At 44.8% G+C, this 144179-nt stretch overlaps 4 protein-coding genes across 4 annotated transcripts; all 4 read left to right on the top strand.

Annotated features, from left to right (window-relative positions):
- The first annotated feature begins 29255 nt into the window (after window positions 1-29255).
- On the top strand, window positions 29256-33596 carry LOC105704559 (mucin-21). Its single transcript, XM_064380560.1, is given in 4 exon segments — window positions 29256-29316; window positions 31551-33097; window positions 33419-33480; window positions 33482-33596. Coding segments are annotated over 4 exon segments (1785 nt in total).
- Window positions 33597-52753: 19157 nt separating this feature from the next.
- LOC105704560 (mucin-21-like) lies at window positions 52754-56705 on the top strand. Its single transcript, XM_064380559.1, has 4 exons — window positions 52754-52814; window positions 54730-55534; window positions 55652-55871; window positions 56511-56705. Exons 1-4 carry the CDS (start codon window positions 52754-52756, stop codon window positions 56703-56705), a joined length of 1281 nt encoding a protein of 426 aa, XP_064236629.1.
- An 8088-nt stretch (window positions 56706-64793) lies between these two features.
- MUC22 (mucin 22) lies at window positions 64794-121114 on the top strand. The gene is made up of 21 exons (XM_064380573.1): window positions 64794-64973; window positions 76287-76356; window positions 77566-77637; window positions 89849-90820; window positions 90911-91180; window positions 91421-91720; window positions 91901-92140; window positions 92261-92920; window positions 93161-93340; window positions 93881-94180; window positions 94241-94840; window positions 95051-95878; window positions 96110-96484; window positions 98252-98637; window positions 100052-100318; window positions 106760-106862; window positions 110583-110588; window positions 112391-113211; window positions 113646-113744; window positions 114369-114415; window positions 120973-121114. Exons 1-21 carry the CDS (start codon window positions 64794-64796, stop codon window positions 121112-121114), a joined length of 6918 nt encoding a protein of 2305 aa, XP_064236643.1.
- Window positions 121115-121235: 121 nt separating this feature from the next.
- On the top strand, window positions 121236-124564 carry LOC105705479 (protein PBMUCL2-like). Its single transcript, XM_064380572.1, has 4 exons — window positions 121236-121290; window positions 121419-121610; window positions 123932-124366; window positions 124398-124564. The coding sequence occupies exons 1-4, from the start codon at window positions 121236-121238 to the stop codon at window positions 124562-124564; spliced, it is 849 nt and encodes a 282-aa protein (XP_064236642.1).
- The last annotated feature ends 19615 nt before the right edge of the window (window positions 124565-144179 follow it).

Genomic DNA, 144179 nt, shown 5'->3' with positions numbered 1-144179 from the left:
CCCCCACTGCCTCCATAGTAGTATCTGTGCCCACAACAGCCTCCTCCACAGACTCTGAGACCACCACAGCACTCACAGCAGTATCTGCTAACAACATGGCTGACAGCACAGCTTCTGAGGTCGCTTCAGGGTCTGGAAGCAGTATGGCTTCCACCACAGGCTCTGAGACCACCATGTCGTCCACAGTAGTATCTGTCACCTCCACAGCCTTCGCTTTGGCCTCATTGCCCTTCTCAGCCTCTACCACAGCCTCTGAGGCTACTGCAACCTCTGCCACTGTCTCTGCCCCTTTTGTGCCCAGTAAGGCCACTGACATTTCTACTCAGACCATCACCAACACAGTTGTGTCAGGTACCAACCCCCATGTCTTCTCTGATCACACACATTTTAATTCCAATGGCAACTACCAGCCGTTCACTGGTTTCTATCATCTCTGCCCTGGCTTGAATCAAGCCTGTACGGTGTTAGGTATCACTTCCTGGCGGTCCCCTAGAGGTGAGATTGAGAGTGTGACCCATGAGGAGGTGCACTACACTTAAAAAGAACTGCTTGAGTTTTCTAATTTATATAAACAGAAATCTGGAGAAGAGGCATTGGAATGGATATTAAGGGTGTGGAATAATGGTGGCAGGAACATAGTTAGATCAGGCTGAATTTATTGATTTGGTCTCACTAAGTAGGGACTCTGCATTTAATGTTGCAGCTTGGGGAGTTAAAAACAGGTTCTAATAGCTTATTTGCTTGGTTAGCTAAAATATGGATTAAAGGATGGCCCACTGTGAGCAAGCTGGAAATGTCTCATCTCCTTTGGTTTAATGTAGAGGAAGGGATCCAAAGGCTTAGGGAGCTTGGGATGGTGGAGTGGATTAGTCACTTTAGACCTACTCATCCCAGCTGGGAGGGTCCAGAAGATATACCCTTGACCAATGCCTTGCAAAATAGATGTGTAAGGGCAGCACCTGCATTTTTGAAGAGCCCTGTAATTGCTCTTCTCTGTATGTCAGATCTACTAGTGGGAACTGCAGTCACTCAACTACAAAATTTAAATACAATAGGAATACTTGGATCCAGAGGTGGTAGGGGCCAAGTGGTGGCACTCAGCCATCAAAGGGCAAGGTGGGCATAGCTACCAAAATGGACAGCAGAGGCAAAGTGGTAATCAGAATAGACAGAAATGATTAGACATTTTGGGGATTACTGAACACTGGCTTTGAGCTGATGTTAATTCCAGGAGACCCAAAATGTCATTGTGACCCTCCGGTTAGTGTAGGAGCTCATGAGGCAAGCATGGTGGCTCGTGCCTGTAATCCCAGCATTTTGGGAGGCCGAGGTGGGCAGATCACAAGGTCAGGAGTTCAAGACCAGCCTGGCCAACACAGTGAAATCTGTCTCTACTAAAAATGCAAAAATTAGCCAGGCATGGTGGCACGTGGCTGTAGTCTCAGCTACTTGGGAGGCTGAGGCAGGATAATTACTTGAACCTGGGGAGGTGGAGGTTGTGGTGATCTGAGATCGCACCACTGCACTTTGACCTGGGCAACAGAGTGAGACTCTGTCTCAAAAAAAAAAAAAAAAAGTAGGGGCTTATGAAGGTCAGGTAATTAATGGAGTTTTAGCTTGGGTTGGACTTACAGTGGCTCCAGTATGATTATTTCCCCAGTGCCACAATGCATAATCAGCATAGACATACTTAGCAGCTGGCAGAACCCCCACATTGGCTCCCTGACTGATAGGGTGAGGATATTATGGTGGGAAAGGCTGAATGGAAGCCATTAGAGCTGCCTCTACCCAGAAAAATAGTAAATTAAAAAAAAAAAAATCACACCCCTGGAGGGATTGCAGACATTAGTGCCACAATCAAGGACTTGAAAGATGCAGGGGTGGTGATTCCCACCATATTCCCATTCAATTCTCCCATTTGGTTTGTGCAGAAGACAGATGAATCTTGGAGAATGACACCAGATTACCATAAATTTAACCAAGTGGTGACTCCACTTGCAGCTGCTGTACCAGAAGTGGTTTGAGCAAGTTAACACATCTCCTGGTAGCTTGTATGCAGCCATTGACTTGGCAAATGTCTTTTTCTCCATTCCTGTCCATAAGGCCCACCAGAAGTAATTTGTCTTCAGCTGGCAAAGCCAGCAATACATCTTTACTGTCCTACCTCTGAGTATGTCAACTCTCCGGCTTCGTGTCATAATCTTATTCAGAGAGAGCTTGATCACTTTTCACTTCTGCAAGATATCACACTAGTCCATTACATCAATGATATTATGCTGATTGGATCCGGTGAGCAAGAAGTAGCAAACACACTGGACTTATTGGTGAGACATTTGTGTGCCAGAGGATGGGAAATAAATCTGACTAAAATTCAGGGATCTTCTACCTTAGTAAAATTTCTAGGGGTCCAGTGGTGTGGAGCCTGTCAAGATATGACTTCTAAGGTAAAGGATAAGTTGCTGCATTTGGCCCCTCCTACAATCAAAAAAGAAGCACAATACCTAGTGGGCCTACTTGGATTTTGGAGGCAACACATTCCTTATTTAGGTGTGCTACTCTAGCTTATTTATCAAGTCACCCAAAGCCTGAAAGTTTTGAGTGGGGTCCAGAACAGGAGAAGGCTCTGCAACAGTCCACTCTGCTGTGCAAGCTGCTCTGCCACTTGGGCCATGTGACCCAGCAGATCCAATGGTGCTTGAGGTGTCAGTGGCAGATAGGGATGCTGTTTGGAGCCTTTGGCAGGTCCCATAGGTGAATCATAGCAGAGGCCTCTAGGATTTTGGAGCAAGGCCCTGCCATCTTCTACAAATGACTACTCTCCTTTTGAGAGACAGCTCTTGGCCTGTTACTGGGCTTTGGTGGAAACTGAACGTTTGACTATGGGTCATCAAGTCACCATGTGACCCGAACTGCCTGTTATGAACTAGGTGCTTTCTGACTCACCTAGCTATAAAGTGGGTTGGTGCATGGTAGCATGCCATCATCAAATGGAAGTGGTATACACGTGATTGGGCTTGAGCAGGTCTTGAAGGCACAAGTAAGTTACATGAGGAAGTGGCTCAAATGCCCATGGTCTCCACTCCTGCCACCCTGCTTTCTCTTCCCCAGTCTGCACTGATGGCCTCATAGAGTGTTCCCTACGATCACTTGACAGAGGAAGCAAAGACTAGGGCCTGGTTCACAGATGGTTCTGCATAATATGCAGGCACCACTCGAAAGTGGACAGCTGCAGCACTACTGCCCCTCTCTAGGACATCCCTGAAGGACAGGGGTGGAGGAAAATCTTCTCAGTGGGCAGAACCTCAAGCAGTGCACCTGATTGTGCACTTTACATGGAAGGAGAAATGGCCAGATGTGCAATTTATACTGATGCATGGGCTGTAGTCAATGGTTTGGCTGGATGGTCAGGGACTTACTTGGAAGAAGCACAATTGGAAAATTGGTAACAGAGAAATTTGGGAAAGAGGTATGTGGATGGATCTCTCTGAGTGGTCAAAAACTGTGAAGATATTTGTATCTCATGTGAGTGCTCACCAACGGATGACCTCGGCAGAGGAGGATTTTAATAATCAAGGGGATAGGATGACCTGTTCTGTGGACACCACTCAGCCTTTCCCCACCCATGCCTGTCATTGCCCAATGGGCCCATGAACAAAGTGGTCATGGTGACAGGGATGGAGGTTATACAAGGGCTCAGCGACATGGACTTCCACTCACCAAAGCTGACCTGGCTGTGGCCACTGCTGAGTGCCCAATTTGCCAGCAGCAGAGACCAACACCGAGTCATCGATATGGCACCATTCCTCAGGGTGATCAGCCAGCTACCTGGTGGCAGGTTGATACTGGACCTCTTTCATCATGGAAATGGCAGAGGCTTGTCCTCACTGAAATAGACACTTACTCCAGATATGGGTTTGCCTATCCAGCAAACAATGCTTCTGCCAAGACTACCATCTGTGGACTCATGGAATGCCTTATCCATCATCATGGTATTCCACATAGCATTGCCTCTGACCAAGGCATTCACTTTACAGCTAAAGAAGGGTAGTAGTGGGCTCATGTTCATGGAATTTACTGGTCTTGCCATGTTCCCCATCATCCTGAAGCAGCTGGATTGATAGAACAGTGGAATGGCCTGTTGAAGTCTCAATTACAACACCAACTACGTGACAGTACTTTGCAGGGCTGGGGCAAAGTTCAGAAGGCCATGTATGCTCTGAATCAGTGTCCAATATATGGTCCTGTTTCTCCCATAGCCAGGATTCATGGGTCTGGGAATCAAGGGGTAGAAGTGGAAGTGGCACCACTCACCAACTCTCCTAGTGACCCATTAGCAAAAGTTTTGCTTCCTATTCTCATGACATTACATTCTGCTGGCCTAGAGCTCTTAGTTCCAGAGGGAGGAATGCTACCATCAGGAGACACAATGATTCCACTAAACTGGAAGTTAAGATTGCCACCTGGACACTTTGCTCCTTCTACCTTTACGTCAACAAGCTAAGTAGGGAGTTACAGTGTTGGCTGTGGTGATTGACCTGGACTATCCAGATGAAATCAGTCTATCACTCCACAATGCAGGTAAGGAAACATATGCATGGAATACAGGAGATACATTAGGGCATCTCTTAGCATTACCATGCCCTGTGATTAAGGTCAATGGGAAAGTACAACAGCCCAATCCAGGCAGGGCTACAAATGACCCAGACCCTTCAGGAATGAAAGTTTGGATCATTCCACTAGGAAAAAACCATGACCTACTGAGGTGCTTGCTGAAGGAAAGGGAATACAGAATGGGTAGTAGAAGAAGGTAGTCATCATTATCAGCTATGACCATGTGACCAGCTGTAGAAACGAGCACTGTAATTGGTGTATTTCCTTCTTCTTTTGTTAAAAACACGTTTGTACGTGTATACACTTGTACTAAGAAAATATCTTCATTTTATATCCTTTTCTTTTATCATGTGACATAAGATTTACTGACTTCACATCAGCATTTAAGTATTGTTAATGTTAAGTAATAGTAGTTGGGTTGGGGATTGTGCGTTTCCAGTTATATGAAGGATAATTGTATCATGTTAGGCATAATTATGACCTTATTATTGTCTTTATTTGAAGATTTTGTATGATTTCAGGAGATGTGCATGGGTTCAAGTTGACAAGGAGTGAACTTGTGATGGTTAATACTGAGTGCCAACTTGATTGGATTGAAGGATTCGAAGTATTAATCCTGAGTGTGTCTGTGAGGGTGTTGCCAAAGGAGATTAACATTTGAGTAGTGGTCTCAGAAAGGCAGACCCACCATTAATCTGGGTGGGCACAATCTAATCAGCTGCCAGTTTGGCTAGAATTTAAGAAGGCAGAAAAATGTGAAAATAGAGACTGGCCTAGCCTCCCTGCCTACATCTTTCTCCTGTGCTGGATGCCTCCTGCCCTTGAAGATTGGACTCCCAGTTCTTCAGTTTTGGAACTTGGACAGGCTCTCCTTGTTCCTTAGCCTGCAGACAGCCTATTGTGGGACCTCATGATCATGTGAGTTAATATGTAATAAACTCCCCTTTATATATACGTCATTAGTTCTGTTGCTTTAGAGAACGCTGACTAATACACCCGTCCTCCAGCATTGGAGATTACAATTAGACATGAGATTTGGATGGGGACACAAATCCAAATCATATCATCTTCTTCCAGTTTAAGACCGTTTATTCTCTGGCACTTTCCATCAGCACACAGGTGGCATCCGATTCTATGACCTTGGTTCTGAGCACACTCATCTCTATTCTGGTGACTGGTGCTGTTTGTGATCCCGTTTTAACCACTTCTGACCTAGGCATACCCATCTGGCCTCTCACTTCTAACGTTAATTTCATCTCATGTCACTCACAGCAAGGGGAAAAATTAACGTCCCTTGGAGACCTAACAGGGTGCAGTGAAACCAAACCCTTCCAAGAGCTTACCCATTAGTCTGCCCTTCTTTATCCCCGGACAGATGTATAGTGGTACTGCGGTGGGCCACTACTGGGTACTCTGACCAGTAACTGGAGTGGCACTTGTGCTCTAGTTCAATTGGCCGTCCCTTTCACTCTAGCATTCCATCAACATAATAAGAGAGACAATCATAAGAAAAGAAGTTCCCCTCACAGGTCTTTTGACCCTTACATTTACATAGATGCTATTCACGTTCCATGAGGGATGCCAGATGAATTTAAAGCCTGAAATCAAGTAGCCACAGGATTTGAATCTGCACTAAGGGAAGTTGACAAAGAAATGTCTTTCTGGAGAATGGAAGCTGTAGAAATGCTTCCCCAGTGTAGGGGAGGTTGACATTCCAGAGGTCCCAGCCCTTCGCAGTTCTTGATGCCAGGGTGACAGTTGCCAGCCAGCAGCAGACTGCATTCTATTATCCATCCTGGTCTCAATCTTCTATTCAAATGTATTTTTCTTGTTCTGATGGTCAACTATAAACAAAAATGTAGACTGGATAAATTACATTTACTACAATCAATAGCAGTTTGTTAATTACACAAAAGATGCCATCAAAGGAATAGCTGAACCATTAGGCCCCAGTAGCCAAATAGCCTGGGAAAATAGGATAGCCCTTGATATGATGTTAGCAGAGAAAGGTGGAGTCTGTGCCATGATTGGAGTCCAATGTTGTACTTTTATCTCTAATAACACAGCCCCCAATGGAACAATTACAAAGGCCTTACAAGGCCTTTCCTTCCTGTCCAATGAATTAGCCACAAATTCTGGAATAAATGACCCCTTTACAGGTTTCATGGAGAAATGGTTTGAAAAATGAAAAGGGCTTATGACTTCCATATTTACATCTCTTGTAATTGTTATCGGTGTCCTTGTTCTTGTAGGGTGCTGCATCATACCCTGTATTCGTGGACTAGTGCAAAGGCTTATAGAAATGGCTCTTCCCAAGACCTCTCTTGGTTCTCCTCCACCTTATTCAGATAAACTTTTCCTTTTAGACAAACAAAAAGAACAACAAAGCAAGAATATGTTAGAAAAATTTGAAGAGGAAGAACTATAAAATCAAGAGGGGGAAACTGTTGAGAACAATAAGTTCCTTTTCAAACTTCCCTGTGCTTTCTTGTTTTTCCCTGCTCTGTAAACAACCCTTCCACCTTTGCCATGCCCAGACATGCTGTGTACTGGTTCTGTAAACAGCCCTTCGTGCCTTTGCAATGGACAGCCTCTCCCTTCCCACCTAATTAGCCATATTCAATTTCAAACACTAGCCAATTGGTTCAGCTGAGACTGTGCAGTCTGACTCCAACTAATAGGGAAAGGACATAGAAACAGGTCCTACTATGTTCTGCTCTGCTTGGTGTGCTCCTGTGATTGCATCAGATGCAGGCAGCATCCTTTTGCAGAAGTAAATTTGCCTTGCTGAGAAGTCTTTTGTTTGAGTGCTCATTTTCTTGGTGACTCCAAGCTCTTATTTCCAACAATCAAGATCAAGAAAAGAACCAGAGAAAAGAACACAGAAGTTTTGGCCAATGGGACAGCCAGAAAAATAAGGAGCTGTTCTGGAGGAGACCTGCAGCCTCATCAGGTTTGAGGGTGAGCACCAGTGAAACTGTCATCTGAGCTTAACCATGGTTCCAACTCTTGTGGGGAGGGGAGAATCACAATGATCAACTTCAGAACAATTTCTCTTTGATCTCTCAACACACAAGTCATAACTCTTTAGGCTTTGGGTTTCTATTGTTTCCTCAGGATGCAACCTGACCAGCAAGAAGAAGAATAATGTTATCACAGCTTATAATAATGGAGGTGTGAAAAATTTCCCCTGAGAATTTGTAATTACACGACTTTCTTCATTTAGATTTGTAACTTCATACTGTACAAACTGAGTAGATCAGAAAACCATCTTAGACCCACTCAGTGCCCTCCAGCTGTCCTTTATCTTTGGGAAGAGTCTCTCTCCCTACTTTTTTGCCTCTTTCAAATGCTATGTGATAAGTAAGAAGAAATCTACTGGGACAGTGCTACAAATTAAAATCTCAAAATACACATACCGTCTATGTATGTATGTTTGTCTTTTTATTTTCCCTTTGTCCTTTATTATTGGATGCTTATTAAGTGCCAAACACTATGCTAGTGCCTGTAAATACATCACCATTTATTTCTCAAAAACATTCAATGACAAGTTAAACTTCTGGCTATATAATGGGCTAGGTGCCCTGAGTGAAAATACACTGAAAAGCTAAGTTATGGACTTCAAAATTTTCTTAAAGGATTCCATGAATAAAAGTATGAAACACTAAAATTAAAGCTAAGTAGGACCCAGGAGGTAAGGGAAGTACTATAGCCAACTTTTGCCAAACCCAAAGAACTTAAGCTTCAGTTATCACAGCCAAAGTTGGATCAGCCCAAGGTCAAGGTTGAGGAGGAATCACATAAATCTGTAACTTTCAGTTAGAATGTAAGCTAAAAATAAACTTGCCCCTCCTCTAAGGAAATGTAAGCAAAATTGCCTGTCTCCAAATTTGGTGCAGAGGAGGGTAGGGGGAAATATCCCTTGAGAAATAAATTGTAACCACAATAACCAACAATACCTTACTTACATGGTTGTTGTAGGAGTTCAGTCAGGGTGGTGGAAAAATTGTAAAATAGATGCAAACCTTCTTGGAAGGTGGAAGGTCTTGCAAAAGCCTCAGAATAGGATTTGGCTGAAGGCAGCCAGATTCTTTTATCTGGTGCCTGAAAGCTTAAGAAACTAATGAGATAAGTTGGTTTGTAAAGAAACTAATGAGATAAGTTGGTTTACTTAGGCCTTGGAACCTGGTCTTTAATCAGCTGTAAGCCTGCTCTCTCGGGGGGGGGGGGGGGGGGGGGGGGAGAGGGGTGACAATGTTAATTATCCACAATTGTGTTGACTCAAAGCCTTTGTCATTAAATCTTTACTGAATAAATGCCTGCAGCACCAGCTTGTTAGGGCCGTAGCTGCTGACTCTTTACAGCACCCTCCTCAGTATCTGTAAGTGGCCTGGTCCTCTAACCTCCTCTTTCATTGTATATCTGTGACTGAATGCATTTGTTCATCCATCACTGGGTCAGGGTCTGAGGGTCAGACCCAACAGCTGGTGCCCTGTGTGAGGCAGCTGTAATGGATTGTGGATCACTACAGAACCCTTGAAAATGAAGGTGAATACCTTAAACCCCGTCCCCTCCTCCCTCTAAAAAAAAGAAAAGAAAAGAAAAGAAAATGAAGATGAAGAAGACTGCACAGTTGCTAAGTGGTAAGTCAGGAAGTCAACAAGTCAGTAAGTCAGTAAGTCATTGGTGCCTGCTTGGGATTTCCAAGTTTGAGGGAACTGTTCAGACTAGGGTTTCATCATGGGACAACAGTTATCAGCACAACAGATGCAGCATATAAAAGTATTGAAACAGCTGCTTAAAACTAGTGGAGCCTCAGTTTCGCAGACTCAATTAAGAGACCTAATGCAATCTGTTGTCTTCCATACCCATGGTTCCCAGCAGAAGGCACACTAGACGTACAGCTCTGGGAACAAGTGGGGAGAAATCTTAAACAGCATCATGCTCAGGGGAATGGGTCCCAGTAACATTTCTAACATTATGGGCTTTAGTTAGGGTGGCTCTGGCTCTGCTATACACAGAAGAGCCTACAAAGGGGAGGGAGGAGGAAACGTCACCTACCATACCGCCTCCTTATCCCTCAGCCCTGTTATCACTGGGACAAGATAACAAAGAGAAAATGAAGGTTTTCCCTAAGCCTCCTCCAACAAATTGGAAAAAACGACAAGGGATACACTACAGCTATGGCAAGTGGCATTAGAAGGGGAGCTCTTAGCCTGCCGGGTAATGCAAAATCAACAAGGCAATCGGATACATGAACCCATTTTGTTTAATGCTTATAAAGAGCTAAGAAAAAGCATTACAGAAAATGGAGCTGCTAGTCCATTTATGAAAGGAATGATTGAAGCTCTGGGAGACAACTTCCATATGATCCCATGGGACTGGTCAATGCTAGCTAAAGCAACTTTGGAGCCCAGCCAATACCTCCTCTGGAGGGAAGAATATGATGAGTTGTGTGAACAACAAGCAAACCAGAATCAATTGACTGGGAAAGACGTAACAGCTGCTATGCTCCAGGGGAGGTGCCCCCATGCCAATGTACAACAACAACTAAATTTTGATCCCCAGGTCTATGCACAAGTGTCTTTGTGTGCTCTCAGGGTTTGGGACTGAATTCCTGAAAGCGGAGGTCAACAGGGATCTTTTATAAATGTTCAATAAGGGCCTCAGGAGCTGTTTGTTGAGTTTATTAATTGGTTAACCCAGGCAATTAAGATACAAATTAGTCACACCCAAAGCCACTGATATCTTATTGTTGCAACTGGCTTATGAAAATGCTAATGTGGATTGCCAGCAAGTGATGCAGGTGATCAGAGGAAAGGCCGCCACAGTCAGGGAACTTGTCAACAGGTAGGGACTGAAACACACAAAGCCAGAATATTAGCTATGACATTAAGGCCTCCTAAAGTGAAAAGGGAGAGAAACCCAAATTGTTTTCTATGTGGAGAGCCAGGTCATATGAAGAGGGAATGAATGCCTCAATAGTAGGGAACAAAGTAACTCAGGGAAAGAACCCCCTTCTATGTGCCCCTATGTGGCCCAGATTGACCCTGATATCATCTGTTGGGAAAATCAATGCAAGTCCAGATTTGATAAAAATGGCAACCCCCTAAGTAATCAGATGGAAAACTTCATGGGGGGCCTTTCCCAGGCCCTGCTCCCAATTGGGGCAATTCCAGCAGCTTTCCTTAGTCAGATGGAAAGGCCAGAGTCTTCTCTCTCAGAGCAGCCATGACTGGGAGCGCAGGACTGAACTTATTCTGCCCCAATGAATTAGGGCTAAAAGAAGGAGAAGACCCAAAAAGAGTTGCAACTGGGATCTGGGGCCCACTGCCTCCGGGAACAGTAGGATTAGTCCTAGGGCAATTGAGCCTGTCCAGTAAAGGAATTAATGTTCTCACCAGGGTAATTGACAGTGATTATCAAGGCTAGATACTAGTTATGATGGAGTGTAAAGGTCTGTACATTCTTCTCCCTGGATCAAAGATAGCGCAGTTACTTCTTTTGCCATACTGGGTACCCAACTCCCAGGAAAAAGAAAGTGGAAAGGGAAGTTTTGGAAGCATGGGAGCCACAAGAGTATATTGGAACCAATTAATCACAGATCAGAGACCCGTGATTACCTTAAAAATTGGAAATAAAAGTTTTACTGGCTTATTAGACACAGGGGTGGATATTTCAATCATTAGCAATCAAAATTGCCCAGAAACTTGGCCTTGGGTCACTCATAAACAAAAAATTGTCAACATCAGGGAAGTGCACACAGCCAAGCAGAGCACGAGCCCCCAACATGCTCTGATTCAGAAGGAAGAAAGGCAGTTAACCAACTTCTAATCATGCCCATCCCTGTTAAATTTTGGGGATGGGACCTATTAGCATAATTGGAGGGGGGTCAGTCTGAAGACCCCTTTTTAATAATGACCACAGTTATTATCCTTCCCCCAGCCCTGACATGGCTCTCTCAAGATCCTGTCTGGGTAGAACAGTGGCCTTTGAATGGAGAGAAATTACAAAAAGCCCATGAATTAGTTGAGAAGCAATTAAAAGCCAGCCATATAGAACCATCTAACAGCTCTTGGAATTCACCCATTTTTATCATTCTCAAAAAGTCTGACAAATAGAGACTTTTGCATGACTTATGGGCTAATAATACTAATCTGCAACCTATGGGACCTCTTCAACAAGGCCTCCCTTCCCCTGCAGTGATGCCTCAAGATTTGTCTATAATTGCTATTGATTTAAAAGATTGCTTTTATACCATTTCCCTCACAGAACAGGACAGAGAAAAATTTTCATTAACAATACCAGCTATCAATAATGAAATGCCAGCTTGTCAATTTCATTGCACAGTGCTTCCTCAAGGAATGCTCGACAGTCCTGCCATGTGTCAGTATCATGTAAATCAGGCTTTATTCCCCAGTAGAAAATATTTTTTTGCAAGATTATTTTTATGGATGATATATTACTGGCAGCCTCAATGTAACCAGTGCTTTTAAGTTTATATGCCTCTGTCATAAGGAATACACAGTTAAGAGTTCAATCATAGCACCTGAAAAAGTACAGATGTCTTCTCCTTGGAAATATCTTGGATACATACTAACTTCTCAGTCAGTAAGACCTCAAAAGGTTAAATTAAATGCTAGCAACTTACACACCTTAAATGATTATCAGAAATTGCTAGGTGATATTAACTGGCTTTGCCCCACCTTGGGCATACCTACTAATAAGTTGCAAAACCTGTTTTCTATCTCAAAAGGCAATGCTGCCTCACACTCTCTCATGTTTTTAACCCCTGTAGCAAAAAGGGACATTGAGGAAATAGAACAAGACATTTCTCACAGGCAACTAGATTGCATAAACCTGCACGATTCAGTTCAATTGTTTGTCTTTCCCACCAAACACTCCCCTACAGTGTTAAAATGGACAGATGACCCCAGGGCTACACTTTCTAGAACAGTTTTTTTGCTCACATACTGGGACTAAAACACTCTGTCCCTATATCGTTAGTAAAATCATCTATTCAGAATGCAGATGATGCAATCAGTTGCTAGGTCATGACCCTGATATCATCACCCAGATACTTTTTTTAAGTAAAAAGTAATTCAAAGCAGTATCACCATTATCTGTGGACCTGCAAATAGCTCTCTATGATTATGCAGGTCATATAGAGCATGCCCTTCTTGCTGATAAGCTCCTTTAGTTCTTATCTTGTACTTCTGTGGGTTTGCCTACAAAAGTAATTCAATTCCCCATACCTAAATGCTTTAACACTGTTTACCGATGGCTCTACATCGGTGGAGACTACATAATTCCCTCACTTGATCTGGATTTATTAGCACTCAGAGAGCTGAGCTTTAATATTGGCCCTGGAAACTTTTTCTGCTCAGCCCATCAATATTGTTAGTGACTGCTTACTCTGTTTATTTATTGCAGAACCTTGAGACAGCACTAATTAAATATACTCTCAAGCCTACCCTGTGTGCCCTTTTTCTTTGACTTCAGCGATTGCCAGATCCTGTTTTTATCACATACATGTGGGCCCACAGCTCACTGCCTGGCCCCTTGGCTTATGGCAATGATCAAGCAGACAGGCATGTTATGATATCACTGCTTGACCAAGCCACCCAATTGCATCAATTTTTCCACCAAAATTGGAGAAACTTAACTAAATGATTTTAACTTACCCAAAGACTAGCTAAACAAATTATCCTGCAATGCCCCAATTGTCAGCACACAGGCATGTCCCCTCCTTCTACAGGTGTTAACACTAGAGGACTAGAACCTAATTGGTTATGGCAAACGGATGTTACACACATGCCTGAATTTGGAAAACTAAGATATGTACATATATCTGTTTATAGCAACATTCATCTAATTAGCACACACGCTCTGCCTGGAGAGTCCACTCCATATGTCATTAAACATCTTCTCTTAACTTCTGCATTTCTGAGGCAGCACAAAAAATTAAAATTGATATGATCTAGCTTATGCCAGCTCACAATTTCAACAATTTTGTCACACATGGAACATCCAGCATTCCACAGGCATCCCATATCCCCAAGGACAGGCTGTAGTAGAATGTGCCCACTCCACTCTTAAAAATATGCTCAGAGAACAAAAAAAGGGGGATTATAAGGACCCTGTAACACTGCTAGCACAAACCTTATTTACCCTTAATTTTTAAAATTTAGAAGACAAATTTCAATCAGCTATAGAAAAGTACTTTGCTAAAACCTCTTAGGACATAAAACCTGCAGTTTCATGGAATTAGGGAAATAGTAATGAATGGTGAGGTCCAAATGATTTGCTAACATAGGGAAGATGATATGCTTGTGTTCACACCCCCTCATGTCCTCTTTGGATTCCAGCACGATGCATCAAAACTTACCATGGCATGGCTAGAACCCAACCTGATACCAGAAGTGAAGGAGATGACCCTGCGGCACCTGTAGCCCTGGACGATGCAGCTTTCTCAGACAAAACAGGCCCCAGACATCACCTGGGGAATGCCAAAGAAGAAAACTCAGGAGAGAGATCCAAGATGGCTGATCACTAGCAGCTCGGGCTCGTAATTCCCAGTGAAAGCGCAGAGAACGAGAGGATGCCACACTTTCAGACGAATATTTGTTGCTCACGAACTAGGAGATTCCCAGCAGAGGAGCTCCACGGGTCACCAGGGCAACTCTTGTGGCCAGCATGGCGGTTTTGCTGGTGGCTTAGCGCGCCAGTTCTTGGTGCAGAGTCCGGAGATTCCCGGGCAGAAAAGCACCATCAATCTTAACACTGCTATTTTGGCTGGCTCAGTGGATTGCTCAGATTTTGGCACTGGGAATCAACAAGTTGGACGTCAGCTCAGAGACCTAGTTAGAAAGTCAGTAATTACAAAGATGAAAGACGGATAAATATATAATGAAGGGAAGAAAACAGCCTAAAAAGGCAGAGAATACTCAAAATCAGAATGCCTCTCCCTCTACAGGGGATCGCAATTCCTCATCAGTAACGGAACAAGGCTTAATAGATTATGAGTGTGTTCCAATAACAGAAGCAGGTTTCAAAATGTGGGTGATAAGAAACTTCTGTGAATTAAAAGAACTTGTTCTAACCCAATGCAAAGAAACTAAGAACCTTGAAAAAAGGTTTGACGAAATGTTAACGAGAATGGACAATTTAGAGAAGAATATAAGTGAATTGATGGAGCTGAAAAACACAACACGAGAACTTCATGAAGCATGCACAAGTTTAAACAGTCGAATTGATCAAGCAGAAGAAAGGATATCAGAAGTCGAGGACCAGCTCAGTGAAATGAAATGAGAAGACAAGAATGGAGAAAAAAGGATGAAAAGGAATGAGCAAAGTCTCCAGGAAATATGGGACTATGTGAAAAGACCTAATTTACGTTTGATAGGTGTACCTGAACGTGATGAAGAGAATGAATCCAAGTTGGAAGATACTCTTCAGGATATCACTCAGGAAAACTTTCCCAACCTGGCAAGGCAGGACAATATTCAACTCCAGGTAATACAGAGAACACCACAAAGATATTCTTCAAGAAGACCAACCCCAAGGCACATAATTGCCAGATTTATTAGGGTTGAAATGAAGGAGAAAATACTAAGGGCAGCCAGAGAGAAAGGTCAGGTTACCCATAAAGGGAAACCTATCAGACTTACAGCAGATCTCTCAGCAGAAACCCTACAAGCCAGAGAAGAGTGGGGACCAATATTTAACATCCTTAAAGAAAAGAACTTTCAACCCAGAATTTCATATCCAGCCAAACTAAGCTTTATAATCAAAGGAAAAATTAAATCTTTTGTGAACAAACAAGTACTTAGAGACTTCACCATCACCAGGCCTGCTTTACAAGAGCTTCTGAAAGAAGCACTATACATATAAAGGAACAACCAATATCAGCCTTTCCAAAAATATATCAAAAAGCAAAGAGCATTAACACAATGAAAAATTTACACTAACTAATGGGCAAAACAGCCAGCTAGCATCAAATGCCAGTATTAAACCTATATATATATTCTAATTGGATAAAAAGCCAAAACCCATTGGTATGCTGCATCCAGACCCATCTCACGTGCAACGATACACAAAGACTCAAAACAAAGAGAAGGAGGAAGATTTATCAACCAGAGAGTAAAAATAAACAAATAAACAAAAAGCAGGAGATGCAATTCTCACCTCTGATAAAGTAGACTTTAAAGCAACAAAGAGCAAAAGAGGCAAAGAAGGACATTATATAATGGCAGAAGGATCAATGTAACAAGAAGAGCTAACGATTTTATAGATCAACGAGACAGAAAATTAACAAGGACATTCAGGACTTGAACTCAGACCCAGAACAAGTAAACTTAATAAACATTTACAGAACTCTCCACTTCAAATACACAAAACATACATTACCACCTCACACCTATTCCAAAAGTGACTACCTAATTGGAAGTAAATCACTCCTCAGTAATCGCATAGCATTTCATAGGTTTAAATGAAATATTGGTTGGCTGCTTGTTTTTTATTTTCTTCCCTTATTCCTTCCTGTCTACATCATTAAGTATAATTATTGGTATAAAAGAGGTTTTCAATACTCATTACTAAACTGCATTCTAGCCTGGGCAAGAAAGCAATACTACCATTCTCTCTCTCTCTTTCTCTTCCTTTTTCTTCCTCTTCTTCATTTTTTTTCTTTCGTTCTTTCTTTCAAGAAAAAAAAAAAAAAGAAAACTCAGGAGGCTGAATGAATCCTGTGCCAGACATAGACCCCATTCACTCCAGATAATTTGCTCCTTGCTATGCTCTCTGCTGTACATTGCAACTCACGTGGGGTATTGACCCATTTTATGCTCTTGCTTTGTCTGCAACCTGCACCTGCTACATTCTGTTGGGCTCATATCTCGGATCCGCTTTTCTTTCATCCTGTCACCTGGGAAGACATCACCTTCCCAGCCTCTAATAATGTAACTGCTCAGCTGGGAGGGATAGATTTACCCCCTGTGGGGTCCCTCATTAAGGGCACACATTGGATTAAGATGCCAGGTAACACTACATATCATTATCCTCCCAGCCTCCCTGTGTGTAAGTTATAAAAGTTCTAACCCTTACTGCGTACCTGCTCAAACACATGTATGGCTACATCATGGCAAAGGAAATGCCTTAACAGTCTTACTTGCAGGTAGCCTCAAACTGGGCAATGCAATCAATGCCACTTTCCCAAACATTCTTTCCTGTGCTAAAGAACAAAGCCAGGAAAGTAATGGGTTCCACTTTAGCTGGGAGGTCTGTCATGGGAAACAGGCCCATAGCCTCCAGTTAGGCAATTATACCATCTTAGACTGGAGCCCCACAGCCATTTGCAGGCCGACCATACTGATGTCTGTGTCTATCATGGCATCAATGAAAATTTTGTAGCCATGTCCCATTCCCCTATAATTTAGGCCAATAGGGGGATGGGATGTCCCAGACTCCAAGTAGAGACCATGCCACCCCAAGACACTATGGCACCTGGGACTTCTTAGCAACCCCCACTTAACACCTGGGACATGTCATAATTCCAGTCACAATTATACTATGACATTTTTTCATAATCACACTGATCAGTGCCTGATTTGCACTACCCATCCATGTTTTCCTTATAGGAACTGGTATTTCCATTACACCCCAAAACTCCACGTTTGTAACCCAAGTGCAGGGGCAGGCTTGGTTTGCCTCTTGTATCTCTAATTACAATATGTCTAATTTAAATATTACTAGTGTCATGGTAGTGAGGAGACAATCTGAGGCTTTCCAGTCAATTTAACATGCGATTGGCAAGGTTTCTCTGCCCTTGCCAACTTAGAATGTGCCCTGTCCCAGGTCAGACACAAAAGATTCATAGTTACACTTACAGCCTTTATAGTCTCAGACACAGTCATCCCAGCCACTGCTAGTGTGGCTGTAGCATCTATTACTGAATCAGTGCAAACAGTGACATTTGTAGATAATCTGGCCAGAAATGTGTCCAATGAACTTCTCTTACAGCAAGGTAGAGATCAAAAGATTCTTGCATGTCTGCAAGCTCTCGAAACTGCTTTGGAATATGTAGGGGGGTGACAAGATGCACTGGCATTCTGACAGCAATTAAATTGTGACTGGGAGCATAAGCATATCTGTGTCACCTCTGTACCTTGGAATCAATCCATACATAGTTGGGATAAGGTGAAACAACACCTCTGGGGAACATTCCATGATAGTTTAGTAGCAGATGTAAAGCAACTTAAAACTAAAATTCCAGAATCCCTAAATGTTGTAGATCTACACACTGAACAAACAGCCATATGGAAGGGTGTGCAGGAACATCTCGCCTGGATTAAATCCCACTCCTGGGGGGGTCATTCCCTGACTGGAAAAGAATGTTATTGATTACACTCATGTTTGTCCTATGTTATTTACTAATTCTAGGATGTAAAGCTGGGATACAAGCAGTGACCACTGGGCCAGACAAATCTGTTTTTGCACACATCTGTGCTCTTCAATCAAAAAAACCTGATGCAAAAAACAGAAAAGTGGGACATGTCAGAGTTCAGTCAGGGTGGTGGGAAAAGTTGTAAAATGGATGCAAACCATCTTGGAAGGCCAGATGATCTTGCAAAAGCCTTGTAATAGGATTTGGCTGAAGGCAACCAGATTCTCTTATCTGGTGCCTGAAAGCTTAAGTTAGATAAATAGGGGATGTGAAGAAACTGATCTAGATAAGTTAGTTTACTTAGGTGCTGGAACATGGCCTTTAATCATCTGTAAGACTGCTCTCTCTGGGGAGGGTGACCATGTTAATTATCCACAAGTGTGTTGACTCAAAGCCTTTGTCATTAAATCTATACTGAATAAATGACTGCAGCACCAGCTTGTGAGGGCCCTGGCTGCTGACTCTTTACAGCACCCACCTCAATGTCTGTAAGTGGCCTGGTCCCCTAGCCCACTCTGTCACTGGATATCTGTGTCTAAGTGCATTTGTTCATCTGTTGCTGGGTCAGTGTCTGTGGGTCAGACTCAACAGTTTGTAGCCACAAGTCACACAATCCAGGTAATCCCAAAGACTGATATCCTATGGTTTAATTTAAAATAATCCTCAAATTATGCAGCATATATATGTATCAGAACATTAAATTGTACCCCACAAGTATATACAGTAACAGTGTGCCAATAAAATTTTTTTTATAAATTAAAAATATAATAATAAAGAAAATAATCTTCAAATGGTAATGTCTCCTTATGCTTGGAAAAACATGCAAATTCTCTGTGAAAGATCATACCTTAATTTGCAATCCCAGAATTTTGGGAGGCCAAGGCAGTAGGACTGCCTGAGCCCAGGAGGTCCAGACCACAGTGAGCTATGCTGGTGTCACTGCAGCCTTGACCTCGACGGATAACATTCCAAGAAAAATAATTTATAGTCATGATTCTCAAATCACAAGTGAAAACAGAAACTGTGAGTAAAAATCAGCAAGGAAGAAAACAAAACCTAAAAACTAGACAGCAGTATCAGATCCACAAAACTTTAGGTATTGAAATTATTAAATACAGGTTATAAAATAATTAGGTTTAAATGTGTGTCATGGCTTTATTTTCAGTTTTTAAAAATTTCTACTTTTTATGGTACATAGTAGGTTTATATATTTGTGGGATAAATGAGATGTTTTGATACAGGTATGCAGTGTGAAATAAGCACATCGTGGAGAATGGGGTATCTATTCCCTCAAGCACTTCTCCTTTGAGTTACAAAAAATCCAGTTACACTCTTCATGCTATTTTAATATACATAATTATTATTGACTATAATTACCCTGCTGTGCTATCAAAGAATAGGTCTTATTCATTCTTTCTAATTCATTTGTTTTTAAAAATTAATTTAATTCATTTAATTAATTCATTCATTAACCATCTCTACCTCCCCCAACCCTTCCACTACCCTTCCCAGCCTCTGGTAACCATCCTTCTAGTCTCGATGTCCATGAGTTCAATTGATTTGATTTATAGATCCTGCAAATAAATGAGAACATGGACTGTTTCTCTTTCTGTGTCTGGTTTATTTCACTTAACATAATGATCTCCATTTCCAACCACGTTGTTGCAAATGACTGAATCTCATTCTTTCACATTCATGGCTGAAAGGTGTTTCCCTGTGTATATGTACCACATTTTATTTTCTTTTCTCTCTCTCTCTTTTTTTTTTTGAGATGTATTCTTGCTCTGTTGCCCAGGCTGAAGTGCGTGATCTTGGCTCACTGCAACCTCCACCTCCCAAGTTCAAACAATTCTCCTGCCTCAGCCTCCCAAGTAGCTGGGATTACAGGTGCCCTCCGCCACACTCAGCTAATTGTTGTATTTTTATTTTTATTTTTTTCAGTTCTTTTTTTAAATTTATTTATTGCATTTTAGGTTTTGAGGTACATGTGAAGAACATGCAAGATTGTTGCATAGGTGCATATGTGGCAGTGTGATTTGCTGCCTTCCTCCCATTCACCTATATGTGGCGTTTCTCCCCATGCTATCTCTCCCCAACTCCCCACCCCCCACTGTTCCCCCCATTTCCCCCCAACAGACCCCAGTGCATAGTGCTCCCCTCCCTGCGTCCATGTGTTCTCATTGATCAACACCCGCCTATGAGCGAGAACATGCGGTGTTTGATTTTGTGTTCTTGTGTCAGTTTGCTGAGAATGATGGTTTCCAGGTTTGTCGATGTCCCTACAGAGGACACAAACTCATCATTTTTGATGGCTGCATAGTATTCCATGGTGTATATGTGCCACATTTTCCCTGTCCAGTCTATCACCGATGGGCATTTGGGTTGGTTCCAGGTCTTTGCTATTGTAAACTGTGCTGCAATGAACATTCATGTGCATGTGTCCTTATAGTAGAACGATTTATAATCCTTTGGATATATACCCAGTAATGGGATTGCTGGTTCAAATGGAATTTCTACTTCTAGGTCCTTGAGGAATCACCACACTGTCTTCCACAATGGTTGAACTAATTTACACTCCCACCAACAGTGTAAAAGTGTTCCTATTTCTCCACATCCTCTCCAGCATCTGTTGTCTCCAGATTTTTTAATGATCACCATTCTAACTGGCATGAGATGGTACCTCAATGTAGTTTTGATTTGCATTTCTCTAATGACCAGTGATGATGAGCATTTTTTCATATGTTTGTTGGCCTCATGTATGTCTTCTTTTGTAAAGTATCTGTTCATATCCTTCACCCACTTTTGAATGGGCTTGTTTGTTTTTTTCTTGTAAATCTGTTTTAGTTCATTGTAAATTCTGGATATCAGCCCTTTGTCAGATGAGCAAGCTGCAAAAAATTTTTTCCCATTCTGTTGGTTGCTGATTCACTCTAATGACTGGTTCTTTTACTGTGCAGAAGCTGTGGAGTTTGATTAGGTCCCATTTGTCTATTTTGGCTTTTGTTGCCAATGCTTTTGGTGTTTTGGTCATGAAGTCCTTGCCTATGCCTATGTCCTGAATGGTTTTGCCTAGATTTTCTTCTAGGGTTTTGATGGTGTTAGGTGTTAAGTTTAAGTCTTTAATCCATCTGGAGTTAATTTTAGTGTAAGGTGTCAGGAAGGGGTCCAGTATCTGCTTTCTGCATATGGCTAGCCAGTTTTCCCAGCACCACTTATTAAACAGGGAATCCTTTCCCCATTGCTTGTTTTTGTCAGATTTGTCAAAGATCAGATGGTTGTAGATGTGTTGTGTTGCCTCTGAGGCCTCTGTTCTGTTCCATTGGTCTATATCTCTGTTTTGGTACCAGTACCATGCTGTTTTGATTACTGTAGCCTTGTAGAATAGTTGGATGTCCAGTAGTGTGATGCCTCCCGCTTTGTTCTTTTTGCTTAGAATTGACTTGGCTATGTGGGCTCTCTTTTGGTTCTATATGAAGTTTAAGGTGTTTTTTTCCAGTTCTGTGAAGAAGGTCATTGGTAGCTTGATGGGGATAGCATTGAATCTGTAAATTACTTTGGGCAGTATGGCCATTTTCACGATATTCATTCTTCCTAACTATGAACATGGAATGTTTCTCCATCTGTTTGTGTCCTCTCTTATTTCACTGAGCAGTGGTTTGTAGTTCTCCTTGAAGAGGTCCTTTACATTCCTTGTTAGTTGTATTCCTAGGTATTTTATTCTCTTTGTAACAATTGTGAATGGCAGTTTGTTCTTGATTTGGCTCTCTTTAAGTCTGTTATTAGTGTATAGGAATGCTTGTGATTTTTGCACCTTTATTTTGTATCCTGAGACTTTGCTGAAGTTGCTTATCAGTTTCAGGAGATTTTGGGCTGAGACAATGGGGTCTTCTAGATATACAATCATGTCGTCTGCAAATAGAGACAATTTGACTTCCTCCTCTCCTATTTGAATACCTTTTATTTCTTTTTCTTGCCTGATTGCTCTGGCTAGAACTTCCAGTACTATATTGAATAGGAGTGGTGAGAGAGGGCATCCTTGTCTAGTGCCAGATTTCAAAGGGAATGCTTCCAGTTTTTGCCCATTCAGTATGATATTGGCTGTTGGTTTGTCATAAATAGCTTTTATTATTTTGAGATACGTTCCATTAATACCTAGTTTATTGAGGGTTTTTAGCATAAAGGGCAGTTGAATTTTGTCGAAGTCCTTCTCTGCATCAATTGAGATAATCATGTGGTTTTTGTCTTTGGTTCTATTTATATGGTGAATTACATTTATAGACTTGCGTATGTTGAACCAGCCTTGCATCCCTGGGATGAATCCTACTTGATCATGGTGGATAAGCTTTTTGATGTGCTGTTGCAATCGGCTTGCCAGTATTATATTGAAGATTTTTGCATCTATGTTCATCATGGATATTGGCCTGTAGTTTTCTTGTTGGGTCTCTGCCAGGTTTTGGTATCAGGATGACGTTGGTCTCATAAAAAGATTTGGGAAGGATTCCCTCTTTTTGGATTATTTGGAATAGTTTCAGAAGGAATGGTACCAGCTCCTCTTTGTATGTCTGGTAGAATTCAGCTGTGAACCCATCTGGACCTGGGATTTTTTTGGGTGGTAGGCTCTTGATTGCTGCCTCGACTTCAGACCTTGTTATTGGTCTATTCAGGGTTTTGACTTCTTCCTGGTTTAGGCTTGGGAGGAGGCAAGTGTCCAGGAATTTATCCATTTCTTCCAGGTTTTCTAGTTTATGTGTATAGAGTTGTTTGTAATAATCTCTGATGATGGATTGAATTTCTGTGGAATCTGTGGTGATATCCCCTTTATCATTTTTTATTGCATCTATTTGGTTATTCTCTCTTTTCTTTTTTATTAATCTGGCTAGTGGTCTATTTTGTTGATCTTTTCAAAAAACCAGCTCCTGGATTTATTGATTTTTTGAAGGGTTTTTTTGTGTCGCTATCTCCTTCATTTCTGCTCTGACCTTAGTTATTTCTTGTCTTCTACTAGGTTTTGAGTTTTTTTGATCTTGCTCCTCTAGCTCTTTCAATTTTGATGATAGGGTGTCAATTTTAGATCTCTCCTTGCTTCTCATGTGGGCACTTATTGCTATGTATTTTTCTCTAGAGACCGCTTTAAATGTGTCCCAGAGATTCTGGTATGTGGTGTCTTCGTTCTCGTTGGTTTCGAAGAACATCTTTATTTCTGCCTTCATTTCATTGTTTATCCAGTCAACATTCAAGAGAAAGTTGTTCAGTTTCCATGAAGCTGTGCGGTTCTGGGTTGGTTTCTGAATTCTGAGTTCTAACTTGATTGCACTGTGGTCTGAGAGACTGTTTGTTATGGTTTCCGTTCTTTTGCATTTGCTGAGGAGTGATTTATTTCCAATTATGTGGTCAATTTTAGAGTAGGTGTGATGTGGTGCTGAGAAGAATATATATTCTGTGGATTTGGGGTGGAGAGTTCTGTAAATGTCTATTAGGTTTGCTTGTTCCAGGTCTGAGTTCAAGTCCTGGATATCTTTGTTAATTTCCTATCTCATTGATCTGTCTAATATTGACAATGGTGTGTTAAAGTCTCCCACTATTATTGTGTGGGAGTCTAAGTCTCTTTGTAAGTCATTAAGAACTTGCCTTATGTACCTGGGTGCTCCTGTATTAGGTGCATATATATTTAGGATGGTTAGCTCTTCTTGTTGCATTGATCCTTTTACCATTATGTAATGTCCTTCTTTGTCTCTTTTGATCTTTGTTGCTTTAAAGTCTATTTTATCAGAGATGAGAATTGCAACTCCTGCTTTTTTTTGCTCTCCATTTGCTTGGTAAATCTTCCTCCATCCCTTTATTTTGAGCCTTTATGTATCCTTGCATGTTAGATGGGTTTCCTGGATACAGCACACTGATGGGTTTTGGCTTTTTATCCAATTTGCCAGTCTGTGTCTTTTGATTGGGGCATTTAGTCCATTTACGTTTAGGGTTAATATTGTTATGTGTGAATTTGATCCTGCCATTTTGATGCTAGCCAGCTGCTTTGCCCATTAGTTGATGTAGATTCTTCATTGTGTTGATGCTCTTTACCATTTGATATGTTTTTGGAGTGGCTGGTACTGGTTGTTCTTTTCTATGTGTAGTGCCTCTTTCAGGAGCTCTTGTAAAGCAGGTCTGGTGGTGATGAAATCTCTGAGTACTTGCTTGTTCACAAAGGATTTTATTTTTCCTTCACTTATGAAGCTTAGTTTGGCTGTAAATGAGATTCTGGGTTGAAAGTTCTCTTCTTTAAGGATGTTGAATATTGGCCCCCACTCTCTTCTGGCTTGTAGGGTTTCTGCTGAGAGATCTGCTGTGTCTGATGGGCTTCCCTTTGTGGGTAACGTGACCTTTATCTCTGGCTGTCCTTAGCATTTTCCCCTTCATTTCAACCCTGGTGAATCTGATGATTATGTGCCTTGGGGTTGCTCTTCTTGAGGAATATCTTTGTGGTGTTCTCTGTATTTCCTGCACTTCAATATTGGCCTGCCTTGCTAGGTTGGGGAAGTTTTCCTGGATAATATCCTGAAGAGTATTTTCCAGCTTGGATTCATTCTCTTCATCACATTCAGGTACACCTATCAAACATAGATTAGGTCTTTTCACATAGTCCCATATTTCTTGTTGACTTTGTTCATTCCTTTTTACCCTGTTTTCTCTAATCTTGCCTTCTCATTTTATTTCATTGAGTTGATCCTCGACCTCTGATATCCTTTCTTCTGCTTGGTCAATTCGGCTGTTGAACCTTGTGCATGCTTCATGAAGTTCTCGTGTTGTATTTTTCAGCTCCATCAATTCACTTATATTCCTCTCTAAGTTGTCCATTCTCGTTAGCATTTTGTCAAATATTTTTTCAAGTTTCGTAGTTTCTTTGCCTTGGGTTAGAACATGTTCTTTTAGCTCATGGAAGTTTCTTATTACCCACCTTCTGAAGCCTGATTCTGTCATTTCATCACACTCATTCCCATCCATACTTGTTCCCTTGCTGGTGAGGAGTTGTGATCCCTTGTAAGAGGAGAGGTGTTCTGGTTTCGGGTATTTTCATCCTTTTTGCACTGGTTTCTTCCCATCTTTGTGGATTTATCCACCTGTCGACTTTGTAGTTGCTGACTTTCTGATTGGGTCTCTGAGTGGACATCCTATTTGTTGATGATGAAGTTATTTCTGTTTCTTAGTTTTCCTTTTAACCGTCTGGCCCCTCTGCTGTAGGACTGCTGAGGTCCACTCCAGGCCCTGCTTGACTGGGGATCACTTGCAGCAGCTGCTGAACAGTAAAGGTTGCTATCAGTTTCTTCTTCTGCTTTTTCCCAGAAGGATACCTGCCAAATGTCAGTCTGAGCTCTCCTTTATGAAGTGACTCTTTGGATTTACAGGGGTCAGGGAGCTGCTTGAGGAAACAGTCTGTCCTTTATAGTAGCTCAAGTGCTGAGCTGTGAGCTCCATTGTTCATTCAGAGCTGCTGAGCAGGTAAGTTTAAGTCTGCAGAAGCAGAACCCATAAACCCCTTTTTTTTTCCGAGGTGTTCTGTCCCAGGGAGTTAGGGCTTTATTTATGAGTTTCTGCTGTGCTGCTGCCTTTTTTTTTTTTTTCAGGGCTAACCTGCCTGACATGGAGACAGCCTAGTCACTCTCTGCCTGCAGAGGCTTCACTGAGCTGCTGTGGGCTCCACCCAGCTGCTGTGTGAACTTCCCTGCAGTCCTGTTTATACGGGTGTAGTTAGAACTGCCTTGGGAATGGTGGCCCACCTCTGTAATGACAGATGATTTCTGTAATGGCGGGTTGCCTCGGCAATGGCAGGCTGCCTCAGCAATGGCAGACTGCCTCCGTAGTGGGGGACTGCCTCGGTAATGGTGGACGCCCCTCCCCCACCAAGCTGGACCATCCCAGGTTCAGCTGTGCGCTGTGAAACTCTCAACCCAGAGCATTTCTAATTCTGTTTTTTTGTTTCTGTTTTTGTTTTTGTTAGGGTGGGACCAGCCGAGCCTGATCTCCTGGCTTCCTGCCTCAGAGCCTTTTATTTTTTAGTTGAATTGTCAGCTCTCTCTCAGGTGTCCTGGTCGCCTGTTGAAAGGGTGCCAGGATCTGTGTTATTTCCCGTGCGGCGACCCACTGTGCTGGGTGAAACCATGGCTCTGAGATTCATGGTGCTTTTTTGCCCAGGAATCTCCTGGCCTGGCTCCCTGTTTCAGCTCCCCTTGCTGGCTAAGTGGGGACACAGTCCCATTTACTCTGCACTGGGAACCGCCATGCCGGGGCACCGGCAAAACAACCACGCTGGCCAAAACAGCCATGCTGGTGACCTGTGGGGCTCCTCCGCCTGGGAAATCTCCTGGTCTGTGGGCAATAAAAATCCATCTGGAAATGCGGCGTCGACTCACCCTCTGCGCTTTCACTGGGAGCTGCAATCCTGAGCTGCTCCTAACCGGCCATCTTGGATCTTCTTCAATTTTTGTATTTTTAGTAAAGACAGGGTTTAACCACGTTGGCCATACTGGTCTGGAACTCCTGACCTCGTGATCCACCCCACCTAGGCCTCCCAAAATGCTGGGATTACAGGCATGAGCCACCACGCCTGGCCTGTACCACATTTTCTTCATTAATTCATCCATTTATAGACACTTAGGTGGGTTCCAAATCTTAGCCATTGCAAACAGTGCTGCAACAAACATAGGAGTGAGGATATCTCTTTGATATACTGATTTCCTTTCTTTGGGGTACATACCCAGTAGTGGGATTGCTGGATCATGTATGGCTTTATGGTTGTCTGCTATTACCCACTTTTCATCTTAGCAACAGAACTCTCAAGTATCAGCTGAGCACACATCAACCCAGCTACAGACAGTCTTTCTCAGTTTCTCTTGCAGCTTAATGGAGCTGTGTGACTGTTCAGGATGAGGGTGTGTAAGCAGACAACAATAATCTTTAATAAAGTTAAAAAAAAAGATGGAATTAAAATACTTGATGATATTAGAGTATGACTTGGGAGATGGGTAATAAGAATAAAAATGTTCTGAGGTTTTTGTATTATTTTGATAGCAAGTAAAGATATTAATTACATTAGGCTCTGATAAGTTTGTATACTACAATTTCCAGATTAGCCTCTAAAAGATGAAATTTGGACTTAAATCTAGGATCTCTGTTTCTAAATAATTCTGGAGGAAGAAAATTCTTAGAGTGCTATTGGCTTTTCAGCTACAGAGGAGGATTGCTGTGAGTCTGGGACCCAACCTGTCACTGAGTGTTCCCACACACCTGAGCCTCTGGAACTTCCTATCGCTGCCACTGGGCAAACTCACCTCTGAGGCTTTCCCAGAACAACCTTAACCCTATCTATATCTCCATCTCACTCATTCAGAGCTCCTTCATGTCTTCAGCCACCTCCTGTTTACCAGCTTCCTTCTAACAGAACTTGCCTGTCAGGAAAGCATGTTCGCCTACAAATAAACTGAGAGATTGCGTCTTCCAGGAAGCTTTTTGTCATTAATGGGGGAAAATGGAGACAACTCATGTTGGTCATTGCTATGGCTGGGATGGTTGTTAGGCCCTGCCAAGTATCATGCTGAAATTTGATCCCCAATATTGAAGGTGGAGCCTGGTGGGAGGAGGTTGGGTGGTTGAAACACATCCTCATGAACAACTCTGTGCCATTCTCAAACCAGTGATTTCTCATTCTTAGTTCCCACATGAACTGGTTTTTGAAAAGATCCTGTCACCTCCTCCAGCTTCCTCTCTCTCTCACTACATGATCTGTACAAACTGTGTTCCCTTCTCCTTCCACCATGAGTAGAAGCTTTTTGAAACCCTCATGAGCACAGATGTTGGTGTCACGCTTCTCATACAGCCTACAGAACTGTAAGCCAAATAAACCTCTTTTCTCTATGTCACCCAAAGTCAGGGATTCCTTTATAGCAACACCAATGGACTAAGACAGAAAATACAGATAGTACATTGGAACCCCATCAGCCTGGTCACAAGATGCCATCTCAGATCTCCCCAAATCCTCTACTCATTTGGGTTTCTTCACTCACGTTCATTTAGCTGACCATGTGTCCTTTCTGTTGGTCAAGTGTCCAGACCAAACTCAAGGCTCCTACAGGAATTGGACTGTTGATCCCCCCCATCAGACTTATGTCCTGATATGGCACTGTGCCTCTCCCTGTGGTGTGTACTCTCCTGAGAGATGCTACTTTGAAGTGATGTGAAGGCAAATCAGAAGGATCTCAGGGTGGAAAGACTCCTATAGAGCCCTCTCAAGACAAAAACAAAACAGAGGGGAACTCCTATGGTTGAGGGTCAGAAGGAGGCCCTACCTTCCTTCACCTGCTATGGGTCTGACAGGGGGCATATTCAATACTCTCCCATGCCCTCAGTTCCCATGCCCCAGATACTCCAAAAATGTTTTCATTATCTCTCTTCATTATGTTCCTTCAACGTGCATTGTTGAGTGCCGACTGCATACTCAGCAACACTCCATTTGTCTTCTGCTCATAATCCAGGAGCCCAGATTCCTAGTTACTGGTCTCTTTTGGGTCCCCTATGATTGTCTGCTGCAGAGATGTGAGGTCCCACCCTCTTGGCTCACCTCATTAGGGCTTCTTTCATGTTAAAGCAGGCTCACAGGACTTCCCGACCAGAAAACAAATTTTTGAGCTAGAACAGGTTTCTAACCCGATCCTTGCTTCAAAGGGTGGGTCCCTTCCACTCTAAAATCTTGATCTCCTTATCCCATTCTACTTCCTGTTGCAACCCGGCCCAGCACCCTGCCTAGTGTGATCATGTCATTCTCCCTTCTCACCTTCCTCTTGACCCCTGCTGTATTCCTTCCCAGGCTTGGTATCATTCTGTCACCTGCCTGTAGTTGGCAGACTGTCAGGTCAACTGCCCCACCTCTCCCCAGGCCATATGAAGCTATAAAGGCCTCTGCATCCCTTTCACAAGAGAGAAAGAGGCAACTACATTGCCTGGAGGAAGCCTAAGGAGGCCAGGCACCCAGCTGCCCACCCCCAAGCCCAAGGTTCTTCCCAGGAAGACAAACGTGGGAGACCCACACTCCTGGAAGCATCAGCCTTTATCTTTTCACCTTGAAGTCTCCTTTCTCAAGAATCCTCTGCTCTTTGCTCTCTAAAGTCTTGGCACATCTAGGATCCAGGCATCTTGCTTTCCAGCCACAAGGAGACAGATGAAGATGCAGAAAGGAAATGTTCTCCTTGCACTTTGGCTACTATTGCTTTTAGAAGCTGGTGAGTGATTTTATTTAAAAGCGGGTGGTCTGAGAACTTTTGAGGAGTTGAGGGAGATGTGACCACTATTGAGACTAGCTCTGTTTCTCTTCTATAGAGTCAGGATCATCATTTTTACTCGAATCACTTCAGCCTAACAATGTATTTCATGTGGGAGGCAGTCAGACACAGTGGTTAAAATTGGGCTCTGGTCTCACATTGCCTACATCTGAATTACGGCTCCATCTATTAACTGTGTGCTTTGGGTCAGTTGCTTCTCTGTGCCTCAATTTCTGCATCTTTAAAATGGTAACAAACTGGCTGGGCGTGGTGGCTCATGCCTGTAATCCCAGCACTTTGGGAGGCTGAGGAGGGCAGATCATGAGGTCAAGAGATTGAGACCATCCTGTCCAACATGGTGAAACCCCGTCTCTACTAAAAACACAAAAAAATTAGCTGGGTGTGGTGGCATGTGCCTGTAGTCCCAGCTACTGGGGAAGCTGAGGCAGGAGAATTGCTTGAACCCAGGAGGCGGAGGTTGCAGTGAGCCGAGGTCATGCCACTGCACTCCAGCCTGGTGCCTGGTGATGGAGTGAGACTCTGTCTCAAAAAAAAAAAAAAAAAAAAAAGGTAACAACCTGTGTGATATGGTTGGGGTTTTAAATATTAAGAACAAGAAGAGTTGGCTGCTTTTAAAATATCACTCTCCTGGCAGGGCACAGTAGCTCATGCCAGTAATCCCAGAACTTTGGGAGGGTGAGGCAGGCAGATCACTGAGGTAAGAAGTTCAAGACCATCCTGGCCAACATGGCAAAACTCTATCTCTACTAAAAATACAAACATTAGTTGAGCGTGTTGGCTCACACCTGTAGTTCCAGCTACTTAGGAGGTTAAGGCAGGAGAATCATTTGAACCCAGGAGGCAGAGGTTGTAGTGAGCTGAGATGGTGCCACTGCACTTCAGCCTGGGTAACAGAGTAAGACTCTGTCTCAAAAAAAAATAAAATAGTAAAATAAGGTCAGGCACTGTGGCTCATGCCTGTAATCCCATCACTTTGGGAGGCCAAGGCAGGCAGATGTATTGAGGCCAGGAGTTTGAGACCAGAATGGCCAACAGGGTGAAACCCTATCTCTACTAAAAATAGAAAAATTAGCTGAGCATTGTGGCTCATGCCTGTAATCACAGCTACTCAGGAGGCTGAGGCAGAAGAATCACTTGAACCCGGGAGGCAGATGTTGCAGTGAGCCGAGATTGCTCCACTGCACTCCTGCCTGGATGGCAGAGCAAAACTCCATCTCAAGAATCAATCAGTAACAAAAAATGAAATAACATAAAATATTAGTCTTCCATATTCTGCAAAACTCTTTTTCCCTTCTACCCCTACACCTAATTCCACGTCAGCCTCCCATGTACAGGCTGGGGAAGTTGAATGCTTTCATCCTTCAGGGAAATAAAGTGCCAAAATTTGACACAACCTTAACTCCAGCCGAGCCTCCAGGAAGTTAAAAACCTTCCCTCTACATTTAGACCTTGGTGTACAGCCCTGAATCCTGGGAGCTCTTATGTATTTGAGCTACCTACAACTTGTTCTTCTCCAGCCTTGGCCATAGTGATCAAGGGCCCCTGGAGCTTTCATGCATATAGTCACCTGGCTTCTTGCTGAAGAGCAGATGCCTGGGCCCCATCTCAAACTCTTATTCATTTAGTCTGGAGTGATTTGCCTAAGAATCTTTTTGCCTAAGGATATTTTCAACATGCTCCCTTAAGTAATTCTGATATAGGTGTTTTCTGAATATCATTCTGAGAAATATTTTTCTAAGATGGAAGCAATACTACTTAAGAATAAATTGATCAATATATACTAGCTTCACCTAGTCCTATAATTATTTACAATACTTTTTATCTGTGTTGGATCTTGTATAGTAGAATACGGAATAAGCTTACCTACCAGTAAAACCAGTGATGTAACTCGGTGTTGGGGGTGCGTGAGTGACTTAGCTTAGTCCCTACAAGTGCAGATTCAGTAGCCTGGGTTCAGTTTCCTGTTCCACTACTCACTAGCTGGGTACACTTGGACCAGTGTCACCATTTTTTAAGCCTCAATTTCTTTTATTTCAGCTGGTGATACTAATAGCATCTATATTACAGGGCTGTGGTGAGAATTAAATAAAATTATTCACGCAATGAATTTAGCCAAGCAGTAAGCAGAAAGCATATATACACAATGTGTATTTGTCATTACATGATTTCTTCAGCAATAAATTCCAGTGAGACTAACACCTCTGCCAACACTGGATTCAGTGTGACCCCCAATGGGGCCAGCACAGGTACCAGCTCTGACTCCAGCACAGCCTCCAGTGGGGTCAGCACAGCCACCAACTCTGAGTCCAGCACAACCTCCAGTGGGGTCAGCACAGCCACCAGCTCTGACTCCAGCACAGCCTCCAGTGGGGCCAGCACAGCCACCAAATCTGAGTCCAGCACGACCTCCAGTGGGGCCAGCACAGCCACCAACTGTGAGTCCAGCATGACCTCCAGTGGAACCAGCACAGCCACCAACTCTGAGTCCAGTACAACATCCAGTGGGGCCAGCACAGCCACCAAATCTGAGTCCAGCACGACCTCCAGTGGAACCAGCACAGCCACCAACTCTGAGTCCAGTACAACATCCAGTGGGGTCAGCACAGCCACCAACTCTGAGTCTAGCACAACCTCCAGTGGAACCAGTACAGCCACCAACTCTGAGTCCAGTACAACATCCAGTGGGGTCAGCACAGCCACCAACTCTGAGTCCAGCACGACCTCCAGTGGAAGCAGCACAGCCACCAACTCTGAGTCCAGTACAACCTCCAGTGGGGTCAGCACAGCCACCAACTCTGAGACCAGTACAACCTCCAATGGGGTCAGCACAGCCACCAACTCTGAGTCTAGCACAACCTCCAGTGGAACCAGTACAGCCACCAACTCTGAGTCCAGTACAACATCCAGTGGAACCAGCACAGCCACCAACTCTGAGACCAGTACAACCTCCAGTGGGGTCAGCACAGCCACCAACTCTGAGACCAGTACAACCTCCAATGGGGTCAGCACAGCCACCAGCTCTGAGTCTAGCACAACCTCCAGTGGGGTCAGCACAGCCACCAGCTCTGAGTCCAGCACGACCTCCAGTGGGGCCAGCACAGCCACCAACTCTGAGTCTAGCACAACCTCCAGTGGAACCAGTACAGCCACCAACTCTGAGTCCAGTACAACATCCAGTGGGGTCAGCACAGTCACCAACTCTGAGTCCAGCACGACCTCCAGTGGAACCAGCACAGCCACCAACTCTGAGACCAGTACAACCTCCAATGGGGTCAGCACAGCCACCAACTCTGAGACCAGTACAACCTCCAATGGGGTCAGCACAGCCACCAGCTCTGAGTCTAGCACAACCTCCAGTGGAACCAGTACAGCCACCAACTCTGAGTCCAGTACAACATCCAGTGGAACCAGCACAGCCACCAACTCTGAGACCAGTACAACCTCCAGTGGGGTCAGCACAGCCACCAGCTCTGAGACCAGTACAACCTCCAGTGGGGTCAGCACAGCCACCAACTCTGGGTCCAGTGTGACCTCTGGAGGCTCTGGAACATCAGCTCTGACTGAAACGCACACAACTTCTGATAGAGTTAGCACAGGCGCTACTACTGCAGTGAGTGAGGCGAAGCCTGCTGGGTCCCTGGTGCCGTGGGAAATCTTCCTCATCACCCTGGTCTCGGTTGTGGCGGCCGTGGGGCTCTTTGTTGGGCTCTTCTTCTGTGTGGTGAGTAGCTAATATGTAGGAAAATGCCTGGGGGAGAGAGCAACAGAAGCACAAGGAAATGAGTGTGAATAGAAGGGGTCTCAAGTCCACGGTGGGGTGGATGGGGAGGAAGGGAGATCAGGGGAGAGTTACACAGAGAAATGGCAGGTCAGTGCAGAGGAAACTGGTGACCTGCGGGAAAGGGGGCCACAGAAAGGACTGGAGAGAGAAGAACTGGGTAAGGAGAATGATTGGAAGGGGAGAAGATTCCAGAAGATTTCCGTGGTGAAGGCTTGGGAGACAGGGGTGTGATTCTGAAACTATTGATTCTTCTTTTTCTAGGGCAACAGCCTGTCCCTGAGAAATGTCTTTAACACAGCTGTATAACACCCCTATGGCTACACACTCTGGAGGGAATCATGGAGCCCCCCACAGGACCAGGTGGAGCCCTGACTGGTTCTGGAGGAGACCAGTATCCTCAGTTGCCGTGGAGATGAGCGGGAGGTACAATGGGCCCTGAGCAGCCCCCGAAGAAACATTCTTCAGGAAGGAAGAGACCTGGGGACCCGAGACCTGCTTTCCTTCATTCACCCCAGGAGAGCCCTCCCAGCTTTGTTTGGGATCCTGGCAATCTTGAGGGAGACATTCCTCACCTCTCTTGCCTTTAGCAGACACTGGAAAGAGGATACCATATCTCTCATTTAGAAATAAATACATCTAACAAACATGACAAAGAGAAGCTGTGTGAGCCCCGGGGTGGGTGTCTCTAGTTCTGAGTTATAGGAGAAAACCTCCACACTGGAATCCATCTGGCATTCAGAATCTCCACAGTCAAATCCAGAGACCTTATGCTTACCTGTGTGTCTGCACTTTCTAATCCCTTTTGCTCCGGGCAAGATTCCCGAATCTCCCAGACACCCTGGTTGGCAAGAGAAGTGACTTGGGAGAGATGAGGAGGGAGGCCAGGATGCTATGGGCTCATGCATGATGCCTGTGGAACACGGTGATTAGGCTGTGGTATATGAAGAGCTGAGAGCAGGATGAGGGGGAGACGGTACAACTACCTGCTGTGTGTGTGTGTGTGTGTGTCAGGGAGGGGGGAATTCATTTGAAGTTGAGGTTTCCAAGGCATTGCCATGTGCTCTGGGCCTGACTACCCATCAGGGTGGAGGTGCGGATCTCCCTCAGAGTGCTCCCTTGGGGAGCAGAGAGACAGTGCTTCCTGGCTTCCCAAGGGAAACACTTTCTGGCTATTAGGGTGGAATCTTCCAGGAGGCTCTTGGCAAAGACCCTGAGATTCTCATAAACCCACTCCCAGAAGAGCTGCACATATCCCTTTAAGGAGTCCAGGGAAGAGGGTCCTCCAGGTCTTGGAAGACAGAGAGGAGCTGGGACAGGGCCCTCAGCAGAGAATTAGCAGTCTGTTGGTGGGTTCACTCCAACTCACAGCAGTAGAAACTGCTCCATCTTCCACCACTTATTGGGTTTCTCCGGTGTCAGCAAACCAGAGGGTTGGATCTTACCAGTGTGGCTATAAAAAACAGCCTGCTGCATGGCAACAGTGACACCATCTTGAAGTGACACCACCATCATGGTCATTTTTTTTTTTTAGATAGAGTCTTGCAGTGGTGCAATCATAGCTAATTGCAACCTTCAACTCCTGGGCTCAGGCAATCCTCCTGCCTCAATCTCCTGAGTTGGTTGTGTGCCACAATGTCTGGCTAATTTCTAAAAATTTTTTGTAGAGACAGGGCCTCATTTCGTTGCACAAGCTGATCTTGAACTCTTGGCCTCAAGTGATCCTCCTGCCTTGGCCTCCCAAATTGCTGAGATTACAGGTGTGAGCCACTGTACCTGGTCAGATGACCAATGTTTGACTCCTGCATACCAAGGTGTTCTGCATCAAGGCCTTAAAACAATGCCTGTAGCAGAATTAACCTCTCACAAAGATGCTAATCTAACCTCCCCAGCAGTCATGGGTTTCGGCAGGAAAGTCTGTGATGTGACCAGTTGCAGATGTTTTACCATAAAAGCTTACTCTCGAAGGGATATTTTTTGAGAGGGAGTGCGGGAATTCATCATCTTATAGCCACCTCAGACATCACTTCTGCTTGGAAGTGTCCATTAAATATTCCTCTGTGAGAAACTGGATTTGTCAGTCTCTTTTGCCCTCAGCCTGCAGGGATAGGTTTGTGTAGACCTGCTCATGGTGGAACATTTGGTGATCCAGCCGGGAGCTGAGAGAACCAGGAATGGGTAAGGAGAATGAAGTGTCTGCAAGGAAATCCCAGGGTGGCAGCCATGTCTGTGTAGGGTTGGATGGCACAGGGGTTTGATACCTGTGCACCTCTGTGTGAGCACAGAGAGGCCTGGAAAATGCCAGGTGGCCTAGAGCAGTTATTCACTGAAAGCTGCTAGTGCACTGGGGTAAGGAAGGGCGGCCCATAGCCGCTGCCATGGGTTGGCTGTATCTTTTGGCAATGAAGGTCAAGCCAGCAGCAGAAGCCAAAATTAAATGTCTAGAGAAGGAACTGCAACTAGAAAAGGACATGTAGACATGTACCTCTCCAGGTCTCTCCTCGCATCCAACTTAGCAAACAACATGGAACACGAGGAGACAAATATTGAAGCGTTAGGATGTAGATTTGTCCACCTAGGGAGAAAGACATGGACATGACCTAAAATCAGAGCTATCATAAGTAAGCACAATTGGGATATGAAAACTTGGAATCCCTGGGATTGTGAAGAAGAGGAAGACTGAGGACACAGAAGTCACAGGTGTGGAGGGGATGGGGATCGTTGGCAAGCTCGCTCCCTCACGAAAAGGAAAGCGAAACCTAATGACTGCAGCAAAACAGGGGTCAGCTGATATAGGAGACTCTCACTGTCAGGGAATCTACCGCTGCAGAACTCTGAGAGATCACTAAGACCTTTAAATGACTACCTAGGGAATCCCGGGCTGCTTAGATGGGGTCTGACTGTGGAACACAGGCATTGATGATATTTCCTTAAACACGAGAAGCAGAAAAAATGGGTAACATCACCACCCTCGCAGCACTGCCCCAGCATCTTTGTTAAGGCAAGGCAGACACAAGGGAGTCAGAGCTTATGGACTGGATCATTCTAGCTATGAGGGAGGCTTGGCCTGATGTGAGAAATTCGCCAGGAAAGATGACCTCATGGCAGTTAAAAGAAGAGGCCCGGGGGCTTCTCTAAGAATTAGAAATGAGCCAAGTCATCTATGTTTGGGTTTTTACAGGACTTAAAACAGTTTTTCCTGCGGGGATGAAAACTAAATTGCTGCAGGGTGCACCAGGAGAATGGCACGGCCATTTGCTGACTTTATTGAATCCTCCAAATGGGACAAGATGTATATCATGTGGGAAGGCCGGGCACTGTGGCTCACACCTGTAATCCCAGCAATTTGTGAGGCTGAAGCAGGCAGATCACTTGAGGTCAGGAGTTGAAGACCACCCTGGACAACATGGAGAAACCCCATCTCTACTAAAAACACATTAATCAGCTGGGTGGTGTGTGCCTGTAAGCCCAGCTACTTGGGGGGCTGAGGTAGGAGAATTGCTTGAACTCAGGTGGTGGAGGTTGCAGTCAGCTGAGATGGTGCCACTGCACTCCAGAATGGGCAACAGAGTGTCTCTGTCTCAAAAAAAAAAAGGGGTGAGGGGGTGGGCACAGTGGCTCATGCCTCTAATCCCAGCACTTTTGGAGGCCAAGGCAGGCAAATGATCTGGGTGAGAAGGTCTTTAATACAACTAGGTATTGGGAAAGCTTCCCCTGCCCCATATGTGGTGTTTATTTTTTCTATCCCAGAAAACATTTTAGGCATGGGTGTTCTGTTAGGAAAGACTTTGCAAACTTCAGTGGAAAAATTCAGATAGAAGGTGCATGTAGTGAAGACTGTTCTTGGGAGAGAGGCGAAATGGGAGCCCAAGCAACTTCCTGCCCCTACATGGGTTGTCAACATTAAACAGTTCACATTGTCCAGGGAGTGTGCTGAAATAAGTGCAGTTATTATCCTCCCAATAAGCACAACAATTATCAGCCCAGCCCAAAGCCCATGGAAGGGTCTTGTCTTTGTTCTTGCTCCCGTCTTTCCTTTCTTAGTTTTGTTATCTTGTTGGCGTTATGTCAACACTGGAGCTTTCACTGTCCTGCAGTAATGGCTTTTCTTTTTTTAACTTTTATTTTAAGTTCAGGGTTCATGTGCAGGTTTGTTATATAGATAAATGTGTGTCATGGGTTTTTTTTGTATAGGTTATTTCGTCACCCAGCTATTTAGCCTAGTACCCATTAGTTACTTTTCCTGATCCTCTCCCTCCTCCCACCCTCCACCCTCTGACAGGCCCAGTGTGTTTTGCTCCCCTCTATGTGTTCATGTTTTCTCATTATTTAGCTCCGACTTATAAGCAAGACCATGTGGTATTGTTTTTCTGTTCCTGCATTAGTTTGCTAATGATAATAGCCTCCAGCTCCATCTATGTCCCTGCAAAGGACACAATCTCATTTATTTATGGCTGCGTAGTATTCCATGATGTATATATACCACATTTTCTTTATCCAGTCTATCATTGATGGGCATTTAGGTTTATTTTATGTCTTTGCTATTGTGAATACCGCTGAAATGAACATACACACATGTGTTTTTATAACAGAATGATTTATATTCCTTTGGGTATATACCCAGTAATGAAATTGCTGGGTCAAATGTTATCTGTCTTCGTCTTTGAGGAGTCACCGTAAGGCTGGTCACCTTGCTGGGAGCTCGGACATACCCCTTCCCTCTCCAGAAGCTCAGGCATGCCCACACTCCCTCCATCTCCAGAAACTTGGACATGCTCAACCCCCTCACACAGCCTAGCCCTCCCTTAAGGAGCCCCGCCAAAATGCAAAAGAAGTCTTGTTAATCTACCCAATAGCATTCGAGTCTTAGCTACCCAATAGCAGTCAAGTCTTGTAAATGTACCCAATAGCATTCAAACCCTGCCTACCTGCCAATAGCAAGCTTGCCTGCTCCCTATAAAAGCCCACGTCTGAGAGGAGTCCATGCGACTTCTCCAGCCCCTCCTGTCGGACCGCGGAACCTTGCCTGGGAGCTGAATAAACTCATGTTGGATCTTCTTGTGCTGGCCTCAGTTTCTTCATTTTAAACTCGGCAAGAACCCAAGGACCCTTGCAGTCACCACAGTGTCTTCCACAATGGCTGAACTGTTGTATCCTATCTCCATTGGCTGGAGCTGGACTGCACGATCCAGACTGATCCTGATTGGCTAAAAACTTAAAACTTTCCTAAATAGGAAAATTCCTGATGGAGAACAAAGAAAGGAAGGGTGTTGTTAATGGAAAACTAGGAGAATAATAACATTTTGAAATAAGAAATGGACATAGGCTGTAAGCCAGGACATGCCGGGGCATGTTCGGACATGTCTGAGCAGGCTATAGGCCAGAACAAAGAACTTGGTTAAAGTACAAGGACATAGAATGTACTTATTCCCTTACTATACTTAACAGCTACAGAGGGCTTAACAAAGAATTGTTAGCAATAAGCAAGAAAGCTTGAAGGAAGATAGTTTTTAAAATAAACTATTATTTCAAACACTTATTATTTATTTTTTAACCAAAAGGGAAACTTTGAAGAGGAGCTTTTTACTTTTCACAATTCCCCCTGATTTTACAGTTTTTCCTCTTCAACATCCTTAACATGTCTTGGCTCAGTTGTTCTCCTTGATTCTTTAAAAGAACGAGCTTCTCTGAATATGCTTGAGGAGAGTTAAGGGAGGTTTTAGTAAGTGTTGTCTCTTTGTGTCTTTTCACCAGCCCATGATGCACGGTATGACAAAACACTTGACAAGAACAAAAACATCTACCACGGGCATGAGAGAGGTAAGAATTGAGGTTATGACATATTCCATTCACTGAATCATTTTTCTAGCCACCCTGTGAAGGGGTCATTCACTCCTGAGTTTGTGGCTAACTCCTTGGACAGAGCAGTTAGCCCCTGCAATGCCTTTGTTTTACTTCCATCAGAGGAGGTATTATTTGGGACAAAGGTGCAACATTGAGCTTTTTTTTTGAAATGGAGTTTCGCTCTTGTTACCCAGGCTGGAGTGCAATGGCCTCCACCTCAACCTCTGCCTCCTGGGTTCAGGCAATTCTCCTGCCTCAGCCTCCTGAGTAGCTGGGATTACAGGCACGCATCAACATGCCCAGCTAATTTTTTGTATTTTTAGTAGAGACGGGGTTTCACCATGTTGACCAGGATGGTCTTGATCTCTTGACCTAGTGATCCACCCCGCTCAGCCTCCCAAAGTGCTGGGATTACAGGCGTGAGCCACTGTGCCCGGCCAACATTGAGCTTTAATCATGACACAAACTCCTCATCTTTCTGCTAATATCATGTGTAAGGCTATCCTGTTTTCCCAAGCCGTCTGCCTAGTAACCCGTAATTGCTCAGCTATTCCTTTAATAGCATCTCTAGTTTAGTTAATAAACTGCTATTGGTTGTAATAAATGTAAGTTATCCAATCTACATTTTTATTAACAGTCACCAACCAAAATATGGACTCAAATCCTGCAGCTATTTGATCTCGGTTTTAAATTTATCTGGTACTCCTTGTGGGACTCCAAATGCATCTAAATAAACATGAGAGTCGAAAGACCTATAAGGGGCTTCCCTTGCTTTACAATGTTGTATTTTTCCCCTCTCTGGGTGATGAAATGCCAGGGTGAAAGGGATAGCCAATTGGACTAGAGCACAAGTGCCACTCCAGTTACTTGACAGAGTGTCCAGTAAAGGTCCACCATAATACCACCACACATCTGCTTGGGGATGAACAGGGCTGACTGATAGGTAAGCTCTTGCAAAGTCTTAAGCTCACTGCATCCTTTCAGATCTCCAAGGAATGCTAAGTTTCCTCCTTGTTGTGAGAGACATGAAGTGAACTTAATGTCGGGAGATGGAAGTTGGATAACCCTCGGGGGCTGACCCACAGGGTGTCCAACTTTGGGATATAGCAGAGAGAGAGCTTGACACGACTTGTTACCCCAGGCTGTGGAATGCTGGTAAAGTTCTACCATATGGCCCATGCCTGGTCAGCTGAAGGATATCCTAGTGGAAAGGATATGACCTGGGCCTCTAGTCTGCCATGCACATAAGCATAACAATTGCTTTTGTTTAAAGTGTGGATGGAATATTTGATCCATTTTAACTAGGCATTCGCATCTTGATATCCTGCCTCAATTGCCAAAGTTTGTTTTAGGTCTTTAACTTCTGCAATAGCTACCTTGGTCTTGTCATTAGATGGAGAAGGAACAACTGTTTCATTGTGAGAGGTTTTGGAAGAAGGCTTAGGGGAAGGTGTAGGTGGTAGGGGATCAATGAAATGTGTTTTAAAGGATCCAATAAGGTCTGTGTAAGGCCGGTTGCCTCGTTGGGAGCTCTGATGCACACCCCCACTTCTTTTTCAAAAGCTCGGACAAGCCCGGACAAGCTCGGGCAAGCTCAGACATGCTCGGGCATGTTCCCTTCTCCCATGCACGCACAGCCTGACCTTCCCTTAAAGAGCCCAGTATGCAAACAAGGTGCTGTAACCATAGCCTCTTGTTAACCAATAGCGGTCAAGCCCTATTGACCAATAGCAGCCTAGTCTTAACAACCAATAGCAGCCAAGTCTTAACAACCAATAGCAGCTGAGTAATTCCAACCAACAACAAGTCAAGTCCTAGGTCAAGGCTTGTAACTTACCCAATAGCAGTCCTGCTCTCCCTCAACCAAGCGAGGTGTTTCACTCCCTATAAAACCCCACGTCTGAGAGGAGTCTGCGCAACTTCTCCGGCCCCTCCTGTCGGACCGCAGAACCTCACCCGGAAGCCTGAATAAACCCTTTGCATTGGATTTTCTTGTGCTGGCCTCAGTTTCTTCCTTTTAAATACGGCAAGAACCCAAGAACAAACCTTACAGTCTGTTTCTGAAACCCCAGCCTCTATACCATAAACCTGGCTTAGAGAAGGGGGAGAAATTTGAGAGTCTGAGATAATAACCTGTATTGGATTGCACTGGTTTAGCTGACAGTTAGGGAAGCTGTTCCTTTAGTAAAATGAATGTATGGTTTTAGGAAATTACAATGACCGGTAGGGGCAGTTCATCTTGCTCTTTAGTGGTCCACAGAACATTGAATCAACTGCAGCATAAAAGCTCTATATCGGGCAGGCAAGACTCCCAGTTGATAATGGGGTCGGTCTTCATCAAAAGACTAATGATCCCAATTCACCGATGTCCAGTCTGAGAAGAGCCAGGAAGGATAGGCGTACTTTTCTGAAGTGGAGAGCTGTCTTTGACTTGGCAAGTCTCCACAGGGTCTACCGAGGCAAACATCAAATGTAATAGTTTGAGGTGAAATTGACTTGATTACATGAATAACTAGGTGGTCAGCAATAGAGTGAGGAAAGAAGAAGGAGTAATAGAATAGATGAAAGAAAAATTAAATTTTTCTTAGCTTTAGTTTGGTAGGGTTTTCCCTTGGGACTATGGCCCATGACTCTGGAGAGGGCAGCACTTTCTTGACTCTGGTGTAATGGGTCCATCCTCTCTCTCTGCTGTCTGGACTGTGGTTTTAGTAGTTAGGAGTGCTAAAAGTAGGGTTCTTCCCAGGCTGGCTCGAGCTTCTCCTTTTCCAGCTTTTGATGAGGACGTGATCCCCAGGTTGATGCTGATTCACTGAGAACTTCAGGGGTGGTGCCTGTGGTAAGAGATTTTAGTTTTCAGAGAAGAGAAAGTAGAAGACAGACCAAGTGTATAATTTTAAAGAAATTGATCTTTTTTTTCAAAGGTAGGAATGTCAGCAGTGGGTTGTAAATAGGGCAATCTGTAGAGCATCTCCTAAGGAGAAAGACTAATATCTTTCCATGGGGCAGTTCAGATTCTCAACAGGGCAATAGAAAGGCACTTGATCCATAGTAACTGAGTCTCCAGAACCAATTTGGTTAAGTGGTTCTTTAAAGTCTGATTGATTCTTTCTATGCCCCCTTATGAAGGTGGGTGCCAGGGAGTATGGTATTCCCATCTAATGTCTAATGTTTGGGATAGTTTTTTAATGATGTGTGCAGTGAAATGAGTTCCACTGTCTGAGTCAATATTTTCCATTAGTCCAAACATGGGTACTATATTTTAATTAGGTCCTTGACTACATTATTGGCTGTTGCATTTGAAAAGGGAATAGCTTCAGCCCAGTGAGTGTGGTGATCTACTACCACTAGTAAGTATTTTAGATGACCTATTGGAGGCATTTTGGTATAATCAGCTTGGATATTTTGGAAAGGCCTTATCCTGGATTTCTTCCCCCAAGAGGTGGTTTTCTAACGGTCTATTAGTCTTTTTACATGCTAGGCAACTATTTGCAACCTCTCTTGCCAAAGTATAAATTCCTGTACACTCATAAACTCTGAGGATTGCATCACATAGGGCTTGGGGTCCCCAATGGGTCCCTTGATGCAGCTGGAAAAAGAGCTCCCTCATAAGGGGTTTTGGTAACATTTTTTTCTGGTCTGGCAATATCCATTTTCCTTCTGAATTCTCTTTAGCACCTATTTTTATTAGTTTTTAGGCCAAAGAAAGCTAAACACCATTTTATATTTGACAGTGCTTCCTGTATGGTTTTATACCAGATAAGCTAAATTTTACCTTCATATATTAGTGTGCTATTAATTTTAAACTCAATTTTAATAAAACCCTTGTAGACATATTTATCCAATTTTAATGTCTGACTATAAGGTAAGATTTTTATAGGCTCCTTTTTTTTTTTTTTTTGAGATGGAATTTCCCACTGTCGCCCAGGCTGGAGTGCAATGGTATGATCTCAGCTCACTGCAACCTCCGACTCCCGGGTTCACATAATTCTCCTGCCTCAGCCTCCTGAGTAGCTGGGATTACAGGTGCATACCACCACACCTGGCTAATTGTTTGTATTTTTAGTAGGCCAGACTGGTCTCAAACTCTTGACCTCATGATCTGCCCACCTCAGTCTCCCAAAGTGCTGGGATTACAGGCATGAGTCACCACACCCAGCCTTTTTTTTTTTTTTTTTTGTCAAAGATGATAACAGTTTTTTCCCAAAGCAAACTTCCTTCCTGTCTGTGGACTATACTGCCTAAGGCCATGAGATGAGAAGTTAGGATAATATAGGATAATACATGGTACACTGTTAACTTTTAGCAAACTTTACTTTTGTTGAAAACCTTGTAAGTTTGGGATTTTAATTATATGATAGGTGTAGAGCCTAGAACCTAGACGGAAGTACAGATAAGGTCTGGCTTATTTTAGCATTTAACTCCATATGTCCCAGGTTTTACCTAGCTGTAAAGTAGGCCAGTTGCACAGCTAAGAAATGGTAGCCTGTTTGGCTTTCTGATCTGCTAAGTTATTCCCTCGACTTTCAAAAGAAAGGCTTTTCTGTTGTCTGGGGACATGGACAACGGCTATTTCTTTTGGCAACTGAAGGTTATTTAATACTTGGGTAGTTAATTCCTTGTGGACCAGGCCTTGGCCTTTGCTATTAATAAGACCTCACTGAATCCAAATTTTTCCAAAGACGTGAGCTACCCTGAAGTCATACTGAGAATCAGTATAGATGGTTCCTTCCTTCCTGGTTCTGCAAGTACTTTAAGGTTTGGCTGAGTTCAAACAGCTCACAAGTTCAGGCAGACCCATTGTTAGGCAAATTTCCTGACTCTATTTCTTCTAGAGTTTTTCCATCAATTACTGAATACTGATTATGTCTTTTTTCTCCCCTGCTCAATCACCCAGAAGGAACAACCTACAGATAAGCGTCCTCCCGTCCTAAAGGGAGTTTCTCCTAAGTCTGGTCGGACCTTTGTATGATAATCAGTTAAATCTGAACATGTATGCTCTCTCTTCAGATTTAGATCCCTTGTTAGGAAACCTGCTGAGTTAAATGAATTATCAGTGGTTAATATTAAATCATCTCTTTCTAACAGAATAGCCTCATACTTTAAGATTGTTGAGTCAGTAAGCTACCTTTTTGCCTCCTGACCTGGTGAGGTGTGCTCAGAATGAGGTTTCCTCCAAAGTTATTTTTCTACTTTCTTCTGTTAGCAAAGCAGTTTCCACTCCAGGTTGAATGCATTTGGGCCATCCATGGGTTACTGGGTTAAGGATTTTATATAGGACGACTGAGGATTGCCAGTGACCTCTGTGCTTTTGGGTGAGTACTTCTAAGGCTGTGCCCTTGTTTACACTGACAAAAAGATGGAATGGCTGCTTAAGGAGGGTAAAGCTAGGACAGAGGCAGTTACTAATAGATGTTTTAGCCTTTCCACCTGTTGAATTTCTGGTAATTGCCAAATGAGGGGGTTTGGCCTGTCTTGCGTAAGGTTTTTGTGTAAGGGTTTTGTTTCTAGGACAGAAGAGTCTATCCATAGACGACAGTATCTGACTAATCCTAAAATTTTCTAAGTTCTTGTTTAGTCTCAAGCATAGGCAAGGGTATGATGCCTTTAATCCATTCAAGCTCAATCTTCTGTTTACCTTTGCTAATTAAATGACTTGTTCTAATTTTTGACTAAGTTTGGATACTCCATAAATGCTTGGGGTAAGACTGTCCATCAGTTTTGCTGTTTTCAACCAGAGTGAGGGTCTTCTCACTCAAAGGCAAATAGGTCCTGGCTGACCTCTGCTAATGGACAAGTCCAGAGACATCTTTTAAATCTATTACTGCAAACCACTGGTGGCTGTATGGGATCCTACTGATAATAGTATAAGGACTGGGAACAACAGGGTATGTAGTTTGGACTATCTCATTAATAGCTCTAAGGTCTTGCACTGACCGGTATGACCCATCTGGCATCTTTACAGGCAGTATTGGAGTGTTATAGGGAGGCATACAGGGTTTAAGAAGCCCATCACAAAGAAGACCTTTAATTATAGGTTTTAATTTTACCCTGTCTTCTAAAGGAATAGGGTATTGCTTTCTCTTTACTATTTCCCTAGTTTTTTTTTTTTTTTTTTTTTTTAACATGAATCAGAGGAATCTGTAGCTTTCCTTGATTCTCATCTTTTACCCATACCTTGGGATGACTGCAGTTTTTGTCTGAAATGATGAGCAAGTTTAGGGAGGGGAGGAATTCTCCATGATTGATTTGGAGGCTTAAGCCTAATTTTAACATTCCATTTCTTCTCAATAGATTTGTCCCTGCTTCTGGAACTCACAGAAATTTGATATTAGATGATCAGTTTTTATATTTTACTCCTGTCTCCTCCAAGATTTTTGTTTTAAACCTTTCTCCTTTTACCCCTAAAATAAAAAGTTCTTCTTGTGAACAAGTTACACTGGATGGAAGATACAAACTGAGGAGTGAGCTGCTTCTGAATTGATTAAAGAGGTAATAACCTGAAGTTTAGGTCCCACTTCTAAATTTACAAAGGGCTTAAGTCTGAAAAAATAGAGCCCTTGACATCCCTAGTCTTCTTCAAAAGCTATAGTGGGATGACTTCTTTCTTTTCTCATTCAGGACACTGTCTTTTAAAGTGACCTAGTTTTCCACATTTGAAACATTCATTTTATCACCCCCACCCCACTTTTTTTTCCCTTGAGTCTTCTGGTGTTACTCTTTCATACCCTTTATATTGCCTGGAGAGTGAGGGTTTAGGTTCTTCATAGGTTCTGGCCCCCTGGGTACTTTGTTGTATGGGGGACAGCAGAATTTTTGCTTTCTGCTTTTGTTTTTTCTTCATCTCTTTTTATATATACTTTTCATGCTTCTCTTAGAAGCTCTTCTATAGGCCTATCTTTTGTAATTTCTTGTTAATATCTGGCCAACTATTAGTTACAAAATGAAGCTTCAATATCCCTCATTTGAGGGGGGTCTTCTAATTCTAGTCTTGTTACTGTTGCTAGATTTATCCTTTTGATCTCTTAACTTACTTGGCGTATTTCCCATCTTGATGGTTTTGGGGTGAGGCTCAATTTCCTTTTCTGGGAATTTCTTGCCTTTTGGAATGAGACTCAATTTCCCTTACTGGAAATTTCTCACCTTTCCTACTACTGGAGGTTTGTGTGAGGCTCAATCCCTCCCCCTCCAATGAAAATTTCTTGCCTCTTTTTAACCTCCAAGATATCCCGACCAAGGAATAGAAATGGAAAAGCCATGCATGTGGCTTTTCTTGCCTTGGCATGTCCCAACCACCAAGGAAATACTTTGCCACTTTTGTGATGTTTCTTACCTTGGTCTATGCACAGAGTTACCTGGTCACTGTAGTATGAGATGATCTTTTCCCCCTAAGTTGCTGGTTGGTCTATTTCTTCCCGCATTGCTGAGAGTCCGGGTTTATTAGTCAAACCAGGTGGGTCTTGATTCCTTACCCCTGAGGCCACTGCAACAAGGCAGCAGAGCATGCCTCCTCACAAGAGAGGACCAGGACTCTATTCCCCAGAGGAGAATGGGAATCTCAGGTGGGTCCTCCAATTTGTTGGAAGCAAATCCTTGTTCCTCAGTGCCAAAAAGAAGAACTAGTGCTTAAAGAATTTTCTCAGTAAGGTAGTTTTACTTTCTGCAGAAAGGGTGCTTCTTGGAAGTCTGATTATCACAAGAGCACACCAAACAAAGAAAAGCAGAGGTTTTTATCCCTGATTCATTGGGTCCTTACTGCTGTGTTCTATTTCCATTGGTTGGAGCTGGAATGCACAATCTACATTGATCCCAATTGGCTAAAAACTTAAAACGTTCCTAAACAGGTAAATGTGCAATTGAGAACAAAAAAAGGAAGGGGGTTGTTTACAGGAAACTAGGAGAATAATACATTTCCAAATAAGGAAGAGGCATGGGCTGTAAGCCGGGAAATGCCTGGGCATGTTCGGACATGTCTGAGCAGGCTATAGGCCAGAACAAATAACTTGGTTAAAGTACAAAGACATAGAATGTACTTATTCCCTTACTATGTTTAATAGCTACATATGGCTTAACAAAAAGTTAATAGCAAAAAGCAAGAAAGCCTGAAGGAAGTTAGTTTTTAAATGAAATTATTATTTCTAACACTTATTATTTATTTTTTAACAAAAAGGGAAACTTTGAAGAGGAACTTTTTACTTTTCACATTAGGAAGGCTGTTTTCACCAAGAAACAAATAAATGAGAGGAAGAGAGTCCAAAATATCACACACACACACACACACACAAGATTCGATAAGAAAATAGACAATATCGAAAAGTGAAAATTTATGAGATTTGATAATCCATAAAGTTTTAATGATAAAGAAGAAAAGGCTTTAACTACTAATATATATATATTTCTCTTTTAGAAGGATCTTTCTTTACCCCTGAAATAGAGGTATTTATAACCTCTACGACCACAGCCTTGGCCTTGGTCCGTACCTGGACTCAGTCCTGGGCTCTGGGATGTTCCATAGCCTGGGAAATGCACTCATTCATGGAAGGGGACTTGAGATAGGACATACAGGAACACATGGCTTTGGACATGGAGCCCACTCCATGAGCTGAGCCACAGCCATGGAGATGGCTGTGGAGTGAATCATGGTGGGTGTTATGGACTTGGAGGAGGCTACAGCAATAACCATGAAATGCAGCACAGAGGAGGTCACCAAGGAAAAGGAGAGTATGGACATAGACTGGATAATGGAAGGTGCTATGGAAAAGAAAATCTTGGGGAAGAAGGGGAATCATGGAAGAGAAGGTAGTGACCATAAAGTAAGTCAGGATGGACTTCCCTGAGGTCTCCAAGGAATGGCCAGAGTAATGATCATGATCAAGATCAAGAAAAGAACCAGAGAAAAGAGCACAGGTGGTTTGGTCAATGGGACAGCCAGAAAAATAGGGAGCTGTTCTGGAGGAGAACTGCGGCCTCAACAGGTTTGGGTGTGAGCTCACATGAAAATGTCACCTGAGCTTAACCATGGTTCCAACTCTTGTGGGGAGGGGGGATCACAATGATCAACCTCAGAACAATTTCTCTTTGATCTCTCAACACACAAGTCATAACTCTTTAGGCTTTGGGTTTCTATTGTTTCCTCAGGATGCAACCTGACCAGCAAGAAGAAGAATAATGTTATCACAGCTTATAATAATGGAGAGGTGAAAATTTTCCCCTGAGAATTTGTAATTACACGACTTTCTTCATTTAGATTTGTAACTTCATACTGTACAAACTGAGTAGATCAGAAAACCATCTTAGACCCACTCAGTGCCCTCCAGCTGTCCTTTATCTTTGGGAAGAGTCTCTCTCCCTACTTTTTTGCCTCTTTCAAATGCTATGTGATAGTAAGAAGAAATCTACTGGGACAGTGCTACAAATTAAAATCTCAAAATACACATACCGTCTATGTATGTATGTCTGTCTTTTTATTTTCCCTTTGTCCTTTATTATTGGATGCTTATTAAGTGCCAAACACTATGCTAGTGCCTGTAAATACATCACCATTTATTTCTCAAAAATATTCAATGACAAGTTAAACTTCTGACTATATAATGGGCTAGGTGCCCTGACTGAAAATACACTGAAAAGCTAAGTTATGGACTTCAAAATTTTCTTAAAGGCATCAGTGAATTGGCATGAAAGTGTGAAATGCTAAAATTAAAAACTAAGTAGGACCCAGGAGATAAGGGAAGTACTGAAGCCAACTTTTGCCAAACCCAAAGAACTTACACTTCGAGTATTACAGCCTCAGTTGGATCAGTCCAAGGTCAAGGGTGGGGAGGAATCACATAAATCTACAGCTTTCAGTGAGAATGTAAACTAAAAATAAACCTGCTCCTCCTCTAAGGAAATGTAAGCAAAATTACCTGTCTCTAAATTTGGTGCAAAGGGGTGTACTGGAAAATATCACTTCAGAAATAAATTGTAACCACAACAACCAACAACACCTTACTTACACAGTTTGTAGCCATAAAACATGCAATCTAGGTAATTCAGAAGAGTGCAATCCTATAGTTTAATTTAAAATAATCCTCAAATTATACAGCATATATATGTATCAAAACATTAAATTGTACCCTTTAAGTATATACAATAACAATGAGTTAAAATTTTTTTTAATTAAAGATATAATAATAAATAAAATAATCCTCAAAGGGTAATATTTCCATATGCCTGGAAAAAACATGCAAATTCTCTGTGAAAGATCATACCTTAATCTGTAATACCATAATTTTGGGAGGCCGAGGCAGTAAGATTGCCTGAGCCAAGGAGGTTGAGGCCACAGTGAGCTATGCTAGTGCCACTGAAGCCTTGACCTCGACAGATAACATTCTGAAAAATAAGTTTATAGTCATGATTCTCAAAGCGCAAGTGAAAACAGACACCGTGAGTGAAAACCAACAAGGAGGAAAACAAAACCAAAAAACTAGACAGCAGTATCAGATCCACAAAGATTTTAGGTATTGAAATTATTAAATACAGGTTATAAGGTAATCAGGCTTAAACATATGTCATGGCTTTATTTTTAATTTTGTTTAATTTTTACCTTTTGTGGTACATAGTAGGTGTATATATTTATGGGGTATATGAGATGTTTTGATACAGGTATGCAGTGTGAAATAAGCACATCGAGGAGAATGAGGTATCCATCCCCTCAAGCACTTATTCTTTGAGTTACAAAAAATCCAATTAAACTCTTTATGTTATTTTAATATATACAATTAAGTTGTTACCCTGTTGTGCTATAAAGGGTAGGTCTTAATCATTCTAATTCATTCATGTTTAAAAATTAATTTAAATCATTTAATTAATTTATTCATTACCTATCTCTACCTCCCCCAACCCTCCCACTACCCTTCCCAGCCTCTGGTAATCATCCTTCTAGTCTCTATATTCATGAGTTCAATTGTTTTGATTTTTATATCCTGCAAATAAATGAGAACATGCAATGTTTCTCTTTCTGTCTGGCTTATTTCACTTGACATGATAATCTCCATTTCCATCCATGTTGTTGCAAATGACTGGATCTCATTATTTCTTTATGGCTGAATGGTGCTCCACTGTGTGTATGTGCCACATTTTCTTTTCCTTTCTTGGCTCACTGCAACCTGCCTCAGCCTCCTTAGTAGCTGGGATTACCGGTGCCCACCACCACACCTGGCTATTTTTAGTATGTTTAGTATAGACAGGGTTTCACCATGTTGGTCAGTCTCGTCTTGAACTCCCGACCTCGTGATCCGCCCACCTCAGCCTCCCAAAGTGCTGGAATTACAGGCATGAGCCACCATGCCCAGGCTGTACTGTTTTTTTTCTATTCATTCACCCATTAACAGACACTTAATGGGGGGTCCCAAATCTTAGCTATTGCAAACAGTGCTACAGCAAACATAGGAATGAAGATATCTCTCTGATATAATGAATTCCTTTCTTCTGGGTACATACCCAGTAGTGGGATTGCTGGATCATGTATGGCTTTATGGTTGTCTGCTGGGAGATGGGTAATAAGAATAAAAATGTTCTGAGCTCTTTGTATTATTTTGACAGTGAGTAAAGATATTAATTACATTAGGCTCTGATAAGTATGCATGCTACAATTTCCAGATATCCTCTAAAAGGTGAGATTTGGACCTGAATCTAGGATCTCTGTTTCTAAATAATTTGGGAGAAAGAAAATTCTTAGAGTGCTATTGGCTTTTCAGCTACAGAGGAGGATTGCTGTGAGTCTGGGACCTAACCTGTCACTGAGCGTTCCCACACACCTGAGCTTCTGGAACTTCCTATCTCTGCCACCGGGAAAACTCACTTCTGAGGCTTTCCCAGGACAACCTTAACCCTATCTATGTCTCCGTCTCACTCATTCAGAACTCCTTCATGTCTTCAGTCACCTCCTGTTTACCAGCTTCCTTCTAACAGAACTTGCCTGTCAGGAAAGCGTGTTCGCCTACAAATAAACTGAGAGATTGCGTCTTCCAGGAATCTTATCATCATTGCTGGGGAAAATGGAGACAACTCAAGTTGGTCATTGCTATGGTTTGGATATGGTTGTAAGGCCCTGCCAAGTCTCATGTTAAAATTTGATCCCCAATTTTGGAGGTAGAGCCTGGTGGGAGGAGGTTGGGTGGTTGAAACACATCCCTCGTGAACAACTCTGTGCCATTCTCAAACCAGTGATTTCTCATTCTTAGTTCCCACAAGAACTGGTTGTTGAAATGATCTGGTCACCTCCTCTATTCCTTCTCTCCAGCCTCCTCTCTCCCTCTCTCGCTATATGATCTGTACAAACCAGCTCCCCTTCTCCTTCCACCATGAGAAGAAGCTTTTTGAAACCCTCATGAGCACAGATGTTGGTGCCACACTTCTCATACAGCCTACAGAACTGTGAGCCAAATAAACCTCTTTTCTTTATGTCACCCAAAGTCAGGGATTCCTTTATAGCAACACCAATGGACTAAGACAGAAAATACAGATGGTACATTGGAACCCCATCAGCCTGGTCACAAGATGCCATCTCAGATCTCCCCAAACCCTCTGCTCATTTGGGACTCTTCACTCACGCTCATTTGACTGATATGTGACTATATGTGCTTTCTGCTGGCCATGTCCAAGTGTCCAGACCAAACTCAAGGCTCCTACGGGAACTGGACTGTTGATCCCCCCCATCAGACTTATGTCCTGATATGGCACTGTGCCTCTCCCTGTGGTGTGTACTCTCCTGAGAGATGCTGCCTTGGAACTGGTGTGAAGGCATATCAGAAGGATCTCAGGGTGGAAAGACTCCTATAGAGCCCTCTCAAGACAAAAACAAAACAGAGGGGAATTCCTATGGTTGAGGGTCAGAAGGAGGCCCTACTTTCCTTCACCTGCTATGGGTCTGACAGGGGGCATATTCAATACTCTCCCATGCCCTCAGTTCCCATGCCCCAGAGACTCCAAAAATGTTTTCATTATCTCTCTTCATTATGTTCCTTCAGTGTGCATTGTTGAGTGCCTACTGCATACTCAGCAACACTCCGTTTGTCTTCTGCTCATAATCCAGGAGCCCAGATTCCTAGTTACTGGTCTCTTTTGGGTCCCCTGTGATTGTCTGCTGCAGAGATGTGAGGTCCCACCTCCTCGGCTCACCTCATTAGGGCTTCTTTCATGTTAAAGCAGGCTCACAGGACTTCCCGACCAGAAAACAAATTCTTGAGCTAGAACAGGTTTCTAACCCGATCCTTGCTTCAAAGGGTGGGTCCTTTCCACTCTAAAACCTTGATCTCCTTATCCCATTCTACTTCCTGTTGCAACCCAGCCCAGCACCCTGCCTAGTGTGATCATGTCATTCTCTCTTCTCACCTTCCTCTTGACCCCTGCTGTATTCCTTCCCAGGCTTGGTATCATTCTGTCACCTGCCTGTAGTTGGCAGACTGTCAGGTCAACTGCCCCACCTCTCCCCAGGCCATATGAAGCTATAAAGGCCTCTGCATCCCTTTCACAAGAGAGAAAGAGGCAACTACATTGCCTGGAGGAAGCCTAAGGAGGCCAGGCACCCAGCTGCCCACCCCCAAGCCCAAGGTTCTTCCCAGGAAGACAAACGTGGGAGACCCACACTCCTGGAAGCATCAGCCTTTATCTTTTCACCTCGAAGTCTCCTTTCTCAAGAATCCTCTGCTCTTTGCGCTCTAAAGTCTTGGCACATCTAGGACCCAGGCATCTTGCTTTCCAGCCACAAGGAGACAGATGAAGATGCAGAAAGGAAATGTTCTCCTTGCACTTTGGCTACTATTGCTTTTAGAAGCCGGTGAGTGATTTTATTTAAAAGCGGGTGGTCTGAGAACTTTTGAGGAGTTGGGGGAGATGTGACCTTTATTGATACTAGCTCTGTTTCTCTTCCATAGAGTGAGGATCATCATTTAACTCTAATAACTTCAGCCTAACAATGTATTTCACGTGGGAGGCAATCAGACACAGTGGTTAAAATTGGGCTCTGGTCTCACATTGCCTACATCTGAACTACGGCTCCATCTATTAACTGTGTGCTTTGGGTCAGTTGCTTCTCTGTGCCTCAATTTCTGCATCTTTAAAATGGTAACAACCTGTGTGATATGGTTGGGGTTTTAAATATTAAGAACAAGAAGAGTTGGCTGCTTTAAAAATATCACTCTTCTGGTGGGGCGCGGTGGCTCACGCCTGTAATCCCAGCACTTTGGGAGGGTGAGGCAGGCAGATCATTGAGGTCAGAAGTTTAAGACCAGCCTGGCCAACATGGTGAAACCCTGTCTCTACTAAAAATGCAAAAATTAGCTGAGCCTATTGACTCGCCCCTGTAGTCCCAGCTACTCAGGAGGCTGAGGCAGGAGAATCGCTTGAACCCAGGAGGCGGAGGTTGCAGTGAGTTGAGGTAGTGCCAATGCACTCCAGCCTGGGTGACAGAGTGAGACTCTGTCTCAAAAAAATAATAATAATAAAATAAGTCCAGGTGCAGTGGCTCACGCCTATAATCCCAGCACTTTGGGAGGCCAAGGTGGGCAGATGTCTTGAGGTCAGGAGTTTGAGACTAGACTGGCCAACATGGTGAAACCCCGTCTCTACTACAAATGCAAAAATTAGCTCGGCATGTTGGCTCATGCCTGTAATCTCAGCTACTCAGGAAGCTGAGGCACTAGAATTGCTTGAACCCGGGAGGCAGATGTTGCAGTGAGCCAACATTGCTTCACTGTACTCCAGCCTGGGTGACAGCGAGACTCCGTCTCAAAAACAAAAATAAAATAAAATAAAATAAAAATAAAATATCACTCTTCTATATTCTACAAACTCAATTTCTCTTCTACCCCTACACCTAATTCCATGTCAGCCTCCCATGTACAGGCTGGGGAAGTTGAATATCTTCATCCTTCAGGGAAATAAAGGGCAAAAATTTGAAACAACCTTAACTCCAGCCGAGCCTCCAAGAAGTTAAAAACCTTCCCTCTACCTTTAGACCTTGGTGTACAGCCCTGAATCCTGGGAGCTCTTATGTATTTGAGCTACATATAACTTGTTCTTCTCCAGCCTTGGCCGTAGTGATCAAGGGCCTCTGGAGCTTTCATGCATTTAGTCACCTGGCTTCTTGCTGAAGAGCAGACGCCTGGGCCCCATCTCAAACTCTTATTCATTTAGTCTGGAGTGATTTGCTTACGAATCTTTTTACTTAAGGATATTTTCAACATGCTCCCTTAAGTAATTCTGATATAGGTGTTTTCTGAATATCATTCTGAGAAATATTTGCTAAGAAAGAAGCAATATTACTTAAGAATAAATTGATCAATATATGCTAGCTTCACCTAGTCCTATTATTCCTATAATTCTTTTACAATACTTTTTATCTGTGTTGGGTCTTGTATAGTAGAATATGGAATAAGCTTACCTACCAGTAAAACCAGGTGTTTTAGCTCGGTGTTGGGGGTGCGTGAGTGACTTAGCTTAGTCCCCACAAGTGCAGATCCAGTAGCCTGGGTTCAGTTTCCTGTTCCACTACTCACTAGCTGTGTACACTTGGGCCAGTGTCAACATTTTTCAGCCTCAATTTCTTCATTTCAGCTGGTGATACTAGTAGCACCTATGTTACAGTGCTGTGGTGAGCATTAAATAGAATTATTTATGCAATGAATTTAGCCAAGCAGTAAGCAGAAAGTATATATACACAATGTGTATTTGTCATTGCATGATTTCCTCAGCAATAAATTCCAGTGAGACTAGTACCTCTGCCAACACTGGATTCAGTGTGACCACCACTGGGGCCAGCACAGCCACCAACTCTGAGTCCAGTACAACCTCCAGTGGGGCCAGCACAGCCACCAACTCTGAGTCCAGTACGACCTCCAGTGGGGCCAGCACAGCCACCAACTCTGAGTCCAGTACGACCTCCAGTGGGGCCAGCACAGCCACCAACTCTGAGTCCAGTACGACCTCCAGTGGGGCCAGCACAGCCACCAACTCTGAGTCCAGTACGACCTCCAGTGGGGCCAGCACAGCCACCAACTCTGAGTCCAGTACGACCTCCAGTGGGGCCAGCACAGCCACCAACTCTGAGTCCAGTACGACCTCCAGTGGAACCAGCACAGCCACCAACTCTGAGTCCAGCACGACCTCCAGTGGAACCAGCACAGCCACCAACTCTGAGTCCAGCACGACCTCCAGTGGGGCCAGCACAGCCACCAACTCTGAGTCCAGTACGACCTCCAGTGGGGCCAGCACAGCCACCAACTCTGAGTCCAGCACGACCTCCAGTGGGAGCAGCACAGCCACCAACTCTGAGTCCAGCACGGCCTCCAGTGGGGCCAGCACAGCCACCAACTCTGAGTCCAGCACGACCTCCAGTGGGACCAGCACAGCCACCGACTCTGAGTCCAGTACAACCTCCAGTGGGGCCAGCACAGCCACCAACTCTGAGTCCAGCACGACCTCCAGTGGGGTCAGCACAGCCACCAACTCTGAGTCCAGCACGACCTCCAGTGGGGTCAGCACAGCCACCAACTCTGAGTCCAGTACAACCTCCAGTGGAACCAGCACAGCCACCAACTCTGAGTCCAGTACAACCTCCAGTGGAACCAGCACAGCCACCAACTCTGAGTCCAGCACACCCTCCAGTGGGGTCAGCACAGCCACCAACTCTGGGTCCAGTGTGACCTCTGGAGGCTCTGGAACATCAGCTCTGACTGAAACGCACACAACTTCTGATAGAGTTAGCACAGGCGCTACTACTGCAGTGAGTGAGGCGAAGCCTCCTGGGTCCCTGGTGCCGTGGGAAATCTTCCTCATCACCCTGGTCTCGGTTGTGGCGGCCGTCGGGCTCTTTGTTGGGCTTTTCTTCTGTGTGGTGAGTAGCTAATATGTAGGAAAATGCCTGGGGGAGGGAGCAACAGAAGCGCAAGGAAATGGGTGTGAATAGAAGGGGTCTCAGGTCCGGGGTGGGGTGGATGGGGAGGAGGGAGATCAGGGGAGAGTTACACAGAGAAATGGCAGGTCAGTGCAGAGGAAGCTGGTGACCTGCAGGAAAGGGGGCCACAGAAAGGACTGGAGGGGCCGGGCACGGTGGCTCACACCTGTAATCTCAGCAGTTTGGGAGGCCAAGACAGGCAGATCATGAGGTCAAGAGATCGAGACCATCCTGACCAACATGGTGAAACCCTGTCTCTACTAAAAATACAAAAATTAGCTGGGCGTGGTGGCATGCACCTGTAGTCCCAGCTACTCGAGAGGCTGAGGCAAAAGAATTGCTTGAACCTGGGAGGCAGAGGTTGAGGTGAGCTGAGATCACACCACTGCACTCCAGCCTGGCCCCTGGTGACGGAGGGAGACTCTCTCAAAAAAAAAAAAAAAAAAAGAAGAAGAAGAAGAAAGGACTGGAGGGAAAAGTAGTATGATTGCAAAGGGAAGAAGATTCCAGAAGGCGTCTGTGGTGAAGGCTTGGGAGGTAGGGGTGCGATTCTGAAATTATTGACTCTTCTTTTTCTAGAGAAACAGCCTGTCCCTGAGAAACATCTTTAACACAGCTGTATACCGCCCCCATGGCCTCAACCATGGCCTTGGCCCAGGTCCTGGAGGGAATCATGGAGCCCCCCACAGGACCAGGTGGAGCCCTAACTGGTTCTGGAGGAGACCAGTATCCTCAATTGCCGTGGAGATGAGCGAGAGGTACAACGGGCCCTGAGCAGCCCCCGAAGCGAGTGCAACATTCTTCAGGAAGGAAGAGACCTGGGGACCCAAGACCTGCTTTCCTTCATTCACCCCAGGAGAGCCCTCCCAGCTTTGTCGGGGATCCTGGCAATCTTGAGGGAGACATTCCTCACCTCTCTTGCCTTTAGCAGACACTGGAAAGAGGATACCATATCGCTCATTTAGAAATAAATACATCTAACACACATGACAAAGAGAAGCTGTGTGAGCCCCGGGGTGGGTGTCTCGAGTTCTGAGATGAACTCCTCAGTTATAGGAGAAAACCTCCATGCTGGAATCCATCTGGCATTCAGAATCTCCACAGTCAAATCCAGAGATCTTATTCTTACCTGTGTGTCTGCATTTTCTTTTTTGTGAGACATAGTCTCACTTTGTCACCCAGGTTGGAGTGCAGTGTCAGGATCTCAGTTCACTGCAACCTCCACCTCCTGGGTTAAAGCGATTCTCCTGCCTCTGCCTCCTGAGTAGCTGGGATTACAGGTGCCTGCCACTACGCCCGGCTAATTTTTGTATTTTTAGTAGAGACGGGGTTTCACCATCTTGGTCAGGCTGGTCTTGAACTCCTGACCGCGTGATCCACCCACCCTGGCCTCCCAAAGTGCTGGGATTACAGGCATGGGCCACCATGCCCAGCCTGTATGTCTGCATTTGCTAATCCTTTTTGCCCCGGGCAAGATCCCCGTATCTCTGAGACACCCCAGTTGGCAGGAGAATTGACTTGGGAGAGATGAGGAGGGAGGGTGGGTGCCAGGATGCCATGGGCTCATGGGAGAAGCCTGTGGAACACAGTGATTAGGCTGTGGTATGTGGAGAGCCCAGAGCAGGGTGAAGTGAGCGCAGCACAACTACCTGCTGTGTGAGTGTGTGTGTATGTGTGTGTATGTATGTGTGTGTGTATGTGTGTGTGCGTGTGTATGCGTGTGTACGTGTGTGTATGTGTGTATGTGTGTTTGTATGTGTGTGTATGTGTATGTGTATGTGTGTGTATGTGTGTATGTATGTATGTGTGTGTGTGTGTGTATATGTGTGTATGTGTGTGTGTGTGTCTGTGTATGTGCATGTGGGGGTGGCAGGGTGTATTCACTTGAAGTTGAGGTTCCCAGGGCATTTTCATGTACTCCGAGCATGACTACCCATCATGATGGAGGTGCTGGTGATACTCGTCTCTCTCAGAGTGCTCCCTTGGGGAGAAGAGAGACAGTGCTCCCTGGTTTCCCAAGGGAAACACTTTGTGGCCTGTTAAGGCCAGATATTCTAGGGGTCTCTTGGCAAAGACCCTGAGAGTCTCAAATCCGCTCCCAGAAGAGCTGCATATATCCCTTTCAGAAGTCCAGGTCTTGGAAGACAGAGAGGAGCTGGGACAGGGCCCTCAGCAGAGAATTAGCATCTGTTGGTGGGTTCACCCCAACTCACAGCAGTAGAAACTGCTGCATCTTCCACCACTTATTGGGTTTCTCAATGTCAGCAAACCAAAGGGTTGGATCTTACCAATGCGGCTATAGGAAAACAGCCTGCTGCATGGCAACAGTGACACCATCTTGAAGTGAAACCACCATGATAGCCATTTTTTTTTAGATGGAGTCTTGGAGTGGTGCAATCATAGCTCATTGCAACCTTCAACTCCTGGGCTCAGGCAATCCTCCTGCCTCAGCCTCCTGAGATGGACATGTGCCACCATGCCTGGATAATTTTAAAAATGTTTTGTAGAGACAGGGCCTCACTTCGTTGCACAAGCAGATCTTGAACTCTTGGCCTCAAGTGATCCTCCTGCCTTGGCCTCCCAAATTGCTGAGATTACAGGTGTGAGCCACTGTACCTGGCCAGATGACCAATGTTTGACTCCTGCATACCAAGGTGTTCTGCATCAAGGCCTTAAAACAATGCCTGTAGCAGAATTAACCTCTCACAAAGATGCTAATCTAACCTCCCCAGCAGTCATGGGTTTCGGCAGGAAAGTCTGTGATGTGACCAGTTGCAGATGTTTTACCATAAAAGCTTACTCTCGAAGGGATATTTTTTGAGAGGGAGTGCGGGAATTCATCATCTTATAGCCACCTCAGACATCACTTCTGCTTGGAAGTCTCCATTAAATATTTCTCCATGAGAAACTGGATTTGTCAGTCTCTTTCTTCGGTCTCTTTTGCCCTCAGCCTGCAGGGGTAGGTTTGTGTAGACCTGCTCATGGTGGAACATTTGGTGATCCAGCCGGGAGCTGAGAGAACCAGGAATGGGTAAGGAGAATGAAGTGTCTGTAAGGAAATCCCAGGGTGGCAGCCATGTCTGTGTAGGGTTGGATGGCACAGGGGTTTGATACCTGTGCACCTCTGTGTGAGCACAGGGAAAATGCCAGGTGTTGCCGGGCGCGGTGGCTCACGCCTGTAATCCCAGCACTTTGGAAAGCCAAGGCAGGTGGATCACGAGGTCAAGAGATCAAGACCATCCTGGTCAACATGGTGAAACCCCGTCTCTACTAAAAAATACAAAAATTAGCTGGGCACGGTGGCGCATGCCTGTAGTCCCAGCTACTCGGGAGGCTGAGGCAGGAGAATTGCCTGAACCCAGGAGGCGGAGATTACGGTGAGCCGAGATCGCGCCATTGCACTCCAGCCTGGGTAACGAGAGCGAAACTCCATCTCAAAAAAAAAAAGAAAAAAAGAAAAAAAAAGAAAATGCCAGGTGGCCTAGAGCAGTTATTCACTGGAAGCTGCTAGTGCACTGGGGTAAGGAAGGGCGGCCCATAGCCGCTGCCATGGGTTGGCTGTATCTTTTGGCAATGAAGGTCCAGCCAGCAGCAGAAGCCAAAATTAAATGTCTAGAGAAGGAATTGCAACTAGAAAAGGACATGTAGACATGTACCTCTCCAGGTCTCTCCTCGCATCCAACTTAGCAAACAACATGGAACACAAAGAGACAAAAATTGAAGCGTTAGGATGTAGATTTGTCCACCTAGGGAGAAAGACATGGACACGACCTAAAATCAGAGCTATCATAAGTAAGCACAATTGGGATATGAAAACTTGGAATCCCTGGGATTGTGAAGAAGAGGAAGACTGAGGACACAGAAGTCACAGGTGTGGAGGGATGGGGATTGTTGGCAAGCTCACTCCCTCACGCAAAGGAAAGCGCAACCTAATGACTGCAGCAAAACAGGAGTCAGCTGATATAGGAGACTCTCACTGTCAGGGAATCTACCGCTGCAGAACTCTGAGAGATTGCAAAGACCTTTAAACAACTACCTAGGGAATCTCGAGCTGCTTGGACGGTCTGATTGTGGGACACAGGGGTTGATAATATTTCCTAAAACACGAGAAGCAGAAAAAATGGGTAACATCACCACCCTCGCAGCACTGCCCCAGCATCTTTGTTAAGGCAAGGCAGACACAAGGGAGTCAGAGCTTATGGACTGGATCATTCTAGCTATGGGGGAGGCTTGGCCTAATGTGGGAAACTTACCAGAAAGGACGACCTTTTGGCAGTCAAAAGAAGAGGCCCTGCGTCTCCTCTAAGAATTAGAAATGAGCCACGTCATCTATGGGTTTTTACAGGACTTAAAACAGTTTTTCCTGCGGGTATGGAAACTAAAATTGCTGCAGGGTGCACCAGGAGAATGGTACAGCCATTTGCTGACTTTATTGAGTCCTCCAAATGGGACAAGATGTATATGGTGTGGGAAGACTGGGCACTGTGGCTCACACCTGTAATCCCAATGATTTGGGAGACCGAGGCAGGCGGATCAGTTGAGGTCAGGAGTTCGAGACCAGCCTGGACAACATGATGAAACCCCATCTCTACTAAAACTACAAAAATCAACTGGGTGGTGTGTGCCTGTAAGCCCAGCTACTTGGGAGGCTGAGATAGGAGAACTGCTTGTACTCAGGAGGTGGAGGTTGCTGTCAGCTGAGAAACCACTGCATTCCAGTCTGGGCCACAGAGTGAGACTCCATCTCAAAAAAAAAAAGTGCCTGGCGCAATGGCTCACACCTGTAATCCCAGCACTTTGGGAGGATGAGGCTGGCGAATCACCTGAGATTGGGAGTTCAAGACCAGCCTGGCCAACATGGTGAAACCCCGTCTCTACTAAAAATACAAAAAATCAGCTGGATGTGGTAACGGGCACCTGTAATCCCAGCTACTCAGGAGGCTGAGGCGGGAGAATCTCTTGAACCTGGGAGGTAGAGGTTACAGTGAGCTGAGATCACATCATTGCACTTCAGCCTGGGCGACAAGAGCAAAACTTCATGTCAAAGAAAAGAGACAAAAAACAACAAAAAAGATGTATATGATGTGGGAGAAACCATCACAGATTTGGGAGCAACTGAGAAAGCCAGGAACAGGGTGTGCTTTGTAACCCAGCAAGGGCTGACAAAGGGGAAAATAAAGCTCCACAGGAAGATGTGGGGGAATAAGGGAAAGGGACCAGTTATTGTCAAGCAGAGGCGAACGTGGCATGACTTAATGGGAGCAGAAACATTCTGAGAAAAAAACATGTAAAAAATGCTAACATATGGAAAATATGAAAATGCTGTGTTAGTAGCCTTATGGAGGGAAGTACAGACTCAGGACCTGTTTTGCCCCTTCTTCTCTGCCCCTCCAGCAGAAGTGGAAGATGACTCATCCCCTCATTCTAATGCTCCAGCCTATTGGGTGTGGATTCCACCCTGGAACTCAAGATTAGGAGTGGGGCCATGGTCAACCCCATGTTGGAGGTGACCAGAGGCTCCATATTGAGCTCACCATTTACTGTTCCTCCAAAAAAAAAATGAGGAGAAGACTATTTCCTTAGTAAATACTAAGGCAGAATGTATTTTAATTCATGAGAATCCATAAGTCAAACCTGATCGATGGTCTGCCATCAGTGGTTATGGGGACAAACGATCTGGGTGAGAAGGTCTTTAATACATCTAGGTATTGGGAAAGCTCCCCCTGCCCCATATATGGTGTTTCTTTTCTGTATCCCAAAAAACATTTTAGGCATGGGTGTTCTGTTAGAAAAGACTTTGCAAACTTCAGTGGAAAAATTCAGATAGAAGGTGCATGTAGTGAAGACTGTTCTTGGGAGAGAGGCGAAATGGGAGCCCAAGCAACTTCCTGCCCCTACATGGGTTGTCAACATTAAACAGTTCACATTGTCCAGGGAGCGTGCTGAAATAAGTGCAGTTATTATCCTCCCAATAAGCGCAACAATTATCAGCCCAGCCCAAAGCCCATGGAAGGGTCTTGTCTTTGTTAGTTTTGTTATCTTGTTCGCGTTATGTCAACACTGAAGGTTTCACTGTCCTGCAGTAATGGCTTTTTGTTTTTTTAACTTTTATTTTAAGTTCAAGGGTTCAGGTGCAGCTATTTAGCCTAGTACCCATTAGTTATTTTTCCTGATCCTCTCCCTGCTCCCACCCTCCACCCTCTGACAGGCCCAGTGTGTGTTGCTCCCCTCTATGTGTCCATGTGTTCTCATCATTTAGCTCCCACTTACAAGTGAGAACGTGTGGTATTTGGTTTTCTGTTTCTACGTTAGTTTGCTAAGAATAATGGCTTCTACCTCCATCCATGGGCAATGTGTTTAAGTTCCTTATAGATGCTGGATATGAGACCTTTGTCAGATGCATAGTTTGCAAAAATTGTCTCCCATTCTGTAGGTTGTCTGTTCACTTTGTTAGTTATTTTTGCTGTGCAGAAGCTCTTTAGTTTAGTAAGATCCCATTTGTCAATTTTTGCTTTTGTTGCAATTGCTTTTGGAATCTTTGTCGTAAAATTGTTGCCCATGCCTATGTCCTGAATGGTATTGCCTAGGTTGTCTTCCAGGGTTTTATAGTTTTGGGTTTTACATTTAAGTCTTAAATCCATCGTGAATTAATTTTTGTGTAAGGTGTAAAGAAGGGATCAAGTTTCAATTGTTTGCATGTGGCTAGCCCATGATCCCAGCACCATTTATTGAACACGGAATTCTTTCTCCATTGCTTTTGTAAGGTTTGTTGAAGATCAGATAGTCATGGGTGTGTGCTCTTATTCCTGGGTTTTCTATTCTGTTCCACTGGCCTACGTGTCTGTTCTTGTACCAGTACTATGCTGTTCTGGTTTGCAGTAGTGTCTTACGGCACTGGGTGCTCATCTACGGAATGGAGATGGGCAATCAGTCCTCAGAAGATGCAAGGCCCAGGGCCCACAGTGAAGTTTTTAGGGGTTACGTGGTTGGGTAAGACTCCTTTCATACTGGGGGCAGTAACTGACAAAGCCCAACAATGTTAACTGCAGAAACTGTAAAAGAAATCCAAACATTTGTGGGTCTTTTGGGTTATTGGAGAGTATTCATCCCACATTTAGCCTAATTTTTGAGACCCCTATACAGACTAATTTTTTTTTGTTGTTTGTTTGAGATGGAGTTTCGCTCGTTACCCAGGCTGGAGTGCAATGGTGCAATCTTGGCTCACTGCAACCTCCGCCTCCTGGGTTCAGGCAATTCTCCTGCCTCAGCCTCCCGAGTAGCTGGGATTACAGGCACGCGCCACCATGCCCAGCTAATTTTTTGTATTTTTAGTAGAGACGGGGTTTCACCACGTTGACCAGGATGGTCTCGATCTCTTGACCTCGTGATCCACCCGTCTCGGCCTCCCAAAGTGCTGGAATTACAGGCGTGAGCCACCGTGCCCGGCCCTATACAGACTTATTAGAGAAAGGGCACATCGGGCCTGGATACACCACAGCAGGAAGCTTTGAACAGGCTGACGTGCTGGTGCAGCAGGCACAGGCCTTAGGCATCCTTCAGAGGGTATGGGTAGGACTTTGGATGTTACTGCTGCTCTTGAGGATATGAGTGGGACTCTATGGCAACCGCAGTCTAGGAAATCAGTCCCTTTAGGAAAGGAGCCGAAACCAGGTACTCTCCTGTTGAATAAGAAGCGCTATTAGTATAGAATGCTTTACAGCAGGTGGAACTGCTACCAAAGACCCTTCCTATGACTGTGAGAATAGGTCTACCAATCAAGGGATGGCTAGAAGGATTTTTAAACAACCCACCTCCGCTGTAGCCCCAACACCTATCTTGAACAAATGGCATGATTATTTGCAACAAGGAAGAGTTCTAGCAATGAGTCCCTTAAGTCCAGAATTACATGCTGCATTAGGCTCTGTTAATGTGAACACCAAAGGATACCATGTGAACCTCTCCAGTTCAAGCACTGGACACAGTAGGCATCCAGATGATGCTTGGTGTACAGAGGACTTCAGCAGGGGAAACCTCTGTCCTTGGACTGCTCTTGATACACGGCTACAAACTGATGCAATCAGGTTTGATACAGGTGGGCATCAGAGGAGCCAGCGGGATGAGTTGCAAGCAGTCTGGTTAATAGTCACACATGAGCCTGGCCCCTGGTTCATTGCACTCATAGCTGAGCTGTATTCAAAGGTCTAAAGATGTGACTGGCTCAACAGGAGCAAGAAAAGTGGATGATTATGCACAAACCCATATGGAATGTGAATATGTGGCAAGACATATGGGAAAAACTGCAACGCCTTGTGGCTGATTTAACTGTGTTTCACATGACTGCACACAAAAACCACTCAGTTCCAGGAAATATGGAAGCCAAAACCCTAAAAAAATTAGAAGCCTCATGCTAGCTCAGGCCTCTGAACTAGTGACCTGGGTACATAACAAAAAGTGGTCACAGAGGGGAGGGAAGGGGCTTCTAAAAAAAAAAGTGGTCACAGAAGTGCAAGAGTAGGCTGGGAGATGGTCAAGGGAGCGGGATTGTTCTTAAAATATAGTGACCTAGTCCAGGTGCAGGTGCAATTCCAGCACTTTGGGAGGCCGTGGGACGATTACTTGGGGCCAGGAGTTTGAGGCCAGCCTGGGCAACGTAGCGAGATCCCATCTCTGCAACAACAACAAAAAATATATAGTGCCCTCCCAACAGCTCTTACAAATCGTTTACCATGTTCTCTATTGTAGATCCTATCAAGCAGGACGTATTCAGATATTCAGAGGGCTGTCCACCATGAAACAGATTGGCAAGTGGATTATTTAAGCCCTGCCCCTATAAGTCAAGGAAATAAATATGTGTTAACCGGCATGGACATGACTACCGGACTGCTGCAAGATTCTTCTTACAAGCAAGCTAATGAAGCCAGTACTATTAAAGGCTTAGAGGCTCTCAGTACTGTGTATGGATATCCCTGGCACATCAACAGTGACCGAGGGAAACATTTTGCTGGATATGATGTGCAGGACTATGCCAGGAAACACGATACAGTATGGCACTTTTATCTCCCATAGAAGATTAACCTCCAAGCAGCAGGTTAATTAAAAGAAATACCAGTCTGTTGCAAGCACAAATTCAAACTTTAATTTGGGAAACCTACCTTGCACAGGTAGATGATTGTGTTATCTGCAGCCTTCATTTCTTTAAACTCAGCTGAAGCAGGATGCCTGCCCCATGTGACCAGCTAGGACAACCATCCCCCTAACCTACCACTGTTTCCAAGCGGTAATTGAGATGATTGCTTTGCTTGCTCCCAGACCTCATTGACAACCAGTGTATTTTGTACGTGAAGATGCCAGCAGATATACTAATGGGGAGGAAACACATGCTGGGGCTTGGAATGGCAAATACCCCCAGGCTGGATAGGCTATTTCCTGATAGAGAGTGGGGAATATAGGCCTTCGAGGTGGCTCACACCTGTAATCTCAGCACTTTGGGAGGCCGATGGGAGGCCGATGGATCACCTGATGTCAGGAGTTTGAGACCAACCCAACCAACATGGTGAAACTCTCTCTACTAAAACTACAAAAATTAGCCGGGCTTGGAGGCACATGCCTGTAGTCCCAGCTACTTAGAAGGCTGAGGCAGAAGAATTGCTTAAACCCAGGAGATGGAGGTTGCAGTGAGCCAAGATTGTGCCACTGCACTTCAGCCTGGGCAACAGAGTGAGACTCTGTCTCAAAAAAAAAAAAAAGAAAGAAAAAGAAAAAGGCAAAAAACAGAGAGAGAGATCATGGGGAATATGCTGATCAGTGAGAGTGGTCCTCATTGATTCTGTTGAACCCTGGACCCACACCCACCCACTGGAAATGGTCAGCAGAAGCATGTACACCCTGTGGCACAGTGGTGGGCTCTCTAACATGGTTTACTGTCAACTAGATTACTTTGACAACCACTGCCGACACTTCATCTGCTGGGCAGCATATGTGGTACACGACCCCTTTACAAAAACCAAGAGCTGCCTTGTTTCCTAACTGTCTAAATGAATTGACTAGCATTATTCTAACAGATGAAGATCTTCCCTTGCAAGTACCCACTACGTTTTTTTCTTTTCTTCCTTAGTTATAATCTGTCACTACTATCACCAGCTGTTGCCTGTGAAGCAAACTTTCTCCTACAATGGGCCCAAGACTATGCTCGTGGCTTACAGAAAAGCTACTCAGGAGGCTGAGGCAGGAGAATTGCCTGAACACAGGAGGCGGAGGTTGCAGTGAGCCAAGATCGCGCCATTGCACTCCAGCCTGGGTAACAAGAGTGGAACTCTGTCTCAAAAAAAAAAAAAAGAAAAGCACCTGTCAGGCATGGGCCTCACGATTCCCTCTAGGGCTTCTGGCCTGCTGTGGTGAGTATCTCCCTTTCAAGAACAGGATTGAATAAAATATTAGGAATAGACCACTGTTTCCCAAAATTAGATGATGGTATTGAATACAAGTTTGACTAGAAATAAAATATCCCAATGAGCCATTAATTATGTTTTTATTTATTTATTTTATTTTTTAATTTTTGAGACAAAGTCTCACTCTGTCACCTGGGCTAGAGTGCAGTGGTGCGATCTCGGCTCACTGAAACCTCTGCCTCCCGGGTTCAAGCCATCCTCCTGCCTCAGCCTCCTCAGTAACTGGGATGACAGGTGTGCCCCACCACGCCTGGCTAATTTTTTGTATTTTTTAATAGAGATGGAGTTTCACCATGTTGGCCAGGCTGGTCTTGAACTCCTGACCTCAGGTGATCCACCTGCCTTGGCCTCCCAAAGTGCTGGGATTACAGGCATGAGCCATGGTGCCCGGCCTAATGCTATCTTTTCTGAAAAGGAGCACGGGGAGAGTTTTTCTGTCAGTGAGACTAACTGAGTCACTCTTCAACTGGCAACACCCTAAATAAAGAACAAAACAACCTGCTACCCAAATGCAGGCTGGATTTATTTGGTTAATTCCATCTTTTGGCCATGTTAGTCAACCTGTTCCTCAGTGTTGGGAACAAATGAATCATTCTAAAGATACTCGGCCAAATTGCACAAGGGTTATGTGATGGATACAAAGAGATTGATGATTATATTCTATACTATAATATAATAAAATACTCATGGGGCATGTTACAGAACGGGCACTGTGTCCAGGAATCTATTGGTTGGCCCCAAATGGAACTTCCCTGATATATGGCACCAATTTATGGCCTTGGTGACCCCCTGCATTTTAGGAAGGTGTTCTTTGGGTTATACATGGGCACAGGCTGAACAGTTCACACACTTACAAAGCCTCTCAACCTCCCTCATTTGAAATCCCACTGGTCCTGATCTGTTTTTTATTGGTATGATTGTTTAGCCCCCATTTTTCTTCCTCCTCTGGTAAGATATTATCTGGCATATAGAAACTCTACAAAGCCTGTAATCCCTGCACTTTGGAAGGCCAAGGTGGGTGGATCAGTTGAGGCTGGGAGTTCGAGACCAGCCTGGCCAACATAGTGAAACCCCATCTTCACAAAAAATACAAAATTAGCCTGGTGTGGTGGCGTATGCCTATAATCCCAGTTACTTGGGAGGCTGAGGCAGGAGAATTGCTGGAACCTGAGAGGTGGAGATTGCAGTGAGCCAAGACTGTCCCACTGAACTCCCACCTGGGTGATAGAGACTCTGACTCAAAAAAAAAAAAGAAACTCTACAAAATAGGCAAAGAAAACTTTAAATGATAGCTGCAGGGGAATCTCTCTCTCTCTCTCTCTCTCTCTTTTTTTTTTTTTTTTTGAGAGAAGTCTCTCTCTGTCCCCCAGGCTGGAGTGCAATGGTATGATCTCAGCTCACTGCAACCTCTGCCACCTGTGTTCAAGCGATTCTCCTGCCTCAGCCTCCCGAGTAGCCGGGATTACAGGCACCTGACACCGCACCTGGCTAATTTTTGTAGTTTTAGTAGAGACGGGGTTTCACCATCTTGGCCAGGCTGGTCTTGAACCTCTGACTTCATGATCCACCTGCCTTGACCTCCCAAAGTGCTGGGATTATAGGCATGAACCACCGTGCTCAGCCTGGGAATCTCTCTATTAAACATTGAAGTCACTGTCATGGGAAAGTCTGTCCTCCAAAATTACGGGGCTTTAGACATACTACTCCCTGCTGTACAACAGGGGGCTTGTGCAATTGTAAAAACTGCTGTGTTTATATTCCTCATGAATCAGATAATATGGTTAAATTAATGACTAATATAGAAACCCACTTAACCTATCTCTCAGATCGAACCCCTGCTTTGAATAATTGGCTTCATAGCTGGCTTGGGTTCTGGGGCACCTGGTGGCAGAAGCTCCTTCTTGGTTTAGGTGCTGTACTCAGACATTCCTTACTGTCTTGTTTTAGCCTTTATTGCTGCTGTGACATCTGCCTCCAGTGGAGCCAACGCACTACTGCTAAAGCTATGCACTTTCAAGAGCCCCCTCTCTAGGCCCAGGGACTATCACAGAAGAGATGAGCTTGTGAAATTGTCAGGACCAGTTCTGAGAGGTGGAGTGTAGGAATAGAGCCAGGTGCATGACAACAGGGACGCCATTTTGAAGCAAAGCCACCATCATGAGCAACGGTCCACCCTTGCATAGCCTGAAGTGCTCTGAAGCAAAGTCTGTTTTCTTTTTCTTTCTTCCTTTTTTTTTTTTCAAGATGGAATCTCGCTCTGTCACCCAGGCTGGAGTGCAGTGGTGCAATCTCGGTTCACTGCAACCTCTGCCTCCCGGGTTCAAGCCATCCTCCTGCCTCAGCCTCTTGAGTAGCTGGGATTACAGGCACCACCACCATGCCTGGCTAAGTTCTGTATTTTCAGTAGAGATGGAATTTCACCATGTTGGTCAGGCTGATCTTGAACTCCTGACCTTGTGATCTGCCTTCCTTGGCTTCCCAAAGTGCTGGGATTACTGGTGTGAGCCACCGCGCCTGGCCTTCAGCAAAAAAGAATTTATGCCAACCACATAAATAACCCTTCACAAAGATGCTTATTTGACTTCCCCAGTGGTTATGGGTTTCGGCAAGAAAGTCTGAGATGTGACAAGTTGCATATGCTTTAACTTAAATGCTTGCTATAGAAGGGGTATTTTCTGGAGAGCGAGTGTGAGTATCCATTGTCTCGCAGCTGCCCAAGACGTGGCTTCTGTTCCTTAGTCCTTGTTAAATATTTCTTTCTGAGAAACTGGATTTGTCAGCTTCTTATTTTAGCCTCTGTTCCATGAAAGGGTCATATATGTAAAGTGGCTCCCAAACGCTGAAGGAGCCAAGAAACCAAAAACAAGGCAGACAAATCCAGTTTGTCAGTAAATGGTGATTTGCTGGGGAATTGACAGACAGAAGCGTAGTCTTGAGTGGCAGCAAGACAAGCAGATCTCCACATCTGTTACCCCTAGACCCAGGGCTGACCCCAGAAAGGGTGTACATTCCCTATAGAGACGATTAAAACCAACCCCTCAGAACAGGCAAGAATGCTATGTGGGTCGTAACCTATAATTTGTGCCATAGTATCAAGGTTGCTTTGATCTAAAGCTGAGTGTGGTGGCTGATGCCTATAATCCCAGTGCTTTGGGAGGGAGAGAATGGAGGATTTCTTGGGGACAGGAGTTTGAGACCAACCTGGGAAACAAAACAACACCCCATCTCTACAAAAAAGAAAAAAAAAAATAGCCGGGAGTGGTAGCATGTGCCTGTGGTCCCAGCTACTTGGGAGGCTGAGGCAGGAGGATCATTAGAGCCCAGGAATTAGAGGCTGCAGTGAGCTGAGATTGCACCACTGCACTCCAGCCTAGGTGACAGAGCAAGCCCCTGTCTCTAAAAACAAAACAAAACAAAACAACGAACAACAAAAAACAAAGGCAGGATTTACAGTGAGTACCTGTTCTTACACCAGGAACAGTAAATAAAGTAGGAACGAGGAGGCCCATGTGACTCATAGGACCTGATTAATCAGAAGTCAACATGGCAGATTAGCATCCAAGATGGAGTCACTTTGTCTCCGCAGCCTCTCAGCTCCCTCAGTCTTTGGGGGGAGGTGTGCACACACCTGCTCACTGAGGAACAGAGAGGCCATGCTGAGCCATATGCAGGCAATCATCATCATCTGCTCACTTAAAGGGATCCAGAAGGGGAAGACAAGTTGAACACCCTGAAAAGGTGCCTCCCACCGATGGGAACTGTGGAAAGCCTTATGTGAAAAACGTGAAAAGAAATACGATCAGGCAAGGGCGTCCAACTGGATCATTAAAAATAAATAAATAAAACATTATTTTCAAAATGTAATAGACAAATTGAAAGAGGCTGGCCACTTAGATAATTATGTTAGTAATCTGGAAGAGCAAGCGGGAAAAACAACTCAAACGGACACAAGTATTCAAGGTGAAAATCACCCTGCAAATATAACGCATTTGGAGGAGAGAGCCAGGAACGTGCGAGGAATCAGGCTCAAAACAGAGAGAAAGAGAAGAGATGGAAGAGAAGAATTAGAAGGAAAAAAAAAGAAGAGGTGGAATAGAGAAAAAGATTTGAGTTTGTAAATGAAAAGGTTTGTACAACTCTATAAATATACTAAAAACTATTGGTTTTGTTAACTATTACTATTTTTTAGACAGAGTCTCGCTCTGTCACCCAGGCTGAAGTGCAGTGGCATGATCTCGGCTCACTGTAACCTCTGCTTCTCAGGTTCAAGTGATTCTCCTGCTTCAGCCTCCTGAGTAGCTGAGATTACAGGCGCCTGCCACCATGCCTGGCTAATTTTTTTTGTATTTTTAGTAGAGATGGGGTTTCATCATGTTGGCCAGGCTGGTCTCAAACTCCTGCCCTCAGATGATCCACCCACCTCGGCCTCCCAAAGTGCTGGGATTACAGGTGTGAGCCACCTCACCCGGCCTAAAACCATTGGTTTATATACTTTTTATTTTATTTATTTTTAAATTTGACATGAAGTCTCACTCTATCACTGAGGCTGGAGTACAGTGGTGCCATCTCAGCTTGCTGCAACCTCTGCCTCTTAGGTTCAAGAGATTCTCCTCCTTCAGCTTCCCAAGTAGCTGGGATTACAGGTGAGTGCCACCACATCTGACTAATCTTTGTATTTTTAGTAGAGACAGGGTTTCACCGTGCTAACCAGGCTGGTGATCCACTGCCTTGGCCTCCCAAAGGGCTGGGATTACAGGCGTGAGCCACTGTGCCCAGCTAGGTTTATATACTTTAAACAGGTGAACTATATGGTATGTAAATTATAGCTCAAAAAAGCTCTTAAGTTATTACCAGGCACATCATGTAAATAAAAATTTTTATTTCCTGGCCACACGTTGTGGCTCACACCTGTGATCCCAGCATTTTGGGAGGTCGAGGCAGGCAGATTACTTGAGGTCAGGAGTTCGAAACCAGCCTTGCCAACATGGCAAACCCTGTCTCTACTAAAAATACAAAAATTAGCCAGGCATGGTGGTGCACCCCTGTAGTCCCAGCTACTTGGAAGGCTGAGGCAGGAGAATCACTTGAACCCGGGAGGCGGACGTTGCAGTGAGCTGAGATCGTGTCACTGCACTCCAGCCTGGGGGACAGAGTGAGACTGTCTCCAAAAAAAAAAATTATTTCCTAAGATAAACAAGAAATAACTTGAATGAATGGGCATTTTGAGCTGGAGGAAGGAGAAAAGGGGGAAATCCCTGGTGAGCAGTTTAGCTCGTGATTGATTCACATAGTTATGCTGTGAATATCTCATTACTCCCAGTAACTGGGGCGTGTGGGTAGAGCTTGGAAGCATCATTACCCAGCTTTCGTCATGGAATACAGGTGTATTACTCCTGTAATCTGACAAAGCCCCAGCCCACCAGGCACGTCTGACCCAAGCAAAAGTCCAGGAAGTGGACAGGGTTAAAGGGCTGCCCATCTAGACCTGTGCCTTTGCACCGTGGATTTAGCACAATGAATGATCTTCGCATCATATCTGTGCCCCACGTCTTGGACGTACAAAAAGACTTCCTGAAGAGTATTATGCAGGTGTGGGTTGTTTGATGGGAACCATCTTCCAGATCTTCAACTTCCATATATGCGTGTTGCCTAGAACTGATCTGTCTGAGAGCACCTCTGTGGTCAGGGCTGCACTTTTCTGACTCTTCTTTGACGATTGTCCAACATTTTCTCTGTAGCTCCCATGTTAGTATTACCATATTTCTGCAGGGTGCAGAACATTTTGGGGTGTCAAAGCCTTTACTTGACAAATAATCCCTTTAGCAAAGGGATACCTCAAAAATCTAAATACCTCTAATTTAGGGATCATATACCCAGAGTAGGACTTCTTGTTTTCTCCTGCCTCATGTAAATTCCTGTGAAGGACTATGCGGAGTGTAATGAATTGGTAATTTTGGCATGTGTTAAGATGTTCTTTACGCAGATACCCTGTAGAATTAAGTAACAGGAGTAATAAAAACTTTTTCTTTTTTTCTTTCCTTTTTTTTTTCACAATCTCTTCTCTTCCATCCACTCTTTAAAAAGGTGTCCCTCTCGAGGTATCTCATGACATTAGAGCAAGAGCAGAATCAGCAGAAAGAACAGAGGAGGCAGTGCCTTATTTAACCAAGGAGAAAAATCCCATGGCTGCCCACTCACCTTATCCGTCTGCTTGCCTATTTTAGAATATTCAAGATTTATAAACAACCTGCTAGGACATAGCAATGTGCTATGAAGCATACTTCCCTGAATTGTACACCATTTTCTGTAAGGGGAAAGAGCCTCCTCTTCACTGGTTTCTTGGTTTAGGTAACAATTGTGTATTTTGCATGATTTCAAGGAGAAAAGTGTTGTAAGTTGCAACTGATTAATGTTACATTTAAGATAAAAGCCACATAGAGAGGCCATATGGCATTGCAGCTAAGAGCACAGATTGTGGAACTTGAATTTCTGGTTTTTAATCCAATTTCAGTGCTTTGCACAAATTCCTTAACTTTTCTGATTCTCAGTTTCTATATTTGTAAACATGAGAGTGAAAATAGTACCCACGTCACAGAGTTATTGTGAAGCCCTTAGAATAGTCCTGCATTTCATAAGCACTTAACAAAATTTATTTTATAAGTTTTGTTATTTTTAAAATGTTAGGTAAGTTGGCCGGACAAGGTGTCTCATGCCTGTAATTCCAGCACTATGGGAGGCGAGGTGGGTGGGTCACCTGAGTCGGGAGTTTGAGACCAGCCTAGCCAACATGTGAAACTCCATCTCTACTAAAAATACAAAAACTAGCTGGCATGGTGGTGGGCACCTGTAGTCCCAGCTACATGGGAAGCTGAGGCAAGAGAATCACTTAAACCCTGGAGGCAGAGGTTGCAGTGAGCCAAGATCGCACCACTGCACTCCAGCCTGGTCAACAAAGCGGGACTCTGCCTCAAAAAAAAAAATAAATAAATAAAATGTTAGGTAAGTTAATGGTTCATATTTTCTCAAAAATATGGAAAAATGTCATAAGAAAAGCATTTTTATTTAACTTTCACCAAAAAGTTATTGGGGTGCTATAAATTGAACACTTAGAGTCTCATAAGGCATAGAAAAATGTTTTAAAGTTTATAAACTTTAAAACATATCTTTTGGTGCAGAGAAGTATGATCAGGTGATCAATAAAAGCTTTTCAAGGAAAAAAAATATTACAGACAGTATGACGTCCTGGAAAAGACGAAACTATGGAGACAGTAAGGAGTCAATGGCTGCCAGGGGTTACGAGGGTGGGGTGATGACTAGGTGCAGCACAGAGGATTCTTAGGGCGTGAAACTACTATATATGATACTGCAATGACGGATGCATGTCACTGTACATTTGTCAAAACCCATAGAATATGCAAGAGTAAACCCCGATGTAAATGAGGTGGGGAGGTTGTGCCTGCTCAGGGGCAGGAAGTCTGTGGGACCCGTGTGCTCACTTAATTTTGCTGTGAACCAAAAACTACTCTAAGAGATAAGGTTTATTAATTAGATATACTGTTATATATATAGCAGTAGAATATATTACTGGTGTTTGATGTTATATATGGAGAGAGACCAGTAGAATAATGTGAGGAAAGTAAAATGGAACTATAAGTTCATAGAGCAGGAGGAACCATTTAAAAACCTAGACTATTGAGGAAGAGTTTGCTTACATATTGTTAAAAAGGATAATGGAGGCTGGCCGCAGCGGCTCATGCCTGTAATCTCAGCACTTTGGGAGGCTGAGGCGGTTGGATCACCTGAGGTTGGGAGTTCAAGACAACCTGATCAATATGGAGAAACCCCATCTCTACTAAAAATACAAAATTAGCTGGGTGTAGTGGCGCATGCCTGTAACCCCAGCTTCTTGGGAGGCTGAGGCAGGATAATCACTTGAAACCAGGAGGCGGAGGTTTCAGCGAACCAAAATCGTGCCATTGCATTCCAGCCTGGGCAACAAAAGCAAAACTCTGTCATACAGACACACACAGAAAAAGAAGAAGAAGAATGGAGGCTGGGTGCAGTGGCTCACGTCTGTAATCCCAGCACTTTGGGAGGCTGAGGTGGGAGGATTGCCTGACCCCAAGACATCAAGACCAGCCTGGGCAACATAGTGAGACCCCATCATCTCTCAAAATAAAATAAAATAAATAGGATAATGATGAGTATCGAGATGCTGACAGTGTTTAGAGTCTACTGGAAACATTTTAAAGAGTAGTAAAACTGTTTTATTATTTCAATGCCTATATTTACAATATGGTAGAAATTACATTCTTTGCAATAATTAAATGAATGATAAAAATTTACATTAAACATAAACAGATGAGGGAAGACAGCTTTTCAAAATTGTTTTTGAGCATATACACGACAGAAAATTTGAAGATCGGCACTCAAGCACATAGGACATTTCTACGCAGATGATGGCTCCAGATATTTGAAGAAGCCTAAGCAGCCGTAGGACAGATCTCCAAATCCAGGGACGGTGGCCATCGTCAGAGGGTCAGTTTGTGGGAAAATGGGTCACAGACATAGACCATATTGGGCTGCATTTCACAGAAAATTTTGCTTCTTTTTGCTGCTTTCTGATAAACCATATGCTATGTGGAAGGTACCATTGAGACTCCTTGTGATGAAGAGAACTCTACTTGAATTGCGGATAAACTAAAATTAGAAGAGAAAGCAGACCCCTTGTCCAGCCAGTTTGAAGAAAATCTAAGCCAGGACAGGGTGGGGCTGAGAGAGATGGCAGCGAGAGTCTGAAACAGGCATTTCCTAAATAAAACTTTCAGCACAGGTCATTCAAGGGAGAATATCAGATCTATGCTATGTTTATAAATTGTGTACTCTATATAAATGCTGGGTCCCTGGAATTCCCTACACTGTGCGAAACTCATCTCTTACTCTCTAAAACAAACCCAAGTCCTGAGCCCTCAACCCCTGTGTGCTCTTTCCTTCATAGTCATCAGACCCCTCATGACTCAGACTTTCCAAGTAAGCATTTAAAAAATGATCTCAGACTAGTCAGCTCCACTTGAGCAACCTGCTCCTTACTCATTAATTTTCCCGACACGTCCCTTGTGATGACTTGTCCATCTGTTTTTCAAATTCCACGTGGCTGGGCCTCTGTAGCTTTGTGGTTTTATATTCTGCGTGCTTTCTAACAGTGACAGCTCCAGAATTTTTATGTCACATGAGGTTGAGGACAGGCAGTCTGGTTGGTGGAAGATATTCAGGGGCCAGACTCAAAGCCCTGTTTGTACATGACACCTTCTTTTTATAATGGCGAAGATCCCAGGCTCTGCAGCTGGACTCATAGTTTAATTCCTGACTTCATCACTTATTAACTTGTGAGTTTGGCCAAATTACTTGACTTCTCTATGATTTAGTTTCCTTATTTGTAAAATGAAGACAATGGTAGTGCTGTGTCTAGGGGTTGTTGGACGCCAATACAGAATCCCAGTGACCGGAAGGGATGAGAGGAAGCTCAGAAGAGACCAGCTTGAAAGGTCCAAGTCCCAGTCTTCATGTGATTAGAGTCCCAGAACTCACTCATCTTATAACTGAAAGTTTGTACCCTTGACTGTTGTTTTTAATCTTTACATTGAGGCTTAAAATATATGCAGTAAAATGTGCAGAGTGGACACATAAGTGTTTAAGTCATCGAATTTTATTTAATTATTTAATTTATTTGTTTTAAATAAATAAAAACAGGGTCTTGCTATGTTGCCCAGGCTGGTCTTGAACTCCTGGGCTCAAGCAATCCTTCCACCTCAGCCTCTCAAGGTGTTAGGATCACAGGCATGAGCCACCACACCCAGCCAACTGTTGAATCTTAACACATGCCTACCCTCACCTTCCCACTTTCCAGACCAAGATGTGCCGGATTCTCATCACCCCAGAAGCCCCCCCACCTCCTCCCCAGCAATGCCACCCTAGAGGTAGCCAGTATTTTGACTTCAATCATCATCAATTGATTTTTCTCTGTACTTGACTTTCATATAATTAGCACCACACAGAGACACTTTTAAAAGAAAATGAAATTTAATCACCAAGATTTGGCAAGCTTAAACCCATATCCCCATTCCCTACCCCAGCCCTCCCCCCCATTGGTGGAAAAGAGAGTCTGAAAACTAAGTTGGGTGAGTTATAGCAAGTCAAACTACATTTTTCCTTGCATATATGAGTTACACGGTAAATTTCAATTAACTGCTAGTTGTGAGCCTAGAAATAGAGACCCAGGTTAGTTAGAGTCCCTGACCTATTCTTAAGAGCCATTGCCAAAGATCGACTCAGGGAAATTAATAGTTCTCTGCCCCATCTTCTTCCCTACTCACTTCTGCTTGATACTAGAAGTGAGACTCACTCAGCGTCCACCTTCCCCACCCTTGGAGAGTTCATAGAAAGTGGAGTGTATCATTCACACAGCCACGTGCTGCTCTGCACTGGAAAGGAGCACTTGGGAGAAAACCGGGCATGTGTCCTGATTCTCTTCTCACCCTCCAAATCCCCAGCTTCCCCCGGATAGACTGCTATTGACCTTTATCATCCGTTTGCTTCCTTTTCTTCCTTTCTTCCTTTCTTCCTTCTTTCTTCTACAAAGGCCCCCTGCTTTGGAAATGAGGCATACCCAGGGAAAACAGGTTTCAGGTCAGCTCTGGTTCAAAGGGTGGGTCCCTTCCACTCCAACAAGTTTGATCCCCTCCTTCCGCCTCCCTCCCTGCCCCTTCTCATGTGTGCACCCTCTGGTCTTGCCGACTTGACTCTCTCCTCTGCCTTGATTCCTCTAGGGTACACCTCTCCAAACGGCCCTGCAGAAAGCACAGCACGGAGATGCCCCTCCCTGGGGAGGGAGGACCCAGAGCTCTGACCTCCCCTACTCAGTATCAGCTATAAATGCCACAGATATGCTTGTGAGGAAAAAAGAAGAAAAATAAGAAGCCAAACTGTGGAGCAATTTGGGGACTCCCCCCAACCATCCCACCTGCCTACAAGGCTTGCCCTGGCACTGGCTGGCCTTTGGGTCTTTTTGTGTAACTTTATTTTCTATCAAGGCCCAGGGGGTTTGCCCCTTGTCTCTCTGCCTCTTTGGCCTATCCTTCCTCTGGAACCCAGGCAACCAAATGACAACTTCTATGTGCATCATTTAGAGATGAGAAGAGGAAACATGTCTCCTGCCTTCTGGTTCCTGTGGCTGCTTCTCTTTGGACTTCTGGGACCCAGTAAGTGACTTACCAGTTAAGCAGGGAGAGCAGCAGGGAGAGCAGCATGGAGGCCACATAAGGCCTGAAGCAGAGATGGGGGTCCCCTGCCCAGGCATGACTCTTCTTCCAGAAACAAAGATGATTTTTTTGTTTTTGCCAATTTCTGCAAAAGCCAATACCGATCCCAATTCCATTGATCATGACTCTGACGCTACATTAGAAGCAAATCTGTATTAGTCTCCCCAGGCTGTGGCTGTGGGCACAAGTGGTGGGGCAGTGCTGGGGAGACGAAGGAGGTGAGACTTTTACTTTTCTTTGTATCTTGGCTAAAAGTTTTGTTTTTAACTGGAAAATTCTAGTTCCAATAGCATTCTTAATTCCAAGTTAAAACCAGGATCTCAGTCTAAAGTCATGTAAAAATCCTTCAATCCTTCTTTTTTTTTTTTTGCCATAGGTTATTAGGGTACAGGTGATATTTGGTTACACGAGTAAATTCTTTAGTGGTGATTTGTGAGATTTTGGTGCACCCATCACCTGAGCAGTTTGCACTGCACCCTATTTGTAGTCTTTTATCCCTCACCCCCCATCCTTCCTCCCTAGTGCCCAAAGTCCATTGTAGTATTCTTATGCCTTTGCATCCTCATAGCTTAGCTCCCACACATCAGTGAGAACATATGATATTTGGTTTTCTATTCCTGAGTTACTTCACTTAGAATAATAGGCTCCAGTCTCATCCAGGTCGCTGAAAATGCTGTTAATTTATCCCTTTATTTATTTATTTATTTATCTATTAATTTTTAAAGACAGGGTTTCACCATGTTGGTCAGGCTGGTCTTGAACTCTCGACCTCAGGTGATCTGCCTGCCTTGGCCTCCAAAGTGCTTAGATTACAGGCGTGAGCTACCATGCCTGGCCAATTTATCCCTTTTTATGGCTGTATAGTATTCCATCATATGCCAGTTTCTTTATCCACTCATTGATTGATGGGCATTTGGGTTCCACGACTTTGCAATTGTGAATTGTGCTGCTATAAACATGTGTGTGCAAGTATCTCATTTGAATAATGACTTCTTTTCCTCTGGATAGATACCCAGTAGTGGGATTGCTGGATCAAATGGTAGTTCTACTTTTAGTTCTTCAAGGAATTTCCACACTGTTTTCCATAGTGGCTGTACTAGTTTACATTCCCACCAGCAGTGTAGAAGGGTTCCCTGATCACCGCATCCACACCAACTTCTGCTGTTTTTTGATTTTTTGCTTCCATTCTTCTTTGGATGCTGCCTGATTCCAAATCCATGTCTAATCCCCTGACAATTTCCTTGATAGAAACAAATTGGAGGTTGGCCACTGGGTGGTTGGCTCTGGCATTGGATCAGCGGTGGCTGTAAAAGGAAATAGCCCAGGGGAGAAGTGAATTGGGCTCCATGTGCCTCCAAAAGACTGTTTGAGACAGTTCCGTTCACTCCCATCTTTGATTTCTTACATCCCCATATCTTCCCTGATTTTGAGACACCAGGTTAATTGGCTCATCCATTCCATTGCCTTTACTGTAGGATGGCATGTCAGGAAGTGGGCAGTGCAGCTGAAAGAGAAGGTCCAGGTTGGATGATGTGGAGGGTTTGGGGTGCTTCCCTGTTCTTCCTCAGTAATCATCTGTTTCCTGCACCCCGCTCAGGATTTGCTCCTTCACCTGCTCCAGCACTTCTTCCCTCGGCATTCTTTTTCTTCCCTTTCCTGTTGCCTTCATCCTGAATGCTTCGACCGTTCTCCACCTACCCATGCCTTCCGGATCCACCTGTTACCTGTCTTCATCCCTAACTCCAGTCCTATCTGTCTGATTTTAAACAAGAGTCCCCTTACCTCAGAAGAAACTGTCATTCATGTAGTCATTCAACAACATTTATACAGCTCCTAGTCTGGGCCTGGCACTGCTCCATGCTAGGCCATGGTGAGGAATGGAGCAGGAAACGCCATGGTCTTTGCCTCTTGGAACTCTCGGTCTACTGTTAAACATAGACTTAAGTAATATTTCCTTACAAAAGGGAACAAGAGTGCAAGTACTGACAGGCCCCTCCTCTTTTCCCACCACTAGATCTGTAAAGTGACCCACTGTGTCTCCCGTAGCCCGTTACGGATTAGCAAGGACCACTCCTCCATCTGAACGCTGGGCGCCTTCTCACCCTCTTGCCGTCTCGGGGGCCTTGTTCAGTGCTTTCTCCTTCCCCTCCCATCTCGCTTTACCTTTCTTGGGTTCTTTCCATCAGCATCCAAACAAGCTTCAGTCTGTGTGCACAAGGGTCATCCAAGGAGATGAAAACTTGGGTTTCCAGGCCCTGACACCCTACTAAGCAAGATCCTGATTCAGTAAGCTTCGTGGGATGGGGTGGGTTTCTCAGACAGTGTGACCCCGGAGGCCCCTGGATTGAACACTGTTTGAATGATGTCTATCCTAACGTCCCTGCATCACTCCTCAGCCACCGCCTCTCCCTTCACTCTCCTTCCTCACCCCCATTCTTGAAGGCCTTCCCCACATTTGCTGTGTCACCTCTCACCTCCCATTCACTTGTTTATTTTACTAGGTAATGCATGTAAATAGTTCTGAGAAAGAAATACTTTTATTCCTACAAGGCTTCTCGTAAAACTTCAGCCCCTGACTCCCTTTCCCCAACTACTTCTTACTCTGAGTCCTGCTTCCCAGGGTTCTTTTTGGCATTTACCTTCATGCTGCATTTATCTATTTATTTAGAGACTCGCTCTGTCGCCCAGGCTGGAGTGCAGTGACCCCATCATAGCTCACTGCAGCCTAGAAGTCCTGGGCTCAAGTGATCCTCTCACCTCAGCTTTCCAAAGCACTGGGATTACAAGCGTGAGCCATTGCTCCTGGCCATAAATTCTCCTACTACTAATACTTCTTTGTTGATTGAGGGTTTTCTTCTGTTTTTTTTTTTTTTTTTTTTTTTTTTTTCCCCCTGCTTTCGGCATGATTTATTGTCTTCCTTCTAATGAAAAGGAGGATTTAGGTTAGACCCCTCCCCCTGCACGCTTATGTCTCATGTTCCAGCTCACAATTCTCCCCAAATGATTGCATCAAATTTTTGGTGTTAAATTAGTATTTAGTGTTTACATTATAATAATAAATGTTACCTCTAGTAACATTTATAACTGGGTCATATAATTACGTTATGGTGGTTGGCCATTCTTGTAATTTTTGTTTTTCTAGATATTAATAATAGCATCATTTAAAAAATTTCCATAGTTTTCTTCATATGCATCATTAATTCATCCCAAAACCTCCGCCAGAAGTGTCCCTGCCTTTTCAATGCACGTGAAGCAATCTATCAGTTTCACCTTTTTCACTTGAGCAATCCCGTTTGGAAGCCTCTGTCCAACCAGTACTGGCTGCTTGCTAGGTCTCTTGTCCTGCAGTTTGTATTCAGCAACATTCTGGAAATAATTCTAATCTTTTTTTCTGTCTTTATTCTTTTATCTTGGAGCAGCACTTTCTCTAGAAGCTTCCAGAGAGAGAGTTTAGGGTGGGAAATTATTGTAAAACCTTATGCACTGTTAGGGTAATGCTAAGCTGCTGTAACAAGGAGATCCCGAAAGTGACTTTGAAAAATAAACTTGTTTGTACCCATCCTAAGGTGAGTATTGTAAGATGGTGGGAGCTCTGTTCCATGCAGTCATTCAGGGACCCCAGGTGAATATGTTTCTTCCATCTTCAACATATGGTTTCCAGTGTCATCATCATTTCAGCCCAAGGAGAGGGTAGTAGAATAGTATTTTGTATTATTTTATGATACAGTCAGTCAAGGTGCAGCCACAAAAGGAAAGGCTCACAGGCCCTAGAGACAGGAGGCATGGCACTGCCATGCCGGACCACCTGAGAAAGCAAGGTAGTCAGGAGGCAGAAGACAGGAGTGAGGGAAAGGTTTAGGTTTTTCCTTTTATTAGGGTTTCTGTGGGAAAGGCAAGGAAGGGCAGGGTGAACAGTTTAGGATTGGCTGGTTTGAACAATTCCTGTGTTCTTTGAGCTATATGGCTGATTACTACCTAGTTGCCTGGTACTTGGCTTTGTAATGATTCAGGCAGATAAATATTGTTTCCTGGAGTGTATGGGTGTATGGGCCAGATCGAAGAGCATTGGCTCTGGAATGGTTAGTTTGCAAATCAGCTCATGCTTCTGGCTAGGCCCTTTGCTACTTCTAAGAATTGGCTAGCCCAGGAAGGTGCTGTCTCTCCCTAGCTAGAAAAGTTTGTTAAAATGTCAAAACATGATAATATACAGAAAAAAAAAATATGTATACAAGCAGAAATCAAGGAATAGATATTTACTCTGAAACAAATGAAGTGGAAATTATATGTGTTCCTTCCCTTTAGGGGCCTCTGACTAGGGCTTAGACATGTAGCCCTACCTAGCTACAAGAGAGGTTGAGAAATGCAAATTACCCATGTGCCCAGGAAGAAGAGAAAAATGGGCCTACCTGTCCATAGACCTTATACGTCTGAATATGTCTTATTCGACCCTCACATTTGACTCATAGTTTAGCTGGTTATAAAATTCTAGGAAGGATATGATTTTTCCTCAGGATTTTGAAGGCATTGATCCACTGTTTCTAGATTCTAGATTGTGAAGTCTGGTATCATTTAGATTACTGACCTCTTGTAAGAGACCCATTTTTTTTTTCTTCTGGAGGATTTCAGATTTTTAAAACTACTGTTCTAAAATTTCATGATATGGTGCCATAGTATAGATTCTTCTTTCACTGTGTTAGGAATTTGTACAGTAGAAAGTTATATTAATCAGTTCTGGGAAATTATCTTGCATTTTTTTCTTTGATAATTGCCTCTCATCCATTTTCTTTGTTCTGTCTTTCTGAAAAATCTTATGATTTGGATGTTTGACCTCGTGAACTGTCACTCTAATTTTCTTTTTTTCTTTTTTTTTTTTTTTGGATTTCCAACTTCTTTTTTTTTTTTATTGCATTTTAGGTTTAGGGGTACATGTGAAGAACACTCAAGATTGTTGCATAGGTACACACACGGCAGTGTGATTTTCTGCCTTCCTCCCCATCACCTGTATCTGGCATTTCTCCCCATGCTATCTCTCCCCAACTCCCCAACCCCCACTGTCCCTCCCCTATTTCCCCCCGACAGACCCCAGTGTGTGATGCTCCCCTCCCTGTGTCCATGTGTTCTCATTGTTCAACACTCGCCTATGAGTGAGAACATGTGGTGTTTGATTTTCTGTTCTTGTGTCAGTTTGCTGAGAATGATGGTTTCCAGGTTCATCCATGTCCCTACAAAGGACACGAACTCATCATTTTTGATGACTGAATAGTATTCCATGGTGTATATGTGCCACATTTTCCCTGTCCAGTATATCCTTGAAGGCATTTGGGTTGGTTCCAAGTCTTTGCTATTGTAAACAGTGCTGCGATGAACATTCGTGTGCATGTGTCCTTATAGTAGAATGATTTATAATCCTTTGGATATATACCCAATAATAGGATTGCTGGGTCAAATGGGATTTTTATTTCTAAGTCCTTGAGGAATCGCCACACTGTCTTCCACAATGGTTGAACTAATTTACACTCCCACCAACAGTGTAAAAGTGTTCCTATTTCTCCACATCCTCTCCAGCATCTGTTGTCTCCAGATTTTTTAATGATCGCCATTCTAACTAATACCATCTACAGTGAGATGGTATCTCAATGTAGTTTTGATTTGCATTTCTTTAATGACCAATGATGATGAGCATTTTTTCATATGTTTGTTGGCCTCATATATGTCTTCTTTTGTAGAGTATCTGTTCATATCCTTTGCCCACTTTTGAATGGGCTTATTTTTTTTCTTGTATATCTGTTTTAGTTCTTTTCAGATTCTGTATATTAGCCCTTTGTCAGATGGGTAGATTGCAAAAATTTTTTCCCATTCTGTTGGTTGCCAATTCACTCTAATGACTGTTTCTTTTGCTGTGCAGAAGCTGTGGAGTTTGATTAGGTCCCATTTGTCTATTTTGGCTTTTGTTGCCAATGCTTTTGGTGTTTTGGTCATGAAGTCCTTGCCTATGCCTATGTCCTGAATGGTTTTGCCTAGATTTTCTTCTAGGGTTTTGATGGTGTTAGGTGTTATGTTTAAGTCTTTAATCCATCTGGAGTTAATTTTCGTGTAAGGGGTCAGGAAGGGGTCCAGTTTCTGCTTTCTGCATATGACTAGACAGTTTTCCCAACACCATTTATTAAACAGGGAATCCTTTCTCCATCTAATTTTCTTATATTTCTTCTTCTGTCTTCCAACTCTGTCACTTTATTTTTTTTTTTTGGAGAGATTTCCTCAGCTTCTTGTCTTCAAATCCTTCTGGTAAATTTTGAGGTTTTTTTTTTTTTTTTTTTTTTTAATTTCAAAGAGACTTTTTTTCTCTACAATCATTTTTAAAATGACACCTTTTATTTGTTATTTTTTAAATTTTTTCTGTGGGTGCTACACTTTCACTTATATTGCTGAGGACATTTGAAGTTGGTTTTGCTATTTGCATTGTCTCAGTTGTCTCTGGCTTTGCTTCATAGGGATATTTGTTTTGATCTCTATACTTCAAGCTAGAGATTTTCCTCAAATATCTGGTAATCCCAGAATGTCCTTTGCATTTGAGAGTGAGGCTCTAAAATGATACCTGGAAGCTTTGTGTGCAGGGATACTCCTGTCAATGGATGGACTTAGTTTTAGGGTAACTTACCAGAAAAATGGTAGTTTTGATTGGGAAGATCCTCAAAATGTCAGTATCTGGTGTTGGCTAATTTCTTTCCACAAGAATAATTCTCCAGATCCTGTCTAGAGCATACTAGCATAGCTGCTGAATAGTGGAAGCGGATTAAGGGATGAGGTAATGAGGGTTTTACAGTTCAGGGTGTAAGCATTTCCTTAATTGCATAGTTTCAGTAAAACCTCTCACTCCTGCCCTCAGCAGTGCCTGGGATCACTGGCCTAGAGTTTCTTTGGTCTCAAGTCTCAATATCTCCAGAGATAAAACCCTAAGCTCTTGTAAGGGAGACAGGTGTATTCACCCAACTACTTGAGTGGAAGGAGGGATCTGGAGCTGCGAGACAGTCTCTAGCTACATTGCATTTCGACCATCCTTCCTGTATTTACTCACATGCCACATCCAAATCTTCAGAGGAACCTGGATGCAACTCCTAAACCCTTCTAGGATTACACGGAATTGATAATTCACCAGTAGTTGACTTACTCTCACCCCCAATGGAGGCTTGTATGTTGAAGCTTTTTCTGTTGTGTGGGAGAGTTACCACTCATCCACCTGCTATTATCTTTTAAAAAAATGTAAATCTCTCCTCTGCTGTTGTCATCTCTTCATTCTTTGTCTTTGTGGAGGTATGTCCTTTGTTATTTCTCTACTTTTTATTCTCCTTTAAAATCTATAAGTCTCCATATATTCTTGTTTATTCTTTTATTCATTCCAATTGGAGGGTACCCCATCATGCAAATCTGTTTTCAATAAACTAAACACTCACTTACCTATTGTCTCCGAATCCAATGGACATGCCCCAGGCCACATCTTACTTGATCTCTCTGCAAAAATCAATTCAGCTAACTATCATATTTTTCCAGAGCCTCTCTATTCTCTTGACTTCCTTGATTCACTTTTTAGAGTTTTATTTCTACCTTACTGGCTGCTCCTTCTCAGTCTCATTCATTAGCCTCTCCTCCCCTACCTGACATCTGAATGACGGAGTAGCCAGAGCTTGGTCCAGAGCCCTCTTCTCCAACTATACTCTCCCAGACAAGTGATCTCAGTCAGCCTCATGGCTTTAAATACATTGTCTATTTAAATGACTTCCAGTTTTATGTCTATTGTTTTGATCTCTCCTCTGAGAACTAAGTGCAGGTTTCTAGCTGCCAACAAACAGTCTCCTGGATATCTAATGGGCACAAAAAGTTCAAAATCTCTAATATTTCCAGTCTTCACTTTATCCCTATTCATTCAGGTAAGTAGAACTAACTTCCAACTCCTTGCATAAGCCCCAAAGCTGGAAGTTGTTCTTGACTTCTTTTCCTGCCATCTACCACATGCAGTTTTTCAACACTCCCTATTGGGTCTACTTTTCTAATTTCAAAACACAGTTTGTATTCATCCACTGAAATTTATCTCCCCTGCTAACATCCTAGTCCAAGCAACAGTTAGTGCTCTTAACCAATTTTCTGTTTTCATTCTTGCCCTCCTACATTCCACTTTTCACGCAGCAGGCTGAGTGTGATCTTTAAAAAACATAAATTTTTTGTTGTCTGCTTTCTCTTTCCTTCCTGAATGATTAAACCCCAGGTCATTAGGCGGGGCAGAGCAAAGCAGGTATCAGGGTTGGATAGGAGGGGAGACAGGAGTGGCCCATAGAAGGATATAAGAAACTAAACTGGGGCCGGAAACCGTGGCTCACGCCTGTAGTTCCAGCACTTTGGGAGACTGAGGCCGGTGGATCACGAGGTCAGGATTTCAAGACCAGCATGGCCAACATGGAAAAACCCTGTCTCTACTAAAAATACAAAAATTAGTTGAGTGTGGTGGTGTGCGTCTATAATCCCAGCTACTTAGGAGGCTGAGGCAGGAGAATCACTTGAACCCGGGAGGGGGAAGTTGCAGTGAGCTGAGATCAAACCACTGCACTCCAGCTTGGGTGATGGAGCAAGACTTCGTCAGCAAAGAAAGAAATAAGAAAGAGAAAGAAAGAAAGGAAGGAAGGAAGGAAGGAAAGGAAACTAAATTGGGTGAGGAGGACTTTCCCATAGAGTGGCAGCCTGTCATGTATTGTCAGAATCTTGTGAGGGTGAGAGAGGGTATGGGGTGGAGGGAGTATGGTCCAACATGAAGGGGTGAAAATAAATGAGTAGAATATCAGTGATTTGTGAGACAACATTTTGTCTACAATATGTGTTATTGAAGTTCCAGAAAACAAAGGGAAGAGAAAACATGTTTAAAGAAATAGTAGCTGTAAAAAATTGAATTTGATGAAAACTATAAACTCACAAATCCCAAGAACTCAACAAATATCAAGCAAAATAAACTTTAAAAAAAATCATACCAAAGTACAACATAATCAAATAACTAAAAATCAGTGATAAATGGTAAACCCTAGAACAAGCTAGAAAAAAAAGACACATTATATAGACAGGAGTAAAGACAAGCATGATAACAGACTTCCTGTGAAAAACCATGACAACCAGAAGATAAAGAAGCAACATCATTAAAATGCTGCAAGAAAAGATACTCTATCAACCTAGAATTACACAGAATAAAAATATTTTCAATATGAAGATGAAATGAAGGCTTTTCTCAGACAAGCTAAAACTAAAAGTCCACCTCCTGGAGACTGACACTTCTTTTAAATGTAAAAGAAAGTCCCTCAGGAAGAAAAAATTTAGATCTATGCAAAGTAATAAAGGAAGTGTGATGGAAACGATAAATACGTGGGTAAAAATAAAAGATTATTTTTCACTTAAATTCTTCTCAAAAGATAATATATTTAAATATCAATGAATTATGAGGCTTATAACATATGTAGACATAAATGTATGACAACAGTGGCACGAGGGATGGCTGAGGGAAACGGAAGTATACCGTGGTAAGACTCTCATGCCCTTACATGAAGAGGTATGCGATCTCTGGGAGGTGGACAGTGATACATTAAAGATGTATATCGTAAATCCTAAAGCAAGGGCACACAAAATAATAATGATATTTAATAGCTAATAGTGAAAATAAAATGGGGTCATAAAAAAGACTCAGGGCCAGGCACCGTGGCTCATGCCTGTAATCTCAGCACTTTGGGAGGCGGAGGCAGGTGGACCACTTCAGACCAGGAGTTAGAAACCAGCCTGGCCAACATGGTGAAACCCTGTCTCTACTTAAAATACAAAAATTAGCCCGGCGTGGTGGCCCATGCCTGTGGTTCCAGCTACTTGGGAGGCCGAGGCAGGAGAATCTCTTGAACCCGGGACGTGGAGGTTGCAGTGAGCCAAGATTGCACCACCACACTCCAGCCTGGGTGACAGACAGAACAAGACTCTCTCTGTCTTAAAAACTGGTTTCTAACTGCCAACAAACAGTCTCCTGTATATCTAATGGGCACAATAATTAAAAAAAAAAAAAAAACTTGGTTAATTAAAAAAAAAAAAAAGTAGGGGAAAAAAGGAGGAAAAGGAATGAAGACCAGATGGGAAAAATAGAAAACAAATATCAAGACTATTAAACTAGAGGCCAGTCACAGCGGTTCACACTTGTAATTCCAGCACTTCGTGGGGCTGAGGCAGGAAGATTGCTGGAGCCCAGGAGTTCGAGACAAGCCCAGGCAGCATAGGCAGACCACATCTTTACAAAAAATAAAAATTAAAAAATAATTAGCCAGGCATCATGACTCGTGCCTGTGGTCCCCGATAGTTTGGAGGCTGAGGCAGGAGGATTGCTTGATCTTTGAAAGTCAAGCCTGCAGTGAACCATGACTGTGCCACTGCATTCCAGCCTTGGTGACAGAGCAAGACTATCTCTAAAAAAGAATTAGATCCAATATATTGATAATTACATTAAATATATATGGTCCAGACACCCCAATTAAAAGGCAGAGATTGATACATTGGTATAAAAGAAAACCCCAATTAAACAATCAACCAAGAAATACATTTTAACTAACTATAACTACAAATATGGCAAAAAAAATGGGTAAAAATAAGAGGAAGAAAGTTACAGCCATAACTATATGTTAGCCATGCTAATGTCATTTTTTTTTAAATTGAGTGACTATTTCAATATCAAACAAAATAGGCTTAAGAAGAGGTATATTAATAGAAATAAACAAGGACACTTCATAATTATAATCATAACATAATGCTTATTAACTACAAGGGGAGAAAAACCAGCCTGGATATACCTTCTTAATCAAGTAATCCATGGGAATATCATCAATGATGGGACACATTAATATTATCTGTCACCTGATAGTATGTGAAGAGAAGAATACAACATCACTTCAATGGTATTCTTGGCAAAGATTAATAACATGAACCTAATCATGATGAAAAATTACAAAAACTCAATTTAAGGAAAATTCTATAACATAACTGGCCTGTAATCTTCAAAGGTTCAAAGTTCTGAAGATCAAAGGAAGACTGAAGAGACAAGACAAGTAAAAGCAACACATGATTCTGAATTGAACTGTTTCCTATTAAAGACATTATTAGGACAACTAACAAAACTTGAAAGGGATCTAAGGATCAGGTGGCAGCAATATATTCATGTGAATTTCTTGATGTCGATGGTTGTGTTATGGTTGTGTATGAGAATAGATAAGTATTGAAGGATAATGTGATATCAGGTTACCAAGTAACTCCCAAATGATTCAGGAAAAAGGGTTCTTTGTGTTACACTTTTTACAAAAGAATCTGTGATTTTTTTTTTCAAAATAAAAACAAAGAAAAATCAATCAGAGTATGTTATTCCAGTGGGTCCTCATTGTATTTGAGATGAAATTTAACCTTTCTGCTATGATATTTTGCTAAACTCTGAGCATACCTCGGTCAGCAAAAGAAATGTGGGCTTATGTTCTAGCAAGGAAGAGAGATTAAAATACAGACAATATAAATACACCTTGGGTTATGTGCTGTTAAAAAAGCAGGAGTCCTGCTTCAGAAATTATAGTTAGAAAAGGTCTCTCTACAGCCTTGTTTTCTCCTTCAATAACTACATTCCAGCCATCCTGGTCTTTTATTTATTCATGGATCACATCAAGCTCATTAACAACTCAGCGTATTTATGCTTATGCTATAGATCTATGCCGTCCTTCTCCTGGCCTTTCAAATGGCTGCCTTCTTATCCTTCTTATGCCTTCTTATCAGCTCTCAGTTCATATGTCAATTCCTCAGAGAGACCTTTTCTGACTATAGTATCTAAAGCAGCACCCCTGCTTTCTTTAACAGCACTTAAGCCAATGTGTATTTGTATTTTTTTATGTTGTATTACTCTTTTTACTAAATTATAGGCCCATATCTCTTTTGCTGACAGGAGTATGCCCAGAGTTTAGTAAAATACCAGGTACATATTAAGCCCTCAATATCTGAATAAATAAATGAGTAAGCAGTATTGAGTATCTATTAAAGTAACACTATACTCTAAACCTGCAAATCATCCTTAATCCATTCCCACCACCTTATTTGTCTTCCGCCTCAGGCTCTGAGAATACTACAGCCTTCACAAAAGGCTCTGACACCACCACAGTCTCCATCACAGGCTCTGAGACCACCATGGCCTCTACTATGGCCTTGACTACAGGCTCTAAGATCACCACAGACTCTACCACAGGCTCCGAGACAATGTTGGCCTCCACCATGGCTTCTACTGTGGCCTTCACCACAGGCTCTGAGATTGCCACCACCTCCATTGCAGGCTCTGAGGCCACTAAAGTCTCTACCACAGGCTCTGAGACCACCACAGCATTTACTGCAGGTTCTGAGACCACCACCACCTCCACCTCCACGTCAGGCTCTGAGAACACCACAACTTCAGCTGCAGACTCTGATATGATCACGGCATCCAGCATGAGCTCTGAGACCACTTTGGCCCCCACTGCAGCCTCTAACACCAGCACAGCCTCAACCACAGGCTCTAAGACCACTACAGTCCCCATCAAAACCTCTGAGACCACCACAGCCTCTACAGCAGGTTCTGAGACCACCACTTCCTCCACCACAGGCTCTCAGACCACCATAGTCTCTATTTCAGGTTCTGAGATCACCACCACCTCCACGGCAGGATCTGAGACTACCAGAGTCTCCACGGTAGGCCCTGAGACCACCACAGTCTCTAGTGCAGGCTCTGAGACCACCACAGCTTCTATGGCAGGCTCTGAAACCACCACCATGTCCACTGCAGGCTATGAGACCACTACAGTCTCTACCACAGGCACTGAGACTGCCACAGTCTCCACCATGGGCTCTCAGATCACCACAACCTCTACTACAAGCTCTGAAACCACCACAGCTTCTACTTCAGTCTCTGAGACCACCATCACCTCCACTGCAGGCTCTGAGACCACCACAGTCTCTACTTCAGGCTCTGAAACCACCATGGCTTCTACCACAGGCTCTGAGATCACCACAACCTCTACTGCAGGCTCTGAGACCACCAAGGCATCCACCATGGGCTCTGAGACTGCTATGGCCTCTACCATAGACTCTGAGACCACCAAGGTCTCCGCTGCAAGATCTGAGATGATCACAGTCTTTGCTATAGGCTCTGAGACCACCATGGCCTCTACCACAGGCTCTGAAATCATCACAGCCTCCACTGCAGGCTCTGAGACCACCCCAGCTTCCACCACAGGCTCTAAAACCACTATAATCTCTAACACAGGCTCTGAGACCTCCACAGCCTCCATCATGAGCTCTGAGACCACCACATATTCTACCACAGGCTCTGAGACCACCACAGCCTCCACTGCAGGCTCTGAGACAACCACAGCCTCCATTGCAGATTCTGAGACCACTACAACCTCTACTACAGGCTCTGAGATCACCACAGCCTCTATTACAAGCTCTGAGGCCACTGTGGTATCCACCACGGGTTCTAAGACCACTATGGCCTCTACGATAGGCTCCGAGACCACCAAGGCTTCCACTGTGAGCTCTGAGATAACCACAGTCTTCACTGAAGTCTCTGAGACCACCATGACCTCTACCACAGACTCTGAAACTACCAAAGATTCCACTGCAGCCTCTGAAACTACCACCACCTCTATTAAAGGCTCTGAGGCCACTACAGTCTTAGCCACAGGCTCTGAAACCATCATAGCCTCTACTGCAGGCTTAGAGACCACCACAGTCACTACCACAGGCTCTGAGACCACCACAACCTATACTGAAGGCTCTGAGATGACCACATCCTCTACTGCAGGCTCTGAGACCACCACAGCCTCTACCACAGGCTCTGAGACCACCACAGCCTCTACTGCAGGCTCTAAGACCACCACAGCCTCTACTGCAGGCTCTGAGATCACCACAGCCTCTACTGAAGGGTCTGAGACCACCATAGTCTCTACCTCAGGCTCTGAGACCAGCACAGTCTGTAATGCAGGCTTGGAGTCCACCACCACCTCTGCTGAAGGCTCTGAGATGACTATAGTCTCCACTGCAGGTTCAGAGACCACCACAGCCTCTATTACAAGCTTGGAGACCACCACTACCTCTACTGAAGGCTCTGAGATGACTACAGTCTCCATCACAGACTCTGAGACCACCACAGCCTCTACTGCAGGCTCAGAGACCACTGCAGTCACTACCATAGGCTCTGAGACCACCACAGCCTCTACTGAAGGCTTTGAGTCCACCACAGTCTCTACCACAGGATCTTGGGCCACCACAGCTTCCACTGCAGGCTCTGAGACTGCTACAGTTGCTACCACAGGCTCTGAGACCATGACAGCCTATACTGCAGGCTCTGAGATCACTACAGTTTCTACCATGGGCTATGAAATCACCACAGCCTCTACTCAAGGCTCTGAGATGACTACAATCTCCACCACAAGCCCTGAGACCATGACAGCCTTTACTGAAGGCTCTGAGAGCACTATAGTTTCTATTGCAGGCTCTGAGATCACAACAGCTTCTATTGCAGGCTCAGAGACCACTACAGTCACTACCATGGGCTCTGAGACTACCACACCCTCTATTGCAGGCTCAGAGACCACCGCTACCTCTACTGAAGGTTCTGAGATGACTACAGTCTCCACCACAGATTCTGAGACCACAACAGCCTCTATTGCAGGCTTTCAGACCACCACAGTTATTACCACAGGCTCTGAGACCACCACAGCCTATACTGAGGGCTCTGAGACCACCTCAGTTTCTACCACGGGCTATGAAACCACCATAGCCTCTACTTCAGGCTCTGAGACCACCATACCCTCTACTGAAGTCTCTGAAACCACCACAGCCTCTACTCAAGGATCGAATACTACCACAGCCTCTACTCTAGGCTCTGAGATGACTAGAGTCTCCACCACAGGCTCTAAGATCACCATAGTCTCTACTGCAGGCTCTGAGATCACCACAGCCTCCCCTGCAGGCTTGGAGACCACCACAGTCTCTACCATAGGCTCTGAGATCATCAGAACCTCTATTTCAGACTCAGAGACCATTACAGTCACTACCACAAGCTCTGAGACCACCGCAGTCTCTACTGCGGGCTCTGAGACCACTATCACCTCTACTGAAGGCTCTGAGATGACTACAGTCGCCACCACAGACTCAGAGACCACCACAGTCTCTTCTGCAGTCTCAGGGACCACTACAGTCACTACCACGAGCTCTGAAACCACCACAGCCTCTACTGCAGGTTCAGAGATCACCACCACCTCTACGGAAGGCTCTAAGATGATTACAGTCTCTCCCAGAAGCTCTGAGACCAACACAGACTCTACGAAAAGCTCTGAGACCACCACAGTCTCTTCTGCAGGTTCAGAGACCATTACAGTCACTACTATGAGCTCTGAAACCACCACAGCCTCTACTACAGGCTCTGAGACCACCACCACCTATACGGAAGGCTCTGAGATGACTACAGTCTCCGCCAGAGGCTCTGAGACCACCACAGCCTCTACCGCGGGCTCTGGGACCACCACAGCCTCTACCACGGGCTCTGGGACCACCACAGCCTCTACCGCGGGCTCTGGGACCACCACAGCCTCTACTGAAGGCTCTGAGACCACCACAGCCTCTACCACAGACTTGGAGAGCCCCACAGTCTTTACCACAGCCTCTGAGACCACCACAGCTTCTACTGCAGGCTCTGAGTCCATCACAGCCTCTACCGCAGGCTTGGAGAGCCCCACAGTCTTTACCACAGCCTCTGAGACCACCACAGCCTCTACTGCAGGCTCTGAGTCCATCACAGCCTCTACTACAGGCTTGGAGAGCCCCACAGTCTTTACCACAGACTCTGAGACCACCACAGCCTCTACTGCAGGCTCTGAGTCCATCACAACCTCTACTACAGGCTTGGAGAGCCCCACAGTCTTTACCACAGCCTCTGAGACCACCACAGCCTCTACTGCAGGCTCTGAGTCCATCACAGCCTCTACTACAGGCTTGGAGAGCCCCACAGTCTTTACCACAGACTCTGAGACCACCACAGCCTCTACTGCAGGCTCTGAGTCCATCACAACCTCTTCTACAGGCTTGGAGAGCCCCACAGTCTTTACCACAGACTCTGAGACCACCACAGCCTCTACCACGGGCTCTGGGACCACCACAGCCTCTACCACGGGCTATGAGACCACCACAGCCTCTACCGTGGGCTCTGGGACCACCAGAGCCTCTACTGAAGGCTCTGAGACCACCACAGCCTCTACCACAGACTTGGAGAGCACCACAGTCTTTACCACAGACTCTGAGACCACCACAGCCTCTACCACGGGCTCTGGGACCACCACAGCCTCTACCACGGGCTATGAGACCACCACAGCCTCTACCGTGGGCTCTGGGATCACCACAGCCTCTACTGCAGGCTCTGAGTCCATCACAGCCTCTACTGCAGGCTTGGAGAGCCCCACAATCTTTACCACAGACTCTGAGATCACCACAGCCTCTACTATGGGCTCTGAGACCACCACAGCCTCTACCGCGGGCTCTGAGACCACCACAGCCTCTACCGCAGGCTCTGGGACCACCACAGCCTCTACCGCGGGCTCTGGGACCACCACAGCCTCTACTGAAGGCTCTGAGACCACCACAGCCTCTACCACAGACTTGGAGAGCACCACAGTCTTTACCACAGACTCTGAGACCACCACAGCCTCCACCACGGGCTCTGAGACCACCACAGCCTCTACCACGGGCTCTGGGACCACCACAGCCTCTACTGCAGGCTTGGAGAGCACCACAGTCTTTACCGCAGATTCCGAGACCACCACAGCCTCTACCGCAGACTCCGAGACCACCACAGCCTCTACTGCAAGTTCTGAGACCACCACAGCCTCTACTGCAGGCTCTGAGACCACCACAGCCTCTACTGAAGGCTCTGAGTCCATCACAGCCTCTACTGCAGGCTTGGAGAGCCCCACAGTCTTTACCACAGCCTCTGAGACCACCACAGCCTCTACTGCAGGCTCTGAGACCACCACAGCCTCTACTGAAGGCTCTGAGTCCATCACAGCCTCTACTGCAGGCTTGGAGAGCCCCACAGTCTTTACCACAGGCTCTGAGATCACCACAACCTCTACTGAAGGCTTAGAGACCACTACTGTCATTACCAAGGGCCCTGAGACCACCATGGTCTCTACCACAGGCTCTAAGACCACCATAGTCTCTAATGCAGGCTCTGAGACCACCACAGCCTCTCCTGCAGGCTTGGAGACCACCACAGTCTTTACCGCAGGCTCTGAGACCACCACAGCCTCTACCACAGACTCTGAGATCATCAGAACCTCTATTTCAGACTCAGAGACCATTACAGTCACTACCACAAGCTCTGAGACCACCACAGTCTCTACTGCAGGCTCTGAGACCACTATCACCTCTACTGAAGGCTCTGAGATAACTACAGTCGCCACCACAGACTCAGAGACCACCACAGTCTCTTCTGCAGACTCAGGGACCACTGCAGTCACTACTACGAGCTCTGAAACCACCACAGCCTCTACTGCAGGTTCAGAGATCACCACCACCTCTACGGAAGGCTCTAAGATGACTACAGTCTCTCCCAGAGGCTCTGAGACCACCACAGTCTCTTCTGCAGGTTCAGAGACCACTACAGTCACTACTATGAGCTCTGAAACCACCACAGCCTCTACCACAGGCTCTGAGACCACCACACCCTCTACTACAGGCTCTGAAACTACCACAGCCTCCACTGCAGGCTCAGAGACCACCACCACCTATATGGAAGGCTCTGAGATGACTACAGTCTCCGCCAGAGGCTCTGAGACCACCACAACCTCTAAGACCACCACAGCCTCTACCGTGGGCTCTGGGACCACCACAGCCTCTACCGCAGGCTCTGGGACCACCACAGCCTCTACTGAAGGCTCTGAGACCACCACAGCCTCTACCGCAGGCTTGGAGAGCACCACAGTCTTTACCACAGACTCTGAGACCACCATAGCCTCTACCGAAGGCTCAGATACCACTACAGTCACTACCATGGGCTCTAAGACCACCACAGTCTCTACGAAAGGCTCTGCAACCACCACAGCCTCTACTGCAGGTTCTGAGACCACCGCAGTCTCTACCAGAAGCTCTGAGACCACCACTGCGAACTCTGAGACCACTACGGTTTCTACTGCAGGCTCTGAGATCACCGCAGCCTCTACTGCAGGCTTAGAGACCACTACTGTCATTACCAAGGGCCCTGAGACCACCATGGTGTCTACCACAGGCTCTGAGACTACTACCACCTCTACGGAAGGCTCTGAGACCACAACAGCCTCTACCACAGACTCTGAGATCACCACCACCCCTACTGAAGGCTCTGGGACCACTACAGTCTCTACCACAGGCTCAGAGACCACTGTACCCTCTACTGAAGGCTCTGAGGCCACCACCACCTCTACTGAGGGCTCTATGACCACCACAGCCTCCACTTCAGGCTCTGAGACCACCACAGCCTGTGCTACAGGTTCTGAGACCTCCACGCCCCCGAGTGCAGGCTCTGAGACCAACACTGGCTTCATCATAGGCTCTGAGACCACCACAGTCCCTAGCACATCTTCTGCAGCCACTGCAGCCTCCACCACTGTCTCGGCCACCACTTTTGTACCCACCAAGGCCACTGACGTTTCTACTCAGCACATCACCAACATAGCTGTGTCAGGTACTAACCCCCATGTCTTCTTTGAGCCCACACGTTTTAACTCTGATGGCAACCACCAGCTGTTCAACTCTTTCTATCATCTCTTCCCTGGCTCGAGTCAAGCCAGCACACAGATAAAATTTCCTCTTCTGGAATCCTAATTGCCTCTACTCTGGTTTCACCTCTTTTTTTTAATTTAAACTGCCCACCACTTCTATCTCAATCAGAACCACAATATAATGAAACACACGTGCATTATATCTGTTGCACCTTCCTCAAGCAAGCCCACCTCAACTCTACTGCCCCATCACAGTTGTGTGAAATGCTCTCTGCCAAATAGATCATCTCTATTCAACCCACCATTTGTGACACCACCACCTCCCACCAATATATTGACCCTAGTCCCGAGGCTGGCAGATCACATTTCATGGGCCAAGTCTCCCCTGTTACCTGGTTTTGTAGTTTTATTGGAACGTAGTCATGCCCATTCACTTACATTTTGTCTCCAGCTGCTTTTCTGCTTTTCAGTGTATTTGTAACAGAGACTGCATGGCCCAAAAGCCTAAAGTATTTGCTGTCTGGACCTTTACAGAAAACATGTGACAACCTTTGCTCCAGTATGAGACAAACAATTTTGTTCATTCTCTGGCACTTGTCATCAGCAAGGCAGTTGCATCTGATTCTATCCTCTTGGTTCTGAGCACGCTCACCTCTATTCTGGTGACGGGCTCTGTGATCACATTTTAACCACTTCTGACCTAAGCACACCCACTGCTACCTAAGCTGCCACCGCCACCTCTGCTGTGCTGATTCTCGCTCGCACCTGTCTGAGCCCACCCTCTCCTGTCCCTGTGAGCAGCCTTCTCCACTTGGGTCAGATCCTCCCACATCTGCCCAAGCACACACACCTCACCTTTGCGTCACTGTGTGGTAGATGAAGTCACCTCTGTCCCAGCCATGGCCACTGCCACGCCCATGAGTGAATCCGATTTTGTCATCTCCTCCTCAAGCACCCTCCTTACTCCCAGTGACTACAGTCACAAGAGAAGCAGGGCCTGCCACTTTGTATACCAGCCTGCCCACTTATTTGATTTAATTTGATTTATTTTTAATTTTTTTCCATAGGTTATTGGGGTACAGGTGGTATTTGGTTACATGAATAAGTTCTTTAGTGGTGATTTGTGAGATTTTGGTGCACCCATCACCTGAGCAGTATACACCGTACCATATTTGAAGTCTTCTCTCCTTCGTCCCCCTCCCACTCTTACCCCAAAGTCCCCAAAGTCCATTGCATCATTCTTACGTCTTCGCATCTTCAGAGCTTAGCTCCCACATATCAGTGAGAACATACAATGTTCGGTTTTCCATTTCTGAGTTACTTCACTTAGAATAATAGGCTCCATTCTCATCCAGGTCACTGCATATGCTGTTAACTTACTCCTTTATATCAGGCCGCCCTCTTCTGTTTGGGTAGCTGCTTCCAAAGTCAAATAGATCTTCCATTTCTGAACCCATCATGGTCACATTTCCCCAACCTTCTGCTTCCTCCATCACCAACCCCACCAGGTGACAGACATTCTACCTCCTCCTCTGTACGACACCCACCTCTATTCTGGGGACATGGCCACAGCGGAATCGCTTTCTACCATCTCTTCTCCGCCACCACCCCTCTCCTGAGCCACCTCCACTATAGGTTTGTCAGGTTTATTCCCCTCTGCTCTAAGCACCCCCATTCGCCTTTAATCATCTCTGCTACAAATGCATCATCTTGTGTGACCTGTTTTATAGGCACCAGGACCACTGGAACCAGACCCACTGCCTCCAGCTCTGTCACCATGGCCCCTGGAATGGAGTCCACGGCCTCTGCTACCAGCCATGCTGTGCCGGGAATAGTCCCAAACACCTCTGGCCTGGGTACACCTACTATGGGAGCATCATCTATCACCTCAGCCCCCGGTGTCAGGACCACCCCAGGATCCACTCGTGAGCCAACCAGCACCACCTCCCAGGAAACAGGCCCGGTGTCCACGGTCACAAACACAGTTAGCATGAGCCACACGCCCACAAATGTGATCAAACCAAGTGGATATTTACAGCCCTGGGCTATCATCCTCATTTCCCTGGCTGCAGTCGTGGCTGGTGTTGGATTGTCAGTAGGACTGAGTTTTTGCCTGGTGAGTACCCAGCGTGGGTTAGTACGGGAGCCTGGCGAGAAGGACGGTCTGGATGGTGGGGGTAATCATGTCAGCAGTGCTTTGGAGAAATCCAGAATGAGAGAGGGGAGTAAGTTGGTGCGCTCAGAAGAAAAGAACCACCTAGCCTGATATAAGGACCAGAGAGAATCTGAAAGTCAGAGAAAGTGAGATGCAAAGTAGAAAAAGACGAGGGAAAAGATGGAGTTGGGGCCAAAGTGAAGGGAAATCATGTGAAAGGGGGGAAAAGAAAAGAAGGTACTTAAAGAAAATCACGTCTCTTCGTAGTACAATATCTGAAAGTTAGATTATTTTTGCTCTGGAAGAAGGATGTTTAGGAAGTGAGAGGTCTGTGAGCTCATTACCAATTTTAGCGCTTGCTTCCGTGAGATTCTCTTCTCCTTTGATGCTTTTTTGCATAGGTGAAGATGAATACTGGCCAGGCGCGGTGGCTCACGCCTGTAATCCCAGCACTTTGGGAGGCCAAGGTGGGCAGATCACGATGTTAGGAGTTCAAGACCAGCCTGGCTAACATGGTGAAACCCCGTCTCTACTAAAAATACAAAAATTAGCCAGACGCGTTGGTGAGCACCTGTAATCCCAGCTACTTGGGAGGCTGAGGCAGGAGAATCGCTTGAACCCAGAAGGCGGAGGTCACAGTGAGCCAAGTTTGTGTCACTGCACTCCAGCCTGGGCAAAAGATCGAAACTGTGTCTCAAAAAAAAGATGAATACCTTTTTCATTCTCCTCAGATCAGTTGGTAGACTAGAAATGCCAAGACATTTCATTAACTACTGAGAGAGAACAAGAAGGACATTATTATAAAGAAAGCAAAAAGCAGCTGGGTGCGGTGGCTCACGCCTGTAATCCCAATACTTTGAGAGGCCAAGGTGGGTGGATCACTTGTGTCCAGGCGTTTGAGACCAGCCTGGCCAACGTGGTGAAACTGGTCTCTACCAAAAATACAAAAACTAACTGGGTGTGGTGGCACATGCCAATTCCACATACCTGTCCTCAGTTTCCTTAGCTGACCCAACAGAGAGAAAGCTGTCTTTCAAGTGTGTCTCTGTGCCTTTCACGTAGGGGTATGGATTTACCTTTGTCTTGAAAGTCCCAAAACACATAACCTTATGATCTGCAGAGCGTGGCCTGAGTAATCACAGAAAGAGGATATGTTAATAAGATAATAGGGAACTTTATTGTCTCAGAGAGAGAAAAAGTAAAAGAACAAGGAGAAAGAGAGACAGAGATACAGATCATAGTAAGGATGGTGGTAAAGAAGAAAACACAGGCAGTTCGGAAAAGTGAAAATCTGACACTGGGGAAACAGGCGTTTTGGTGATTAGGGAGAGGACACTTAATTTTCATTGATCAATATATGTATTTTTTCTTTTAGAGAGACCTTTGCTTCCCCCTGAGAAACAGTGGTATTTATTACCCCCATGGCCACAGCCTTGGACCAGGTCTGGACCTGGACTTGGGCCGGGGCTCTGGGACATTCCACAGCCTGGGAGATGCACTGGCTCATGGAGGAGAGCTTGAGATGGGACATGGAGGAGCGCGTGGCTTTGGACGTGGAGTGTGCCATGAACTGAGCCACATCCATGGAGATGACTATGGAGGAAATCATGGCGGGCATTATGGACTTGGAGGAACCCATGGAGTGGGTCACAGAGGAAGCCACCAAGGACGCCATGGCAGGACAAGATGGCTGTGGCCATAGATTGCGTATCAAAAAATATTTTGGGTGGGAGGGGGTCATAGAAGAGAAAAAAATAATGATAATAGACTAATTAAAACAGAGCATAGGGAGGTTCCCAGGATGTGATCCATGGACATGGACGTGGCTAGATCAAGAAAAGAACCAGCAAAAGGACCACAGAGCCTTTGACTGGCTTGGCGATGACTTCAAGTCAAAGGTTCTGTGAGTTTTTCCTGAGTCTCAGCCTCTGTTGTGGGGAGTCATGACGACCACCCTCAGGACATCTCTCCCATCTCTCCCACCTCAGGGTCAACTTTTCTCATCCCTGTGTTTCCTCATGGTGCTATAAATATTACCAGGACTTGTCTAAGAAACTAAAGCACATAATGAATGTTTTATCAGAGCTACATGCTTATTTGCTTTCCTATTTGTTCTTTCAGTTTTGTTTTGTTTTGTTTTGAGTGCTTATCATATACCAACCACTACCCCAGGAGTCTTTAAATATGTCATCATTTGGCTGGGCGTGATGGCTCACGTCTGTAATTGCAGCACTTTGGGAGGCCGATGGGGGTGGATCACTTGAGGTCAGAAGTTCGAGACCAGCCTGGCCAACACGGTGAAACCCCGTCTCTACTAAAAAAAAAATACAAAAATTAGACAAGCATGGTGGCGAGTGCCTGTAATCCCAGCTACACGGGAGGCTGAGGCAGGAGAATTATTTGAACCCAGAGGGGAGGTTGCAGTGAGCCGAGATTGCACCACTGCACTCCAGCCTGGGTGACAGGGAGACTCTGTCACAAAAAAAAAAAAAAAAAAATTATAATTTAATCCCCAAAAAATCCTGGGAGAAAAATATCTTGAGGTAGGCAAAGATACTTAGATACTCAAGCAAGACACAAAAAGCACTAGCTATTAAAAGAAAGTGTGATGATTTGGACTTCATTAAAACCTATTATCAGCATATATCTTTAAGAGGTGTATATATATTTTAAGAGGTATATTCTTAACTATAAAAAGAAAGTCAAAGATGGGAGAAGATATTGCAACACATATATCTAAGAAACGACTCACATTCAGAATGTAGAAAGAACTACAATAAGAAAAAGACGATGCAATTTAGAAACGGGCAAAATATTTGGTAGTTAACAAAAGAGAATATCAAAACAGTCAGTGAACATTTGAAAAGGTACTCAATGTCACTGCTTATCAGAGAGAACTGGAATGTAAAACCGCAGTGAGATATCACTACATACACACACCATAATGACTAACACTTAACCCACTGTCAATACCAAGAATTGGAAAGGATGTTGAACAACTGGACCTGCCACACATGCTTAGTGGGAGTGTAAATTGATACAATTATCTTGGGAAAATGTTTGGCAAAGCTAAAATTAAACACACATACCCTATGACTTAGTACCTCTACTCTTGAGAGTAAATATCCAGCAGAAATGAATGCCTGTGTCCACCAAAAGACATATGCTTCATTCACACCAGTGCAGGGTGGAAACTTACTCCCAAAGTCCTCTAACATTAGAATGCGTAAGTAAATTGTGACATATTCTTACAGTGGAATGCTACCCAGTAGTTAAAAGGAAAAAAAAGTATGAAATCGTACAATAACATTAATGAATCTCATAGTGAGTATTAAGTAAAAGAATTCAAAACAGAAGAGTACATGCTGTATAATTCCATTCACATGCAGTTCAACAACATGTGACATTAACTTGTTGTAATAAGAGTCAGACTGGGTACAGTGGCTCACGCCTGTAATCTCAACACTTTGGGAGGCCGAGGCAGGTGGATCACCTGAGGTCAGGAGTTTGAGGTCAGCCTGGCCAACATGGTGAAACCCCGTCTCTACTAAAAATACAAAAATTAGCCAGGCATGGTGGCAGGTGAACAGAGCGAGACTTCATCTCAAAAAAAAAATCAATAAATAAATAAAAAATAAAAATAAAGTCAGAGTTGAGGATGCCTTTGAGGGGAAAGACTGACCGGGAGAAGGCAGGAGAAAGCCTTCTTGCAGAGGCAGACAGGGGAAGCTGAGAATGTTCTATATATGATCTGGGGGGTGATTACAAGGGTGTATAGATATGTAAAACTTCATTAAAATGTGCACATGAGATCTGTGCACTTTATGGTATGTAAGTTATGCCTCAATTTGAAAAATGAAAAAGATATTCTGAGGCTATTTTCTCACAGTATTATGATTTCCTTGGTCAGAGAATGTGGTTGGAGACACACGATGATAAATGAGGCATTCGGTAAGCCCAGAGACAGTGGTGCTGCAGGAAGCATTGTGTGCAGGGGAGGCAAGTAGATGTTTCCAATGAGGACAAATCGCCTCTCGCCTTAGGTTGAAAGAGGTCCAATGTAATTAATGTGCCATTCTCTCTAGAGAAGGGTGCCATGTAATGGGGCCAACACTGATCTCTTCTGTTAGCAGCTGAGGCACTCAGTCATGGAGAATCTGTCCAGATCGGCCTTGGTGGAGAAGGTCAACTCACTGAGCCTTGCATACCTTTCATCCCTGCCACCATGTCTGCTGTGTCCATGTCCCTATTGAGCGAGCTCTAGAGCAGCTGGAAAAAGAGACTGACTGATATCCCCGCAGAATGGATCACTTGGTCAACCTGATCATTGAAGATTTCCTCTGTAGTGAACACCCATTGGTGAACAATCACTTGGGACACACATACTCTCACCATCTGTGCCCATCCCAAGAGACTCATCCACCTTCCTCTTTCCCAGACTTCCTTGTCATCAATTCACCATATCTTTCCACACCCTGAGTTATCCAGCCCAACTGTTAGCCACTGCCTGTTGATTAGGGTAAACTGTAACTCTGGTCCTTTCTTCATCCAGGCAAAGCAAACAAAGCAGATACTTTTTTTTTTTTTTTTTTTTTGAGATGGAGTCTTACCCTGTTGCCCAGGCTGGAGTGCAGTGGCATGATCTCGGCTCACTACAACCTCTGCTTCCCGGGTTCAAGCAATTTTCCTGCCTCAGCCTCCTGAGTAGCTGGGATTACAGGCGTGAGCCACCGTGCTCAACCCTGCAGATGCATTCCTTACAATTCTGCTCACTGGGAGGATTTTCCTTCCCCACTGCCCTGCAGGGTTGCCCTTAGTGGGGTGGTAATGCCGCAGCAGCCCACTCTCTGTGGTGTTAGAATAGCGTGCAGAACCAACCACACATCACATGAAACCAAATCTTTCCTTTCTCAGTCAGCCGGACATAGAAAACTCTTCATGTGACTGTGCTTATGGAGGGAGAGGTTAGAAATGTAGCTGGGGAAGATGCCATTGGAGTTACAGCTGACTGCTCATGCCTCTTACTTGCGCCTTGAGGACCTAACTGGGCCAAATTCACAGGCACCACTTCCATTCAAGGAGGTGAGTACTGCTAAGTATGCCCAGTCTTGTTTGGTGGTGCAGACAACACCCAGTTCATGAAGGGCAGCTCATGTCTCACGAACTCTTACATACTGAGTATCCAAGAGCAAGTCAGATGTGAGGATGTGGAGAAGAGGGCATGCTTTCGCTGCAAAGCTCTGGGGCCTGTGCTGTGCTTCTTCTGTTAGTACCCAGTGTCTCCACACAACTTTCTGATGCACCACACACGTTTTAGGCAACAGGGGATTTATTCAGCAATGTCTTAAACAGCCTTATGGCCTTGCTTTGGTTCCCACTTGAAAGTGGGGAAATATGCACAGACGGAGCCTAGAGATGAACTTGGAGTAAGACGTCATTTATGTTCTACCCCCCACAAGCTCACCCTGCCTTGTAGATTGCAATGATGTCTTGTATATTACCCTAAAGGTTTGGGTGTTTTCATTTCCCCATTGCACTGTCACCATGATAAATGGCTGAGATTCCTTTTGAAAGCCTGGAGGAAGATTTACGGCACATCCTCGTAGTGGCGATGGATCTTGCTGCCTTCTCTTCATTTCTAGGTCTGTGAACATGTTCAGACCTGGGAATTAGGTGAGAGACTTTCCACTGTGGCAACTCAAGTCAGTTCTCTGTTCAACCACCTAGACGTTTTCACTTATACAGATCAAGTTAGATTTTAGTGGGCTGAATATATATTTCATTCCTAGTAATACCATGATTAATAAGCCCTGGCCAAAGAGCCCTGATTATAGCTCTGGTCTTGATGCCCACATCAATAACCATGTCTGTCTTGTCTCTGGAGGGAAAGCCCTACCATCCACCTACTGTTTCCTGAAGATTCCACCATGGCCCCTGAAATCAGGAAGCTCATTTCAATGGTCAGATCATCCACCATTGCATTTAGCAAAGAGCTGCTACGGAGCTTTTCAGGGATGCTGGTCCTCTCCCTTCTAATGCCTTGATGAACACAGTTTCAATGGAACCTTCTAGGAGGATGTAATGAAGGAGTGTGTGAGCAAGTTGCACATATTAAATTCATTCCAACTTAACTCTCTTCCTAAGTCTTTTGATTTTTTCCTTCCAATTATACTAATGAAATACTGGGATCTCAACTTCATTTAGTGTAGACCCCCAGTGAGTCCACATTTCAAGCGACCAAAGAACTGCTAGGGCAACTCACACCTACTTGAGCTAATATATTGAATCTAGCACATGCGATAAGCTCACCCATGTATTTGTTTTCTATCAGTGATAACTTACTACAAATGTAGCAGCTTAAAACAACACCCATTTATGAGACCACAGTTCTATGAGTCATGTGGGCCCAGCATGACTGGCTCCTTCGCTCAGAGTCTCACGGGTTAAAATGGAGGTGTTAGTTGAGCTGCATCCTCATCTGAAGCCTGGCATCTCTTTCAGGCTCACGTGGTTGTGGCAGAGTCCAGTTCCCTGTGTTTAGAGTTGAGGCCCCTGTTTCCTTGCTCACTGTCAGCGGCGGTTGCTCTCAACCCCTAGATGTGACTCGATGCATGGAGCTGGAGGCCATGAGGGGCATTGCAACAGGGCGTGTGGTAGGCAGAATAACGACCCCTCAAAAACATCCACGTCCTACTTCCCAGAACCTGGAAATATGTTACTTTTTATGGCAAAAGGGACTTTGCAGGCATAATTGCATTAAAGATCTTGTAATGGGGAGATTATCCTGGATTATCTTTGTGGGACCAATGTGATCACAAAGATCCCTATAAGAGGGAGACGGGAGTCAGAGTTAGAGAGAGATTTGAAGATGCTGCGATGCAAGGTTTGAAGATGGAGGAAGGGGCCGCAGACCAAGGAGTGCTGGAAGCCTCTGGCAGCTGGAAAAGGCAGGTAAACAGATTCTCCTCTAGAGCCTCCAGAAGGGCCACAGCCCAGTTGACATTTTGGCTTTAGCCCAGTAAAATCTATTTTAAACTTCCAACCTTCAGAGCTGCAAGAGGATACACTTGTGCTGTTTTCAGCTTGAATTTGTGGTAATTTGTCATAGAACAATAGGAAACTAATATAGGGCCTGAGGAAAAGCTACGGTCCCTTGCTGAGGGAGTGCTGTGAGGGCGTCACGACAGGGCCAGAGAAAGTGACTTCCTCACAAAGGGGAGGCGGGGCTACTTCTGCTGGCAAGGAAAGCTCTGTGGGATTTGGAAGTTCAAAGTTTTTCAGACTCATAGAAATGTACCCAGGTGTCTCTACCCCAATTCTGGGCTTCCGTTTAACAAATATTCCAAATGTCACACACGTGACTGGCAGGGATATAAATGCAAGTTGAATGTAATTCTCCAATCTGCAGAATCAAAGGGTTTGTCTGGCTTTTTCACACATAGTCCCTATGGCTTTGAGAGAGAAGTATGTCTTTTAGAATATTCAGAGAAGGCTCTGTGTTCCCTGGCAATACCTTGACTGAGGATGCAGCACGGGCGCCGTTTTTTTTTCTGTAATCTCCCAGTGCAGCCACCCACAGTCCCCGCAGTCAACACTTCAGCTCCACGGTCTGTCACAGCCGCCACCTGGGGTCCCAGCCTTCATTTCATCAATCACTTTATTCCAGGCACCACCCCAGGTGATAACCTAAGTCACTTTTTCTGTCTTTCGCTGTGAAATACAAAGACTTCATTTTATACTAGTGTGAGGTCATCGCTGCCCTCAAGACTAATGGGTCAGTGAACCAATCCCAGGTTCCCACCTTCGAAGGTCAATGTTCTGAAACCTCTTGTTATACCAAATACTGTAACAGTCAAGAGTTCACTTATGAAAACAGAAACTGCTTTGGATATTTCAAGCATAAAAGGATTTAGTACAAGAATTAGGTGCTTATGAAACCACTCAAAACCACAAAAGCTGGAGGAGTGAAAGTCAGGGTGACAGCCAACAGTTTTCAGGGTCACTGCCACAGAGAGCAGAGATCTGCTGTCACCAGAGGCAGGGACCTGCAGGCAACTGCTGAGGCTCCTCCGCTCCTCCACAGCCCCCAAGTGTGCCAGGGGCAGGGAAATGCAGAGACAACCGCAAAATCCTCATCCAGGAAGCCATGCACGCATGCAGCCGTTGCTGTCACAGAACTCAGTCTCGTGAGAGTTCGTCTCACTGGAGGAAGATCAAATGTGCTTGGAGCCTCCTGACAAGGGAGTCTGGAAAAGGTAGTTCCCAGGATCGAGGTCCCTGCCACCCAGGAGAGAGCATGGAAAGATGTTAAATGTGCTAAGGGCCAATAAGCTTGGCAGTGGGGAGAACTGCAGTGGAACCGGAGATCTGAGATGAGAACTGGAAAGAGAAAGCAGACGACTTGTCTAGACGTCTGAAAGCGATCTGAATTTGGACGTGCTAAAATTAAAGGACAGCACAGAGAGAATCTGGAGTTCAGGCAATTCCCAAATAGAACTTCTCTTTTCTTCTTCTTCTTCTTTTTTTTTTTTTGGTCTAGGTTAAACTGAAACAATTCCAAAATTTCTCTGTGTCTCTGTGATTTTTCTATTTGTATGCAACTGTTTGCATCCTAACATTTCTAACACCGAGGTAAATAAATCTCTCATTCTGTAAACAAGACAGAAATTCCAAGCTCTTCGCTGCTGCATCCTGTGCCTTCATGGCTGTCAGAACTGACCCTCCAAATACACATCAAAATATGATCTCCTTCCAGTCAGCTTTGTTTGGGCAACGTGCTTCCAACTTACTCATTCTAATGGAATGTCCCTTCTGATAAATATTGCAACTGTTTTATTTTAAACTTAACCTGGCTAAACCTTTGCTGCTCCTATGGAAGCTCCAGAATTTCTCTGGGGGAGGGGTTTAGGTACGTGCAATAGTTTGAAGGGGGCGGCTGGGATCAATGCTGTAATTGATGCCTTCTTTTCATAGTGATTAAGAGCATGGCACAGGAGCCAGCCTGCCTGGGTCTGAATCCTGATTCTGCCACTTCTTAGCTTTACAAATCTAGGCAAGGTGAACTGAGGCATCTCTATGCCTCAGTTTCCTCATTTGTAAAATGGGGATCGTGGCACCTAAGCATAGGGTAATATAAATACTAAATAAACTAATATCTGTAAAGCACTTTGAATAATGTCTGGCACAGGGAATACTCAATAAAATCTATTATTAGCTATCATTAGATTGTTCATTTGTGGATATTTTATAAAGGAGGGGAAGAAATACTTTTTAGGAGACTTTCGTCAGAGCTGTATTTGGATAGCAACCCTATTGGTTCTAGGCTTTATGTATATTCAGGTGGCTTGGAAGGGGGCAGATGGGGATTGGGGGAGGCAGGGGGCAAATCCCTGTTTAGGCCCTTCAAGTGCTCCCGTCCCTTCCTAGAGATGCTGTATCCGGGCCATTTAAACATTTTTGTAGATATAAGTAATCAGGATTTTATTGTTAGAACATGTCCCAATATATTTCCCCCTCTAGGTAATTTTACTTTTTTCCTCTGCAACTTCTCCAGTTTCAAACAGACAAAAGCTGGAGGGGAAAGATTTGATGCTTACGAAGTCCCCTACTGGCCAGGACCGGTGGCTTACACCTGTAATCCCAGAACTTTGGGAGGCAGAGGCAGAAGGATTGCTTGAGCCTAGGAGTTCGAGACCAGTATGAACAACATAGTGAAAACTCAGCTCTACAAAAAAAATACAAAAATTAGTCAGGCGTGGTGAAGCATGCCTATAGTCCCAGCTCGGGAGGCTGATGTAGGAGGATCGTTTAGCTTGTGAGGTTGCAATGAGTCAAGATCGTACCACTGCACTCCACCCCGGGCAGCAGAGCAAGACCCTGTCTCAAAAGAAACAGAAAGCAAAAAAGACTCTCATGGAATCTGGCCCCAGCTTTTTATCATGACCTGTGAATGAAGGAACTGAGAGCAAATTACCCCATTCCTAACTTTGTTTTCTGCTGCTCCTTCAGCTGTCTTTGGGCTCTCTCTGTTGGCCTCATCCAGAGTGGAAGCAAGCTTGGACTATAAGCTCTCAGTCCCCAGACAAACTGACAGTGTCCAGAGAGTAGGTACTTCCTTGATCTTCCAGCTCATCTGGCACCTGGCACTGATGAGAAGAACCAGCTGAAGCTCCCCGGTGGAAAAGTGTCTATAAATTCTTCGAAAACAAAAGGGGAGCGCCTCTGTCAAGGCAGGTTAGAGGCAGGAGCGTTCCTCTCCAGTGCCATCGCTCTCCTTAGGGCCCCCGCAGCTTGTGTGCTGATGAAGGTTTAACCACGCAGTTCCTGTGGCGCAAATGCACCCACCAGGGTTGAGTGCACGTTACCAGGGTGAATCACTGTGCGTGGAGTAGGAAGCGATGGGCAGCACGCCATTACATACCACTCCCACCAGGCAGAAGTGATGGGCGTATGTAACTTCGTGGGCAGCGAGAACAGTAAAAGGTAGTAAAACAGTTTGAAAGTAATGAGCTTGGAGCATTTATACCTTTGTTTTAAATTAAGTTCATACAAGTTAACTTTTAATGAGGGCTGTGTTGCCAAAAATCCTGAAAATTCAGCAATGAGCTCTAGCACACAGGGATGCACTCACCAGTACACCACTGGTTCCATCTCCTCAACAGCTCACACCGTCCCCCAAACTCTCCCACTCCCAGCTCCCACGCTGCAGAGACCCCAGCATCTATTTCCCTACCCCTGGGTCTCTCTTCCCCATCTCATTCAAGGTGTGCTTTGCAGGCTTACTACTTACTCAGCAACGCCCAGAGGTCCAGTCTCCAGCGCCCATTCACATGGATCTCACTGCCTGTGTCCTACCTGCTAAGCTCTGTTTGCAGGAGCTTCCTTCTCACACCCCTGCTCCTGCCCAGCTATCCTAGGTTCTCAGGACTTTTTGTCCAGGAAAGGAGGCCTCCAGCTAGGGCAGGTTTTCTGCCCCATCCCTGCCTCAGAGGGTGGATCCCCTGCACTTTGACAGCCTTGATCCCCTGGAACTATTCCACTTCCCACTCCTCCCCAGGACCTGGGGACCAAGTCACCCTCCATCCTCACGTACCTTCTGGCTGCTGTACCCTCCTCTCTAAGCACGGGGATTCTGCCACTTCTCACAGCTGGAAGAACAACAGGCTATATATCCAGGCCCTGCCCAACCCAGATGGTGCTTTAAAAGCCTTTTTTTTTTTTTTTTTTTTGAGATGAAGTCTCACTCTGTCACCCAGACTGGAGTGCAATGGTGTGGTCTTAGCTCACTGCAACCTCTCACTCTGTCACCCAGGCTGGAGTGCAATGGTGTGGTCTTAGCTCACTGCAACCTCCATCTTCCAGACTGAAGCGATTCTGCTGCCTCAGCCTCCTGAGTAGCTGGGACTACAGTTGCGTGCCACCACACCCAGCTAATTTTTGTATTTTTAGTAGAGACGGAGTTTCACTGTGTTGGCCAGGCTGGTCTTGAACTCCTGACCTCGAGATCTGCCCGCCTTGGCCTCCCAAAGTGCTGAGATTACAGGCGTGAGCACTGTGCCCAGCCTAAAGCCTTCTTTAAAAGAGAAAAAGAAGAGGTGGTATTCTGTGAGGGGACCTCAAGGACCAGACATCCAGCCTCCCCTGCAGCCCAGGTCCCCCTAGCGGTGCTTCCTGCAGCTTGAGGACTTATTCTTTAGCAATCGGAATTCCTGGTAGTCCAGCCCTCAGATCTCCACCTTGAGACTCCACCCTCTAGATTCTCATTTTCTCTTTCCCTTCTAAGGCTTAATTCCATCAGGACTAAGGGAGGAGCACTCCCTTCCAGCCCCACACAGGAGACTATCTCAAAAGGAAGAGAAAACCATTTTCCCTTACATGCTGACTGTTTCACTTCCTTCTACTTTTAGGAAATGGTGAGTGATTTTGATTAAAAAAATAATCTTGGAGTTTGAGTCGAGTCTGGGGAAAGTGTGGAGAACTTCTGGAACGCACACTCTGTCCTTTTTGCTCACATTCTCATCACAGGAGGAGGGATGGTTATTTTGCTTCTTTCTCTCCAATGTAACCCGGCATCTGTCCTCCGTTCTGTTCTCAGTGGCAACTCTTCTTCCCAGAAGACGGACCTATTTCCTCTATAATATATCATTCCCAGATACAGGCGCATTAGAGTTGGAAGGGAACTTGAATTACTGTCTGACCACCCATAGTAGGCAGGAATCTATTTCCACCATCTCTGACAGCAGTCATCTAGCCTCTAATTAAACACTTCAGGAAGCACTGCTGTTCCACACTCACATAGATTTAATTCTCTCTAGAGTTTGCCCCAGCATGGCTTTGACTCCTCTGTTTTATGTCCCTGAACAATACAAAACCAAGCTATTCCATCCCCACGGGCCAGCTTTTCATCTCAGTCTCTCACTTAGTTTCTCTCTTGGCTCTGACCCTAACCTAAGGCATCAACACACAGTTTTGGGATTCTTCCCTCAAATCTAAATTGCCAATCCTTATGTTAGTCCAGATAACACCAAGGCAAGAACACGTGTGGAGGGTGAAGGGCATCACCTACATCCAGGGGCCGTCAATGAGGAGAGGGTCTACAGGCATCTGGGAGGCCAAGCCCTTGGTTGTTATTGGGATGGAAAATCAGAACAGGGTAGAAACTAGGCAGGACAGCGAAAGAAGTCCAGTCTCACCTTACCTGTAACTGATCAAACAAGGAAGCAGAGCCCCTTCCCTGAATCCCAGATCTTATTTCTTCAAGCTATGCAAGACTGGTTCTTTACTAGTCCACGTGTCAAGGCCATCTGGGGACCCTTAAACCAGAGGCTCCCCAACTTTTTTTTTGGGACAAAATCTTGCTCTGTTGCCCAGGCTGGAGTGCAGTGGCATGCTCTCAGCTCACTGTAGCCTCCATCTCCCGGGCTCGAGTGATTCTTGTGCCTTGGCCTCCTGAGTAGCTGGCATTACCGGTGTGCACCACCATGCTCAGCTAATTTTTTTGTATTTGGGTTTCACCATGTTGGCCAGGCTGGTCTCGAACTCCTGGCCTCAAGTGATCCCCCTGCCTTGGGATTACAGGTGTGAGCCGTGAACCACTGCACCAGGCTCCAAACTTTTGTGTTCAGAAAAATTATCTGATATAGCAAAAATGCACATCATGGTCCTCTCCCAAAACAATTCCCCTTGATTATCTGCCCCCTAGAGGAAGGTCACAGCACTGTCTGGAGAGGAGCTTGGTGTGTACACACGGGCCTTCAACTTTTCTCTCACATTCTTTAGTTGGAGAGTATCATGAACAGTTGGAGAAGGAATAACACCATCCCCTGCAAACCGTGGTCTTCTGACTCCCCACTACGTGGGATTTGGAATAGTGCATGGGTTAAGGGCTTTAGGGGCTGGCTCTGGGGTCAGACTGCCTTGATTTAAATCTCTGTTCCACAGCCTACTAACTCTCTGACCTGGAGCAAGCTGCTTAACTTCTCTAAACCTCAATTTACCTATCTATAAAATGGGAGTAATAATAGTTTCTATCTCAAGGAGGTATTGTAAGGATTTCAGTACTAATTTATATGTGGTACTTAGCACAATGCCTAGAATATAGTGAGCACTTAAATGACAGCCATTACTATTATCATTAGTATTATTCATAGTAGCTGTAGCAGCAGAACGAAACCAGATTTCCAATGGAGCTAACCAGTCACCCTTTCTTAATCAGCCGTAACTTCCAGTGGAATCACCATGACCATCTCCCCAGATCAACCCCACCTTCCAGTGGAATCCCTGTGCCCGCCCCTCCTGGACCAACCACACCTCCCAGCAAAATCACTGTGCCCACCCCTCCTGGACCAACCCCACTTCCAGTGGAATCACTGTGCCCGCCCCTTCTGGACCAACTACACCTTCCAGTGGAATCACTGTGCCTGCCCCTCCTGGACCAACCCCACCTCCCAGTGGAATCACTGTGCCCGCCCCTTCTGGATCAACTACACCTTCCAGTGGAATCACTGTGCCCGCCCCTCCTGGACCAACCCCACCTCCCAGTGGAATCACTGTGCCCACCCCTCCTGGACCAACCCTACCTTCCAGTGGAATCACTGTGCCCGCCCCTTCTGGACCAACCCCACCTTCCAGTGGAATCACTGTGCCTGCCCCTCCTGGACCAACCCCACCTCCCAGTGGAATCACTGTGCCCGCCCCTTCTGGATCAACTACACCTTCCAGTGGAATCACTGTGCCCGCCCCTCCTGGACCAACCCCACCTCCCAGTGGAATCACTGTGCCCGCCCCTCCTGGACCAACCCTACCTTCCAGTGGAATCACTGTGCCTACCCCTCCTGGACCAACCCCACCTCCCAGTGGAATCACTGTGCCTGCCCCTCCTGGACCAACCCCACCTCCCAGTGGAATCCCTGTGCCCGCCTCTCCTGGACCAACTACACCTTCCAGTGGAATCACCACAACCCCCCTACCCCCCGGCCCAGTATACCTTCCTTGGAACTGACACAACAACCACAACTTCCAGTGTCACTAGCCCAGGTGCGGCCACTCCAGGGAATGAGGGAAGATCTAATGGACACCTGAGGCCGTGGGAATCCTCGCTAGTCACTCTGCTGTGATTCTCCTCACCGGACTCTTTTATTTCATGAGTGCCTGATGTGTAGGAAATCCTATTTCTGAGGGAGGGAGTCAGGAAACTGAGGCAGGAAGCAGGGTAGAGAGAGCAGGGTCGTTGTGGGGGTAATAGAGAATGAGAAATCAGGAGAGGGACAAAGCAAGACAGAGATGGCAGGTAAGAACCAGCAAGAAAGAGAGCCAGAAAAGCTGGTGCGGATTCAGAGAAAATTGATGAGGAGAGAAGGGGCCAAAGGAAGTGCTGAGGGTGGGGAGGCCTGGTGGGGAGTGGGGCATGTGGGATGGGAGAGCACTGGACGAGGGTATGACTCTGAACAATCCATCCTTTTGTTTTCTAGAGAAACTCTCTGTGCCTAAGAAACCTCTTCACTGTAGACCCTCACGCCCCGAACCTTGTCTATGCCCTCAAGGATGTCAGGGAGTCCAAGAAGGGTCAAGTGAGACTGAAATGGATTTTAGAGACCAATGTTCTCCCGCAGGCGTGGAGCTGATGAGGAGACACAGTGTCCCTGAATGTCCCTAAAAGCAGGCACTTCACCATCCTCAGGGTGGGGAGGACCAGGGGCCTAGGTTTTCCCCACTCGCTCCCAGGGCTGCTCCTCCCAGCTCTGCTCCAGCCCCTGACACTCCTCCCTTCTGCTTGGTTCTCCCAGACCTGAAGCAAGATGCTATGGCTGGGGCTGAATGATTAAATGAGTGCATCTGCTCTATGTGGGAGCCAGACTGTGGTGTGTGCTTGTATATTGTTGTGAAAAGAGGTTTCCTATAGCATGAAGACACTCTTTCGCTGTGCGCTCCCAGTTCTCAAATCCCTAGCATGAAATCCAGAGACCTCACATCTGTCCCATTTTCTTCCCCACTCCTTCCCTACTCCCCGAGGCCTCTGGACTGATGGAAGAATGGAGTCAGGAGAGATGGGGGAAGGCAGGTCCTGGTCTTTACAGACGTGTGTTGCATTGCAGGAAAATGGCCTGTGTGAGCCTAGAACATGAACTGGAGAAAAGTGATCCTGTTTTCATGGTGTGAGGTAGGAATGAGCTTGCTCTCGGGGCCATCCCTAGATACGGCCACTTTTCCTGGCCACTCACATCTCCTCCGGGCTGCAGGTGTGAGTTGCCACCTTTCTCTCCTGTGTGCTCCCAGCCCAGCAGCTGTCCTGGGCAGGGAGAATGTGCTCCCAGTGTCTGCAAGGGCAGGACTGGCTTGCCCTGCTATGATCTAGATCCTCAGCAGCCCCCACAAAACAAGGCCTCAGATGGGGCACACATTCGAGTGCCAGCACCATGCTCAGGCCTGGCCCCGCCCAGCCTTCTGGTGCAACTTGCCCTCACACACCCACCCTACCGATTCTTCCTCCCTGTGAGTCACTCGTTCTGCTTTTTCAACTTCACCCTGTGCTAAGTCTTTTCAGCTTCTGGGATGCTCCTGGGTCTTTAGGAGAGCCTCAACAGGACCAAGCTGTTTCTCTGAGAACATTTAACAATATGATGAACAAAACTGTTTTTTAGGCTGGGTGCGGTGGCTCATGATGCCTGTAATCTTAGTATTTTGGGAGTCCGAGGCAGGTGGATGATCACCCGAGGTCAGGAGTTCAAGACCAGTCTGGCCAACATGGCAAAACCCTGTCTCTACTAAAAATACAAAAACTAGCTGGGCATGGGTGGGCACATGCTTGTAGTTCCACCTACTCAGGAGCCTGAGGTGGGAGGATTGCTTGAACCTGGGAAGCGAAGGTTGCAGTGAGCAGAGATTGCCCCACTGCACTCCAGCCTGGGCGACAGAGAAAGACTCTGTCTCAAAACAGAAAAAAAAAAAAAAAAAGAAAAAACTGTTTTTAACAATGCAAGAAAGTATCTACTGTATAATTTATTTGCATGAAATTCAAGAAGAGGCAAAACTAATCTGTGGTGGCAGAGATCAGATCTCCTATGAGGGTGAGGATTTTTAGGAAAGGGGCACTTTCTGGGTGATAGGAATGTTTGCTATATCAACTGGTCTGTTGGTTACACAGGTAAACACATTTGTCAAAACTCAGCTAACAGCTGGGCGTGGTGGCTGACGCCTGTAATCCCAGCACTTCGGAAGGCTGAGGGGAAAGGATTTTTTCAGCCCAAGAGTTTGAGACCAGCCTGGGAAACATGGCAAGACCCCATCTCTACAAAAAATACAAATATCAGCCGGATGCAGTAGTGCACACCTGTGGTTCTAGCTACTTGGGAGGCTGAGGCAGGAGGACTGCTTGAGCCCAGGAGGTCAAGGCCGCAGTGAGCCGTGATGGTGCCACTGCACTCCAACCCCGGCAACAGTGAGACCCTGTCTCAAAAACAAAACAAAACGAGTAAACTCTGCTAACTGAATTCTTAAGATCTGTGCATTTCACTTTTTATAAATTTAACCTCAATAGGAATAAGAACTACATATTAGGGTTTTTTATTTTGGATTTTTTCCTTTTTATTTTTATATTGGGTTTTTAAAATACTATCTTGAAGGTAGATCAGTCCATCCATTATCTCTCTTCAGCTTCAAGAGCCCCCGGACCTTTTTCCTAAAATAAAGATTATCTTTCGCACTCATTTTTTCATTCATTCATTCACCATATTTACTGGACACCTGCTTGGCATGAGGTCTCAAGGAGCTGGGGCAGCAAGGATGACCCTGTAGGTCGCAGTTTGGTGAGGGAGACAGAGACGTTACAGGCCAACGTGTCAAGTAGCATGAATGAAAGCACCACAGGAGGAAACGTCTAACTTGACGAGGGGAGGAGAGGCTGACTCACATAGAAGGTGACATTGGGATTTTGAGGAGTTAGCAGGCATTTACAAGGAGCAGAAGAGGAAATGCCAGGCAGGCAAACCACTTGTGCAAGACCGGGCGGGGCACGGCCAGTGAAGGTCAGAAGACCTGTGGGGCTGGAGAGCACAGCAGAGGGAGCTGGGACTGGGGGCTAATGCGTGCCACCCCAATGTGGCCAGATTTCACCCTTTAACAGCACAAAGCCAAGAGATCTTTTTTTTTTTTTTTTTGAGATGAAGTCTTGCTCCAGAGTGCAGTGGCACAAACTCGGCTCACTGCAACCTTCGCCTCCCAGGTTCAAGCAATTCTCCTGCCTCAGCCTCCTGAGTAGCTGGGGCTACAGGTGCGCACCACCACACCTGGCTAACTTTTTGTATTAGTACAGACGGGGTTTACCACATTGGCCAGGCTGGTCTCAAACTCCTGACCTCGTGATCTGCCTCCCTTGGCCTCCCAAAGTGCTGGGATTAGAGGGGTGAGCCACCGCACCCAGCCGCCAACAGATCATTTTAAGGTGAAGTGGGACACATATTTTTTCCCAAATAAGAACACTTCAATCAGCTGAGTGAGTAGAAAATAGAAGCTGGACACCAGCAAAAAGACTATTGTAATGTCCCAGCAAAGAAAGCAAATAAACAATTCCAAGACCACAAACATGGAAACGGTAATCAAGAAAAAAAGTGGAGGCTGGGAGCAGTAGCTCTTGTCTGTAGTCCCAGAACTTTGGGAGGCCAAGGTGGGAACATTGCTTGAGCCCAGGAGTTTAAGACCAGCCTGGACAGTAGGGTGAGACTGTCTCTACAAAACGTTAAAAAATTAGCCAGGCATGGTGGCGCATGACTGTAGTCCCAGCTGAGGTGGGAGGATGACTGAAGCCCAGGAGGTCGAGGCTTCAGTGATTGTGCCACTGCACTCCAGCCTGGGTAACAGAGTGAGACCCCATCTCAGAAAAAAAAAAAGAAGAAGTGTGGATTTCAAGAGATTTCTGCCTAGCACTTTGAAAAAAAAAAAGAAAACTCCTTCCCCGGCCAGGCACGGTGGCTCACACCTGTAATCCCAGCACTTTGGGAAGCTGAGGTGGGTGGATCACAAGGTCAGGAGTTCAAGACCAGCCTGACCAACATAGTGAAACCCCATCTCTAATAAAAATACAAAAATTAGCCGGGCGTGGTGGTGTGTGCTTGTAATCCCACCTACTCAGGAGACTGAGGCAGGAGAATTGCTTGAACCCAGGAGGCAGAGGCTGCAGTGAGCCAAGATCACACCACTGCACTTCAGCCTGGGCAACAGAGAGACTTCACCTCAAAAAAAAAAAAAAAAAATCCCTCCCCCAACTCCCAAATTTATGGTGGGTTTTATTAAGAATCCTGTTTTAGGGAGGTCTCCATCTAACAAGCTCTAAGCAAATTTCTTAAAACTAATTCATCGAATGACTAATTCTTTGACATTTTTTATTTTGTTTAAATCATATTCAGTGTGACTCCCTCCTGCTGCAGGCTGGAGGCTGGGAGACAGAGGGAGACGGGTAATGTCTTCTTGATTATAGCCTCTTTTCTAGTTAAGAACATACTCAAGATAAACATTTATTTATAACAATTTTCACATGAAAGACTTTATTCAAAAATATATGCAAGAAAAATTATTTATTCTTGACTGTGATGAATAATTGCAAATATTATTCCTGTGAATTAATATATAAATTATATCCAAAACTGTCAGGCTACAGACCATAGGATTCCCTTCATATGACATTCTGGAAATGGCAAAATTATAGGGAAAGAAACAAGATCCATGTTGCCAGGGTTTGGGAGCTGGGAGAAGGGTTGACTATAAAGGAACAGCATGGGGAGAGATTGAGGAGGATGAAGGGATACATTGTGCTGAATACATGACTCTGTCATTTATCAAAATCCATACAAGTGTACACTATGAAAAGTGACTTTTACAGTATGGAAATTCATCAAATCAACCAGGATGTAGAGGGAAAGATGGAATGCAGACTCTGACAAATGACTCACGTAAGCACAGTGAAGTGGGTGGAGAAGGAGCTGGCCTAAGTAACTTTGAAGAACTGTGTTTTGGGTCAGGCATGGTGGCTCATGTCTATAATTCTAGCACTTTGGGATGCCAAAGCAGGAAGCTTGTTTGACTTCAGGAGTTTGAGATCAGCCTGGGCAACACAGCGATACCCCCACCTCTACAAAAAATTTTTAAAATTAGCCGGGCATCATGGTGTGCCTGTAGTCCAGCTACTCTGGAGGCTGAGGTGGGAGGATCACTGAGTCCAGGAGATCAAGGCTGCAGTGCCACTGCCCTCCAGACTGGGTGACAGAGCAAGACCTTATCTCAAATTTAAAAAAAAGAAAAAGAAAAAAAAAAAACCTGTATTTTTACCATAAAAATAAAAACAAAAAAACAAAAATACACAAACACTGTGTTGTAGTTGGTCAATATGTTTCTGGCAAAGGTATGAATTAGCAGTTCTGAAACCACTATTTGTATATTAGAGTTGAAAAAATAAGTAAAAAATATGTTTATAGATATTCATAGCCATGTCAGAGAAGGGAGTTACAAATAAAGAAAAGAGAGAGACTAGAATGAACCCCATGTTGCTGGATTGAAGCTGGAGGTGTCAAAATGCACCCCTGCTTGTGTTTAACACACAGGTTGAGCAGCCCTCATCTGAAAATCCAAAATGCTCCCAAATCCAAAACTTACTGAGCACCAACATGACACCACAAGTCAACGTACACAAACTTTGTTTCATGCACAAAATTATTTAAAACATTGCATAAAGTTGCCTTCAGGCTACATGTATGTATAAGGTATATATAAAACATAAATAAATTTCATGATTGAACTTGGGTCTCATCCCCAAGATATCTCATTGCGTATATACAAATAATTTGAAATCCAAGAAATCCAAAATCCAAAACACCTGTGGTTCCAAGTATTTCAGATAAGGGATTCAAGCTGTATATGTAGACAGATAGTTACAGAAATAAATGCAGACGTGTTTATGCATGAATTAGTATACATACATATATTTCCTAGATCTAACTTCTGTGGGGGCAAGAAGCAGTGACACCCATTATGAATGAGCACACCTAGTACCCAAATCTTGGTTTCTAAATATTATTCTCTAATACAAAGTGGAGCCAGAGCTCTGCAAAGAAATAGTGGCCTCCAAGAAAGAAGAAAAAAACAGTGTTGTACCAACATTAACTTCTTAGCTTCTGTAACTGTATATATAATTTCTCAGTTTCTATTAATATAACTGTACTATTGACATGAGGAAAAGTTGGGGGAAGAATATATGGGAACTCTGTTTTTGTAATACTCTGTAAGTCTAAAATAATCTCAAAATGAAGTTTTAAAAGTTCTAAAACAACAGCAAACCAAAAAAATCCTATAGACCTGTACATGAAAAAGGGTGAATTTTATCATATGCAAATTATCTCTTGACTTAGAAAATAATATATTATCCTTACTATACTCTTTTGAAATCTATTCATTAGTTATACTAAATATATACAAATACTTTTGAATGTGTTTAAATACTATGTTTGAAAATATTGCTGGGCGATGTGGCTCACACCTGTAATCCGAGCGCTTTGGGAGGCTGATGAGGGAGGATCTCTTGAGCTCAGGAGTTCAAGACCAGCCTGGGTAACATAGTAAGACCTTGTCTCTACTAAAAATTAAAAAAAAAAAAAAAATCAGCTGGGCATGGTGGTGCATGTGTGTAGTCCCAGCTACTCGGGAGGCTAAGGTGGGAGGATCACTTGAGTCTGGGATATCGAGGCTGCAGTGAGCCGTGATAGCACCACTGCATTCAAGCTTGGGCAATACAGCAAGACTCTGTCTAAAAAAAAAAAAAAAAAAAAAAAAAGGAAGAAAGAAGGAAAAGAAAAAGAAAATATGTAATACATTCAAATAATACTAGTAGTTAACATAATCAATTAAATTTGGTAAACTGGCCATTTATTAAATTGATTTTCAGGAAATCAGCTGCCATCTAAGAGGGGAACAATTCCTGGCCCGCCTGCAATTCAAGCTCCTCTTTTAGTTAGGAGGACACTGGGAAAGAGAGCAGCCCCACAAATGGCGAGAGACGTCTCTGAATGAAGATGGGAACCAACAATGATCTTCTAGACGGTGATGGGCGAGGCAGGGATGAGGGTCAGAGAAGGAAAAGATGTGGGCATTCTCATTCAGGCCTGACCTCACCACAAGTGGACTGACTTTGTGCAGTGATATGGCTTGGCTGTGTTCCCACCCAAATCTCAATTTGAATTGTAGCTCCCAGAATTACCAACCCCCACCCCCCGACCGTGTTGTGGGAGGGACACGGGGGAGATAATTGAATCATCCGGGCAGTCTTTCCCGTGCTATTCTCATGATAGTGATTAAGTCTCGAGATCTGATGGGTTTGCCAGGGGTTTCTGATTTTGCTTCTTTCTCATTTTCTCTTGCCACCTCCATGTAAGAAGTGCTTTTTTCCTCCCTCCATGATTCTGAGGCCTCCCCAGCCACGTGGAACTGTAAGTCCGAATAAACCTCTTTTTCTTCCCAGTCTCGAGTAAGTCTTTATCAGCAGTGAAAACAGACTAATAGATGCAGTAACTGAGAAAGCTTGCTGGAGTGAGGGCACTGGAGTAGGGGGAGCAAGGATAGAGATCTGTGGGCTGGAGAGAAGCCAAGGAAGAGGATTTCGGGGGATGATTGAGAGAAGAGGCAGGTTTTAAGAGAGAGAGAGACTGGGTGTTTACGGCCCCCTCCTGAGTGCTCCTCCCATTCTGTTGGGGGACCTCCTCTTGGTCCTTACCAAATGCCCTCTACCCTCTGACACCCAGCTCTCCTCTCGCCAAGCATCGTCCCCCAGGCAGGCCTGGCCTACGCCCTCCTTGGTCACCCTGACTTTACTGTGGCCACCTGTGGGAAGAAAGGCCGAGGCGCTCTCCGAGCACTGAGACACCGGGTGGAGAATCAGAAAGAGGCGCAGTCACGCTGACGGGCTCGATCCCCTGTGACTGCTCCGCTCTGGGCTCTGGTCCAAAGCTGAGAGCCCCTTCCCCTCTGACAGCCTCTTATGCCCTGCCCCGCCCCGCCACTCCTGTGAGTGACAGGGGGTAATGGAGAAGCCGCTCCTCCCTGCGAGAAGGAAGACCCAGAGCCCAGCCTCCCTCGGTAGCGGCACATATAAACCCACAGCCACTGTGGGCGGAAGGAGAAGGGCAGCGCGGAAAAAGGCTGAGAGAAGGAGGGAAGAAAAGGTGTCCTGGCGAGCACCGTGTGGATTCTCTTGAGATGAGAAGACAAGTCCCGGCTACATCCCTCCTGCTGCTGCCCCCTGCTTCTCCTGGGGTGTTCAGAACGGGGTACGGGAGTTAATTTTGGTGAGGAGGATGCAAAGGTTCCCAGGGCCTGGAGAGACGGAGTCAGGGGCACTGGAGAAGAAACCTCTTGGGATTCAGACAGGCCCAATCCTGAGCGAAGGTACAGAATAGGTGAGTGAACCTTGAGAAGCTCTGGACCCTGCTATTTGCCCTCAGTCACCTGCTACAGGGAAGCAGGGAGCCCAGTGTCTTTCTCATATCCCCCCGCCCCCTTTTATTTTTGAGATGGAGTTTCACTCTTGTTGCCCAGGCTGGAGTGCAATGGCGCGATCTCGGTTAGCCGCAACCTCCACCTCCCAGATTCAAGCGGTTCTCCTAATTGAGCCTCAACAGTAGCTGGGGTTACAGCCATGCGCCACCACGTCCGGCTATTTTTGTATTTTAGTAGAGACGGGATTTCTCCATGTTGGTCAGGCTGTTCTCGAACTCCCGGCCTCAGGTGATCTGCCCGCTTCGGCCTCTCAAAGTGCTGGAATTACAGGTGTGAGCCACCGCGCCCATCCTCTCCTGTCCCCTTTCAAGAAAATACTCTGCTTTTGATTTTGTACATTTTATTTAAGTTTTTTTGTTTCAACTTTCCTTGAGAAATGAAAGATTTGGCACTCCTGCAATCCAGCACTTTGGAGGCTGAGAAAGAGGGGGATCCTTTGAGCCCAGGAGTTTGAGACAAGCCTGGGCAACATAATGAGTTATCATCTCTACAAAAAACAAAAAAATCAGCCTGGTGAGGTGACCCATGCCTGTAGTCTTACCTACTCAGGAAGCTGAGGTGGGAGGATCACTTGAGGTCAAGGCTGCAGTGAGCCATGATTGCACTACTGAACTCCAGCCTGAGTCACAGAACAAGGCCCTGTCTCAAAAAAGAAAGAAAGAGAGAGAGAGAAAGAAAGAAAGAAAAAGAAAGAAAGAAAGAAAGACAAGACAGGACCAGGCGCAGTGGCTTACGCCTGTAATCCCAATACTTTGGGAGGCCCAGGTGGGTGGATCATCTGAGGTCTGGTGTTTGAGACTAGCCTGGCCAACATGGTGAAACCCGGTCTCTACTAAAAATACAAAAATTAGCCAGGTGTGGTGGCATACACCTGTAATCCTAGCTACTTGGGAGTCTGAGGCAGGAGAATCACTTGAACCTGGGAGGTGGAGGTTGCAGTAAGCGGATATCATGCTATTGCACTCCAGCCTGGGCGACAGAGTGAGACTCCATCTCAAAAAAAATATTAGAGGAAGGAAGGATGGAAGGAAAGAAAGAAGGAAGGAAGGAAGGAAGACTTGAATCCCATTAGAAAAATGTGGAGCATCAGCAACAGGGAGAGAGAGAACTAGATTTGGACAGAGTCCCGAAAGTTCAAAATTTATGTCATGTAGGCTACATGTATTCCTAAGAATAAATACTCCCAGTCCTGAAGCCTGCCTGTGGCAATGAGGGCTGGAGGTGAAGGGGATTCATCTCTCCTTTGTATTTATACCCAACTCAGTGTTGCTGTCAGTCCAACTAGATCATACCCACATCCCTCATGACTCCTCCCCTAAACCTGCCCCTACACCAACTTGAATCTTCTCTGTCTCCAAGCCTACCTCATTAGCCCCAGATCTGACCCAGAAGCTGTCTCATATTTTTGCTTTTTTTTGTTGTTGTTGTTATTTTTCCTTTTTGAGATGGAGTTTCACTCTTGTCACCCAGGTTGGAGTGCAGTGGCATAATCTCTGCTCACTGCAACCTCCGCCTCCCAGGTTCAAGCGATTCTCCTGTCTCAGCCTCCCGAGTAGCTGGGACTACATGCACCTGCGACCATGCCTAGCTAATTTTTGTATTTTTAGTAGAGACAGGGTTTCACCATGTTGACCAGGCTGGTCTTGAACTCCTGACCTCAGGTGATCCACCCACCTCGGTCTCCCAAAGTGCTGGGATTACAGGCGTGAGCCATCACACCCAGCCAGCTGTCTTATTTTTTAATCATACACCAAGCATGACCTGAGTGTAATCTCTAACAGGAATCACAGCTTCAGCCTCACTGGTTTGCCAAAACCCCAGGCACAACTGGATGAGAGGAGACACCTATGAACGTGGAGTCAGAATATCCCAAATTGCTGAAATACCAGCTCAGAGAGCAGTGAGCTCAAGAAAGAGTCAGATTCAGGGTCCCATGGAAAGAGACCAGACCTGGAAAGGACAGAGTCAAAGCTGTGTGAGCAGGCCTTCGAAGGGCATGGCTCAGCAAAGTTAATCCATATTGTAGTGCAAGAGGATTCTTTGTGGAATGTGTTTTACCGGAATTAAATGAAAAATGCCAAATGATCCCTAATTGAAACAAATCTAACCACACTACCTGGGAAGATGTGTCATTTGGATGTGAGGATAGTTATGAAAAATACTAAGCAGAGCAAATGAGGATAGGCCATCAACAAGTCACTTCAAGGAGATTATTTTTTAGTAGGACTAAGCCAAAGCATTTCCACTAAGCACCCAGAGACCAGCCCTAAAGACTTAAGAACAAGAGAAAATTATATAACTGCAGATGGAAGGACCGCTGAGGACCACATCACTGCAGACCCAAGGACCACCGAGGACTCCGTCACTGCAGACCCAGGGACCACCGAGGACTCCGTCACTGCAGACCCAGGGACCACCGAGGACTCCGTCACTGCAGACCCAGGGACCACCGAGGACTCCGTCACTGCAGACCCAGGGACCACCAAGGACTCCGTCACTGCAGACCCAGGGACCACTGAGGACCACATCACTGCAGACCCAGGGACCACAGAGGACTCCATCACTGCAGACCCAGGGACCACCAAGGACTCCGTCACTGCAGACCCAGGGACCACTGAGGACTCTGTCACTGCAGACCCAGGGACCACTGAGGACCGTCACTGCAGACTCAAGGACCACTGAGAACTACGTCACTGCAGACCCAGGGACCACCGAGGACTCCATCACTGCAGACCCAGGGACCACTGAGGACTCTGTCACTGCAGACTCAAGGATCACTGAGAACTACGTCACTGCAGGCTCTTGGACCACAGAAGATGAAACCACTAAACATGGTGACACTCACCTTCTGTGAACTACTTGAGTCACAGCAGTGAAACCCACCAGGCTCCTGACACCCATGGGAATTATCCCCATATCCCTGGCTGCAGCCACAGTCATGTTGCACTCTGTGTTGGACTGGGCTTCATTGTGGTGAGTATCTAGTCTGGGAATATTCAGGGCATCATGGGAACGAGGCCATGTGAGGATGAGAGGTGGGTATGGAGAGTTGAGGTATAGGGGTCCAAGAAATTGTCAGGCGTGAGGAAGCGTACATTGAGAGAGCTCTGCAAAGACTCCCAGAAAGACAGAGATGGAGAGAAAGGAAAAGAGCACCTGGCACAAAAGATGCAGAAAGCACTGGGGAGAGAGAAAACTGTGAGACACAGAGGGAGGAGAGAAAGAAAAGAGAGGCTGAGCGTGAGAAAGCAGACAGAGAGAAACATAAAAACACAAACATGGCAAGTCAGAGTGGGAGTCAGAGCAAAGCATGAACCATTAGGTACAGATGAATATAAAAAAGAAAATTTTCCTAAGAAGACAAGGAACTGGGCACCAGAGGAGTGGATGAATTAGAAACTTTCTGGGCAGGCCACTCAGATCAGAAATTACATATTCTTCTGTTAATTACTACCCACTCTGGAGTTCTGCAGAAGATTTTTTTAAACCAAAATTGGGTGGGTTTTTATGAGCATCACTACACTATACTGGAGAGAGAAACAGTGTGTACCAGCTTCAAGAGGAGCTCTGAGTATTTTTCTGTCTCTGAGGGTCCCTGTTATTTCTACAAGACGAGACAAAAGAATTCCCTGCCAACCCTGTGTGTTTCATCTCGCCAAACTCGTGGGTGGAATCATCCCAAAAGCAGCAGCAGGGGAATTCCCACAGGGAGTGGCCCAAACCCTCCAGAGATAGGGCCAGTTGGGATTCCAAAGAAAGAAGCCCAGATGTCAGGGTGATCAGTTCAAAGCATTTGTTATGGGAACTGCAGCAATCCTCCCCGCCGACAGTGAGGGGAAAGGGTTGTTCTGTCTAGGTATGTCTGTAGCAAGGGGGTCAGGGTATGGAGTTTATATGAGGGTTTAGGGAATTTGACTCAGGCGTGAGCCAGGTTCTTTCAATGTCTTGGGCAACAACCAAGATACCTTTATTAGTGCCTGGGAATGTTCAAGGCCCTGGTTTGAGTTCAAGCCTGCTGGAGGAAACCTGCCACTGGCCGGGGCACAGAATGGTCAAGGCAATCTGTGATTTTCAGTCAGGACGCAGAAAGAAAAGGAAGTGATCTGGGGAACCCCACATTGTGACTGCCTCTCACTGACACTTGATCTAAAACCCAAGCCTTCTGCTTCTGGCCTGCTGCTTGACGGGGAAGGGCTGGTCGTTTTGGCCATCCTGACCTAAGGATTAAGTGCATGTCGAAATTTTAACAAGTGGTGGCTTGCAGGATTAGCCAACTCGGGCAGGTCATGAAAGCCTCGTTAATTCTTGCCGGTCACTGATGCCATTGTGTACTGACCCCTGCCCCAAGAGGCAGATCCACAGCTTTGGATCACTTCGTAAGTGTGAGTAAAGCTGAAAGTAATGCATGATACAGTTGAGGTGTTCACAGTTAATTCTGCTAAAATGACACCATGAAACTAGAGCATAAGGATGCTGACAAGAGGAAAATGGAATGAAAGCGTCTATATGTACCTGACTCGTGCGTGAGTCATATTCAGTATTCACCAGTAGAGGGAGGACCTTCTGGACTTTGCTATTGTCATAAACAATTGGATTTCTGATCATGTGGATCACCATGAAAAGTCAGACGCTCTTGTTCTAGATTGAAGGATGCTTTCCTTCCTCCAAACCAGGCATTGGCCCAGAGAAGTCACTAGCGTTAGCACCTTCTTAATTTTGTGTAGAGACTAAAAACAAGAGATGACTCTGCCGGGCACAGTGGCTCACGCCTGTAATCCCAGCACTTTGGAAGGCTGAGGCGGGCAGATCACGAGGTCAGGAGTTCAAAACCAGCCTGGTCAACATGGTGAAACACTGTCTCTACTAAAAATACAAAACTTAGCCAGGAATGGTGACATGCACCTGTAATCCTAGCTACTCAGAAAGCTGAGGCAGGAGAATTGCTTGAACCCAGGAGGGGGAGGTTTCAGTGAGCCAAGATCGCACCACTGCACTACGGCCTGGGTGACAGAGTGAGACTTCGTCTCAAAAAAAAAAAAAGGAGAGATGATTCAAAAGGCTTAGGATGTGGGAAGTAAGAGGAAAGTCTTTGCTCCCAAACTTGTTAAATTTTTTACTTTAAACCCAAAGAGCTTTAAAAATAAGAATTATATTACCATTCCTCCTAAGTTCCACTTACCAAAATGCTTTTTTCTTTAAACCTTAATGGTTTAAGGGTTTTTATTGTTTTGTTTTTATAGGCTTTTTTCCCCCCTAAATGTCGTGGACATTTTTGGAAGTATTGATCTCTAGTAGTCAGTGTCAGGATCTGAGGAAAACAGTGACATCTAGGGGACTCACAGAGCCGGGGAAACGGGCTGGGCAGAAGTGATAAATTACAAACCACCAGGGTTAAGAGAGGAAAAGAGTCTTAAAACCAAACCATTTTCTTCCTTCCCAGAAAGAGTGTTTCCTGGCTCTGTTAAATCCATCCACCAAGGTTATTTATCATCCCCATGGCATGGACTAGAGTGCAACATGAAGAGGACCCCAGCAGTGACTACAGTGGGCTCTAGAAAAAACAGACCCCCGTCCACCTCTGTGGGACCATGCAGCGTGGTGTGTGTCCTCAGGCCTCCACTCTTCTGCCCCAGTCAGGAGCCCTGGGAATAAGCACCATCATATGAGGAAGGCAGCTGGCCTCTGGAATAAGTGCGTGGAGGACACCAGAAGGATGCCCATCTGCTCTGAGTGTCTCTGAATTCTGCCTTATCTCGATTACTTCCTCCGGACAATCGTCTTTACCTATCTGCCAGGTTTCGAGGAATTACACACAGCTCAGATATAAAAGATATTCATTAAGTCCGATTAAATCAAAAGGAAATTCTGTGTTTCTGTCTGGGTTGTATCTCTACATTCATTCATTTAACTATGTATATATATATTTTCTTTAGACGGAGTTTTCTTTTGCCCAGGCTGGAGTGAAGTAGTGTGGTCTCAGCTCACTGCAACCTCTGCCCGCTGTGTTCAAGCAATTCTCCTGCCTTAGCCGCCCGAGTAGCTAGGATTCTAATTTTTGTAGTTTTAGTAGAGATGGGGTTTCACCATGTTGGCCAGGCTGGTCCCGAACTCTTGACCTCAGGTGATCCACCCGCCTCTGTCTCCCAAAGTGCTAAGATTACAGACGTGAACCACCGCACCCAGCCTTAACAAAATATTTATTAATTGCCTAGCATGGGGTCAACACTCTATGTCTCTCAGTCTGTCTATCTCAGTCTACCTGTGAGCTGAAGGATAAAACTTATCTCTTAAGAGGACTATACCCGCGTCTCCTCACCACCCAGGTCAAAGGGTCACATTTACAGGATGTCATTAACTGGTCATTCAGCAAGTATGTATGAACACTGTGCAGGACTGGCCCGGCCACCATAGCAAATAAATGAGTCTCATCCCAATAATGGTGTGAAATGAGGACACGAAGTCCTGACCTGACCTCCGACTAAGAGAAAAGCCCTGCCAATAGGAGGGACTTGTCCTTTCTTAATGTGATTGCACCATATTCATGCACCTATGAATGATGGCTGAGACCACAGACAAGGCCGGGGCATTGGATATAACAGCTCTGTGAGGAGTTCAGAACAAAAAGCGAAAGATCAAAGATATTTGAAGACAATTATTACTACTGATGCCACTATAAGCAGCATCACCATCACTGTTAAATAACGGAATTGTAGTATGATATAGAGTCAGAAACACAGAATAATAAATTAAAATATTACAATCCAGTTTGTCTGTTTCCAAAATGCATACAGCATCTATTATCATCCAGTCATTGCAGCTACAAGTTGGATAAAATTCAAACCACTTACCAGATAGTTCTCAAGCCAGACACTTATACTGATCATTTTTATATGATATGACAAGTGACACGATTGGCCCATAAGTGCAGGAGACACCTAGAAACTAAAAGGACTCAGAGCTTCATCATCATGTAGCTGGCTATCTGTAGAGTAAGTCCTAACTTCTCAGAGCCTCCTTTTCAATTTTTAAAGTGAAAAGTCGAATTGATTAATTAATATTAAACTGACATTTCTAAGAATTATGTGATAAACTCCTTTAAAGGGAAAGAGGTTTTTTTGTTTGTTTGTTTGTTTTGAGACAGAGTCTCACTCTGTTGCCCAGGCTGGAGTGCAGTGGTGTGATCTCAGCTCACTGCAACCTCTGCCTCCTGGGTTCAAGTGATTCTCATGCTTTGGCCTCTGAGTAGCTGAGATTACAGGCACCTGCCACCATGTTCAGCTAATTTTTGTATTTTTAGTAGAGACGAGGTTTCACCATGTTGCCCAGGCTGGTCTTGAACTCCTGACCTCAGGTGATCTACCCCCAAATGCTGGAATTTTGGGAGGTGTGGGCCACTGTGCCTGGCCAGAAAAGAGATTTTTTTGAGAACTCACCATGTTGGCTTAAACTATTTATATTATATTACGTAAATATATATGAAACAGAAAATGAAGTATAAACTCCTTATGCTTATAGCTCTTCTGTTCCAATTACAGCAGTAGTTAATGTAATGCCTGATATTCCTTTACTGAAGAATTCTTTGCTCCAACATTAATATGGTACCGAATGCTACAGCCTAGTTTCACAATCTCCTTTGCCACATGATGTTTTCCATCTTTCATGGATCTTCTGTGTACAAGCTTTCTCAGACCTTCAGTCTCTGTCAGCTGTGAAATTATTGGGCCTTTATTTAATGTAAATGCACCATTTAAATTTTAAGGCAGTTCTCATTCTACTCTTGTTAGGCTGTGAGAGTTCTAAAGACTAATCATTTCTTTTTTTTTCCACAGGACGTTGATGAAAGAGACTAATCATTTCTATTAGCTTTATGTTGGTTTTATATGAGTCATCAATAGAATCCAGGGAATGCTTATATTATGGGTATTTTCAAGATTATCACCTGAAGGAAAATGTGACAGAAACAGCTCCAGTCTTCCCTTCCCACATACTTGGAGAACCTGAGTTTTGGGGATGATGGTAATGTGCCCAGCTAAAAAACAACAATTTCCCAAATACCCCATTTCCTGGTCTCCCTTGCAGCCAGTGCGGTGAGGAGATACATTTCTAGCCTATGTGATATAAGCGGAAATCCCTGGGGATGGTGTCTCTTCCAGATGAAAAGGCAGAGGCTCATGGGGAGAAAGCCCTTTGCCCCTTCCCCCTTCGTTCCTCTTCCTGCCTGGAATGCAGATATGAGACCTGGGGTGCAGCAAGCCATGCTGAGGCCAGGAGGAGACCCACAGCAGGGTGAAGCCTTCAGGCCAAGAGTGGAGCAGAGGGAAGAAATCACTTGGGTGCCTGATGGCATTACTGAGCCCTAGGCTGCTCCTCCTGGACACTTCGTATATGAGACAAGCAGTGTGCCGCAGCTCGGTGAGGAGAGCTTCCTGTGATTCCAGCTGAATGGGATCCTAACTGATATGGCACATAAACATCGTCTAGAACATGCAGACTTCTGTGAATACATCCAGAGACACATTTGGGAAAACACAGTGCTCAGGGTTTAAGAATTGGGAGCTACAGCCGGGCGCAGTGGCTCATGCATGTAATCCCAGCACTTTGGGAGGCCAAGGTGGGCAGATCACCTGAGGTTGGGAGTTCAAGACCAGCCTGACCAACATGGAGAAACCCCATCTCTACTAAAAATACAAAATTAGCTGTAATCCCAGCTACTCAGGAGGCTTAGGCAGGAGAATCGCTTGAACCCGGGAGGCAGAGGTTGTGATGAGCCAAGATCCCGCCATTGCACTCCAGCCTGAGCAACAGAGTGAGACTCTGTCTCAAAAATAAGTAAATAAATAAATCCTCCTCCTGCAGTTCAGACTGGGGTTTGGGGCTGGGCATTCATCAAAGGGCATTGGCAAGCACAAGGAATTCCAGAGTCTGCCTTGGTCTTCAAGGGGGCAGAACTTTTGGTCTCAGTACATGCTAGGTTTGTGCAATAAACAAAGGAATTGCTAGAGCTACAAATTCTAGCTGAGAAGTCTGTGTACTTGAGTTTCTGCACCTCAAGGACAACTCTGAGCAATTGAAGAGACCGTGAAATCTCTGTAAATGGCATAGCTCCTATGACTCTTAGCCTAGAAACTTCAGCATGCAAAAGCATGCATGCAAAAATGCTAGCATATCAAAAGCTTTTCTTTTCTTTCAATCAAGTTAATTTCTGGCCAGGCGGGGTGACACATCTGTAATCCCAGCACTTTGGCAGACTGAGGTGGGAGGATCTACACCAGCCTTGGCAACGTAGTGAGACTTTGTCTCTACTAAAAATAAAAAAAATTAGCTGAGTGTGGTGGTGCAGGCCTGTAGTCTCAGATACTTGGGACGCTGAGGCAAGAGGCTCGCTTGAGACCAGGAGGTGGAGGCTGCAGCGAGCCATGATTGTGCCACTGTCCAGCCTGGGCGACAGAGAAAGATCCTGTCTCAGGAAAAAAAAAAAAAAAGGAAAAGAAAAAGAGGCTGGACGCAGTGGCTCACACCTATAATCCCAACACTTTGGGAGGCTGAGGCAGGAGGATTGCTTGAGGCCTGGAGTTCAAGAACAGTCTGGGCAACATAGTAAGATCTCATCTCTACAAAACAACAAAAAAATAAGCTGGGCATGGTAGTGTATGTCTGTAGTCCCAGCTACTTGGGAGGCTGAGGTGAGAGGATTGCTCGAGCCCAGGAGGTCGAGGCTGCAGTGAGCTGTGATCACATCACTGCCCTCCTCCTGTCTCAAAAAGAAAAATAAAAGAGAGAAAATGTTAATTTCTGCTCCTGTCAGTTTAAAGGCAAACTCAATCTCAGTCTTTTTTGCTGCTCTCCAAAGATCCCAGAGTTGTACATAGGATGGAGGCATAAGGGACACCCTTAAAGTCAATAGCAACCGGCCTGTACTAATTGTTCCCAAGATACCCATGTCCCTTTGTGGCAGCAGTTCTACCAGAGGCACAGGGGCTTGCCGAGTCAGCCTCCCTCATCTTGCTGTGTAGCCTTCTCCAGAATGAGGCCACCCTTTCAGGGTGCTACCGGGAAGGACAGTATGGTTTTAGTACTTGAGGACCCAGAAAGATATGCATGAGGATCTGGTCTCTGGAGAGTATTGAAGGTAGAAAAGACAAGGAGAAGATGCAGAAAAACCCAGAAAGAAAAGAAAAAAAAAGAAGCCTCGATGAATAAGCGAAATACCTTTCTAACCACTCCTGGGACCCTGAACTACAAGATTTGGTAGTTGACTCCCAAATCATAATATACTTATACTCAGATGATACTTGTAAGTTGTCACACGTATCTGTGCATTCCATGCCTTTGGTAAATGCATACAGTTCATTCCAACAGCCCCACTCAGCTAATCCTCCTTTCTCTTTATAAAGTCTGGTGTTTAAAGGATCTCTTCAAGTGTCATCAAGGAGTCATACCAGGTCCAGCTAACCCAACTTGCACATGTCCAGATTGAGGACACCAGGTAAACAAGCACACCCCTCTGGAATTGTGCCTGAACAGGATTTATGCCTTTTGGGGGCGTGTCACCTCTCACGAAAATGTCTGTGAATGCACATTCTGGTCCAGTCCCCTGTCTTTATAAAAAAGAATGTTTGGTGAAGCTATCCAGCAAGAGTGATTCAACACTCTCCCTTTGCAAGGTATTGTTTGATACCTCAGAAAACACGTAGCTATTTTTCAAATCTATTTGGAACCTTTCTTGTGATTTATCTAAAACAAATCCCTCTCTTCAGTCTCTACAGATTACCAGTTTTATTTTCTTTATGGAGCTGATGACAATCTGAACTTATTCTTATTTATGGGTTAACTTATTTGTTTCATGTCTGTCTCCGTTCAGTAGAATGCCAGTTCCTTGAGAACAGGGGTTTTGAAGACATTATATGATAGAGTAAGTAATAATCACATGAAACATGTGATTATTAAATACTTACTCTACAATGCATATCTACCCCATTAGATCATAGTGTAAAATGGAGATGTTGACCTGGTGAGGTGGCTCACACCTGTAATCCCAGCACCTTGGGAGGCTGAGGTGGGTGGATCATTGAGGTTAGGAGTTTGAGACCAGCCTGGCCAACATAGTGAAACCCCGTCTCTACTAAAAATACAAACATTAGCCAGGCATGGTGGTGCACACCTGTAATCCCAGCTACTTGGGAGGTTGAGGCACGGGAATCACTTGAACCTGGGAGGTGGAGGTTGCAGTGAACTGAGATCGTGCCACTGCACTCCAGCCTGGGTGACAGAGTGAGACACTGTCTCGAAAAAAAATTAAATTAAAAAGAAAAATAAAATGGAGATGTCCACTGGATGCAGTGGTTCAGGCCTGTAATCCCAGCACCTTTGGAGGACAAGGTGGGAGGATTGCCCAAAGCTAGGAGTTAGGGACCTGCCTGGACAACATCCTGAGACACTGCCTTAAAAAAAGTCAAGAAATTTTTAAAAATGGGAATGTGTCTTACGGTGATAGCACATCATGAACCAGTCGGTAGCACTCTTTCTTCCTTAGTGGGGCATAAGTAATGGTGCATCATCATTCAATGCCATCTTAGATTGGATGAAATACACATTTTGGAATAAATGAATAAATGCATGCTTTCTTTTGGCACTATTTCTTCTGTTTTGGTCTTATTTGTAAATCAAGGAAATTATGATTTCTTTAATAACTGTCTAGTATGTGCTGGGAGTTCTTTTGGGAACAGAGATAGCAGACTGACAGAAGTGAATGATGTAGTTCTTCCCCTCAAGGACAAGAAAACCAGCAATTACAGTGCGACATGCTAAGTGCTATAATAAAGGAATGCTATTGGGGCAGAGCCCAGAGAAGGGACCTCGTTCAGCCTGTGCAGATCCTGGAAAGCTTCCCAAGGGACGGGGTAACTGACCTGAGACTTATGACACAGCTGTGGGGCACTTTGTGCTGCTGTCACATATGTGGTTTCTTTTGATCTTCACATCGCCTCTGAGATAGGAAAACTATCCTGTCTTAGAAATGAAAAGACTGACGTTCAGAGCCATTAAATAAATTGTCCCCAAACCTCCTAAATGGTAAGTGGCAGGGTAGGGGTAGCGGGGAGTTAAACTCAGGTTTCCTGGCTCCAGGATCATTCACTTTTTATCTTGTTTGGGCTGAATCTCAAGTGATGAATGCTCTGCACTGTCTTTACAAAAATCATTCACAGGCATGCACTTTTATCCTTCGGTCTTCTCTTCTTTAGGCTTGCAACGGCAGGCTCTCGCATCTTTCCTTCAATCTGTACTGGGTTTTGAGCCAAGCAAGAAAAACCAGACACAGACCCTATTCTTGGGGAGCCCCCAGTCTGAAAACAAGTTGCAGATACACAGAAAAAACATCCTCATGTGTGCGACAGATGGTAGGGAACGTGTCATCAATTTTGACATTTATGGCATTTATTTGCTTTCACTTGTGAGTTCTACTTTTTAAAATATTTGCGACTTCTCAGGTCTCATCCTTGAAAGAATTTGAAGACTGAACACAAGCAGAGATGTTTTATTTTCAACTCAGGACCTCACCCAGAGTTTTTTAGGCAGCAGCCCTGAACCAAGTTGGCTTCGAGTTGGTATTCGTGAGTTTCTATACCCCAAAGACTTTTTCAGCTTCTACCTTCTACCCATGAGAGGAGGTGGCATGGATGATTCCTTTAATCATCCATCATGTCTTTGCCAAGGACATATAAGCCTATACGTGGCTCTGAGGACACAGTGGGGAGCCATGTAAATAGTTTTTGCCTTCAGGATGCCTGGCAGAAGCGAATGAATATAGCTGTCATGTACATGCAAATGCTGTGAAATGCTTCCATGTTCCACACCTTCTTTGGAGACCTTTAAGAAATTCATGGAGCTTTCAGCAGTGATATTTGCCACCAGCAATGTAATCAAATGGGACAACAAGCAAAATGAGCTACCGATGCACTGCGGAGCAGAGGAATTTTCTCTAGCACTGACACCACAACCGACCCATTCTTTTGTTTGGATTAGTATTCAGTACTTGTGCTTAGTTGCTTGCAGTGGATACCCAATTTGTGAATTGAGCTGAGGTATAATGCAGTATTGTATACTGGAACACGGAGGCTGCAAATATGTTTAAAAAGCAGAACTCACTAGTAAAGTCAAACACCATGAACGTCACAATTGATGAAAACCGGCCATTAGAAAAATCTAGGTATGATAACATTGTTACATTGACAAGGATGAAGACTGGATTATAATATATATTCAGCATGCAAAAACGGATAATGAGGGGAAATGCCGACAGTCAAAGCAACTATGGAAACAATATCCATAGCAACAAACGGACTCGTCTGAAGAGAGGCCCCAGGACCGCCTGTGGTATGCCCCCTAGTGGCAATGACCGGGTAGTGGCCCTCTGCGAGATGGGCGCCATCTCTCTGGAGATGGAGCGCCACTTCTCAGGGCCTGGAGAAGTTGACTTGTGTCGTATCCCACAGGGTCACCCCCACCTCCCCCTTTCCGTGCACTCGCTGGCATGAGACACAGCATATGTCCTCAAACAACTGCCATTCCTCATTGCATGTAAGGCTCCGCTGCTGGAAAATGTACCATTATTTCATGCATCACTAAGAGAGAAGCACAGCTAATTAAACTATGACACGCCATGGATAGTAAGATGCATCCTTATTCAAGAGATGATAAATATTAAAATAAATATATGTCTTATAATCTATAAAATATAAATGACTTTCAGTTGGGTGCGGTGGCTCATGCCTATAACCCAGCACTTTGGGAGGCCAAGACAAGTGGATTGCTTGAGCTCAGGAGTTTGAGACCATCCTGGGTAACATAGCGAGACCCTGTCTCTATTAAAAATAATAATAATAATATATATGTATACATATATATGTATATACACACACGTATATATGTAAATGGCTTTCAGTGATTCACTTAACATTTCCAGATGCTTGTTCCCTCACTTATGAACTAAACAACTAAATCATTATGAATTAATTCACTCATTCTACTCACATTTATTAAGTGCTGATTACTGGACAAGCACACTGGCGTCAGCACTGAGGATACAGCAGCGGGCTGGTGTCCTGCCTTTAGGGGGCTTTTGTTACAGTGACTTGGTTTCTGATGATCTTTGTGACACTGAATCTGTGAGTCAGTGATCTTGTGGTCCTAACTGAGTTACAGAGTGAAAACGGACACCAGATAAGAAGCCAGGAAACCTGGGTTCTAGTCTAGTTCTTCCCCTTAATAGTGTATTTAATCTGTCTCAGCCTTATTTTATTTATTAAGTGGATTTTATTCATTTATTGTCTATCATGGTTAAATCGAGAAATAGTTATATTTTTCTCATAGCAGAGTCCTTCAAACAATACACAATCAAAACAGCAAAGTAGCTGTGGAAACAGTGTCCATGGCAACCAATGGTCCCATCTTTCTTTCTTTCTTCCTTTTCTTTTACTGAGATGGAGTCTCAGTCTTTTGCCCAGGCTGGAGTGCAGTGGTGCAATCTTGGCTCATTGCAACCTTCACCTCCTGGGTTCAAACAATTCTCCCAACTCAGGCTCCCAAGTAGCTGTGATTACAGGTGCCTGCCATCATGCCTGGATAATGTTTATATTTTTAGTAGAGGCAGGGTTTCGCTATGTTGGCCAGGCTGGTGTCGAACTCCTGACCTCAAGTGATCTGTCCGCCTCAGCCTCCCAAAGTGCTAGGATTACAGGCATGAGCCAATGAGCCACCACGCCTGGCATTTTTTTTTTTTTTTTTTCGAGACAAGGTCTTTGAGTTTCAAGTCAAGGCTAAAAAAATTTTTTTTTAAGTTTTCTAAATATACTGGAACGCAGTGGTGTGATCATGGCTCACAGAAGCCTCCATCTCACTGGCTGAAGTAATCTTCCACCTCAGCCTCCCAAATAGCTGGTATCACAGGTGTGCACCACCACACCCAGGTTTTTTTTTTTTTTTTTTTAGTAAAGATGAGGTCTTGCCCTGTTGCCCAGGCTGGCCTCAAACTCCTGGACTCAAGGTGTCCTCCAGTCTCAGCCTCTCAAAGTGCTGGGATTACAGGCATGAGCCACTGCACGTGGCCCCATCTTTCTTTCATGTCACTAGATCAAGAAAGCTCCAGAGTTTTTCTTGTTCCCTTCAGGTATTAAGTAAGTAATATCATTTTATGTATATAAACATCTAATTCAGAATAGTTTCAACTGTTTTTCTACTGTCCAGCATAAAGCTTCCCCCTTCCCACTGGACAGCCTACAATGCTCTGGCATCTGACATTTGTCTGCAAACCTAATGGTTTGTTTTTCTGCCCTGGTGGTGGGAGTGTAGGAAAGGAGGATGCACTGGGGACCTTATCCCAGGTTTTCAGGGCAAGGCTGTGTACGTGTTTCCAGCAGACGAGGTGCTAGGAGCGAGCCCCTGTGGAGCTGAGCTAATCCTGTCTGATGTGGCCACCTACAGGCGTAAACAGGCCTCAGCAGAGAGAAGCTGAGTGATTACTGCATTCCTATGGAATGTGGGAGGAATAAACTGTGGATAGAAAGCCTCATTGGCAACTGCTTGGCATTAGGGGTGAGGAATCCCCGAAGAAGCACCCTAGGAGGAAGAATCGCCTGTAAGCACCGGTCAGTCCCAGAGAATGCAAAGCCCTCTTGCAAACCATGCCTGCTCCACGCCCCAGACCACTCCTTCCCCCAACCTTTCCCCATTCTACTCAACCTTGGAGGCTTAGAAACCATTAGCAAGACAGAAGAGGGAGAGAAGCATACGGCTGAGGACCTGTTTCCCCATTTTTTTTCCTGTCTAGATTCCTCCTCTCTGGGCATGGCATGACCTGTTTCCCCATTTTGCGCCTTCCCATGCTGGCAAAGGCCTTGCTGGAGGAAATAATACTTAACTTTGAAACTAAACGTTGCGTTTCTGAATTGATGTTGTGTTCGGTCATATAAAATAAAGGTAGGACCTAAGAGAGATCAGAACAGTCTCAGTACTGTCTGCGTTTTCATCTTGCAATGGGGAAAACTGGCCCCACTGAGAAAGTACAGGACATCATAGACGGAGCTGTAGACGTTCAGTGAAATCTGTAATTCAAGACTAAATAACTTATTCTTGTCCGGGCATGGTGGCTCATGCTGGGGTGGGAGGATTACCTGAGGTCAAGAGTTCGAGACCAGCCTGGAAAAATGGTGAAACCCTGTCTCTACTGAAAATACAAAAATTAGCCAGGCGTGGTGGTGCACATGCGTAATTCCAGCTACTTGGGAGGCTGAGGCAGGAGAATCACTTGAACCCAGGAGATGGAGGTTGCAGTGAGCCAAGATCATGCCACTGCACTCCAGCCTGGGCAATGGAGTAGACTCCATCTCAAATAATAATAATAATAATAATAATAACTTATTATTAACACATATCTAATGCAAGACAAGTATTTGTTGCTAGGATCTCTCAGTTAAGCTGTACAGTAGGTCTGTGCTGTTCTATATGGCAGCCATTAGCCACAGGTAGCAACTGAGCACATGAAATGTGGCTAGTCCAAATTCAAATGTGCTCCTAAGTGCAAGACACACATGAGATTTCAAAGACTTGGTACAAAAACTGTAAAATATCTCACTAATAACTTTAATATTTATTACATGGCAAAATCATAATATTCTGGATATGCTGGGCTAAATAAAATTTACTATTAAAATTAATTTTACCTGTCATTTTTAACCTTTTTTGTGTGACTCCTAGAACACTGTAAATTATACAGAGCTCATTTTATATTTCTGCTGGACATAGGTCATAAGCACTGAGGTCACAGGCCATAGGGTGGGATATTTCTCCTTCAGAGACCAGCTCATTCTCATTTTAATTCATCCTAAAGAAGGCAGATCAATCCTGGTAGGTAGGTGGGCCAGAAGCTGGATTGAGTGGGGAAACTTCTTCCTGTCCTTGAACCAGAACAAGGACAGAGTTGGGAGCTTGTATTTGCATAGTGAAGAGACACTCAAGGGAGCCACGCATCTTGGGGAGTTATGCTGGCCCCCAAACTCAGAGCATGCTGAAGGTGAGGCAGAGAAGCCTCCCGTCGGAGCTGCCATACATGGCGGGGTGTGGACCTCTGAAGTCTGAAAGCAGCCTGGTCTAATTTCCAGTTTTAAGTGTATCTGGAATTCTCTTCTGTTATCCCTAAGCCTTTAGTGGAGCCTTATTAAACATGAGCCTGAGGGCGGCCGTGGGGAGCTGAGGGTGGACTCTGAGCCCACGCTTGGCCCACCCACTGCCCATGGCTTCCTCCCCGGCAGGCCTTGACAGAGTCTCCGGTCCAGCTTGCTGCAGGTGGCTGCTATTCTCTTTGTGTCTCTTATGTGACTTCGATGCAGTAATCTCATTTCTGGGAATCTATCCAATACGCAAATGTGGAAAAAGCTTTATAAACAGAAAAAGTCCATTACAATTTACTATCTTAACAAAATATTGGAAGCAGCAGAAACATTTAACAGGAAAAACTATAAATTATAGACTATGTGCTTCCTACATGATTGGGGAGCCACTTAAGTGACTTTTATTAAAACTTTATATTAACAAAGGAGACGATAGTGTCATAATAATTTATTTAAAAGGAATTAAACGCCAAGCACAGTGGCTCATGCCTGAGTAATCCCAGCACTTTGGGAGGCCGAGGCCGGTGGATCATTTGAGGTCATGGTGAAACCCCGTCTCCACTAAAATTACAAAAATTAGCCAACATGGTGGTGGGAGCTTGTAATTCCACTTAGGAGGCCGAGGCAGGAGAATCTCTTGAACCTAGGAGGCAGAGGTTGCAGTGATCAGAGATCATGCCACTTCAATCCCTCCTGGGTGACGAGACTGTGTCTCAAAAATAAATAAATAAATATAAGGAATTAAGGAATACGCAATTATACATGCAATTGGTGACAATAAAATACAACCCCTAAAACAAACAAACAAACAAACAAAAAACCTAAACACCACTTAGCTATAAAGAAAAGACTAGAAAAAAATGTTTTAAAAGGGAACCATAACTGTATTAGGGTTCTCCAGAGAAACAGAACTAAAATCTCTCTGCGTCTGTCTGTCGCTCTCTCTCATATAGATGAGAAGACACACTCAAGGGAGCGCATATACATGAGAGAGAGATATTTTAAGGAATTGGCTCACACGATTGTGGAGACTGGCAAGTCCAAAATTTTCAGGGAAAACCGGCAGACTGGAGACGAGAGTTAATGTCGCAGTTCAGGTCTGAGGCAACCTGGAGGCAGAATCTCCTCTCCTCGGGGGATGTCAAGCCCACTCACATATGGGAGGGTAATCTGCTTTCTTCAAAGTCCATCCATTTACGTGTGGATCTCGTCTACAAAATACCTTAGGAGAAAATCTAGGATAATGTTTGACCAAATATTTGGCTACCGTGGCTTACCCATACTGACACATAAAATCAACCTTTGGCTGGGCACAGTAGCTCATGCCTGTAATCTCAGCACTTCGAGAGGTTTAGATGGGTGATCAGTTGAGCCCAGGATTTCAAGACCAACCTGGGGAACATGGTGAGACTCCCTACAAAAAAACAACAAGAAAAAATTAGCCAGGCATGGTGGTTACTGCCTATGTTCCCAGCTACTCGGGTGGCTGAGTGGGAGGATCGCTTGAGCCTGAGAAGTTGAGGCTGCAGTGAGCCATGATTGTGTCACTGTACTCCAGCCCAAGTGACAAAGCAAGACTATGACTCAAAAAATTCATTATTTGGCTGGTCACAGTGGCCCACACCTGTAATCCCAGCACTTTGGGAAGCTGAGGTGGGTGGATCATGAGGTCAAGAGATCAAGACCATCCTGGCCAACATGGTGAAACCCTCTCTCAACTAAAAACACAAAAATTAGTTGGGTGTGGTGGCACGTGCCTGTAGTCCCAGCTACCCGGGAGGCTGAGGCAGGATAATCCCTTGAACCCAGAAGGCAGAGGTTGCAGTGAGCCGAGATCGCGCCACTGCGCTCCAGCCTGGTGACAGAATGAGACTCTGTCTTAAAAAAAAAATCAATTAATTAATTTAATTTAATAAATATATTTAAAAATTAACTTTCACAGTGACCTAAAGGCTTACTACTTTAGGATTTGTTTTTGAAGTATTTTTCTGTGTTTTCCAAAATTCATATAATAATAAAGATTTACTTACGATGGAAAAGGCCTGTGTAAACACATTTTAAAACACAGCCTCCTTGGGGTAGCCCCTGAGTGCCAGGGCTCTCCATGCCCCTTTCGACACCTTTCACAGCTCTCCTCGCCTCTGCCTTCTACCATTATTATGCATGTCCCAATGTGTTTTCCTCTGAATTTTAGGACTGGGATTCTAGAAAGTGAGAGAAGGAAGGTGTGGAGGCAGTGGGAGCCTGCCTAGGGGCATTAACGTCAGCCCTGGGCTCTGTGCTGGCTCCTCAGGACCGCCCTCCTGAGGGACACAGACACATGAGTGGAGGAAGCTGGTGTTCCAGTTTCTTTGCAAAAATCAACTTGATAAAGTTGTTCCTGTTTTGTTGAAATTGCCTAAAAATTTTTAACGGTACTTCATTTGATTTTCTCTAATGGTTTCTGTCATTTCTTTGAGTTTTAATTTATCGCATACGCTTTAACATCCCAGTTTATGTCTTGCTTAATTTAATGTCCATATAGTTGACCCTTGAACAACATGGATTTGAACTGCATAGGTCAATTATGCATGGACTATTTTCAATCAAATGCAGATCAAAAACACAGGAATGGTGAGATGTGAAACCCACGTATCAAAGGGCCAACTTTACGTATATTCGGGATCCAAAGGGCTGACTGTGGGACTTGAAAAATGTGTGGGTTTTGGTATACACAAGAGTCTTGGAATCAATCTCCCTCATATACCAAGGGACTACTGTATATCTGTTTTGCTTATTTCTTTTTTCTTTCTTTTTTTTTTTTTTTAGATGGAGTCTCACTCTGTTGCCCAAGCTGGAGTGCAGTGGCGCGATCTCGGCTCGCTGCAACCTCCGCCTCCTAGGTTCAAGTGATTCTCCTGCCTCAGCCTCTCAAGTATCTGGGACTACAGGCACCTGCCACCATGCCCAGGTAATTTTTTGTATTTTTAGTACAGACGGGGTTTCACCATGTTGGCCAGGTTGGTCTCAAACTACTGGGCTCAAGTGGTACGCCAGCCTCGGCCTCCCAAAGTGCTGGGATTACAGTTGTGAGCCACCATGCCCAGCCTCATTACCATTTCCTAAGAACTCATTTGGGCAGGCAAGATGTATACATCACCTCATGAAAACTGAGTTCACTCAGTCTGTGCTCCACCTGGACAGAACACCACGCAGCCTCTTCTTAGAGATGCTCCACAGGAGCCAGCCTGGAAACACCAGAGTCAGGCATCCTTTAGAAAACCATTTTGGGATTGCTCCAGCTCATGAACCAGCAATTAACTGAGTCACCAGCCACATCATAAAGCATGACCACAACTATGCAGGCCTGGTCCCTAACCCCATGTTGTTACAGCAAAATATAACTCATTCTTATTTCAGAGAGAAAAAAAAAAGCTAGATGTGATGGCACATGCCTGTAGTCCCAGATACTTGGGGAGCCTGAGTCAGAGGATCACTTGAGCCCAGGAGCTCAAGGTCACAGTCAGCTGATTGCACTGCTGCACCCCAGCCTGGGCAACGGAGGGAGACCATCTCTAAACAAAATAAAACAAAACAACAACAAAAAAGAAGGAAATATACCAAAATGTTAGCAATGCCTTTTATCTTTATTTATTGGGGTTAGAAGTTATTTTTGTTTTCTTATATTATGTATATTTTATCCCTTAAGATTTCAAACCCGATAATTTTTTTTTTCCTTTTTGAGATAGGATCTCACTCTGTTCCAGGCTGGAGGGCAGTGGTTCGATCTCAGCTCATTGTAGCCTCAACCTCCCAGGCTCAATCAATCCTCCCACTTCAGCTCCCAGAATAGCTGGGGCTACAGGCACACACCACCGTGACCGGCTAATTTTGTTCACTTTTTGTAGAGATGGGGATCTCACTATGTTGTCCAGGCCGGTCTCAAACTCCTGGACTGAAGTCCTCCAACCTTAGCCTCCCAAAATGTTGGGATTACAGGCATGAGCCACCATGTCCGGCCAATATTATTTGATTTATTGATTTTTAATTTTTTTTTTTTTGAGACAGGGTCTCATTTTGTTGCCCAGACTGGAGTGCAGTGGTGTGATCACGGCTCATTGCAGCCTCAACTTCCCTGAACTCAGATGATCCTCCTACCTCAGCCTCCCAAGTAGCTGGGACTACAGGTATGAGCCACCATACCTGGCTAATGTTTGTATTTTTTGTAGAGATGGGGGTCTTACTATGTTGCCCAGGCTGGTCTTGAACTCCTGGGCTCAAGTTATCCTCTCACCTCAGCCTCCCAAAGTGCTGGTATTACAGATGTGAGCCACCACACCCCACCTCATTTTTGACAGAAGGAGAAAATTATCGAGCAAGAGCGTCTCTCTGCAGTTCTTAAGATTGCTGTCAGGACTACCTCAATACTCTTTCTGCAGTCCGTGCTTTGGGCAGCAATTTAAAAATGCAGTTATTTTATGAGCATCAATAGCAGGGAATGTAAGTTAGCTTATTTCTTTTGGCCCTGCTTTGCTTCTGATCATGAGAGGCCTGCAAAAATAGAATGAAAACTGCAAACTCCTCGTTGTTCCTGGAAGATCTCTCCACAGCATGGCCTGTCAGTCAGGTTTCTGGGCTGTCTCATCTCCGTCTCCATAGGAAAGGATCTTGTTAAAAACACACTGAGGCATACACTGAAGCAGAGGCCCTGTGCCACCTGGGCAGAGGGCAAGCCAGAGAAAACAGGGAAATGAAAAGACAGACTTCCTGGCATTTGCTTCTACATGGTGCCAGCTAAGCTGGTGGGTGCCCAGAGTCCACCACATCTACACTGCAAACTCAGTTGGGCCTTCAGGCTTTCTGTGGCTGATTGAACACAACAGTCTCTGCTCCCAGCAGAAATCTCACCAAACACGAGGTCAAGAGATCGAGACTGTCCTGGTCAACATGGTGAAACCCCATCTCTACTAAAAAAAAAAAAATACAAAAAATTAGCTGGGCATGGTGGTGCGGGCCTGTAATCCCAGCTACTCAGAAGGCTGAGGCAGGAGAATTGGTTGAACCCAGGAGGCGGAGGTTGCAGTGAGCCGAGATTGCGCCATTGCACTCCAGCCTGGGTAACAAGAGCGAAACTCTGTCTCAAAAAAAAAGAAATCCCACCAAAATGTGATAAAGCAGTTTTAAAAGGCAAGAACTGACAAGGATAAAAGAGATGGGGGTTGGGGGGGTTGGGGGGTAGGGGGAGGGAGAGAGAAACTGACTACACAATTTAAATACAGAATAAATCAGGATCTAGATAACAAATAGACAAATGTCTTAGCAGAT

The sequence above is a fragment of the Aotus nancymaae genome, unplaced genomic scaffold (assembly GCF_030222135.1).
Source record: "Aotus nancymaae isolate 86718 unplaced genomic scaffold, 86718_ANA_hifiasm-v0.15.2.pri h1tg000027l, whole genome shotgun sequence".
Classification (NCBI taxonomy): Eukaryota; Metazoa; Chordata; class Mammalia; order Primates; family Aotidae; genus Aotus; species Aotus nancymaae.
The sequence above is the reverse complement of the archived record's forward strand: the minus strand, read 5'-3'. Positions and strand labels throughout refer to the sequence as shown.

Coding starts and splice junctions, on each gene's coding strand:
- MUC22 (XM_064380573.1), top strand. CDS start 64,794: ATGGACATGACTACCGGACTGCTGCAAGATTCTTCTTACAAGCAAGCT. Junction 64,974..76,286: donor ATGCCAGGAAACACGATACA/GTATGGCACTTT, acceptor CCCACTTTCCAG/ACCAAGATGTGCCGGATTCT. Junction 100,319..106,759: donor GACTTGGAGGAACCCATGGA/GTGGGTCACAGA, acceptor GCTCCTCCACAG/CCCCCAAGTGTGCCAGGGGC.
- LOC105704560 (XM_064380559.1), top strand. CDS start 52,754: ATGAAGATGCAGAAAGGAAATGTTCTCCTTGCACTTTGGCTACTATTG. Junction 55,535..55,651: donor AGCACAGCCACCAACTCTGA/GTCCAGTACAAC, acceptor CAGTGGGGTCAG/CACAGCCACCAACTCTGGGT. Junction 55,872..56,510: donor TTGGGCTTTTCTTCTGTGTG/GTGAGTAGCTAA, acceptor TTCTTTTTCTAG/AGAAACAGCCTGTCCCTGAG.
- LOC105705479 (XM_064380572.1), top strand. CDS start 121,236: ATGGAGAAGCCGCTCCTCCCTGCGAGAAGGAAGACCCAGAGCCCAGCC. Junction 121,291..121,418: donor CCAGAGCCCAGCCTCCCTCG/GTAGCGGCACAT, acceptor TGAGATGAGAAG/ACAAGTCCCGGCTACATCCC. Junction 121,611..123,931: donor TGAGCGAAGGTACAGAATAG/GTGAGTGAACCT, acceptor ATTATTTTTTAG/TAGGACTAAGCCAAAGCATT.